The 137,971-nt window shown below is 51.5% G+C and overlaps 9 protein-coding genes across 11 annotated transcripts; 6 read left to right on the top strand and 3 right to left on the bottom strand.

Annotated features, from left to right (window-relative positions):
- Window positions 1–23,534: 23,534 nt before the first annotated feature.
- On the bottom strand, window positions 23,535–25,897 carry Tnfsf9 (TNF superfamily member 9). The gene is made up of 3 exons (XM_051173023.1): window positions 25,559–25,897; window positions 25,215–25,248; window positions 23,535–24,268 (listed from the first exon to the last, which is right to left on the bottom strand). The coding sequence occupies exons 1-3, from the start codon at window positions 25,895–25,897 to the stop codon at window positions 23,784–23,786; spliced, it is 858 nt and encodes a 285-aa protein (XP_051028980.1). The 3' UTR covers window positions 23,535–23,783.
- Window positions 25,898–46,472: 20,575 nt separating this feature from the next.
- Window positions 46,473–54,396, top strand: Tubb4a (tubulin beta 4A class IVa). Its single transcript, XM_051172875.1, is given in 5 exon segments — window positions 46,473–46,692; window positions 48,041–48,149; window positions 48,287–48,397; window positions 53,195–53,919; window positions 53,921–54,396. Coding segments are annotated over 5 exon segments (1,335 nt in total). The 5' UTR covers window positions 46,473–46,635; the 3' UTR covers window positions 54,254–54,396.
- A 1,212-nt stretch (window positions 54,397–55,608) lies between these two features.
- Window positions 55,609–68,804, top strand: Dennd1c (DENN domain containing 1C). The gene is made up of 23 exons (XM_051172876.1): window positions 55,609–55,761; window positions 57,116–57,180; window positions 57,270–57,313; window positions 57,479–57,528; window positions 58,604–58,723; window positions 60,197–60,266; window positions 60,463–60,540; window positions 60,638–60,703; window positions 60,790–60,843; window positions 60,941–61,051; window positions 62,330–62,430; window positions 62,879–62,924; window positions 63,040–63,141; window positions 63,214–63,339; window positions 63,610–63,714; window positions 63,972–64,065; window positions 64,163–64,203; window positions 64,421–64,492; window positions 66,984–67,028; window positions 67,114–67,221; window positions 67,737–67,804; window positions 67,917–68,124; window positions 68,230–68,804. Exons 1-23 carry the CDS (start codon window positions 55,745–55,747, stop codon window positions 68,794–68,796), a joined length of 2,358 nt encoding a protein of 785 aa, XP_051028833.1. The 5' UTR covers window positions 55,609–55,744; the 3' UTR covers window positions 68,797–68,804.
- Window positions 68,805–68,856: 52 nt separating this feature from the next.
- Crb3 (crumbs cell polarity complex component 3) lies at window positions 68,857–72,632 on the bottom strand. Its single transcript, XM_051139768.1, has 4 exons — window positions 72,177–72,632; window positions 71,213–71,289; window positions 69,724–69,867; window positions 68,857–69,348 (listed from the first exon to the last, which is right to left on the bottom strand). The coding sequence occupies exons 1-4, from the start codon at window positions 72,247–72,249 to the stop codon at window positions 69,274–69,276; spliced, it is 369 nt and encodes a 122-aa protein (XP_050995725.1). The 5' UTR covers window positions 72,250–72,632; the 3' UTR covers window positions 68,857–69,273.
- Window positions 72,633–75,229: 2,597 nt separating this feature from the next.
- Slc25a23 (solute carrier family 25 member 23) lies at window positions 75,230–92,247 on the top strand. Its single transcript, XM_051139621.1, has 10 exons — window positions 75,230–75,591; window positions 76,900–77,026; window positions 78,237–78,324; window positions 80,436–80,547; window positions 83,074–83,232; window positions 83,319–83,471; window positions 83,652–83,759; window positions 84,397–84,564; window positions 89,423–89,573; window positions 91,671–92,247. The coding sequence occupies exons 1-10, from the start codon at window positions 75,439–75,441 to the stop codon at window positions 91,853–91,855; spliced, it is 1,404 nt and encodes a 467-aa protein (XP_050995578.1). The 5' UTR covers window positions 75,230–75,438; the 3' UTR covers window positions 91,856–92,247.
- A 3,307-nt stretch (window positions 92,248–95,554) lies between these two features.
- Slc25a41 (solute carrier family 25 member 41) lies at window positions 95,555–103,992 on the top strand. Its single transcript, XM_051172748.1, has 7 exons — window positions 95,555–95,572; window positions 97,165–97,320; window positions 98,520–98,672; window positions 98,798–98,905; window positions 101,859–102,026; window positions 102,602–102,749; window positions 103,613–103,992. The coding sequence occupies exons 1-7, from the start codon at window positions 95,555–95,557 to the stop codon at window positions 103,798–103,800; spliced, it is 939 nt and encodes a 312-aa protein (XP_051028705.1). The 3' UTR covers window positions 103,801–103,992.
- Window positions 103,993–105,388: 1,396 nt separating this feature from the next.
- Window positions 105,389–115,711, top strand: Khsrp (KH-type splicing regulatory protein). Of its 2 annotated transcripts, XM_051172867.1 has the most exons (19): window positions 105,389–105,762; window positions 107,702–107,798; window positions 108,465–108,503; window positions 108,986–109,025; window positions 109,796–109,845; window positions 109,998–110,069; window positions 111,149–111,206; window positions 111,407–111,581; window positions 111,669–111,767; window positions 111,998–112,096; window positions 112,187–112,289; window positions 112,578–112,823; window positions 112,899–113,059; window positions 113,137–113,246; window positions 113,492–113,580; window positions 113,669–113,869; window positions 113,941–114,018; window positions 114,099–114,259; window positions 115,229–115,711. In XM_051172867.1, the coding sequence occupies exons 1-19, from the start codon at window positions 105,511–105,513 to the stop codon at window positions 115,262–115,264; spliced, it is 2,166 nt and encodes a 721-aa protein (XP_051028824.1). In that variant the 5' UTR covers window positions 105,389–105,510; the 3' UTR covers window positions 115,265–115,711. The 2 variants fall into 2 exon arrangements, with proteins under 2 accessions (XP_051028824.1, XP_051028823.1); XM_051172866.1 differs by having other exon boundaries at window positions 105,390–105,762; window positions 114,099–115,711.
- A 1,055-nt stretch (window positions 115,712–116,766) lies between these two features.
- LOC127183749 (adenylate kinase isoenzyme 1-like) lies at window positions 116,767–127,744 on the bottom strand. Its single transcript, XM_051139873.1, has 5 exons — window positions 127,491–127,744; window positions 126,520–126,719; window positions 123,970–124,083; window positions 117,423–117,617; window positions 116,767–116,935 (listed from the first exon to the last, which is right to left on the bottom strand). Exons 1-5 carry the CDS (start codon window positions 127,549–127,551, stop codon window positions 116,867–116,869), a joined length of 639 nt encoding a protein of 212 aa, XP_050995830.1. The 5' UTR covers window positions 127,552–127,744; the 3' UTR covers window positions 116,767–116,866.
- A 325-nt stretch (window positions 127,745–128,069) lies between these two features.
- Window positions 128,070–137,021, top strand: Gtf2f1 (general transcription factor IIF subunit 1). Of its 2 annotated transcripts, none has more exons than XM_051139658.1 (13): window positions 128,070–128,239; window positions 128,328–128,374; window positions 129,805–129,877; window positions 130,864–131,057; window positions 131,629–131,799; window positions 133,114–133,298; window positions 135,561–135,714; window positions 135,800–135,858; window positions 135,935–136,054; window positions 136,180–136,253; window positions 136,330–136,468; window positions 136,583–136,676; window positions 136,766–137,021. In XM_051139658.1, the coding sequence occupies exons 1-13, from the start codon at window positions 128,228–128,230 to the stop codon at window positions 136,968–136,970; spliced, it is 1,527 nt and encodes a 508-aa protein (XP_050995615.1). In that variant the 5' UTR covers window positions 128,070–128,227; the 3' UTR covers window positions 136,971–137,021. The 2 variants fall into 2 exon arrangements, with proteins under 2 accessions (XP_050995615.1, XP_050995614.1); XM_051139657.1 differs by having other exon boundaries at window positions 135,797–135,858.
- The last annotated feature ends 950 nt before the right edge of the window (window positions 137,022–137,971 follow it).

The following is a 137,971-nucleotide window of genomic DNA, read 5'->3' as shown; positions in this document are numbered from 1 at the left end:
GGCAGGCTGTGGCTGTAAAAACCGTGGCTGGGGGCACCTCCTCCTCCAAGGACACCGGAGAGGTGCTGGATACTCAAGTCACTCCCTCCGATTCAGGGAAGTGTTTACTCTGACCAGAAAAGGGGAAATTTACCCTTGGTGGGTGTTGAATGTAGCAACCCAGTGATCAGGTGTCCGGGAAAGTGAGCCTGTTGCAGGCAGACTAGAAATAGGGTCCTGGGGTGCAGCTTCAGCCTCCCAAAGGGAAGCACAGTCACCAGGACAGCCTGCCTGTCAGCATCACTGTTATGATCTAAGCAGCGGACGCCACAAAGTCACACCAAGAGACAGATCTCACGTGGGGGATTTATTGGGAGGGGGTATACAGAGGCGGCCTCTGGGTGAGGGTGGAAGAAAAGAGGGGCAGGGGGAGGAGGAACAGGCCTTTTATAAGGGGATGTAGCATGTGCACAGGAGGAAGGTGGCTGTTGCATGGTGTGACTTTATGGTGTCTGCCTTTTAGATCGTAACAGCCAGCCCCCCCCCCCCACCTCACTTCACCCTAGAGTTGGATTGAACCCTCTCACCAGCTAAGAAACAAAAATTTCAGCCCAGGGCCTTCCAGATAACATAGGCTTTTAAATAAAAATTGCAGTGCTGGGTGGGGGACACTTCACACATCTTGGATAAGACGACAGTGGTCGTACCCAGCTGGGGACCCCCGCACACTACAACACCAACCTGCCAGGCAAGATGCCTGTACTGGATCAATAGCAGCATGGCTGCTGTGGGGGTAATCAGCTGTTTTCTGGTTGGGTTTCAAGCCTGTTTCACAGGGGACGGTACCTATCCATTACTGTGAACCCAGCCAAAACCCTGTGTCTAGGGAGGTCATGTGGCCTAGAGGCTTAGAGGGCAACCACAGCCTCGGTTTATAAAAAGGGCAAGTGTATACTTTAAAGGTGTCCATCTTCCTCCCCATAGACTGCCTCTGTTCTCTGCCTATCACAGAGGTTTCTTTCTACAGCAGAAAACCTCTGACGTAGAGACTCCCAACTGGTCATGATGCTGAGAAGAAGAGATTGTGGGCACTCAGCCTTAGACCGTGCCCCAGCCCAAGGCCCAGGGGACAGAGCAGAAGAAGGAATAGAAAGCATGTGAGAGCTGAAGGGAGTGGAGGCCTGTGAAGTGTGTCTTCTGGGGAGAGACAGGACTTGACTGTCTCTCGTGAGCTCACAAGACCTTCACAAGATCTGCATAAAAACTTAAGACACGAGTGGGAGGACACAGAAAGACAACATGAGTGGGGGGGGGGAGGATAAGAGAAGATAATGGGGGGGTGAACGCGATTACAACAGTTTTAGTACAAGCATGAAAATAAGGGGCTGGAGAGATGGCTCAGAGGTTAAGAGCAGTGGCTGTTCTTCCAAAGGTCCTGAGTTCAATTCCCAGCAACCACATGGTGGCTCACAACCATCTACAGTGAGATCTGGTGCCCTCTTCTGGCCTGCAGACACACTTGTGGGCAGAATACTGTATAAATAATAAATAAATCTTTAAAAAAGGAAAATAAGTGGAGGATGAAGAGAAGGCTTAACAGTTAACCGCAGTGGCTGCTCTCACAGAAGACCCAACTTTGATTCCCAGCCCCCGCGTGGCAGCCCACAACCATTGGTCAGTTCCAGGGGATCTGACACCCTCTCCTGACCTCCACGGACAACTGCACACACATACGCATACTTCTTAAACCCTAATATAATGCAACTAAGATATAATTACATCATTTATCTCCCTTCCCCTTGCTCCCTGCATCCCCTCTTGCGGTGTGCTCTGTCTCCCTCTCAAACTGACAGTCTCTTTTTCTTTGACTGGTGTTCCATATATGTATTGTAGCTACATGGGTCTGTAAATGCAACCTGCTCTGTTTATGCCGTTTGTGTGTACACGACTGTAGAGCTGACCACTTTGTATGGGTAGTTGGTGTCTTGAATAGCTCCCATAGACTCCTGTGTTCACGGGGAATGGCAGGCACTATTGGGAGGTGTGGCCTTGCTGAAGCAGATGTGGCCTGGTTGGAGGAAGTGTGTCACTGTGGGGATGGGCTTCGAGTTCTCCTCCGCTTAAGCTCCACCCACTGTGGAATCAGGCTCCACCCACTGTGGAATTAAGCGCCACCCACTGTGGAATTGGAGATGTAGAACTCTTTGGTTCTCCAGCACCACGTCAGCCTGCGCACCACCATGCTATCCACCATGACGATAAGGGGGACTAAACCTCTAAAGCCGTAAGGCAGCCCCAATTAAATATTGTCCTTTATGAGGGTTGTCTTGGTCATGGTGTCTCCTCACGGCAATGGAGACCCTACCCAAGTCAAGTCATGGTTTTCTGCGGTGATCTCCACTTGCTTTAAGGCGGGGCTCCATTGACAACGGGTGCTGCAGCAGTTCCATCCGAAGGTTTGGAGCTTGAAAGAGAACATCGGCCGTTTGTCTTTCCGGGCCTGGGTTACCTCACTGGATATGATCGTTTCTAGTTTCATCCATTTCCCTGCAGCATTCGTGGCGTTAAATTTTCTTTTCAACAGATGAATAGTGTTCTCTCGTATAAGCAGCACATTTTCATTATCCATTCATCATCCATCGGGTCGCTCCTGCTGCCTAGCTGTGGTGACTGCAGCAGCAGTGGCCATGACCAAGCAAATGTCTGGAGAGTCGGGTCGTGAGTCCTCTGGGCTGATGCCAAGGAGCAGTACAGCTGGATCCTATCGCTGATCTAGTCTCAGCCTCTGAGAATTCCCCCACAGTGCTTTCCAGAGGCTGCACCAGTTTTGCGGTCCCACCAGTAGGGAAGGAGGGCTCCCTTTCCCACATGGGCCCCAGCATCCTCCATCGTCTGACTGTTGGTCTGTCATCTTTGCCATTCTGACTGAGGTGAGAAGAAATCTCAAAGTTGTTTTGATTTGCATCTCCCAAATTGCTAATGAACACTTTTTGAGGTATTATTTGGCTTTTTTTTTTTTAACTTCTTCTATTGAGAGCTGATTAGATCACTAGCACATTTTTCAATTAGGCCTTTTCTCTCTCTCTCTCTCATTCTCTCCCCCCCCCCCCCAGGCCGTTTTTTGAATTCTTCACATAGTAATCCTCTGGCAGACAGCTGGCAAACTCTCCCACGCTGCATGCTTTGCCCTCACCCCATAAGTTGTTTCTGTAGCCGTAAAGAAGCTGTTTAGTTTTTACGATGTTTCTCTTGTCGATTGTAATTGCTTGACCAATGTAGTCCTGTTCGGAAAGGCCTTTCTCACACCTATATCCTGGAGGGCACTACCTCTGTTCGCTTCTAGCAGTTTCAGGCTCAAGTTTTTGATCCATTTCGGGTGAGTTTTCATTCAAGACTGACACATATGGGTCTAATTTCATTCTTCTGCATGTGGGCGTCCCAGTTTTCCCAGCACCATTTGTTGAGGACACTTTCTTTTCTCCAGTGTGTATTTTTTTGACATCTTTGCCAAATACCAAATGCAGCTACACATATCCATACTCTGAGTTTTTGTAAAGTTACGCTGACGGTGCTGTGACCCCCCCCCCAAGTCTTCCTTTTGACCCCTGTTCTCCCAAACTGCTGATAAGAGTCCAACAGCATTTATGAGATTTTCTTCCAACTTGGTCTGATTTGTTAACATTTAAAAAAAAAAAAACATATTGCTCCCTCATCATCCTCCCCTCCCCTCTGCAGTTCTCTCTTTTCATCCAGATTCACTGTAAGTTAGCATAACTAGCCCTCCCGTAATCCCTCCTAAAATTGTTCTAGTGATTTTTCTAGAACAATGTGTTCTAGAAGAAAAAAAAACTTTTTCCCCACGTGACCGGGGCCGGGTCCGCCCCACTGCAAAGGTCTGACCCTGATCTCCCAATGTTCTAACATTTGCCTCAGAACACACAGACTAGTTGCATCTCAATAACACACACACACACACACACACACACACACACACACACACACACAAAGCTTACCAGCTAACCTAAGTTAACTTTCCCCAGAACCCTACACACTAGCATCTCACCTTGGAAGTAGGCTGCCATGACATCAAGATAAAATATGCTGAGCTTGACTAACTAACTACCGCACTGCCTTGCAACCAGCTCCTCTTTGCTTCCCCACTCTCCATAAAAGAAAATTTTTGTCTCTTTTCTTGTAGTGCTTACACACTTTTATTTGTTTTGGTTGATTGGTTGGTTGGTTGGTTGGTTGGTTGGTTGGTTGGTCGGCTGTTTGGGTTTTTTGCTTTTTGGTTTTGTTGTTTTATTTTTGTGTCTGTGGTACTAGAAAAATAATCCAGAGTTTTGTGCATTCTAGGTTTATGTTCCTGATGCAGACATGTCCCCAGCCCTCACTGGGGGGTTCTAGGTGGGATCTCCACCCTTGACCATGCTTCCAGCCCCTCGCTGGGGGGGAGGGGGACTAGGCAGGGGCTGTAGCCTGGTGCAGCCTTCCCCATCTAGCCAGGAAACGCTAACACCTGATGCCACATGCATCCCCGTACTCAGGAGAGATAGATAGTAATGACAGCAGGTCACACAGCACCCAAAGCCTCTATTAAAGCATCTGAGCAGGCAGCTCTGCCGGGACATGAAGCTGATTCACAGTCACCAGGAGAGGATGGGAAAGACGTCAGGAATTTTGTCCTGGTTAGCTTTACATTAACCTGACACCAACTAGAGTCATCTGAGGGGAGGGAGCCTCATTTGAGAAAACCCCTTGATAAAATCAGGCTGCAGGCAGGCCTGTAGGTTATTTTCTTAATTAGTGACTGATGGGCTGGTGGGCCTGGGTTATTTAAGAAAGCAGGCTGAGCAAGCCAGTGAGCAGCACCCTCCATGGCCTCTGCATCAGCTCCTGCCTCCAGGTTCTGCCCTGTCTGAGTTCCTGCCCTGGCTTCCTTCAATGATGGACTAGGATGCAGCCAAACAAACCCTTTGCTCTCCACATTGCTTTGGTCGTGGTGTCACATCACAGCAGTAGTCACCCTGATAAGACAGATTTGAGACTGACACACTGCCTACTGCGCTAATGGGGCACCGTAAGACAGATTTGAAATCATTCCAAAAGTCGTCATGGTAATGGATGCTCAACTCTACAGAAAAAAAAAAAACATACATGAGATTTTGCTTTTGATATGAAGCCTTGATTTGTAGCTCAGACTTGCCCTGAATTAATGATCCTCCTGCCTCAGCTTCTTGAGTGCCGGAGTCACAGGCCTTGTGCCACCACAGCTAGCTTTCTGGAAGATTCTTACAGCTGCTGAATTGCAGTACAAACATTTTGTAAATACAAACTGTACCTTAGTCAAGGGAGGGATGGGGAGAGGGAGAGAGAACAACCCAGAGCAGTGGTCCTCAACCTTCCTAATGCTGCAATTCTTTAACGGAGCTCCTCATGTTGTGGTGACCCCTAACCATATAACTGTTTTCTGTTGCTACTTCATAACTTTAATTTTGCTACTGTTATGAATTGTTTTTTGGTTTTGTTGTTTTTGTTGTTTGAGTCAAGGTTTCTCTGTGTAGCGTTGGTTGTCCTAGACTCCCTTTGTAGATCAGGCTGGCCTCGAACTCACAACAATCCGTCTACCTCTGCCTCCCAAGTGCTGGGATTAAAGATGTGCGCCATCATGCCTGGCACTGTCATGAATTGTAATATAACTATCTAATATGCAGGATATCTGATATGTGGCCCCTGTAGTAGATGTAAACATGTTTTTGTTTTGATCCCAAGTGTGGGATGGGGAATAGACTTGTGAGAGAACAGGTGATGTTTATCCACTAGAAGATGAACCACCTTGTGCGGGGGCTTGGTTTTTGCCAGCTGAAACACATCTTAGACTCTGAGAGATGTATGTATGTATGTATGTATGTATGTATGTATGTATGTATGTATACATATATGCATACATGTGTGTACACATATGTGCATACATATATACATATATACATGTGTGAGTGTGTGTGTGTGTGTGTGTGTGTGTGTGTGTACATGCCCAAAACAAGAGGCGGGGGACTTTTTGAGTCTTGATACTGTTTGGCTGTTCATTGGTCCACTTCGAGACACTCCTAGAGAGAACAGCACCAGCTGCTGCTCCAGGTTCCAGCAGCAGCTTTGGCTGAATTGCTGGTCTGCTGAAATCCTGCCGACCACACCAAGGGAATCGCTCTCAGATACTGAGTCCGAAAAGGTCTACTTCTCTCGTTCCCATTAACCTCTTTTCTCTCCTATCTAGGGTAGGTGGGTTGGAAGGGAGGAATAAGCATTAAAGAACCCCAAACAAAGTGGGTTTGGAAAAGGATGAAACCTACAGAGCCCTGTGACCCAAAGGGGTCATGACCCACAGGTTGAGAACCACTGACCTAGCGGGTGACAGCTCCAGCCGGTATCTTTAGTCCCTGGAAGGCTCTATGTGCTCAAATGTCTAAAATCTCAAAAAACAAAACAACAAAAACAAACAAACAAACAAAAAAACCTAAGCAACATGTTTTAAGTTTAGGGGTATGTAAAATGGACTTTTATTCACCTGTTTCCGTTGTATCAGAGAATTGCTGCCTCCCTCTGCTAACCTAGGCCTAGTTCTGGAAGCTTCCAGCCTCTGTACAATCTAACCTAGGCCTAGAACGTTTTCAGCCTCTGAGGCTTACTGCTTAAAAAGCTTTTTATAAGATTTCATATCAAGGTTAACTTTGTAAGTGACATATGCCAGTATATAGAAGAACACTATTTACACAAAAGGAGGAAGAGAACCCAGAAACAGGACCACAAGGCTACTTACTCTAACTTTCCAAAGATATCTGCCCTCACAGGGGAACGAGCCCACTGACCAGCACCAGACAAGCATGAGGTACAGAGAAACCATTCTTTCTACCTCCAGGAAATATCTACATCTGGTGTGAGAATCTCACACTATGAAGCAGATAGAACTCCATATTTGAACAGTAGGACAGCATTCTCAGAACGTTCAAGACAGATGGGCTAATGCCACGGAGGACGACTTGAGTGGTTGTGGCCTGACGTGTGAGCTAACCATTGCCTTTCTCTTCCTTCTCATCTTAGGAAGGACAGGAAAGGGTGAGCTCAGCCGGGCATAGTGGCGCATGCCTTTAATCCCAGCACTTGGGAGGCAGAGGCTGGCGGGATCGATGTGAGTTCAAGGCCAGCCTGGTCTACATAGAGAGGTCCAGGCCATCCAGGAGTACACAGTGAAACTGCCAAAAAAAAAAAAAAGTACTGAAACCCCATCTGGGACAGTGGTAATGCAGTGTTCAGGCTGGGGACAAGGCAAAAAAAGTCAGGGTGCTGAAAACACCGGGGGTTGTGCGTCACGGCAGTTCCCGTGAAGCTGGAAGGTCATGAATTTAAGGTTAGCCTAAACTACGTGGTGAGACCCTAGTCAGAAGGAAGAGGGTGGGAAATATACTTTTCTGAGACTTATTATGATATTGTGTATGTGTGTGCTTGTGTGTGTTCACATGAGCCCATGTGTATCCAGATGTGTGTGCCTGCCTGCAGACTCCGGAGTGAACATGAGACATCTCCATCAATTTGTCTCCTTTTTTTTTTTTTTTTTTTTTTTTTAATTTCTCATTTCTTTGTGTGTGTGTGGCGCTGGGAATTGGACTGAGACAGCCAAGCACTAGAGTCCCCGCCCCATGTCAGCTTTTAAGACAGAGCCTCTTTGAATCTTAAGGGCCTCTGTCTCCCAATACACGGATTACAGATACAGATCACCACACCCAGCTTTTCTTTTCTTTTCTTTTCTTTTTTCTTTTTAATTTTTCTCTTTTCTCTTAACTGTATGATTGCTCAGGCGTAGAGATGATTTGTATGTGCTAGCCGTGGCATTCCTGTGTTGGGGCTCATTTAAAAGTATGGCCTAACTAATGTTTTGTTAAGCTATGGTGGTTATACATTTGCTTGCTTGCTTGCTTTCTTTCTTTCTTTTCTCTCTTTTTTTTTTTTTCCTGGTTTTTCAAGACAGGGATTCTCTGTGTAGCCTTGGCTGTCCTAGACTCGCTTTATAGACCAGGCTGGCCTTGAACTCACAGCAATCGCCTGCCTCTGCCTCCCAAGTGCTGAGACTAAAGGCGTGTGCCTACCTCCCGGTTTACTGTGATATTTTCTAACCTGCTATCAATCAATAAAAGACACAGACACCTGTTATATTTTAGAATAGCCTTGATTCCCCACACATATTATTTCCCTAAACTACCTTCCAATATCTCCCAGCCTCCATCCCATGTCATCTGCTTCTAATAATTTCTACTGAGCCTCCTTCCATCCATAATCCATAAATACTTGCAAATGTTGTCCATCTCCTCCATCCACACCGATCCGGCCACGTGCTCTCTCTGGCTAACCCATCTCAGAGGTCCACTTCCTCCTCCCGTACCTGCCTTTCTCCCTTCCAAGATCCTCTCTGTCCCGCAAAGTCCACAAACTTTTGCCGCTCCAATCTTCCTCAGTCCTTGCCCAGGTATAGGTTTATTAGTCAAACAGGGAGGCAAAGGCATGAGAGTCTGTGATGAGAACCAAGGGAGGAAGGAAGCAGTGAGCAAACACAAAGCACCAGATCATACTCCCAACACCCGTGAAAATCAGGGGCCAGTCTCTCAGAGTCGGTTCTCTCCTTTCCCCCATGGGGTCCCTGGGATGGAACTGAGGTTGTCCAGCTTGGCAGCAAAGTGCCTTTACCCACTGAACCCTCTCACAGGTCCTCTGCTAGATGATGTTCTAATGGACTATTTCTTCCTCGGGTTGCTCTTGTCAGGTGTGCCGGCAGAGCAAGAGGGCAAGTGTGCTACACTACAGCACAGCCACGGGATGCAGAACAGGGCTCCAGGGCTGTTTTCCTCGTGGGATGGTGGGTGGAGTTCAGTTATGACTCATAGATAGATCCTGAGAGTTGCATGGCTGCAGTCTGAGACTTCCAGCCTGAGCCAGCTTCCCCCAGTCACATCTGTGAGTCATTGGTGACCCTCTAAGCACTCCACTGAGGAGCTTCTGCTTCCCAGGGAAGTCGCTGAAAAACAGCTCCAGAAGAAATGGCGTGAGAGCACACGCACAGTTGCCAGGTTTCACGTCCAAGTCTGAGAGAATTACAGGACGACTTTGCTTCTTTATTCACACATGTGTTCAAACCTAAACTTCACAGTTATTTACTTGAGGCACGGTCTCACTATGCCTTTGTAAAGTTCCATCCATACCTCTGCAAAACACAATATGTAAAAAGGTGCTGAGCTAACAGTGCTGAGCCCTCCTACCACCCTGGTGACTTAGTAACAAGTCTTTTTTTTTTTTTTTCCCCTTCATGTATTAGTTTAGATTTCTACAGAAATGGAACAATGGATAATTTTCAGGGAAAACTTTTCTGCCTGCCTACCTGTGCCTGCCTGCCTGCCTGCCTGCCTGCCTGTTTCAAGACAGTATTTCCTTGTGCCACTCTGGCTGTCCTAGAACTCACTCCGTAGATCAGGGTGGCCTCAACTCAGAGATGCCACTGCCTCTGCCTCCCAGGTGCTAGAATTAAAGGTGTTCGCCACCACTACCAGTTGAGGAATCTTGGCAGATTGTTTCACACAATCAGAGATCAATGCACCCTGTGACAACCATCTTCAGAACTTAGAGCCAGGAAAGCCAACAGCTGCCCCATCCAAGATGCTGGGCATCTGGAAACAAGCAGAGCATCGATGGCAACAGCGAGGAGGAGCCAGTGCACAATCGAAAGCTGAAGACCCTGGAGTCTTATCTCCATAGGCAAGTGCAAAAAACCACTTTATCCCCAGACTTGAAAGACGTCTCAATGGGTAAAGTGCTGCACAGCCTGCCAGATCTGGTTCAGAGCCCCAGCAGGTACACAAGAGGCAGAAGCATTGCCTCAGCCCTCCTGTGGTGACAAGGGGATCCTGGGAAGTTCCAGGTCAACTGGCCTGGTATACACAGCAACAAGCAACTGAGACCCTGACTCAGATAATGTGGGAAGTGACAGCTGATAGCCAAGGCTGGCCTCTAACCACTGCACACCTGCACACGCTCCCACCCATACACTCTCACGCTTGTGGACTCACACATGTACACACTCACAGGCTTGCACACACACACAAACACAAACTCACAGGCACTCACACACCCATGTGCAGCCACACACACTTTCACTCACACGCACTCACACACACACGTTCAACAGGGCTTGGGCATAGCATCTGCAGACTTTCCCTTTCCTTCTTCCTCTTTCTCCTTCCTGCTGAACAGCGCCACCCTTCCCTGTTCAGAATGCTGAGCACACACTCCAGCCTTCTTCAGAACCTCTTGCAGACATAGTCAGTTTCCTAAGCTCCCTCAATGCTCCAAGTCAAGAAAAGAGCCAAAAATCCACCATGGAGCTGGAAAGACAGCTGGGCTGGTGAAGTGCATGGCGCAGCCTCCCATAGTCTCCACCCTATTCCTTTGAAATGAGGTCTCTTCTGAACCTGGGCCTCACGTTTTCTCAGCCAGGCTATCAGCAAGCCCCAGAGCCCCTCAAAGCTGGTGTTACAGATGTTACGCGGGGCTGGATCTGGACTCTGCTGCCATTAACTAGAGTCATCCTCTCAACTCACCACTTTCATTAAATTCTTTTTGCTTGTTTTTCAAGACAGGGTTTCTCTTTGTAACCCTGGCTGTCCTGGAACTCACTCTATGGACCAGACTGGCCTCGAACTCATAGAGATCTGCCTGCTTCTGCCTCCAAGTGCTGTAATTAAAGGCGTGCACCACCACTGTCCAACATCTTAATGGCTCACTCTACTCCTGAACTCCTGTGTGCGTGAGTGTGTGTGTGTGTGTGTATTACCATGTGTGTGAGAATATATATGTGTATATGATTATGGGAGTGTATGTATTATGTGAGTATATGTGTGTAAGTATGTGAGGGTGTATGTGTGTGAGTGTATATATGTGTGTATGTGTGTGAGTGTATATATATTTAAGTGTGTATATATATATATGTATGTGGGTATACGTATGTGTGTGAGTGTGCATATGTGACCGTGAGTATTTCTGAGTCTGTGTATGTGAGTATGTAAATGTGGTACATTTGTATATGGTATGTTAATGTGTGTGTACTTGAGTATGTGTGTGACTGTGTGTGCATCCATGTAAGTGTGCACGTGGGTCTGCCTGTGCACCCTTAGGTGGAGGTTGAGCCAGACTCGGTGTCTTCCTCTGCTGCTCTCCCCTTTATTGCCTCCAGATAGGGGCTCTCCGTGAGCCAAGAGCTGCCAAATCAGCTGCGCTGGCCACCGGCGAGCTCTTAGCATCTGCCTGTCTTCATCTCTCTGATGCTGGCATTGCAGGCACCTGGCACCACGCTCAGATTGTCACATGGGTGCCGAGATTCAAGCCAGGGTCCTCCTGTCAGCTCCTCAGATGTGCCCCTTTAAGTGATGTCAGTCAGGGATAAGAACTTGTCTGGTTCACTTCACAGAATGAGACAATAGCCAACCAGAGCCTCCTTGGCCGTGGTGGGAATTACGAAGACCCCTTTCCTCTATTGCAACCTAAAGTTTGAGTTTTAAGGAGAGAGGAAGACAGAGCAACAAAGACACAAAAGGAGGAAAAGAAAGTTCCATCAGAAGTTAATATAAGCTGGGCGTGGTGGTGCACACTTTTAATCCCAGCACTCAGGGAAACAGAAGCAGGTGGATCGCTGTGAGTTTGAGGCCAGCCTTCTCTACAAAGGGAGTCCAGGAAAGCCAAGGCTACACAGAGAAACCCTGTCTCAAAAATGAAACAAACACACACACAAAAAAAAAAACCCAGAAGTTAATATTAGACCTTCAAGGTCCCTCCCCAGAAAAGACACATCACCAAAAGAGTGCCAACTAGAATGGCACATGATGAAAAAGGGGATTTTGTTTTGTTGTTTTGGCTTTTAAGACAGGGTCCTCTATAGTCCAGGCTGGCCTCAAACTCACTCTGGAGCCAAATCCTGATCCTCCCTCCTCCAGGTCCCCAGTGCTGGAATGACAGGTGTGCTCCATGGAACTCAGCACATCAAAAAGGTTCTAAAAATAGGAAGATGGGTGTCAGACACAGTGAAGGACTGCTGTAGGCTCAATTTTCTTAGCAAATATATTTTACTACGAACTTATTAACTGAGAGTACCTCACTCGTAACCCGACTATCCAAAACAATAAGAAAAGGAGATTAAATAATACAGTAATGAAACTGTAAGGATCTCAGTTCCAAGGAACGATTCTCCTGGCGTAATCAGCAGGATTTCTTCTGCTGGAACCTGGAGTAACCAGACCCGGAACCTCAGCCAAGCCTGGAGCCCCAAAGCCTTCCCTTGAGTGGTTCTCACTAGGAGCATCTCAAAGCGGAGCGATGAACAGCCAAAACTATCCCAAGTCTCCAAAGGCCTCGCCTCCTGTTTTTGGCTCACATATCTCCTCTCAGAATTTGTTCAAGGATGTTTTTCAGCTGCTTAACAACCAATCTCCTCCACACGGTGGTTCAACTTCTAAGGGGATAAACATCACCTGCTCTCTCACAAGTCTTTTTCACTTGTGACCTAAACAAAACAAACAAACAGAAAAAATATGTTTATCTCTCCTTCAGGCCATGGCTCCACTCAACTGAGCTGAACACTTTAAAGGGCTGGCAAGATGGCTCAGCTGGGAAAGGCGCTTGCTGCCAAGGCTGACAACCTGATTTCTATACCTGGGAGGGGTTGGGGAGGTGTGTGAACACACGTGTTGGAAGGACCGTAGAGAGTATCTTTAGACATAGATGCCTCTAACCACACTTGATACATGGCCCTTGACACAACTCCCTGCTAGCTCTCCCCTCCCTGCACCTGTAGGATAATTAGGTGCTGTGTTCCCAGTTCATATGCTAGGAGTGTGCTGCCAAATGCAAAACAAGCATCCTTAAAGCACCTGATTCCAACCAATTATTCACACCTATCCTGGAAGCCCTGCCCCACTTACTCCCCAATGGCTATACAGCCTTTGTTCTCCCTGAGTAAAACTGAACTAGCTCCTGGAGTAGCTGGGGGGCAGGGAGGGGGCTTCCGATCTCTGTCATACATATGGCCTTCCAAACTCTGTGCCTCATCTTCTGCTCCTCCTGCCTTGATGGGCTGGTGGCCAGCAGCCTCCCTCCCCCCACCCCAGGAAGAGTGGAACAACACACACACACACACACACACACACACACACATACACACACACACACACCACAAACACGTAACTTGACATTTGTGAATTATTCAGGTAGCAGTGACTATGCTAAAGCACCAGGGTCCAGGGCTTGGACACTGGCCTGGAATGCATGAGTACCTGTCTCAAACACTCAAGCAAAATAGGACTGTGATGGGAAACGCTGAAGCCAGGCACAGCAGCTGGTGCCTGCCATCCCGGCCCTGGGGAGGCAAAGGCAGGAAGGTCAGGAGTTCAAAACCAGCCCTGAAAACATAAAACAGCCTTTAAAAAATCAAACATGGGAAATGTTTTATAATAAGTAATATGAATTTCATCACAATAAAAACCTTAATAGCGAAATATATGGGCTCACTGTATCTGCATAGTACTGGTGGCATTTGAGGCCACATGTTTCACAAATGTTGCATACATGCCACTAGGGCCAGCTCAGCCAAGCTGATTTAGTTTTTAATTTGTGTGTGTGTGTGTGTGTGTGTGTGTGTGTGTGTGTGTGTGCGCTTGTGTTTCGAAACAGGGTCTTTCTATGTAGCCCTGGCTGGCCTGCAACTTGATCTATAGACCAGACCGGCCTCACAGAGAACTCTTGGTGTACTTTGAAAATCTTTTTATTTTGGGTTCTTTAAATCTCTTTTTCCCTTCTTCACCCCAATCCCTTCCAACACCCCAACACCAGCTAGGAGGGAAAGAAGGTTTGTAGGGTAGGGAGAGGGGCGTAGTTGTCCTTAGCTACTTCCTGCTGGTGAGGTCATTGGGTTCCTTGGGGCAAGTCCAGTCCTCATTTCAGGATCTCTCCAACTTCCTCTAGACTGCATCAACAGTAACCAGGAGCAGCAGGGAGAAGCCCTGCTTCTTTCTCAGAGCCCCAATCTCACTCTTGGTCTCGCTTTTATTCCCCTGGCAAAGACCCCATGCCCTCGTTCAAGGTAGTTCACAGCTGACAAAGATCACGTGGCCCTCTCAAAAGGCAGTTATCAGCTGTGGACAAATGGGCACAGCCCCCCTTAGCCCACACCTGGGATTAAAACAAAAACATGTTTACATATAAACCAAACCTTCCCCAACAGAGATCCACCTGCCTCTGCCTCCTGAGTGCTGGGATTAAGGTGTGTACCACCACCACCACCCGGCGGTTATATTATATTTACGAGTGCGTATATTTTTGTGTGGAGGTTTGTGGGTGTGCACATGTGTACTCATGGAGCCCAGAAGAGGGTGATGGATTCTCTGAAGCTGGAGTTACAGGCCACTGTGAGCCAACACGCGGGTGCTGGGAACCAAACCTGGGTCTTTGGCAAGAGCAGCCAGGAATCTTAGCCACTAAACATCTCTCCAGTCCCAAATGTCTGAAATGTCTTCTTAAAAAAGAAAATTACTTTTTATTAGGAGATGGACTTTTCTCTGCGTATTCCTGACTGTCCTGGACTCACTTTGTAGACCAGGCTAGCCTCAGACTCACAGAGATCCTCGTGCCTCTGCCTCCCAAGTGCTGGTATTAAAGGCATGCACCACTATGCCTGGGTTAGGAGATGGATTTTATCAAAACATTTATATTCCTGTACAAAATTCTCACTCAGTGAGTAAATGTTTTCATTAAGTAAGAAAAACAAACTAGGGCTGGAAAGATGGCTCAGAGGTTAAGAGCACTCATTGTCTGTTCTTCCAAAGGTCCAGAGTTCAATCCCCATCAACCACGTGGTGGCTCACAACCATCTATAATGTGATCCAATGCTCTCTTCTGGCGTGTAGGCACCCATGTGGGCAGAATACTGCATAAATAATAAATAAATCTTTAAAAAGAAAAACACATTTAAGCAAGCTTTAAAAATAAATGACAGTTCATAAAAACAAAAAGAAAGGAAAAGACTCATTAATTTTAATCTATGGAAAATTCTGATCTTAGAAAATTAAAAAAGATTTAAGAACTAAATTAAGGAAAAAAACAGAAGAAAAAGAAAAAAATTTTAAAAGAAAATTAAACTTATGCCAATATTCAGGCAATGACTTCGCTTGCAAATTATTTGAGAGGCTGAATCAGAAAGTTTGCTTCAAGTGTGAGGCCAGCCTGGGCTACAAAAGGACTTCGTGTCAAAATCCACAACTTCCTACCTTAGGAGAAACGGGCATGTTTAGTGAGATGCTTATGAGAAACAATTTCACGGACGAGATGTGAAAACAGTCCAGATGTCGGGAACATGAGCCATCTCCATCTGCCCCAGGGAAACATCATTTGACCACAAAAAAGGGAAGGAGTTACCACAGCGTATGACTGGAGCTCCCTTAACAGAGCTCTCAGCTAGCATTCACAAGAGCCCAGGTGTTAGCCTGGTGGTGCACCCCCCCCCCCAACCCAGATGAAAGTGGGAGGGTCAGGGGTTCAAGACTTGTACTGATTTCCAGGCCAGTCTTGGCTTCAGGAGAGTCTGTATCAAAACACACAAGATCCTAACAAATGAGACTACAGGTCACAGCAAGTCCAAAATTAGTCAAGACAAATCTCATAACGTCTTTTACGTTGATGTTTTGGTTTTGTCGTTTTGTTGTGTTATATTACTATTAGGTTTTTTGCTGAAACAAGGCCTCACTCTGTAACCCAGGCTGTCTCCAAACTGACAGCAATCCTCCTGTCTCAGACTCTTTTTATTAAAAAGTATTTATGTGTGTGCATGCGCGTATTATTGCTCCTGCGCAGGTGTGAATGTCAGAGGATGGTCCGCCGAAGTTAGTTCTCTGTTCTGCCATGGAGGCCCAAGGAATCTAAGTCGGTCATCAGGCTTAGCTCTTAGGGCCTTTACCTGCTGAGCCATCTTACACCCCCTCCCCCAGCCCACTCCCATTTCTCTCACATTCTGCCTCAGCCTCTTGATTTCTAGGATGACAGGTACGTTGCCACTGGAATGTTCCATGAAATCTTGCGTGTGTGTGTGTGTGTGTGTGTGTGTGTGTGTGTGTGTGTGAAGGCATGTGTATGAAGGCTGGTATGTGTGTGTGTGTGAAGGCATATGTGGGAAGGCAAGTGTGTGTGTGTGTGTGTGTGTGGTGTGTGGTGTGTGTGTGTGTGTGTGTGTGTGTGTGTGAAGGTATATGTGGGAAGGCAAGTGTGTGTGTATGTGTGTGTGTGTGAAGGCAGTGTGTGTGTGTGGTGTGTGTGGTGTGTGTGTGGTGTGTGTGTGTGTGTGTGTGTGTGTGTGTGTAGGCCAGAGATCAACCGTAGCTGTCATTGGTGCACTTTGATTTTGGAGCAGGCCCTGAGGCCCGAATTACAAGCCTGGGCCACCATGGCTGGCTTTAATCTGTCTGGGCCTTGAGTAAATGCTCCACCATCCAGCCCCACTCCAGCCACAGAAGGCTGCCTCGTTGCCTCAGGCCCCAGGGCTATCTGTCGTACCCACCCTGGTCTGGGCCCTGAGACTTAGGAAGGGCAAAGCTCTGCCTGTGAGTCTGTGGGGCAGGAGGTGAGTCAGAGGGTGCAATGCCTTTTGGCATTGTTCCCTGCTTTTGAGTGACAGCATGGTCCAGCGTCCCTTTGGCTTCTAAATGAATGCCGGAAAATGAATGCTTCTGTCACATGCTTCGGTCTGGTTCCTCTCTACAAATCCCCCTTCCACACTGACTGAGGAGGCTCACTAGAACCAGCTTCACGTCAGCAGTGTCTATATGAAAGGGTGTTGAAAGGGCTGCTGCTGTATGTGGCCTTACAAGCAGGAGGCCCTGGGCTCCAGCCCTGCCCCTGCCTTTGTCGCTGCCCCTGCCCCTGTCCTAGCCCCTGTCCCTGTCCCTACCCCTGCCCCTGCCCTTGCCTCTGTCCCTGCCCCTGCCCCTGTCCCTTCCTCTGCCCCTGCCCCTGCCTCTGTCCCTGCCCCTGTCCCAGCCCTTGTCCCTGTCCCTGTCCCTGCCCCTACCCCTGCCCTTGCCTCTGCCCCTGCCCCTGCCCCTGCCCTTGCCTCTGTCCCTGTCCCTTCCCCTGCCCCTGTCCCTGTCCCTGCCCTTGTCCCTGTCCCTGCTAAAGGAACTTGGTGGGGTTCTAGAGGTTGGAGGCTGGAGAGTTAAGAATTCAAGGTCACCCTCAACTATGCGACAAGCTAGAGGCCAGCATGGGCTACACAAGACCGTGCTTGGGGGGCAAAAAAATGAAAGAATAATTGTTGACACACACTTTCATAGTCTCTCAGCCAAAGGGGCAGGACTTATTCAACGGAGTTTCACAGCATGAGAACCCAGGCTCCAGGCTCCCAGTGAAAGTGTGTGCATGTGTGTGCGTGTGTGTGCAGGTGTACGTGTATACACATGTGTGTACATATATGCACACATGTATGTGCGCACGCATGCGTGTGTGTATGTGTGTGTGTGTGTGTATGTGTGTGAGTGAGTGGCAGTAGACCTTATAAGTTTAAGCACAAAATATGACCCACAGAGAAGTGAGTAGAAGTCACAAAAACCCTCATGCCCCTTGCTTCCTGTCCCTGTGTGCTTGACTCTGAGGTCATAGGTGGGAAGATGTAAACAACATAAACGCTTCAACGATTCCAAAGAAGCAGAAGTCAAAGCCAATTTAATGTCCTTGGATTTGTAAAGGGTTTGTATCCTCAGCATTACTGTCCACACCACCAGCAACTCCGGACATATCCTCAAGGCAACAATGAGGGACACTGCCTCTCCACATTTAAAAAAAAAAAAAAAAACCAACCATCTTGGGCCAGGCGTAGTGGCTCACGCCTGTAATCCCAACACTTAGGAGACAGAGGCAGGTGGATCACCATGAGTTCAAGGCCAGTCTGGTCTACAAAACAAGTCCAGAGAAACTCTAGCTAAAAAACAAAAAAACAACAACAAAAAAATAACCTCTTAGAACAGCCATTTTCTAGCCAGGTCTGATGGTGCATGTCCGTCAGCCCAGCCTCTCAGGAAAATGACACAAAAGGATAAAAAGTCAAGGCTACCCTGGGAAACTTAGTAAGACACTATCCCAAAATAAAAATCAATTAAGAAGACTGTTGATGGATTAGCATTATGACACCCATCAGAATCCCCCAGTGAGGGGGCTGGGGGCGTGGTCAAGGGTGGAGCCCCTGACTAGAATCCCCCAGTGAGGGGATGTGGCTCAGCAGTGGAGCTTCCCTCCTAGAATCCCCCAGTAAGGGGGCTAAGGGTGTCATCACAGGTGAAGCCTCCCTAAAATCCCCAGCGAAGGGATGAGGGTATGATCGGGATGGAACCCCACCTTAGAATCCCCCAGTGAGGGGGCGTGGTTCAGTGGTAGCAGGAGACCCTGGGTCCAATCCTCAACATCACAAACCATAAATGAAATCCAGCAGCTGTGTACAGGATCTCTCAAGTTCCTCACTTGTTACTAGCTTTTGGGGCTTCTGTGATGCAATCACGTCCATTCATGCCAGAGAGAATGCTCAGGAAACCACCATGGGCCTCGTGATTCAAGATCGGGTCTGCGTTCTCATTTCTCCTTGTAAAGCCTCTCAGCAGTACCGGACACCCCAGCCCATGAGTTCTCACTTCCGTGCCAAAACGCATTCCCTGGTGGCCTTACTTGCTCACCAGCACAGCGGCTGGAACCCAGAACTTGGACCGGCTACACAAGCATCCTACCTTTGGGATTTTTGAGACAAGGTCTCCAGGAGCCCAGGCTGGGCCCACCTCAGCCTCCTGAACGGTGGGACCACAGGTGTCACTACCCCACTGAGGTGGTGGAGGTGCACACCTTTAATCCCAGCACTCAGGAGGCACATTTAAATGATCTCTGAGTTCAATTCCAGCCTGGTCTACAGAGAGAGCTCCGGGATAGCCAGGGCTACACAGAAAAACCCTTCGTCCAAAAAAAAAAAAAAAAAAAAAAAAACTCTCGTTATCTATTCATTGTCTCTTCCATCACACCTAGCAATCTATTTGTCCTCTTCTAGAACATTCTACGGCCTCTTCCATGAGTCTAGGCCTCCACTCCTGTTCATTCTTTCAGACTCATCCTATAAGCTGAGCAGTCCTCTAATAAGCTCACCACAGCATCTCTCGGTGCTAGGGTGGTGTGTGTGTGTGTGTGTGTGTGTGTGTGTGTGTGTGTGTGTGTGTGTGTGTGTGTGCGCGCCCACATGTGTGCCCATGGAGGCCGGAAGCTAACCTCAGGTGCATTTCTCAATCCCAGCCCCCTTTTGTTTCTGAGACAAGGTCTCCTACAAGCCTGGATCTCATTGGTTAGGTTTAACCAGCTGGTCAGGGACCCTGGAGTCTCTGCCTCCCCAGGGCTGAGATTTATACATTTACTACTGGCCTTAGGGGTCACAACCTGTGCCCCAGTAACCCAAGTTCAGCCACCCATTTTAATAAGCCTATTAAAACAGCCAAATTAGCCAGACATGACATGCTTTTAAGCCCATTATTTGGAAGGCAAAGGCAGATGGATCTCTGTGAGTTCAAAGCCAGCCTGGTCCAGGCAGCTAGGGCCGCATAGTGAGACCCTACCTCAAAAAAAATTTTTTAAAGAAATAGACAAATTAATAGTGAAAAGCAGGAAAAAAAATCTGTGTGGCCACATTTGGAAAAGGGACGAAGATGCCCATGACCCCGCACTCCCACCGAGCTTATCTTGGGTGGCCCTAATATGACCCCAAGTTTTAGATAAGAAGCAGGAGACACACATGAGGAGGGCTAGAGATGCCAGCAGTTAGAGCACTAGCTGTCCTTATTTAATTATTTTTGTTGTTTGTTTGTTTGTTTGTTTGTTTGTTTAGATATGGCGTCTCTGTGTAGCCTTGGCTGTCCGAGACTTGCTCTTTAGGCCAGGCTGACCTCAATCTCACAGAGCCTGCCTCTGCCTTGCTAAGTGCTGGGATTAAAGGCGTGCGCCGCCACACCGAGTTGTACTAGCTGTTCTTGCAGAGAACCAAACAAAGTTCAGTGCCCACACAGGGACTCACAGCCACCAGTAACTCCAGCTCTGGAGAACCTAGCATCCCCTTCTGGGCTCCAAAGCACAAACAGTGTGCACAGATACAAACAAATAACACTCATCCACATAAAATAATTTTTTTTAAAAAAAGAGAATGAGAGATGCTAAGAAAGTAGTCTGCTACCGTGTGGTCCTGTCCGTCACCGGCTCAGCTCCAGTCTCTTCTGCAACGTTGTCAAGGTGTCAATCTTCATTCAAGAGGAAAGCTCTGCCTCTCGACCCTCCTGCGGTTGATGATTCCTGGGGAGATTCTAACCTCGTAGGTGCCCTGTTTTCAATAGTCTGATACCCAGCAGGGAGTGCCATTGCGCTTTTAGAATACTCACACAGGTCAGTTACCCCTGTGCACCTCCATGACCAATGTTCATTTTGTATAGCCAGGTGTAGAGGTGCACACCTTTAATCCAAGCCCTCGGGAGGCAGAGGCAGGTGGATCTCTGTGAGTTCAAGGGCGGCCTTGTCTACAATGCCAGTCCAGACAGCCAAGGCTACACAGAGAAACCCTGTCTCAAAAAACCAAAACAAAGAAGGAGGAGGAGGAGAAGGAGGAGGAGGAGGAAGAGGAGGAGGAGGAAGAGGAGGAGGAGAAGGAGGAGGAGGAGGAAGAGGAGGAGGAGGAAGAGGAGGAGGAGGAAGAGGAGGAGGAGGAAGAGGAGGAGGAGGAGATTTGGTATTATATGTATGTGAAGCAGAGAATGTGTACACGTGTGTGTCATGCCAGCAGTGGCCAAAATAGGGCATCAGATCCCCTATAGTTGGAGTTACAGGTGTTATTGAGCCACCTGGAATGGGTTCTGGGAACCAAGTTGGGGTCCTCTGTAACAGCTGCAGGTGCACTGAACCACTGACCATCTCTCCAGGTCCACACTCATCATTTTTGTTTGTTTGTTCATGCATTTGTTTGTTTGTTTGTTTGTTTATAACAGGGTTTCTCTGTGTGGCCTTGGCTGTCCTGGAACTCACTCTGTAGACCAGGCTGGCCTCAAACTCAGAGATCCCCGTGCCTCTGCCTCAAGTGCTATGATCAAAGGCACGCGCTACCACCACCTGGCTACATGGCTACATATTCAACTTTTTTTTTTCCCCCGAGTCGGGGTCTCTGTGTTAGCCTTGGCTATCCTAGGCTTGCTTTGTAGACCAGGCTGGCCTCCAGCTCACAGCTATCTGATCTGCCTGCCTCTGCCTCCTGAGTGCTGGGATTAAAAGTGTGTGCCACCACTCCAGGCCCATAGTCAGCATTTTTCAATGGCTTCTGGGGATTCAAACTCGGGTCCTCATGCTTGCAAGACACACTTTACCGACCGAGCCACCTCCCAGGTCCTCTATTGCTTTTGTGAAAAGGTTTCGGGCCAAGAAACATAAACTGGCAGGGTCTGACTCACGGCCCACTCGTTGGCTACCTGATCTTTCAGCCCTTCCCCCTCCACCTCTAAGACCTTGATACGTGGTAGTAGAGCCTCTGAAACTAATAACAACTTCCTGAAGCCTATTATGTCTCATTTAATATCCCCAAGAGCCCTTGAGATAAACTCAGTTTCCATGTTCATTACTACAAACAGTAGGAACAGAGAAGTAGGAACAGAGAAGCCCAAGAGTGCATAGCTTACCCGGCACTGGCTGAAGCAGAGTTTGCGCTCAGCCATGACCAACTCCAATATGAAAGTTTTGTTTGATTGGTTGGTTGGCTTTGGGGGGGGCGGGGGAAGGGAGGTGGGGCATCAAGGCAGGGTTTCTCTGTGTAGCCTTGGCTGTCCTTGAACTCACAGAGGTCTGCCTGCCTCTGCCTCCTGTGTGCTGGGATTAAAGGCGTGCGCCACCAGGGCCTGGCCCGTGTGAGCAATTTCTTTGCTGAATGGTGGGTTTTCCAGGCTGTTCCACTGTCACCATAAAAGAACAGATTAAAACCCAACATCAGCACTTTTGTTTCCTTTAGCCTAAATTCCCACCCAGTGCACAGTCTGAAGTCCCGTGGTGACATCCCTAAACTCGGAATACAGGTTGAGTGAGAGTGATAAAGGGATTTCCCTCCCCTCCCCTAGGCGAGGTTAAGTCACCTGAAGTCACAGCTAGGAAATATTGAAACGGAATTTTTTTTTTTTTTCTAATCTCTTGAGGTGCAGAATGGCTGTGGGTTTCGAGTTTTGGTGACTCACACAGAGTGAGGAAATGCTTAACATATCAGTTTAGTTTACAAATATACTGCCCCAGCCCTGCTCCACCACCACCACCACCCCGCCCTGCCTGGGTCCCCCCCCCCCCCACTTGCATCATCCCTCTGCTTCCGTTGTTGGCAGCCTTCCTTCTGGCTGCCCTGGGTCCCAGGCTCACAGAGCAGTGACTAGGCTTCTGTTTGCTTTGGGTTGTTTTGTTGTGTAGGTAACCCAGGCTGGCCCTAAACTCATTAAGTAGCTAAGAATGACCTTGACATTCCAATCCTGTGAATTACAGATGTCTAGCTAATTTATGGGACTTCTCCGTTTCTTGTTTTCTTACTCTTTAATTTTCTTTATTTTGTTGTTTGTTTTGAGACAGGGTCTTCTGTGTCCTGGGCTGTCCTACCTTGAACTCCTGCTGATCCTCCTGCCCTCACCTGGATTCTCCAGAGGAAGGCTCCAGCTGAGGGACTTCTCAGCCTACACAATGGCCAGGGGTGATTTCCTTAACAAATTCTCCATCATTCGTCTGTATCCATAGTGTTATATTGCTCTCAGACACAACAGTACGTAGAACCCAACCCCATCACATCATAAATCATAGACTTTCACACTGGCAAACCTGGATGGTTGGGGGCTTTCTGTTTTGTTTTTGCTTCTGTTCATTTGCAGCTGGGTTCCCAGAGACAGACTGCTCTGAGGTACAGCGATCCATTAGAGACTCCGGTTCCATCCCCAGCACTCAGGTGCCGACCTGAGTCTGAGGCCAGGGTAGGCTACATATGGACTTCAAGGCCAGTCTGGGCTACTGTTAAGACTCTTGTCTCAAAAAGAAGGGTCGTGCTGCAGAGCCAATTCAGCCGAGGATTCTAAGCATCTGACTGCAAACACAGCAGTGCCTCCTAATGCCGAGAGAGTGGAGGCCAATGCCTGGAGAGGGAGAGAGAGGGACTCTTGGGGCCCAATAGCCAGACAGTCTTGCAGAAACAGTTAGTTCTAGGTTCAGTGAGAGAACTTGTCTCAAAAAACAAGGTGGACAGTGGCTGAAAAAGACACCGTGCCAATCTCTAACCTCTATACACACGTACACACACACACACACACACAAACAGATATTCATGGATGAACACTACACCTACAGACGTGAAAATTCAAAATTAAACAACAAAAATAATAAAAAGGCATATTTACAAATACATTTATTTCTCATATATTAATATAAATAGAGTTTGATTTGAGGCCTTTGATGACTGGTTTCTCTCTAGTAACTAACTGCCCAGCAGTTTACTAATGCTCTCTAATGAAATGTGTAAAGTATTGTCTGAGCCATGCTCACAATAAATAGAATCCAGTCAAAGACAAGTGGGTAGAACTGGAGAGGGGAACCCCTGCTCAGGCCCCATGAGATATAGCAGCTTGGGGTCTCAGCAACCAGGTGTCACAAGATGGCTAGTAGCAGCCCTGTGGGTAAGAAGACTTGCCATGAGTTGTCTGGTTACACACAAGGAAGAGCTCAAAGCTGGTGGTGTTGAGGTATGACAGCTGCCAGTCTTTGTATGCGTTCTGGTGGCCGTGCAGATAGACCCTCAGATCCACGCTGAGGCGGTGGCCAGCCTCTAGGTGCATCAGGTGATACCAGGAACCTTGAGCTTCCTTGGAGTCAGGGGACAGGTCCACCCTTGGGGCCCACTTGATAAGATCGGCAGCCTGAGGCTCTGTTTTCAGAACCAGAGAGGCCCAGCCCTGCACCGTGTGGTCCGTGTTTTTGGACACTTTCTTGAGCTTCAGTTGCAAGGACACGAGGTACAGCCCAGGTTTTGTCACCACCACCTGGTTTTGGTCCTCTCTGTACCTCAGATCCGGGGACAGGTAGGAGGTCCCAGCTCCGTCTTCACTGTGCCATTTCAGAGTCTTGTTTTCATTTAGCAATGCTTCTAGTAAAAGAGGAGTGAGTTGTTGAGGGTCGGGGGTGTGGAGAGGTGGGACCATGGAATGGGGGGTGGGTGAGAGGAGGAAACAGAACAGAAAGAAACAGAGGGAGGGAGGGAGGGATGGAGGGAGGGAGGGAGGGAGGGAGGGAGGGAGGGAGGGAGGGAGGGAGGGAGGAAAGCCTCCTAGAAGGGATATAATCCAAAAAGTGGGTATGGAATAAGAGGTGAAAGGGAAAAGGAGGTCTAGGCAAAGGAGCTCCAGGGAGGAGGTGAATAAGGAGAGTCACAGGGGAGGGAAAGTGAGGAGACTACAGAAAAGGGGAGCATTGCAAGACGGGGGGGGGGGGAGAGTGGGGGGGGTAGTGAGGAGAAAAGGAGAGAGAAAAATCAAGGGATGAGGAGAGGCACAGGCAAAACTAGGAATGGAGGTTGCCAGAAGGGTGGATTCCGGGAAGCGGGAACCACATCAGGACCTTGAAGACAGGTGGGGAGGGGGGAGGGGGTGGGAGATGGTGCGGGAATGGGGAGAGAGCGGGGAGGCAGGGAGAGACAAAGGGCTGGGGCTCAATAGGTACAGGGCTCTCCTAGGGTGCTTGAAGCTCTAGGGTTCAACCCAGCCTGTGGGAGGTGATGAGGTGCTGGCAGGTGTTAGCGGGAGGGGTGCCAGCCTCAGCTTCTGGCTGAGTTTGAGGGAAGCCTGGCTACAGGGAAGGGAGGGCCGGAGGAAGAGAGGTCTCCCAGAGCTAGGCTGAGAGGGAGGGGGTGTGCCCAATTCTCAGAGGACACAGCTGAAGTCACAAGGGTGGCAGTTGGAGCTGTGACAACGAGGGTGGGGATGGAGAGAGAGAGAGGCTGAAGAGGTGACAGAGAGGGACAGATTAGAGAGCACCACACCCCCTTGGTCAACCTCCCTGCAGACACCCTGGGACTATAATCAGGGGCCACTCACCATTTTTAGCCAGTAGTTTGGCGGACACCGAATTCTGGAAAGGAAGAAGAATAAATGTAGAAGCTCCCCACGTCCTATAGCACCGGATGGGAACTCAGTGCCCACCACACATTAGGGTGCCCAACTTCGGATTGGAGAAAGAGAGCCCTGTAGGACCTAGAGAGACTGTGGGCAAATGCAGTGCACCCTTGGGATTCTTCCCCCCAGGTCTACAGGAAACGTTCAGGGGATTAAGGCGCAAAGGAGTCTCCTCTGAGTGCGAGATGGAGCGAGCTTAGAAGGTGCGGGCGAGAGATGCATCCAGAAGGTTAGTAAGGATCCGCCAGGCATGGGATGAGCCTTACCTGTGCTTTAGTGTTGGCGCAGCCCGGCAAAGTAGGGATTGTAGGTGCAGGTGCCGCCTGGGTCTGGGTGAGGAGGGCGATGGGACCACAGACGACCCCGAACAGCACCAAGGCGCCTAGGCACCAGAACAGCAGACGGCGGAAACAGGAGTGCCGGGCTGACGGCCAAGGGGCCTCAGGGTCCCGAACCTTAACCGCGGGGCGTACAGCATCCGTGGGGAGCGCTGCATCTGCGAGTCGCACGGTATCTGCGAAGAGCACAGCATCCGAGGGGAGCACAGTATCAGCTGGATGCCCGGCACCCGCGGTGTCCTCCACATCCAGCCTGAGCTGGTCCATGGCCACAGTAGGGCAGTGCATGTCCCCCACCGCCCTGCACCCTCGCTTTATAGGCTTCGGAGGTGCCTTTTCCGGGAGGGGGGGCCGCGGGGTTCCCGGGCTCCTAGCTCCGCCCCGCGACTCCGGGAACTTTCTCCCCGCCCTCCCCCGCTCCTCCTCTCCTGTCCCTCCTCCAGCATCCAGGCCCGATGCCCACACCGCTCTTTCTTTATTTATTTATTTAGTGCGTGTGTGTGTGTGTGTAACTGTGTGCTTGTGTGTGCTACTTTTTAAAAAAACATTGACACACTAAAGAGTTGTTTATATGATGGGGTACCAATGTGATATCGGGGTCCACTCCCTCCCTGGCCTCTCCTGAGTCCACAGCTCTGTCTCCCTTCTGTTTCTGTGTCTCTGCCACTATTCCTCACTCTCTGTGCTCTGGGTGTGGGAAGCACATGCTCGGCCTGGGGGCTGCTCTGCCTGAAGGTCCTTGAGTCAGTTTCTCTCTCTCTCTCTCTCTCTCTCTCTCTCTCTCTCTCTCTCTCTCTCTCTCTCTCCCCCCCCCCCCGTGTGTGTGTGTGTGTGTGTGTGTGTGTGTGTTGTGTGTGTGTGTGTGTCTCTTCCTTTCTGTTTTTTCTGTCTCTGACAATCAAACCTCTGTCTCTCTCCCCTGTATCCTTTTTCTTCCAAACCCTAGCTCCCCATGCCTGGAACATCCTCAGGGTTCCCCCCTAAATCCAGGGGGGGATTGCAGAGGACTCTGGGGGTATCCAAGACTCCCTCAAGGGAACTAAAGAGCACAGCTGGGCACCCACCCAGCTTCTTCCTCCCCACGACCCCCCCCACACACACACACCCGGGTCTTTTCTGTCCTGTCCCCACCCATCTTCTTGGGGCTTCCTGACAGAAGCCTTTTCGGACCCCAGAAGCAGAAGGCTGGAGAGTCCAGATAGAGAAATCCCCCCAAGACCCACGAACACATTTTCGATTTCCCATTCTTTTCGCTACTCTTGTCTGAGGTGGAGGTGGAGGGGAGACAGGAACAGCAAAGAAGGCCCCCAAATGAGGAAATGAGAGGTAATTGGAGCTGGGCAAAGCCTGGGGACAGACTCTTCAGTGTCCTGATCATGTTAGATCTGCTGAGACTGCTCAGCAGGTAACAGTGAAGCTGCCAAGCCTGGTGACCCCAGGACCCATAGGGTGGAGAGCAGGGACTGACACCCACAGAATTTTTCTGCAAATGACCTTTAAGTATAATTTTTTTAAAAATTAAATCCTGACATGCCCGAACCAACAGAGACCAGACCATTTATCTCAACAGCAAACAACAGCTATGAAATGGGGAATGGTTTGTTCTGACATAGGGTCTGGTGTCCAACAAACTCACTGGACAGACAGCCTAGGATGACTTTGAACTTCTGACCTTCCCGAGTGTTGGCATACAGGCACAGGCATGCACCTTTACACCGAGTTTCTTTGGTGTTGGGGAGGAGCCTCCTGCATGCTATGACAAGGCTCTACCAACTGAGCCCTAGCCCCAGGCTCTGTCCCCCCCCCCTTTTTTTCCATAGTGGGGATGGGACCCACTGAGCTCCCTTCCCCAGCAGGGGAGAAGTGGACTGAACCCTCTCTGGAAACACCAGCCATTTCTTCCTTCCATTTGACTGTTCATCAGCTTCCCTGGGAAATTACAGACAAACACAGCTGTTGGGGGGGGGGGAGTGTCGGGGGGTGCACGAACAAGACATAGAACACTTGGGTGATCTAGAAACTGGAGGCTCCACCCAGGCAGGGGCTGCAGGACACAGCAGTGAGTCATCTGTGGAAGCTCTTTCACACACGACAATCGTCTCAACCACCTCTCTCTGCTGGACACTCACCCTGCTCAGAACTAGCTGGCACCTACGTCCTCTTACACATAGGGACCACTCTCTGCCTGGAATATTCTCCCCGTTCCTGCCTCTGGTGCGCAGACAAGACATCGTCTCATGCTCATTTGTATTCCAGCTGTCATCGCAGTGAGCAAAAATGACGGCTAAAGACTTTCTCTATCTCTGGCTAGAATTCCTCCTAAACCACAGTTTGAAGGCTTCCACACCACAGGCTCACCAACCACGTCACCCAAGAATTGGAATCTCCACCAGCACTCAGCTAAAACTAACTCCACTTTCTCACTTCACCTTTCTCTCCTGCAGAACCTAGAGGTGCCTTTATTCTCCTGAGAAGATTAGAAAATTGGTGGAGTTTCCAGACAGAACACACACACACACACACACACATGCTTAGTGGTGTGCACCTGTGAGCCCAGCTTTCAGAAAGCTGAGGCTAGAAGGTTGGAGGTTCAAAATCACCCTGGGCTACCTGGAGAGACACTGTCTCAAAAACAAAATAAACCTGGATGTAGGAAGTGTGTGTGACACTCAGGAGGTAGGGGCAGACAGAGCTTGGTGAGTTCAAGGCCAGCCTGGACTACATAATGAGAAAGGACCAGCCAGGGCTACATAGTAAAGCTCCCACCAGCAGAAAAAAAGAAAAGAGAAAGAGAGAAATTTCAATATTAAAATTAATTAATATTAAAATTAATTAATATTAAAATTTTAAATATTAAAATTAATTTAATTAAAAGTAAACTTAGTTTGAACGGGATCTCATGTAGCCACAACAAGCCTGAGACTGCCTGTGTAGTCAAGGATAAATGTTTAATTCTCTTGCCTTCAGCTCTGGAGTGCTAATGACAGGTCTATGCCACCAAGCCTGGTGTGTGGGGTGCTGGGGATGGAACCCAGGGCTTCAAGGACACAGGGTAGCTACACCCTAGCATTGGACTGGAATCACACACACACACACACACACACACACACACACACACACACACACACACACCTGCAGTCCAGCCCCTACCCCTGACTGCTAAGAAGGAAGATTTAATATCTCAACACCTCCCAAGAAGCAGGAGCAGCCAGGCTGCCAGAGCCTGGGCCAATCTGTTTACAATTAAAGCCACATCCCACAGCCAAGTATTGCCCAAGCTGGTGGCGACAAGAATTGAGAGGAGAGCATCCAGATCTCCAATAACGCAGATGACAGAACCCCACCCTCGCAGAACGTTACACCACCCCAATAAGCTCTTCGTTTCTGTTTTCTTTTGACACAGGCTTCCTGTGTTACCTTGACCGTCCTTCCTCAGCCTCCCAAAAGTGTGTGCAGGATGACACGTGTACTTTGTCACTCTTGGCTCCACAGGAATTTTATGCTCATTATCTCTACCACCCACCCTAATTGCCTCTGTTTATTAACTACCTTCCTTGCTTATCACTGCCTCCCACCCCTGCTGATGTGTGGCATCCTCAACAGCATCTCCATCCAATGTCTTCCCGGGTGCCCACAGCGTAAGGAGCGAGGAGGATCGCCTAGATATTTATGGGAAGAAGGGATGAAAGAAGGATGGGAAAGAGGAAAGAAAGGAAGGGATAGGGATGGGTGAGTGAATGTATGGGTGGGTGAACAGGTGGATGGATGGGTAGATGGATGTGTGGATGGGTGGATGGATGGATGGATGTGTGGATGGATAGATGGATATGTGGATGGATGGATGGATAGATGGATGTGTGGATGGATGGATAGATGGATGTGTGGATGGATGGATGGATAGATGGATGGATGGATGTGTGGGTGGATGGATGGATAGATGGATGTGTAGATGGATGAATGGATAGATAGATGGATGGATAGATGGATGTGTAGATGGATAGATGGATAAATGGATGGATGGATGGGTGGGTGAACAGATGGATGGATGGATGGATGGATAGATGGATGTGTAGATGGATAGATGGATAAATGGATGGGTGGGTGGGTGAACAGATGGATGGACCAACATAAGGGTGCATAGATCAGTGTATGGGTGTGTGTAAAAGCGGGTAAAGGGGAAAAAAGAAGGTACGTGGAAGAGAACTCAGATCTGGTGCTGATTCTGCAGGGCTCTGGGTGAAGGAGATGCAACTCTAGAAGCTGCTGTGGTGAGCAGCACGGGTCTCGCAATGCTGGGTGAGCTGCGGTGCTTGTCCGCTTGAACACATTACACTCAGTCACTGCATTCAGTGGCAGGGTCTGAGGGCCTGGCTCAGCGGCAAGCACTCACCCGGGTACCATCCCAGCACCACAAAAACATGGGAGATAACAGGAAATCTCCTACAGTGATGAAGAAGGTGCTGTGTACAGTGCTGAGCACAGAATACATTCTTAGCAAAGGAGAACTGTCATGTTTGGGTTTTCATAATTAATGGATACATATTAGCTATATGTAACAACATGTCCTATTGGGACATTTTTCTCGGTGTATATAATCTATTTTGGTCATACCCATCCTCTTACTTTTTTAATTTGATGGTTTCTGTTTCACTGTTTATTTATTTGTGTATTTTATTTTAGCGTATGAGTGTTTTTCCTGTATGTATGCACATGCACCAAAGTGCAAGCCTAGTGCCCATGGAAAGATGGAGTCAGAACCCCTGGAACTGCAATTCAGGATGGTTATGAAGCCAGGTGCACTGGCACACGCCAGTAATCCCAGCACTCGGGAGGCAGAGGCAGGCAGACCTCTGTGAGTTCGAGGCCAGCCTGGTCTCCAAAGTGAGGCCAGGACAGCCAAGGCTACACAGAGAGACCCTGTCTCAAAAAACCAAAAAAAAGAATGGTTATGAGCCACCATGTGAATACAAGGAACAGAACCCAGGTCCTCTGCAAAGACGACAAGTGCTCTCAACCCCTGAGCCATCGGTCAGGTTCCTGTTTCCTGTGTGTGTATGTCTGTGTGCCATGTGCATGCCTTCTGAGAGGCCAGAAGAGGGCACAGGACCTCATGGAAGTGAGGTTACACGCAGTTGTGAGATGCTGTGTGGGACCTAGGAACCAAACCCGGGTCTTCAGCAATTAGCACTCTCACTGTGGGACTGTCTCTCCACCTCTACATCCGTGATCCTCTCCGCCCCTGATTTCACTCTCATTGCTTCCCCCTACCTCTTCCCAAATATATATATATTTTTTAAGACAGGGTCTCACATAGGCCAGGCTGGGCACCTCATTTCCTAACCAAGGAGGACCTTGAACTTTTTCCTGTTCCTCCTGCCTCTACCTCCCAAGTGCTGGGATGACAGGCTTGGGCCACCGTTGAAATGAAAATGACTCTCCACTTCCTACCTAGGGGGATGTCATCAACCCACGTGCCATGTAGGTCCAGAGATTCACTCTAAAATATATGTGTGCCTTCACAAAGCTCTGGACCTCCCTTCCCAGGAAAGCAGACAGCATGGCCTAGTCTAGGGGGACACCCTGGGCTGCAGCCCAGCTGGCAACCCTGAAGCGCTGTTTTAATGATTAAAAATGAGATGCCAGGCAACAGATATGATATGGAGAATCTTATTATATGAGTGTGGGAGAGCAGGGAAGTGGGGGGAAGCACCCAGCGAGAGAGGGAGACAGAGACAGAGACAGTGAGAGAGAGAGAGAGAGAGAGAGAGAGAGAGAGAGGCAGAGGGGTAAGAGAGAAAGAGGGGCCAGGTGTGGTAGTGCACGCATTTAATCCCAGCAAGAGAGGCAGACAGAGACAGAGACAGTGAGAGAGAGGGGAGGTGCAGAGGGGTAAGAGAGAAAGAGGGGCCAGGTGTGGTAGTGCACGCATTTAATCCCAGCACTCGGGAGGCAGAGGCAGGTGCACCATCGCTGTGAGTTCAAGGCCAGCCTGGTCTGCAAAGCGAGTCCAGGACAGCCAAGGCTACATAGAGAGACCCTGTCTTGAAAAACCGAGGGGGGAGAGAGAGAGAGAGAGAGAGAGAGAGAAAGGAGAGTGAAGAGAGGAAGAGCAAGAGAGGGAAACAAGGTGGGCTTGCCCACTTTATGATCCTGAGCACGGGCATACCTAGTGGCAGGCAGGTCACAGGTTGCTAGACAGACTGAAGGCAGTAGGCTAACAACCATGCTTGGGACTTATGAGGCAGGAAGCTCTGCCTACTGTGTTGATCTGAGCTTCACTCTCCTCCCATGACCCCACTGAGGTGCAGTCACACCTTTGCTCAGTAATCTCCGTTGTCTCGGTTGTTTTCTCGGAAGTGACTGTGGGCCCTGGGTGTCCTTCCTCACTTGTGAGTGAGGGCAGGCCCTTCACCCTCACATCCTGGAAGAGCTCAAGGAAGGAAATCCGTTAGAGGGACCTGCCCTGTGGTATTAGCCTGGATGCTCCTCTCCCACCTCTGAGGGCCACTGGACAGGCAAGTCCCCCAGGATGTAGGATTTGGTATTTCCTAGGAAGGAAAACAAAGGTTTCCTATGGCAAGGTTTCTAAAACAGGCAGGGTTCCATCCTCCCACACTGTCAGCCTACTAGACAAAAGCTCAAATCTGAGCTGTGTCCCCAGTCATCACCAGGGGAATTCTTTAAAAGAATGTTAATTCAGAACATGGCTGTTCTGGCAAGAGATCACATCCAAAGACCTTCTGGGTCTGTGTGATCCTGCTGGAATACAAACATGCCTTCAATCCAGGAGACAGAGGCAAACAGATCTGAGTTCAGTGCTAGCCTGATATAAAGCAAGTATTAGGTAAAGAAAAACTTAGGTCCAGGTGTGGTGATACATGCCTTTAATCCCAAATAAAGGTAAAGTTCATTTGTAGAAGGAAGCACCCATGTTTGAAGGTGATGTTTAACTGGGTGGCAGCAAAGGTGATGAATCAGAGAAGATTTGACAGAATAGAACACGCCCAACTCTCACAAGCAATTCTGGGCCAAGAGAAAAGCCAGATTGAATAAGTCAGCTGGGAGAAGAGTTTGAGCCAGAACAGCTGCGTTCAGCCAGCCAGCCCATAGCTCACAAAGAACAAGTGAGGGTGAGCTTATTAAGCAGTCAATTTCAGAGGCTAAAACATTCTAGGCCTATATTAGATTATATGAAGGCTAGAAGCTTCCAGGACTAAGCAAGCCTAGGTTAGCAGAAGGAGGCAGTTAGCCTCCCAGATAACAATTGAGCCAGGAGAATAAAATTACTTTTACAGAATTCTAGGTGGGGTTCCACCTCTAGCCATGCCCCCATCCCTTTACTGAGGGATTTTTAATGGTGAGGGGCGGGCACCCTAGTCACGCCCTCAGCCCCTCACTGGGGGATTTTAGGCAGGGGCTGTACCCCTGACTATGCCCCGGCCCTTCACTGGATGGGTGAGTGGGGGGATTCTAGGCGGGGACTCCACACCAAACCTTACAATCTTCAAGTCTCAGCCCCTAAGAAACTGGGATGACTGTGCACTGCCATATGCAACTTAGTGCCAAGTTTTTATTTTGTTTTGCTTTATTTTTTTGATACAGGGTCTCCCTAAGTTGCCCAGGCTGGCCTCCAAGTTCTAGATCCATGCCATCCTCTTGCCTTAGCATCCCAAAGGGCTAGGACAACGGGTACTAACCACCAGCATGCCCAGTGAACGTCAACTGCTTGCTTTCTGTTGTGTTTTATTTTGTTGAGTCAGGTATTGCTATCAGCCCAGGGCAGCCTCAGACTCCAGTGTGTCTGGGCTTACAGGCACACACCATCAGCCAGGCTTAAAAGTCAACTTCCCTGGCTCATCCATGGTGGGGACATAGAAGCTACACAGCATAGGTTCCCAATCCCAGCCCCACCTCCTAAGCAAATTCCTTTTAGCTCTTGGTGCCTCAGTTTCCCCATCTGTGAAGTGAAATCAACACCAATGACTATGACTGTCTCAAAAGGCAAGAGGTCCACAGTGAGGGAGCCAGAATGTTGCTGGACATTCAACAGGCACTCAGTAAATGCAGCCATCCATGACACTGACACCCTTGCATGTGTCCATGACTATACATGGACTTTGAACTACTGAAATCCAACACAGTCCCTGGCTCTGGGCAGGAAGACCTGTCAGAGTGTTTGAAGGGAACTACACGGAGCCAAAACTCTGGAGGTGGAGATAGGATCGGGAGTTCAAGATCATCCTCTCTTACAAGTCTTGTTGGAGGGGGCAGCCTGGGATACATGAGACCCCCTCAACCAACCAACGGGGGGCGGGGGGAAGCCCAGAAGCAGCAGAAAGTGCGTAGAGCGGAACTAATCTCTCCAGTCTTCAAAAAGGAATAGGTCAGATTAATGTTGATGAGATCACCACTCACGAGACAGCAAAGACAATTAGCTCATGTCTTTGAAGCACCGTGACAGGATCTTCTGGGCTGAGCAAACAAAAGGCTGCACAGGATGCACTATGCCTAATGCAGCCTCTGTCTTGGAGCAGAGTCTGTATTGCGTACTCCCTGAGGGTTGCCGACGACGCCCTAGACTGTGGTGTGACACCAGCTCAAATTTCCATGTGTGTGTGTGTGTGTGTGTGTGTGTGTGTGTGTGTGTGTGTGTGTGTACAAAGTTTTATTTGGGTTCCTCCTCCTCCTCCTCCCCTCCTCTGACCTCCCTCTTCCTCCTCCTCCTCCTTCCTTTTAACGGTTAACAACCTGTGGTCAATTAGGCACCCACTAAGAAAGAAAAAGTTGGCCACAGCTGTCTGAAAGAAGGGAAATTTTTAGCATCAACAATAGGTGTTTCCCTGAGAAAGATGGGGCTGGCTGGGCAAGAACTAACTCAGTGATGGGAAATGGGCCAAGCTGGGTGGAAAGGGGATCCCAGCCTAGCCACCACCTGGAAGGGGCTCCCCAGTGCTGCCAAGGAACACAGCCGTTGAACAGCCACAGTTAGACACAAAAATACAAATGACACCCACAGTCAGGACACAGACAGAGAGAGACAGAGATAAACAGAGAGACAGAGAGAGAGACAGAGATAAACAGAGAGACAGAGAGAGAGACAGAGACAGAGAGAGAAGGATAATTGTCAAACACAATGAGAATAAAACAAGCAAGGTGTGGTGGCTCATACCTGTCATTTTAGCATTTGGGAAGCTAGGATATTACAATCTGCCACCTTTGATGCCAGCTTGACTATGTATAGTTTCAGGCTAGCCTTGGCTACAGAGATAGACCCTGACTCATGAGGAAAGAAAGAGAGAGGAGAAAAGGGGGGAGGAAAAGAAGAAAAGAAAAGAGGTCTTATACAGGGCGTGGCGGCCCACGCCTTTAATCCCAGCACTCAGTGGGCAGAGGCAGGTGGATTGCTGTGAGTTCAAGGACAGCCTGGTCTACAAAGAGAGTTCTAGGACAGCCTGGGCTATTACACAGAGAAACCCTGTCTTGAAACACACACACACACACACACACACACACACACACAAACACAAAACACACACACACACACACACAAACAAACAAAAGACACACTAGCAAATGTTTGTAATCTTAGCTCTGGGAAGTCAAACATAGGAGGATCCCTGAAACCCAGTGGCAAGCTGTTCTAGAGCCCACATACTAGTGAGAGATCTTATCTTTAAAAAACAGAAACAAAAAAAAGAGGCTGGAGAGATGGCTCAGTGGTTAAGAGCACTGGCTGCTCTTCCAGAGGACCTGAGTTCAATTCCCAGAAACCACACGGCAGTTCACACCTGTCTTGTAACTCCAGTTCAAGGGCTTGTGACACCCTCACACAGACACATATGCAGACCAACACTAGTGAACATAAAATAAATTAAATTAAAAGCAAAAGCCAACAACAACAAAACAATACTCCAATATGACATCCAGGTTCTTGGGGCCTCCTAGCCTTCAAGTCTCTTCGGCAGCAGCCACGCCCTCTGTAGTGCTGAGCCTCCTGTCAAGGGCCACACTAGGTAACCAAAGACAAAGATGGTAACAATTTCCTGTTTGAAATGGGCTGGGTGAGTTGGAAAAGAAAAGGAGGAGGAGGAGGAGGAGGAGGAGGAGGAGGAGGAGGAGGAGGAGGAGGAGGAGGAGAGGAGGAGGAGATGACGACGACGACGACGACGACGACGACGACGACGACGACGACGACGACGACGAAAACATTCAGGCTCCTGAGTCTGTGGATTAAACTCCCTCCTTGCAAAGTCCTGGATCCCAGAGCGGGGTACGTGCGCCCTCTTGTGGGCAGTAGTCCTACCCCCAGGGCTGCAGGAGATGCAGGTGGGCGAGTCCGCCCGGCATCCTTGCAGAGCCTTGGAAGGACGTGAGACAGAACCTGAGCGCCAGGAAGACCGCCAGCCCAAGGACCAGAGCCCAGAAAAGCCTGTACGGCCGCGGGATGCAATCAATGAGGATGCTGTAGGAGGAGAGATAGGTCATCGTTGCTCCCAAAGGGCCGACATCAGCAACGGGAAAGCAGCCAGAGCCCAGGAGTGTCACTTACGAGTGGACTCTGGTTTCCAAGCCATTCTCCTTAGACTCCGCCCATTTCCCAGATGTCAAGCCCTGCACATTCCCTTGACCCCTTTCCAGTTCTTCACCCCACCCCCCACCATCCCAAATACCTTTCAGCATTGCCTCCCAGGATGCGCCTGCAAGTTCTCTCTCTTACGCCCCGCCCAACTTCCCCAGACATCAGCTTCCTTGAGGGTCTGAATTCCGACTTCTGACGTCATTCTCTCAGCCCTCTCTCCTACTTCAGACCCTGTTCAGTTTCCTTGTCCGGCCCACTTCCCTGCCAGCCTCCAAAGGCCCCGATTCAGGCCCTCCCCAGTTTCTTCGGGTCATTAGGGTCTTCGCCCGACTTCTCCATCCGCATCCCGGGCCCAGCCCTCGCCCTTCCCACATACCCACCAATCTCCCTATTCCACGTGCCTTCCTCCCAGGCCCACCCACAGCCATCTGCTGTATGGTACCACCTCTAACAACATAGGTGAGATAGGCCTGTTTCCCCACCAACCATTCCTCAGAGAAGTCTCATTCCCTTTTCCACCCGGGACCTGGCTAACCACAAGAGCAGTCTTCCACACCTTGTCCTCCTACTGTGCCTTACAAACTCTCATTCCAGCCGCTGGACACACCCACCCCTTCTTTTTTGTTTGTTTGGTTGGTTGGTTTTTTGGGGGGAGCGGGTTTCTCTGTGTTAGCTTTGGCTGTCCTGGACTCCCTTTGTAGCCCAGGCTGGCCTCCAATCCACAGAGATCCGCCTGCCTCTGCCTCTATGCTGGGATTAAAGGCCTGTGCCACCATGCCCAGTCCACCCACCTTTTTTTTTTAATATTTCATGTATTATGTATACAGTGTTTTGCCTGCATATACAACTGCACTCCAGAAGAGGGCGCCAGATCTTATTGTAGATGGTCGTGAGCCACCATTTGGTTGCTGGGAATTGAACTCAGGACCTTTGGAAGAGCAGTCGGTGCTCTTAACCTCTGAGCCATCTCTCCAGCCCTCACCCACCCTTTCTTATTCTCTTTAAAATTTAGTTTGATTTTATTGGTGTGTATGTGAGTCTGTGAGTGGACGCTACAAGTGTTGAGGGAGGCCAGAAGAGGGGGTCAGATCCCCCTGGAACTGCAGTTACAGGTGATTGTGAGGTGGGCTTGGGTGCTGGGGACTGAACTCTGCACCTCTGCTAGAGCAAATGCTCTTGGCCACTGAGCCATTTCTTTAGCCCCCGACCCCCACCCTTAGCTCAGAAGATTGCCACACCTGGACATGACCCAGCCTTGAGCCCCACTCCCTGGTCCCAAAACCTAAAGCGGTGATGGGGAAGAGAAAAGCCGCCTGCCCCAGTGTGTTGTGTGCACTGGGACCGTGCACCTGTCCATCCCGGTGTGTGCTGTGTCAACGGGAGAGAACGGGGCTCTGCAGAGGTGTGGCTTCCAGGCCACCACGCTCACCGTGCACTGGTGTGTCTGTTGTGGCTCAGCAAGTATGTACCGCATATGTGGTCTGGCCTGTTTGACCAAAAGCCAACTTGGAGAAGAAAGCATTTATTTCATCCAGGGATGAACTGGAAATTAATGTGGAAGCAGAAACTGGAGCAAAGACCATGAAGAAAATGAGAGCATCTCCACTCTGCCCTATGTGCTCAGCCTGCCTCCTTGCGTAGTCCCAGGGATGTCACAGTTCACAGTAGGCTGGGCCCTCCCACCACCAATCAGAAGTCAAGACAATGCCTCGCTGGCCAAGCTGATAGAGGCAAGTGTCAAGTTGACACACCCTAGAGTCATCAGAGACGAGGGAGCCTCAATTGAGAAAACACCTCCATAAGATATAACGGAAAGCAAGCCTGTAGGGCACTTTCTTAATTAGTGATTGATGTGGGGAGGAAATGGCTGGTTGTGGGTGGTTGCTACCCCTGGGCTGGGTGGTCCTGGATTCTATAAGAAACAAGGCTGAACCAGCCATGGGGAGCAAGCCAGTAAACAGCATCCCTCCACGGCTGTTGCGTCAGCTCCTGGCTCTAGGTGTCTGCCCTGTTTCGGTTTCTGTCTTGACTTCCTTAGATGACAAACAGTGATATGGACGTATAAATAAATGTTCTCCTCCCCAACTTGCTTGGATCACGGTTTTGTTTTGTTTTGTTTTGTTTTAATCACAGAAATAGTAACCCTAACTAGGCCATTTATGAAGAGGGCAGAATAAACTTGTTGGCTCACCAAACAGAGCCCGGATGTAGTTATTTCTGATTTTCTTTCTTTTTCTGAGGTGTCCTTTTTTAATTATTTATTTAGTTGAGTGTTTTGCCTGCCTCTATGTCTGTGCCTCACTCATGTGCAGTGCCCATGTGTGGTTCTCCTCTTCCCTGGGGGGGAGGTGCTGATGGCCACCAGCCCACCAAGGCAGGAGTAGCGGAAGACAAGGCACAGAGCTTGGAAGGCCAAGAGCAGAGCACAATGGGGATCAAGAGCCACTCCAGGAGCTAGCTCAGCTTTACTCAGGGAGAACATAGGCTGTATAGCCCTTGAGGAGGGAGGAGTGGGGGACGGGGCTTCCAGGATAGATGCTCATAACTAGTTGGAACCAGGAGCATTTGGCAGCACGCTCCTAGCCTATGAGCGGGAACACAGCACCTAATTATCCTACAGGGGCAGGGAGAGGAGAGCTAGCAGGGAGCTGTGTCAAGGGCCATATATCAAGTGTGGGTAGGGGCATCTAAGACACTCTCCAGATGGAGTCAGGCAGAGAGCAGGAGGTCCTGCTGGGGACAATGGCTACTGGACTGGGAGGACTGCAACCTCAAACAGCAGGGTCCTTCTAACACCCATGGAGGTCAGAAGAGGGCAACAGAGCTCCTGGAACTTGGTTACAGACAACTGTGAGCCACCATGTAGGCGTGATAAATGAACCCCAGTCCTCTGCTAGAACATGTGCTCTTAATTGGTTGTTTCGAGACAGGTCTCACTATGTAGCCCAGGCTATACTGGAACTGGCTCTGTAGACCAGGCTGGCCTCAAACTCACAGGGATCCACCTGCCTCTGCCTCCCAAAAGATGAGATCAAAGGTGTGAACCACCACACCTAGCTAGGATTGCTTGCTTGCTCGCTTGCTTGCTTGGGCCTGTTGATGCCCTCGCTATCTGCCTGCATTTCTGAAAAGCTCACCCAGGCATATATGGTCCAGGACTGAATAAGAACTAAAACGAGCCAGGTGGTGGTGGCACACACCTTTAATCCCTGTACTCAGGAGGCAGAGGCAGATGGATCTCTGTGAGTTCGAGGCCAGCCTGGTCTATAAAGTGAGTCCAGGACAGAGTGACTAGACAAGTGACTGACACAATGGCCATACGCCACCACCACCCCTCCATACAGCCACACTGCACAGGGGCCACAGATGGTGATCAAAGCACCCTTCTTGAGGAGCAGAGGCGATGGGGTGATCTTTCTGTGCACTCTGTAGAAGTCATCCTTGTGTTATTCAAACGCTGACTTCTATACCAGCAGAGAGCTGAGAACAGGCCAGACTTTGGTACTGTTATTCTTATGGATGCGTCATATTTTGTAAACACACTCTGCTGCACCTTCTGGTTGCTTTAATAAAGAGCTAGGGCCAGGCATGGTGGCGCGGGCCTTTAATCCCAGCACTTGGGAGGGAGAGGTAGGCAGATCTCTGTGAGTTCAAGGCCAGCCTGGTCTACAAAGAGAATCCAGACCAACCAAGGCTACACAAAGAAACCTTGTCTTGAAAAACATAATAATAATAATAATAATAATAATAATAATAATAATAATAATAATAATAATAATGCGCTGAAGGGCCAATAGCTGAGGCAGGAGAGGAAAGGCGAGACTTCCACAAGAGATAGGACCACTGAGAAAGAATCTCAGGCAGGGTTTTAACAAGGAGGCTCGGAGGAAGAAACAAGTGGCAGGACTACGGGACTGAGAAGAGGTAAGGAGCCATGTGGCAGAACATAGACTAATATACAGGTTAAATTAAGTTATAAGTGCTAGTTGGCAACAGCCTCAGCAAAGGCCAAGCTTTCATAATTAATACAATGTCTCTGTGTCATTATTCAGGATCTGACAGTCCAAGAAAGTCCTGTTCTACAGAGGCTAAGGCTGGATGGGACAGTCGCTTCATCTGTTCCCTTCTCCCCAAGGCCAAGGAAGGAAGCCAGGTACTACAGGATGCTGAGTTTAAGCTGCCTGGCTCTACCAGACTTCAATAAATAGTGCATTGAGGATGCTCAAGGGGCTGGGGACCTGGCGCAGCTGGTAGAGTGCTTGCCTAGCTGGCATGAAGCCCAGAGTTCCATCCCCAGCATGGCACAAAACTGAGAGTAGCCCCTCCGTCATCCCCGAACACAAGAGGTGAAGACAGGAAGGTCAGGAGCTCTAGGCCAGCATGGATATTTGAAAAGAAAGGAGGGGAGAGGAGGAGAAGGGAGGGGAGAGGAGGGGAGGGGAGGGGAGAGGAGAAGAGGGGAGGGGAGGGGAGAGGAAGGGAGGGGAGGGGAGAGGAAGTGAGGGGAGGGAGGAGGGAGAGGACAGGAGCGAGCGGAGTGGAGGGGAGGGGAGAGGAAGGGAGGGGAGGGGAGGGGAGGGGGGAGAGGAGGGGAAGAAGGAGGCACGCTGACTCAAGAATGGGAGACCTAGGGGGAGACCTTTGGTGTGGGTCACCCTAACAGAGCTGACACCTGCTTGACATCAAGCCCCTCCTTACATGGCCTGTTTGGTGATGTCAGGAGGTAACATACCCCACCCCCTGCTCACATACAGCCTTCACACTTTACATACTGCTGTACATAGATTGAGGCTCAAACATATACACTGATGCCTCATATGACCCCAGGCGTGTGCCAGAACAATTCAGAAATATACATGCATAACTGGGGTGAGGGTGGGGGGAGCAGTGAGATAGAGGTCTCACTATGTAGCTTTAGATAGCCTGGAAATCTGCAAGTATACCAGGCTGCCTTGAACTCACAGAGACTCACCTGCCTCTGCCTCCTGATTGCTGGGATTAAAGGTGTGTGCCACCGCACCTGGCCCCCCCCCCTTTTTTTTTAAGGATTGGGTTTAGTACAAGATGTCCTCAAACTCACCGTGTAGCGGAGAGTGACCTGATTCCTCTACCTCCACCTTCTGAGCACTGGGATAGCAGGTGTGTGTCACCAGATCACTTTATTCCATGTTGCAGATGGTCTGGCTGAAAACTCTACTCCCTTTCTGCCAGGGTCCAGCCCTGGGTGAGGTCATGGCCTGAAGAAGGGTGGGTGCAAAAGCATCCATATGCAGGGACTGTCTGACACAAAAAGCTGGTGGTCTCCAGCTTTCATGGTCCCTTTGCAAACCCCCGTCCCGGGTGGGGCGGGGGGGGGAGTCTTGTCTTCTCCATCTCACATAGAGCCCATGAAGATCCACATGGAAGACATGACCCACATCCCTTGCCCTCCAGCTATGCTCACTGCCCAATGTGAGGATCTGTGACGTCCTAGTCTGCCCTGATCTGTGATGAAGCAGCACTGTCGTCCTTAGTGACATAGCCAGGCCATGAGCCATGTGTGGTCGTGTGGTCCCACCTTTGGCTACGTGCCCACTACAGCCACCTCCTCCCATTCCAAGAGCAGTGGAATCACTGGGGTTGCATGCATCTGGTTGGTGCTGCAGGAAGGACCAGAGAAGGCAGACACAGCTCAGCGCCAATCCATCCTCATCCCATCCTTCTACCCTGGACATCCCTACGCCAGGCCAGAGAATACACCATATCCTTCCTGGGTCAGGGTCTGTGAAGATTATCACTCATTGTCAATTTGATGACACAATCTAGAATCCCTGAGGAGAAAGTCTCAATAAAAGACTCTCGTCTGGGGGCTAGAGAGATGGCTCAGTGTTTAAGAGCATCACCTGCTCTTCCAGAGGTCCTGAGTTCAATTCCTGACAACCACATGGTTGCTCACAACCATCAATAATGAGATCTGCTGCCCTCTTCTGGCCTGCAGGTGTACATGCAGATAGAGCACTCAGATTCATAAAAATGAGTGAATCTTTTTTCTTTCTTTCTTTCTTTGGGGGGGGGTGGGGGCAGGGTTGGGGCCTGACTATGAGAGATTATCTTAATTATATTAGCTGAGGTGGGAAGACCCAGCCGGCTGGGACCAAGAATGAAGCAAGCAAGCAAGCAGCTGAGCACTTAGGCATTCATTCTTTGCTCATGACTGTGGATGTCACGTAACCAGCTCTTATCTTGTTGGCTGCTCCATAATGGTTGAGCTGTAACCTGGAATTCCTGGAATTGTAAGCCAAAATAAGCCCCTTTCTCCTCCCACCTCCACCCCCACCCCGAGTATTTTCTTGCATCAGAAGACTTAAAATAGCCAGATGTGGTGGCGCACGCCTTTAATCCCAGCACCTTGGGAGGCAGAGCCAGGCAGATCGCTGTGAGTTTGGGGCCAGCCTGGTCTACAAAGTGAGTCCTGGACAGCCAAGGCGACACAGAGAAACTCTGTCACAAAAAATAAACAAACAAAAACCAACAACAACAACAACAAAAATAGAAGACTTCAAACTAGGACAGAGTTCGAGGGTGGGTTGTTCTTTCCGGCTGAGAGAGTTATTAACTCCATTGACAGAGGGACAACAGTACAGTGTGGGCGCTGAGGAGAGACCTGACCCATATGGCAGAATCCGGTCCCTCCTTACAAGCTGGAGAGGGAGGCTCTAAGTCACAGGACCGAGGAGCAGCCCATGGCACGTGCTGGAACTGCTGGCCTTCCCGCTGTCTGAATCAGCCAAGGATGAAAGGGCAGGGACCTAGAATAGGAAGTCACTGGTCCTGGAAACCAGATTACTATGTAACTGTGTCGCTGTCAAAGTTTCACAAAATTGGAGTGACCCTGGCACTTGCTATCTCTGTCCACACCCCCACACAATAGTCATTTCCAGAACTCTCCATCTTCAGTTCCCACAGCCGCAGAGGACTCAAGCCAAGCCAGGGCCACACACCAGGAGGACAAGAGAAAGCAGACCTCCCTAGCTATGTCATGGACTAAGATCAGGGTGAGGAACTGGCAGAAAGCTCAGGGGAGAGGCTGTGAATGGTGCAGCCACACGGTAAAGCACAGATGCCTGTCCCTTACGGTTGTGAGCCTAGCCTTTAACAGCTGAGCCATCTCTCCAGCCCGCCTGCCCCTTACAAAGACAGTACAGAGCCAGGGCTGAGTCAACTGCTCTCACACAGCCAACAGCCAGGACGGGGAGCCAGACACGTGACACGCACAGGCACAGGCCCCAGCTGCAGGTTATGTGATGGTGTTGGACCCTAGCAACACTGTATTCTTGAAAGCCAAGCCATTTGGCCACCAGCTTGCTTTGTTTCTGTCTAATACCAAGCAACAAAGTAGCAGGAGCCCTGCAGTGATGAGAACCTGGGTTTAGGATATTCCGGTTCACCGCCTAGTTCCAGCAGCAACAATGTTTCAGCACTGTAGTGTGGCGCTCTACCCTCTTAGAGCCTGCGTTTCCTACCTTCAAAACTGCCATGAGCCTACACCTCCAATCACTGTTTGCATTAAAACCTAAACAGATACCCATAATGCACTTAGAAAAAGACGTGGCCATTGGGTGTAGTGTAAATATCTCTTTTTTATGCACTACTGGAGATGGAACTAAGTTGCAGACACATTCTAGGCAGGGGTTCGACCCCTGATCACAACTTCAAAGCCCCAGACCGAGGATTCTAGGGGGGGCGGGGGGGGGGTAGCTCCACCCGTGAGCCACGCCCCCAGCCTCTCACTGGGGATTCTAGGCGGGAGTTCTACGGCTTTCATGTTTTCAGAATTTTAATTCCAAGCTGTTTCAAAATTCACAGCCGGGGAGGTTATAGGCTCACGGCGTGGGGGCAGCCGGGCGAGGGGTGGGGCGGGCGGAGGGTTGTTATTGTTTTTCTAAATTGACTGACTTCTAAAAGTTTATGTTCGTACCCACAGACAAGTGCTACTCCTAACCTTGAGCAGAGAAGATTCTGTCTGCAGTAAACAGTGGTGACTGCAGAAGTTCGTGGATGCTCAGGGTGCTAAGAATGAGGAAGGATTGAGTGCTCGGGGCTAAACAGGATTTTAATACCCTGGCCAGCTAAGCTTCTGGGAACACGGAAGAAGAGCGGAGACATTTAACAGGGCCACGATGGAATCTTCTGGGCGGGCACAACAGGACCAATTGCACTCATGAACACACAGCGGTTTCTGCAGCCTGCACAAGAACGAGTCTATCAACAGTTGATCATGGGTTGGAGAGGGGGCATCTGGGGCCATTACCCCTTCCTCTGGAGGAAGGTCATTATTTTCTCCTGTGTTATACCCATCGACGCACACCAGGAAGAATCCAATGGCCACCCATGGCCACACAGACAGCCCTGGTAAATCTTAGTGGGTTGCAAGACAAAAAGCCGTAAATGTATGATAAGTGACTGTAAAAAGGAGGGGGCGTTGACAGGAGTGGGAGGGAGAAAAGGGAGGTTGGGGTGAGGGACAATGGGTCAAAAAAGAAATTTAAATTAATTAAGACACCTTGGGGGTGGCTGGAGAGACGTTCAGTGATTAAGAACACTGGCTGCCAAAGGACCCAGGTTCAATTCCCAGCACCCACATGGCAGCTCACAGCTGTCTGTCTGTAACTCCAGTCCCAGGGGGTCTAATGTCCTCCCTGGCCTCTGCTGCCAGTGCATGCCTTCAGTGCACAGACACACATGTGGGCAAAACACCCCCTGCACGTAAAAAATGAAACAGGAAGACTTGGGAGGGTTGGGGAGGTGGGTCTGGATCTGGGAGAAAACAATCGAAAGGGAGGGATGGAACAAGAGAGGACAGAAGGGAGAAGGAAGCGTCAGTCCTTGGCCAGCTGGCAATACCACGGTTGGGTCTGCAATGAGGGAGAAACAGCATGATGTGGCCGGAAGCTGGAACTCGGTAGGTAGAGCACTTTGCAAGCGTGCATGAGTCCCTGAGTCCTATTCCCAGTGCCCTATAAACCCGGGACTAGGTGGTGCACACTTGACATCAGCACTCAGGAGGTCGAGGCAGAAGGATCAGGAGTTCAAGGTCACCCTTAGTTACTTATTGAGTAGGATGCCAACCTAGGCTATGGGGGGGGGGGGGGTGGCCAGAGAGAGACAGAGAGAGAGAGAAAGACAGAGAGACAGAGAGAGAGAGAGACGACAGGAGAGAGAGAGAGAGAGAGAGAGAGAGATAGAGAGAGAGAGAGAAAGAGGTGCTGTGACAATGGCTGGATGAGTCAAAGCACTTGCTGTGTAAGTGTGAGGATCTGAGTTCAAATCCCTGAAAGCCAGAAACACTGCAAGAAGTATGTGTAACCCCAGAGACCCAAGGGGCAGGGTGAAAACAGAAGAATGCTGACATCTGTCAGTCCATGGCCAACAAGGTAAGAATCAGGATACATGAATGCCCACTGACATCCACATGTGCTCAGGCAAGCACATGGCCATGCAAAAGCGTTTTAGATGTCATTCTGAGGTCAGGTATGTTGTTGATCTCTTGTAATCCCAGCACTCCAGGGGCTGAATGTAGGAAGGTCATGAGTTCAAGACCAGTTTGGGTAATATAATGAGTTCCAGGCTAGCCTGAGCCACATAGGAAACCCTGTAAACAAACAGGTAAAGAGCAGTAACAACACAAAGACGTGCTGATGTGGGGAAAGCACCCTGATGTTCGTTTGTGGGGTTCAGGTATGAGTCTTATTCCTCTAGTGTGGGTCTCCAAGCTCTCCCTGGGTGATGTCTTGCCAGAGACCCAAGTGCCAGGCGGCAAGGGAGTTCTAGCGTTGGCCAGCGCTCCTCAGACTGCACAAACATTTCCTGCAAACATGAAAGGAAAACTGTGGAGGGTTCCAGAAGAGACCTCCAGGAACCAGCGGTATCTCCCACACGTACCTGCCACCCTAAAACCAAACTCCACTCTGGAGATCCTGGAGCTAGGAGCCACCACCTAGCCCCACCCATACAAAGGTTCTGAGGAAGTAGGGAGTCCCGATGATGACGTGAAGAGGGAGAAGCAGACAGAGAAACTGAGGCTGAGGCTGGGGTGAATGGTGTTTACGTGACCCGGCATGCAGCCTCTCTGAAACCCGAGTGGAGAGGAAGGAGTCACTGATGGCGCCTGGAAGCTGGAATAGGTCTCAGAAAAGGTTCTTAACTGAGGAGATTCCTACATCTCCCAGGCCCCTCCCTCCATCCTTCACTGCAAGCATCCCAGGCAGTCCAGGAGGCGGAGCGTGCCAGCGACCGGGGCGGTGACGCGGTACTGGCTGCACGAATATAGAGGCGCCCGGGGGCCGCAGATACAGAGCTCCGCGGCCACCTCATCCAGTCTCCAGAGACAGAGCCACAGCGGTCCGTCGACACCCGCCCATCAGCAGCTACCAGCAGCGCCACCACCATGCGGGAAATCGTGCACCTGCAAGCCGGGCAATGCGGCAACCAGATTGGGGCCAAGGTGCGCTGGGCTGGGTAGCGAGTGGGGATGCGGAGGGGCGCAGAAAGGGGTCCTTGGCTCCCCTAAGACTCACCCGGGAATTCTGCATCTCAGGGTGGTGGGGGAGGGGAGCAAAGGCAGAGCCAGGCTGGGAACAAAGAGGCCGGTGATGGGGGCAGGGCCTGGCCTTGTGTCCCTTGGCCACAGCTGGCCTCACAGCTGGGCCACTGTCACCCTCGGTTGCCCGGCACAAAGAGGCACGACCCCCTTCCTCCCAGGACTGCAGCTGGGATGGACAGGCACCGAGTGGCTCTGGTGGGGCCCAGCCTCTCCCTACCCCCAACTTCTCCCTTCTTGCTGGCTCATTCTTTGCTGTGGCTATGAGGGCTATGAGTTCCCCAGTCACCTCACAGGCAGACAGTCAGCGACTGAAGTGGCTTTATGGGTGTCCTAGACGCAGCATCTCTCAGCCCTTCCCGACTGGCACTGTGACACACTCTTACATCTTAGCACTTTGTGGGCTAGAGGCAGGAGCTCCAAAACAGCCTCCCACATGCAATAAGTTGGAGGCCAACCTGAGCTACATGAAACCCTGTGTCAAAAAAACAACGGGGGGGGGGCGCAGGGGCGGTGCTATAGCCCAGTGGGTAGAGCCTTTGCCCGGGTGTGGTACACACCTGTCACCCCAGCCACAAGGGACGTGGTGGGAGGAGATCCAGAGTTTAATATCATCCTAGGCTATCCAATGAATTTCAGGCTAGCCTGGGCTTTTGGAGACGTTGCCTCAAAAATAACAAATAATGGGGAGGTAGGGGGTAGAGACAGGGTCTCTCTGTGTAGCCCTGGCTGTCCTGGAACTCACTCTATAGACCAGGCTGGCCTCGAACTCACAGTGATCCCACCTGCCTCTGCCTCCAAAGTGCTAGGAGTAAAGGCATGTGCTACCACCGTCCAGCATAAATGATTTTTTGAAAAGACAGCAAGTCTTCAAGGACAGCCTGGTCTACAAAAGCAAGTCCAGGACAGCCAAGGGTAAACAGAAAAACCCTGTCTCAGAACAACAACAACAAAGGACAACAAGTCAAAAAAGCTATTCAACCCTTCCTAGCATCCACCCCATCAAACAAACAACAGGGCAGGCAACATGGGTCCTCCGGGGCTTGTGGCCGAACCTGAGGGCAACATAGTGCCAGGTCCTACATTCTGGAAGGGAATAACCATCTAGCAAACTGTCCTCTCATCTCCGCGCAAGCATGCGCCATGAATGTACACACATAAAATAAGATGTTTGTGTAAAAAAAAAAAAATGTTTGTGGTACAGCACCAAGGAAAATCTGTTCAGCTCTACTGTCCCCCACCCATCCTCTAGTTCTGGGAAGTTATCAGCGACGAACACGGCATTGACCCCACCGGGACCTACCATGGAGACAGTGACCTCCAGCTGGAGAGAATCAACGTCTACTACAATGAGGCCACAGGTAGGGCAGCCAGTGGAATGGAAACCTTCTAGAAGATGGGGCCAGGGGGATGGGCTGGCAAGAAGTGACAGGATGTGCCATGGAGCCTGCTGGGCCTGGCACTCACCCCAGCTACCCTCCATCTGCCATCCCCACAGGTGGAAATTATGTCCCCAGAGCCGTGCTGGTTGACCTGGAACCAGGCACCATGGACTCCGTCCGCTCCGGCCCTTTTGGCCAGATCTTCCGGCCAGACAACTTTGTATTTGGTGAGTCTCCTCTCCCGGTGCCGGCACACAGCATGTTTGTTTCTGTTTCTAAATGCTTACAGAAGATTCTTATCTGGGCACTGTGGCACACGTCTGTAATCCCAGCGCTTGGGAGACAGAGACAGGTGAATCTCTGTGAGTTCAAGGCCAGCCTGGTCTACAAAGGGAGTCCAGGACAGTCAAGGCTACGCAGAGAAACCCTGTCTTGAAAAACAAAACAAAAAAAGAATATTCTCTAACTAGCACCAAAGAGCCTACAGTAACATGGCAGCCAGGGATTTGATTTGGGACACCAAAAAACCCCTGGGGAAATACAGCTGAGGACCTCCATGAGGGGCTTCTTTAAAGACAAGGTTTGTTCTGTGTTTAGATAGGGTCTCCCTAGCCTCTATATAGCTGAGGTTGGCCTTGAACTAACTTATGCAGCTTCAGATGACCCTGCGTTCCTGATCCTCCTGCCCCCACCACTCCAGTACTGGGATGGCCAGTGGTTTTCTGTGGTGCTATGTGGCTGGAGCCCAGCGCTTCATGCATGCCATAGGAACACTCTGCCCGCTGAGCCCCAGAGGAGCACTCTGCCCTCTGAGCCCAGGCCCAGAGGAGCACTCTGCCCACTGAGCCCCAGAGGAGCACTCTGCCCCTGAGCCCCCAGAAGAGCACTCTGCCCACTGAGCCCGGGCCCAGAGGAGCACTCTGCCCCCGAGTCCCAGAGGAGTACTCTGCCCCTGAGCCCTAGAGGAGCACTCTGCCCACTGAGCCCAGGCCTAGAGGAGCACTCTGCCCCTGAGCCCCAGAGGAGGATTCTGCCCCTGAGCCCTAGAGGAGGATTCTGCCCCTGAGCCCTAGAGGAGGATTCTGCCCACTGAGCCCAGGCCTAGAGGAGCACTCTGCCCCTGAGCCCCAGAGGAGCATTCTACCCCTGAGCCCTAGAAGAGCACTCTGCCCACTGAGCCCCAGAGGAGCACTCTGCCCACTGAGCCCCAGAGGAGCACTCTGCCCACTGAGCTCCAGAGGAGGATTCTGCCCCTGAGCCCCAGGGGAGCACTCTGCCCACTGAGCCCCAGAGGAGCACTCTGCCACTGAGCCAGCCCAGAGGAGCAGTCTGGAGACCATGTGCTTAGGAAAGGTGTCAGCAGGTTCTTTGTAGACACCACTCTACTTTCCAGAAGGAATCTAACCCAGAGGAGTCGGTCCACCGCCACAAGGCTGGTGTTTGTCAGTCTGTCTCTGCCTCCTGCCTTTGGATGTCACCTCCACGGGGTTGGCAGAGAGTCAGAGAGGGAGCAAGCAGGTGGCCGCTTTGTTCTCTATTGCAGATTGCAGCCCTAGCAAGTGACCTTGGGCAAGTGAGTTTCCCTTTCTGGTGGCTACAAAATTTGTGGAAGATAACGTGTGCCTGTGTGGGTACGGCACATACAAGTTCCTCAGGAAATGGCTCTGGAGAGAAAGATATAAAAAAGTGAGCCAGGCTTGGTGGCACACGCCTTTAGTCCCAGCACTCAGGAGGAAGAGACAGGTGGATTATTGTGAGTTTGAGGGCAGCCTGGCCTACAAATCAAGGCCAAGACAGCCAAGACTACACAGAGAAACCCTGTCTCCAAAAACAAATAAACAAAGGGGAAAAAAAAAAAAAAAAAGAGTGAGGTGGGCCACCCAGCTCAGTGGCACATGCCTGTAATTCCAGCACTCAGGGAGACAGAGGCAGGTGGATCTCTGTGAGTTCAAGGCCAGTCTGATCTACAAAGAGCCCAGGACAGCCAAGGCTACACAGAGAAACTTGTCTCCAAAAACAAAACAAAGAAACAAACAAACAAAAAAAAAAAGTGGGCCAAAAAGAGCATGTACACAAAAAGTGGGAATAGTGTGTACATGAGAGATGGACAGAGAAACAGACAGAGAAGAGAAGGAGATAAGAAAAGAAGGCAGAGAGAAAAGAAAGAGAAGAAAAGATTAAAAGGAGGTTTGAGGAGATGACAGTTGGTGAAGTATTCAGTGTGCAAGCAAAAGGGATATGAGTTCAAATCCCACACACTCTTTTATGTCAATAACCCTAGCTCTGGGGAGAGTGGTGACAGGTGACTCCCTGGAGATCACTGGCCAGCTAACAGTTGGCTAACTGTTGAGTTCTGGTTGAGTGAGAAGCCCTGTCTCTAAATAAATAAATAGGACAGAGATAGAGGAAGACACCAGGCATTGACCTCTGGCCTCCACACACATGAACACACACACACACACACACACACACACACACACACACGACATGGAGGGGCCTATGAGTACTGGTGGAGACGGAATTCCAGGCTGACGACTGGCCTGTGCAATGTTCCCAGAGCAGGACGAAACCCTGTGTGTTGGAGGAGCACCCAGGACGCCATGTGACCATAGCAAAAGAAATAAGAGACAGACAACAATTCAGGGTAAACAGGCTTTTGTGGGCTGCAGCTGGGAGGAAGGGGGGCGGGCAGGGGAAGGATGAGCAGCCTGGACCTGACTCAGCTCACGGGCACCCTCTGGCTGCTGCAGAGAGAACAGACGTGAGACAGAGCCTAGTGAGGGAACAAGGAGGATGCAAAAGAGAGTTTCAAGCTTAGATGAGGTATGATTTTATTTAGCTTTTTGTAGAAGCCCTCTAGCTTCTGGATGAAGGCGTGGCAAAATTCAAACACTATTATCTGTAAAGTATCACAACACACAATAATCGGGGCCCGGACCCTCCTGGTACTCCAACCATCTTTAACTCCAGAGCACCTGACGCCCCCTTCTGGCCTTATAGGGTACTGCAACTCACACCGTGCACAAGCAAGCAGGAAAAATGCGTGCTCACACACACAAAAAATATGAATAAAATGTGAAAGACAGCTATATAATCAAATTAACACATTTTATAACTGTTTGATAATGTATTAATTACAATTTATGCCTATTATATTAAGTGACTTTGTCAACAATAACAATAATAGTTGTGCTGTATTATTACACTGTAGGGGTGACTGCAGATAGTAACAATATACATCTCTCACGCAGCTGAGGGGATAGACATAACACTGATGTATGCTTGGGGAATTTGGTATCTTTATCCTAATTCAAACATTGTACAGTATGGACCTGTATCAGAATACAATGTGGCCCTCTACAAATGTGCATGATTTTTTAAAGATTTACTTATTTATATATATAACTAATTCATATGAGTGACCAATCTGCATGTACAGCTGCTCAACAGAAGAGGGCGCCAGATCCCATTATAGATGGTTGTGAGCCACCATGTGGTTGCTGGGAATTGAACTCAGGGCCTCTGGAGGAGCAGCCAGCGCTCTTAACCACTGAGTCATCTCTCCAGCCCTAGACGTGTGCTTATCTGGCATGCTTGAAGCCCCGGGTCCCATGCCCAGCACCACAGAAACTGGGATTTCTGATGTCTGTCATCATCTCAGTGCTCAGTGGAGCAGGGGAGTCAGGAGTTCAAGGTTAACCTGTTATCCTTAGCTACACATGGAGTTTGAGACCAGCTTGGGCTACATGAGGCCCTGTGTCTAAATGAACAAATAAATAACTTGGAGCCTGGCATAGCAGCCTACACCTGTCACCCCAGCAGTTAGCAGGCACACAGCCAGAAACTCATGAGCAACCAGGGCTACAAAGGGAGAACCCATATAAAGAATTAAAATAAAATTTAAAAACCACCCAAGACAAACAGTTGGGGGCAGGCGGAGGGGGGCTGGAGAGATAGCTCAGTGGTTAAGAGCACTTGCTGCTCTTCCAAAGGACCTGAGATTGAGTCCCAGCACCCACAGCAGATGGCTCACACCCACCTGTAACTCCAGCTCCTGGGGGGATCTGATACCCTCTTCTGCTCTGCAGGGACACAGGTACTCATGTGTAGGCACATATACATAAAAATTGTTTTGGGTTTTTGCTGTTGCTGTTGTTGTTACTGTTGTTTTGGCTTGGTTTAGTTTGGGGGGGTTGTTGTCTTCTTCTTCTTCTTCTTCTTCTTCTTCTTCTTCTTCTCCTTCTTCTTCTTCTTCTTCATCTTCTTCTTCTCCTTCTCCTTGTTCTTGTTTTTCACAAGATTTTTCTGTGTAGCCCTGGCTGTCCTGGGTTCCATTTGTAAGCCAGGCTGGCCTCGAACTCACAGAGATTTACCTGCCTCTGCCTCTCAAGTGCTGGGATTAAAAGCATACACCACCACACCTGGCCTTGGATTTTTTGTTTGTTTGTTTGTTTGTTTGTTTGTTTGTTTAAGGTCTCACCGTAGGGCTGGAGAGATGGCTCAGAGGTTAAGGGCACCTCTAGAGGTCCTGAGTTCAATTCCCAGCAACCACATGGTGGCTCACAACCATCTATAATGTGATCTGATGTCCTCTTCTGGCCTGCAGGTGTATATGCAGGCAGAGCACTGTATACATAATAATAAATAATAAATCTTAAAAAAAAAAAAAAAAAAAAAGTCTTACCATATAGACCTGGCTGTCCTGGAACTTGAGATGTAGACAGGCTCGCCTTAAATTCACTGCGCTCAGCCTACTTTGCCTCCCCAGTGCTGAGATTAAAGGTGTGTGCCACCTCCTGAGTGCTGGAATGACAGACAGCTGAGGCCACCAAACTTGGCTTCTGCCTATGGCAAGGCTGGAACCTGGGGCCTCATTCTTGCTAGGCAGGCCTCTGTCCATGGACCTAGCCAGGCATTTTTAACATTTTCTGGTCTAATGAATCAGACACTAGGGTGAAGCTCAGACTGGTTGGAGGGCCCACCCCTCCTGCGTGCTTGGGAATCCAACCCTGTCCCTTCTCCAGGTCAATCAGGAGCTGGCAACAACTGGGCCAAGGGTCACTACACCGAGGGCGCGGAGTTAGTGGATGCCGTCCTGGACGTGGTGCGTAAAGAGGCTGAAAGCTGCGACTGTCTTCAGGGCTTCCAGTTGACCCACTCGCTGGGCGGTGGCACCGGCTCTGGCATGGGGACCCTGCTCATCAGCAAGATCCGGGAGGAGTTCCCAGACCGGATCATGAACACGTTCAGCGTGGTGCCATCGCCCAAGGTCTCTGACACGGTGGTGGAGCCCTACAACGCCACCCTCTCCGTGCACCAGCTGGTGGAGAACACAGATGAGACCTACTGCATCGACAACGAGGCCTTGTACGATATCTGCTTCCGCACGCTCAAGCTGACCACGCCCACCTACGGAGACCTCAATCACCTGGTGTCGGCCACCATGAGTGGGGTGACCACTTGTTTGCGCTTCCCGGGCCAGCTCAACGCAGATCTGCGCAAGCTGGCCGTGAACATGGTACCCTTCCCTCGTCTCCACTTCTTCATGCCTGGATTCGCACCCTTGACCAGCCGTGGCAGCCAGCAGTACCGGGCCCTCACCGTCCCTGAGCTGACGCAGCAAATGTTCGATGCTAAGAACATGATGGCTGCATGTGATCCGAGACACGGTCGATACCTGACAGTGGCCGCTGTCTTCCGGGGACGGATGTCCATGAAGGAGGTGGACGAGCAGATGCTAAGTGTGCAAAAGCAAGAACAGCAGTTACTTCGTGGAGTGGATCCCCAACAATGTGAAGACGGCCGTGTGTGACATCCCGCCCCGGGGCCTGAAGATGGCGGCCACCTTCATCGGCAACAGCACTGCCATCCAGGAGCTTTTCAAGCGCATCTCTGAGCAGTTCACTGCCATGTTCAGGCGCAAGGCCTTCCTGCACTGGTACACGGGCGAAGGCATGGACGAGATGGAGTTTACGGAAGCGGAGAGCAACATGAACGACCTGGTGTCAGAGTACCAGCAGTACCAGGATGCCACGGCTGAAGAGGGCGAGTTTGAAGAAGAGGCGGAAGAGGAGGTGGCTTAGGTCTTCCGCCATCACTCTGCCCCTGGGGCACACCAGCAAAGCTTTGACCCTGAGCATCCCATGAGCATCTTCACCTTGAGGGGCCACGCCCAGAGCCCAGGTTGCATCTACCTGCTTTAACCTCTGAACCCCACCTTCTCTCCAACCCTGCCAGGAAGTGCTCTTGGAGTTCCCGTGAGCCTCCACATACTCTTATCCTCCTTGGATCTTGAAATCCTATCTTTTATCCTACGTCCCTTTCCTGGCATTCCTGAACCATTCTCCACCTCTGCCATACCCAGATAATCTCTCTAGATCTTCACTTCCATTTCACCCACTCCCATAAAGCCCTCTTCACCTCTCACCTTGCCATACCTTTGACCTCACAGTTCCCCACTCCTGAACCCAGCACCTTCACTCTCGCTCCCATAAGTCCCTGTGTGTTCCTGCCCTGGTGCCTTAGTTCAGTTCTCGCCAGAGAAGTGCTGAAGGGGGAGGAAAGAGAGGCCTGTCACCTGGGGTGAGGGAGCCCCTCCCCACTACCCACCACCACCCTGCTCTCCCCGCTGAACCCCCGCCACCATCAATAAATGAGTCATGGCTATGATACGGCTTTCTGTTCCATTTCGTTTCTTCTCTGAGTGCAGCTAGGGAGTGAGTGGAGGGCCACACAGAGTGAAGGAGGGCCACTGAAGATCAGATTTTGGAGTGGGTGGGTACAGGGATTGCAGAGCCAAACAGACAAGGCTAGCTAGACCAGACTGACTCTGTGGTATAAGACAAACCATTTGCACACCAGGAACGTGCCTGCTTTCTGCCCTTATTGCCAAAGTTGGGGCCACAGCCTGTACCCTAATAAATCAAATAAGATTTGTCTCCAGTGCTCTAAAGTTTACTTCTTGGGGTACAGATGAGGACTCTATTTTTTGGTAATACCCTCACCTGTCTGCCTGTCTTCAGTCAGTTCTGTGACCTCTCTCAGTGAGGGTGTGTGTGTGTGTGTGTGTGCGCGCGCGCGTGCGCACGCTCACCCTACCTGGGTCCTGCGTCTCTCTGCATCTCTGTTGGGATTCCTTCATGACTCCAGGAGTCCCCTTCTGTCACCCTCTTTTGCCCTTCAGTGTGGCTGCCCCCTCCCCCTTTTAAATGAAACAGAGGAACAACAAAGGGAAAATGATTTGTGTGGTCTTCACAGACTTTCCATACTCAGAAGACTCAGGAAGGACCGAGCTGGGTGTGACCGTGGGGACCATAAGGGTGACACCAGACCTCCCAGCCGCCTGCCCCTGCTTCTTACCCTACCTAGGCCATGAATAGAGGACGCCTGAGTTACTCACAGTGGGTGGGGGCAGGGGCCTCCTTCGTCTGGGAACGTCACCCTGTTAAACTTCCTCTCTCAGCCACACAGGAAGCTGAGCAGATCAAGGGCCCAGCCCCAAGCAAGCACAGGCTCCCCCCAGCCCCAGGAGCCCTGGGGGGAAAGGGCCCAACTGGGCCAGCCCTGCGGAGACCATGGAATCCACAGAGAAGTAAGAGCTGTCTCCCCCGCCCCCATCTTGTGCAGCAAGCTTGCCAGGCAAAGCCCCCCCAAAAAAACAAAAAACAAAAATCATGGTAGCCGGGGCTTCAGCAGGGGAGGGCCCAGGAAGTATAGCCATCCACCCACCGGGGTGGACTCTCAGGGACCTGCTAGGGCCATGCATGGGCCCTCTTCAAGGCTGCTGGCTCTGGAGCTGTGTAAGGAAAACAGAGGCTTGAGGAGTGTGCTGCCCCAATAAGGGAGGTGTTATACAGGAGGGTGGTTTCCAGCAGGAGGGTGGTGAGTAGTGAGATGTGAGAAGACACGGTGGGAGACTGTGCGTCAGCCTTAGCTGGGGACTTAGGGGTGCCTTGTAGCCACACAGCAATGAGATGCTGAAGGTACCCATGTCAGGGTGGTATGTAACAGTATGGGATAAGATGTCTGCAAGTCAGCCACCTCCCTTGGTTTCTAAAAGCTAAGGCCCTAGCATCTTCTCTGAGATGCGGCAGGCAGCAGGGAAGGGTAGGCTGTAGGCTTGCAGTTCAGAGCCAGGGCAGCCTTGTTCTTCTTTCTCTGCTGAGGAGCATGGGCCCCACAAAATCTCCCGTGGAGACATAAGGACAAGCCTTAAAGATGCTCAAAGGCACAGGGAGAAAAGAGACAGGACTCAGATGGTGCATACCTGAAACACTGCAGCTCTACCCCACAGATTTAAGGGATGGGCACCAGACAGAATCACAAGTATGCTATTTTTTACATAAGTGCTTTTTACACACAGACACACCATCACAGGCAGGCAGGGGTGGTCCCTCCCCCATCTGTCTCCTCTTGCCCTACCCCCCCCCCCCCCACCCCGTGTGTGTGTGTGTGTGTGTGTGTGTGTGTGTGTGTCTCTCTCTCTCTCTCTCTCTCTCTCTCTCTCTCTCTCTGGAAACAGGAAACAGGGTTGCAGTATGTAGCCCTGATTGACCTGGAACTCCTATGTAGACCAGGCAGGCCTTGAACTCACAGAGTTCAGCCCACCTTTGCCTGGGGTTAAAGGTGTGGTCCCCATGCTGGTTTCCTCTCTCTTTTTCCTTTTTTTCTCTGGCCCACCCCCCCCCCCATCCTTCAGCAGCATAGTCACACATGGCTCCATCCCTCAGGGTACTCACACCAACACACACCTAGTTCCATACAGGTACAGAATAGGGACCACACAGAAACACAGAGGCAAGACTCAGAATACACACAGTCACACACTCACACACTCACACTCACAAATACATTCACACACACACATTCACATACACACACACACACACACACACACACATACACACACACACACACACCTGCTAAAGCCCCCTCATGGTCCACAGAAGGCATCCCCCTGCTGTGTTTGACTGGTTCTTTGAAGCTGGCCGTCCCCACTCCTTGGAGGAGGGTAAGTTGGGAGAGCTGGGGCTGAAAAGGTGGCGGGGGGGGGGGGGGTGTGGGGGAGGCCATAAGCTCAGCAGTAGGCTCTCCCTGCAGATCCCCCCATCCTGCGGCAGTTCCCTCCAGACTTCCGGGAACAGGTATTCAGAAGGCATCCAGGACCAGTCGGCAGAGGGAGGGGGCTGTGTGGGCCTTGAACCGAGAACTGAGGTTTGGGGGGGGGCGCCTTGAACCGTGAATTGAGGTGGGGGCACGGGGAGGGGGGGCAGCATGAGTGATGTGTTAATGCTTTTTCTCCTCTCCAGGAAGCTATGCAGATGGTGCCCAAGTTCTGTTTCCCTTTTGATGTAGAAAGGTATGGAAGGGACAGATTGATGGGGACTCAGAGCCCTTGGGAACTGCAAGCAGGACCCTGACAGCTAACGAACTGAAGGACATGGGAAGCTAGGTAGTCCCCTCAGAGGAGACTCCATATGAGAGGCAGACCTCAAGCGCCATTTTCCAGAAGTCATCCATTTTTTTTTTTTTTTTAATGTGGGCCATCTTGCCAGCCCTACACTGGTTTAGTATTGTTTTGTATTTTATGTTTCTTTCCCTTGCCTGGGTGTTTTGCCTGCATGTGTGACTGTGCACCACTTGCCTGGTACCTTGGGGTGAGGGGAACCAAAAGAGGGCATCAGATCCCCTAGAACTTCAGTTGCAGATGTTGTGAGCCACCATGTGGATGCTGAGACCTAAACTCCATGGGAAGCAGCTAGCGCTCTAACCACTGAACCATCTCTCCAGTCCCTACACACTCATCTTGTTTTTTGAGACAGGGTCTCTTACTGGCTTGGAAGTCTCCAAGGAGGCTTTACTGGTCATTGAGCTCTAAGGACTTCTTGATTTCACCTCCCTGACTCTGGGACCAGGTTTAATTTAATTATTTTATTTAATTGTATTGATTACGGGGGTGGAGGGAGGTACACCTGTGGCACAGGACCCAGGTCCACGGTCAAAGGGTAATTTCCCTTCCACCATGTGCGTCTCCAGAGACTGAACTCATACAGCCAAGCTTGCAATGACAAGCACCTTTTCCTGATGAGCCACCTCCCCGGGCCTCCAGATTTTCTTTCTTTTCAAAGACGGGTCTGGGGAATAGAACTTGGGTCATCAATCTTACAGGGAATGCACCTTAGTGGTGATATGAAGTCAGCCTCCAGGACTTAAGAGTTTCTGACTCCCAGGAACCGGCAAGCTCCCATACCAAACCACAAAAAAAAAAAAAAAAAAAAAAAAATATATATATATATATATATATATATATATATATATATATATATATATATCGTGCATACACGGGCCATCTTGGGGGTGTGATAGGAGGAGTAGGGTGTACAGAAGTCAGAAAATAGATGCCCAGTGTGCACCAGAGCCTTTCCCCCCTCCAGGGAGCCGCCCAGCCCTGCCGTCCAGCATTTCACCTTCGCCCTCACTGACCTAGCGGGCAACCGTAGATTCGGCTTCTGCCGCCTGAGAGCCGGTGCGTGGAGCTGCCTCTGTATCCTAAGGTGGGTGACATGAGCACCTGAAGCCAAGTACAGACAGGTGGGGCCAAACACTAGGCCTCACAACAATGAATACAGAGACGTACAGCTGGTCCGAGTGCAAGAGTGAGAGACCCGCAAAGTGCTCAGCCTGAAATGGGACATGACAGGACGGATGCTCAGGAACACACAGACACGAGGAGGAGGAGGAGGAGGAGGAGGAGGAGGAGGAGGAGGAGGAGGAGGAGGAGGAGGAGGAGGAGGAGGAGGAGGAGGAGGAGGAGGAGGAGGAGGAGGAGACAATGATGCCGCAGCAGCCAGATGAAATCCTGCTGGGAGGGGCTCATGAAGCCCCGCCCCTAACTTAGCTGTTAGCAACTGATGGCTGCTCTCTGAGGAGAGGCTTGCGGTGCGCCTGTGGATGGCCCTACAACCACACACTTACAGATAGCACTAAGTGGATGCAGTGGGTTGGGTTTTTTTCTTTTGTTTTGTTTTGTTTTTAGTTGGTTGGTTGGTTTTCTTTTTGGAAGTGGGGGGGGGGAGGGCCATGCGCTAAGAGTTTGAAATAGGATATCGCTATGTAACCCTTACTGGCCTGGAACTCATTATGTAGAACAGGCTGGCCTCAAACTCCCCGAGATCCTCCTGCCTCTGCCTTCTGACAGCTGGGGATTAAAGGTATGTGCCACTATACCTGGCTAATTCAGTAAGTTTTTTTAAAAAAAGAAAAGGCCTAAGGGCTGGGCGGTGGTGGTGCGCGCCTTTAATCCCAGCACTTGGGAGGCAGAGGTAGGTGGATCTCTCTGAGTTCAATGTAAGCCTGGTCTACACAGCAAGTTCCAGGACAGCCAGAGCTATTACACAGAGAAACCCTGCTTTAAAAAAAAAAAAAAAAAAAAAATGCCTAAAATTAAGAAGGGAAAGTTGTGGGGAGGGGGTTGAAGTGGTGGGTATGGTACTGGTCAAAACACATGGCATGCATGCATAAAAAACACACAGTATCAGTGGCGCACACCTTTTATCTCACCATTTGGGAGGCAGAGGCAGGTGGATCCCTGTGAGTTCGAGGCCAGCCTGGTCTACGGAGCAAGTTCCAGGACAGCCAAGACTACACAGAGAAATCCTGTCTTGAAAAACCAAACCAAGCCAACAAACAAAACTAGACAGAAAGAAAGAAAGGAGCCGGGCATGGTGGCGCACACCTTTAATCCCAGCACTCGGGAGGCAGAGGCAGGCGGATCGCTGTGAGTTCGAGGCCAGCTGGTCTAACAAAGTGAGTCCAGGATGGCCAAGGCTACACAGAGAAACCCTGTCTCGGAAAAAAAAACAAAAAACAAAACAAAAAATAAAAACAAAAACAAAAAAGAAGAAAGAAAGAAAGAAAGCCAGATAGTATGCACGCATGAAATTCTCAAGCAAGTTTGTAAAAGCATCAGATCCCTCAGAGGCACTTTCTAAACCCTGACCCTCCCGGCTTTCTCTCTCTCTCTCCAGCCACCTTCCCTGGTTTGAAGTGTTCTACAAGATTCTCAATACTGTGGGGGACCTCCTAGCCCAGAACCAAGTGAGACCAGCCCCCCCCCCCCCCCCCCCCCCCCCCCCCCCCCCCCCCCCCCGCCTCTCTCCATTCCCTGTCTGATGCGCGAGGCTTCACCTGAGCTGAGGCTGTTCTCAGGAGTCCCCACCCCACCCCAGTCTGAACGGAAACGCTCAGAATCCCAAATCGATCCTCCGCTACTAACCCCTCCTGCATCCCTCAGGTCTCAGAGGCTGAAGAACTCCTACAGAACTTGCAGCGACACCCCCTTCCTGGTCCCCTTTCAGAAGGACCAAAAATGGTGAGTAGCTCCCAGGTCTTTGGGGTCTGGTTTCTTGTTCGCTAAGGAGGATTGCGAACCAGGCAGGTGCACCATACACTTAACTCCTGTCCTCCAGGATAGCAGCACCGCCATCTGGAGCGAGTGTGGCATCTTACCTCCCGCCCTGCGGAATAACAAGCTGGTGAGTGAAGCTCCCATTCCCCGCCTACCCTCAGCCCCCGCCATAGACTGACTGAATCTTCCTTCTCTCTGGCAATCCCCCACAAGCTCTCTTGTTTTGTGGCCCCGGATTCTGCCGGCCTGCCATCTATTCCTGAAAATGTGAGTAAAGGGGGATGCAGCGTGAACTACAAAAGGTGGGACGGCCAATCTTGGCTATTTGCCCCACGCCCAGCCACTGTGCCTCTCCGCTCCTCAGAGGAATCTTACTGAGCTGGTGGTTGCAGTGACGGATGAGAACATCGTGGGGCTCTTCGCGGCGCTGCTGGCTGAGAGGAGGGTCTTGCTCACAGCGAGCAAGCTCAGCACTGTGAGGCGGGACCCTCTCCCCTGGGGAAGGGACACTAGGGCGGACTCCTAACCCCCTTTCATTCAGCCCCTCCCTAGAGGAGACAAGCTGAGGAGGCTGCACAGTGGCTCCAACTCCCGGCCTAGCTCCGCCCCTCTAGAAGCCGAGGTTAAACTTGCCAGCCCCAGCCTTAGCTCAGTGGGTGGAGCGCTCACCTAGCAAAACATGAAGGTTCCCGTCCTAACCTGGCATCAGCCAGGCCTGACAGGCATGGTGGTTTACACCTGGAATCCCAGCACTGGGAGTCTGAGGCAGAAGGATTAGAAGTTTAGGGAGGCCACTCTGAGAGAGCTAGTTTGAGGCCAGCCTGATACATGAGACCCACCAACAAATAGACAAACAAATTTAAAAATAAAAATAAAAATAAAATTATATATATATATATATATATATATATATATATATATATATATATATATATATATATATATATATATATTCTAGGGCCAGTGAGATGGCTCAGCGAGCAAAGGTGCCTACAGCTAAAGTTTGAGGAGCTGAGTTCAATACCCAGGGCACACCTGGTGGAGAGACAGACCCAACTCCTCCAAAGCTGGCCTCCAGATCTCCACAAATGAGCACACACAGGCAGACTCACTCAAAAATAAATAAGTGTAATTTTGTTTTTGACTTCCAGTGCCACTCTTATGTTTTACAGTATAAAGATAGTTTTTGGGTTTTTTTTAATGTGTATGACTGGATGTGGGTGCCCTAAGAGAAGATCCCCTGGAGATGGGGTTAGAGGCGGTTGTGAGCCACCATGTGGTTGTGGGGAACTGAACCTGGAGTCTGTGCAAGAGCAGCCAGTGCCCTAACTGCTAGGCCACCTCTCCTGCCCCTCAAGTGTGTTTCTGTGCATTTGGCTTTTTTGTTTTTCTTTTCTTTTCTTTCCAAGACAGGCTTTCTCTGTGTAACCTTGACTGTCCTGGATCTCACTTTATAGACCAGGGTGGCCTCGAACTCACAGCGATCTGCCTGCCCTCTGCCTCCCGAGTGCCGGGATTACAGGTGTGCGCCACCACATCTGGCTCAGAGTTATCTTTTTATCTTAGCGCATGGAACTGTAACTGGCGAAAATCCTGTTTTCCACTCCCTTCCTAGGGGGCGCCTGAGTTCCACCCAGTTCCCCAGTCATGGATGGAGGATCAGGGGGATCTAAGCCTCCACCTGAGCGATCCAGGACCCTGAAGTAGGGACTCTTAGGCCTGACTCCACCTCCTCCTTCCTACTCACCCCCAGCTGACAGCCTGTGTTCATGCGTCCTGTGCTCTGCTGTATCCCATGCGCTGGGAGCACGTTTTGATCCCCACACTGCCCCCACACCTACTGGATTACTGCTGGTGAGGAAAAAAAGGCACGGGGGCGGGGAGGAGGGAAGGGGGGCAGGGGGACAAGGGATGAGGAAGAGTAGGCAGAGGGAAAGCCTGGAGTGTTGCTAGCCTTTAATCTTAGCATCTGTGAGGCTCTCTTTGTGTTCCAGGCCAGCCTGGTCTACAGTGAAACCCTATCACAAAAAGTTAAATTATAAAGAGTTCACCCGGGCATGGTGGCACACGCTTTAAATCCCAGCACTCGGGAGGCAGAAGGAGGCAGATTCGCTGTGTTCGAGGCCAGCCTGGTCTACAAACAGTCCAGGACAGCCAGGGCTACACAGAGACACTTTGTCTCGAAAAAATCAAATAAATAAATTAAATTAAACAAAGAGTTCCTGGCTAGCCAGGACAACATAAGGCAAGCATAGGCGAAAGGCTTGGGGTGTGGTTAAGGCATGCATCTGCCTCTCCACAGTGCGCCCATGCCCTACCTCATTGGAGTCCACGCCAGTCTCTCTGAGGTAAATGCTGAAACACCCCGAGGCTGGGACTGAGGAGGAATTCCCCCTTCCTCCAGTTCCTCAGAGCCCCTCCTCTACCTGGCCTCTGAAAGACGACCGCATTTGCCTCCTGCAGAGAGTTCGGGAGAAAGCACTGGAAGATGTTGTGGTGCTGAACGCCGATTCTAACACTCTGGAGACGCCCTTTGACGATGTGCAAGCGCTGCCTCCTGATGTGGTCAGTGCCACCACCTCCCACCCCTGTCCCTCAAGATGGAGCCTCCACTCAAGGCCTCTCCTCTGTCGTCAGGTATCCCTGCTGAGGTTTCGGCTAAGAAAAGTTGCGCTGAGCCCCGGGGAAGGGGTGTCCCGTCTCTTCCTCAAAGCCCAGGCCCTGCTCTTTGGAGGGTACCGCGAAGCGCTTGTCTGCACTCCGGTGAGCAGGTGGGGATGGGACAAGCCTCTCAAGAGATAAGTTACAACAGCAAGAATGCCTAGTGGTTTAGGGTCTCTGGTAGCCTAGGCTAGCCTCAAACTTAATATATAGGCCAGGATGAATTTGAACTCCTGAACCTTGCGGGTTTGTTTGTTTGTTTGGTACACAGTAGGCGCCCAGTCAGTGTTTGCTAGGTGGCTATGAAGTAGGAAGAAAGATGGTGGGCATCAGGAGAGCAGCAGGGAGCTCTGGAAGGAATCCTTCTTCCAGGGTCAGCCGGTGACGTTCAATGAGGAAGCCTTCTTGGCTCAGAAGGTCGGGGCGCCCCTGCAGGCCTTCCACAAAAGAGCAGTGCACCTGCAGCTGTTCAAGCAGGTGAGAGCGCTGGGGGTGGGGCTGGAGGAGGGGCTTAAAATGAAGAATTAGGGGTGAGGTGCTAGTCCCTGTGGGCCGGGCCTAAGGTGAGAAATAAGGATGGGCTGCGGGCCCGTGTGGGCGGGGCCAAATTGGATGCCAAGTTTCTAGAATGGTTTTCCGATGCCCCGGGCCTTGAGAGGGCCCTGGCAGGGCTGCCTTCTAAGTCTTCAGAGAACAGCAAGTAGTTGTGTCCGACCCTCTGTCCCTACCTCAAGTTCATCGAAACCCGACTGGAGAAACTCAACGCTGGAGAAGGCTTCTCAGACCAATTTGAGCAGGAGATTATTGCCTGCTGTGGGGCTTCTTCAGGTGAGCCCCGGAGGGCTCTCACCCCATCAGCTCCCCAAGTTTAGGTCTGCCTTAGCAATCACAGCTCTCTCCCTCTCTCCCTCTCCCTTCCTCCCAGGCGCCCTTCGATCCTACCAGCTCTGGGTAGATAGTCTTAAGGTAATAGAGAGCAATCTTTGTTCTTCATCTCTCATCACAGACCCCAGGAAGGGGCTTGGTTAAAACTGGTGGAGGCACAGAGAGGGAGGGGGCTGCCTAACAGAAGACAACCTGAGCTGGGAAATGGAGTGTTGGATCTTGCCCTGGTGGCCTCGGGGAGGGGGGATGGGGAAGGCCGAGTTTCTCCTTTGGTCTTTTCTCACCCAACCCCCTACAGAAAGGCAGTGATGCCCTCCTGCATTCAGTGAAGGCTAAAACCCGACCAGCTGTCAGGAACATGTACCTATCGGTGAGACATGGTGGCTGCGGTGACCAAGGGGAGGGGACAGAGGGAATCTCTGTGTTCTATGCGTGTGTGTGCCTGTGCATGTAGAAGCCAGAGCCACCTTGGGGTTTGCTTTTGAGAGAGGGTCTCACTATGTGGCTGGCTTTGAACTCATAAATACAGCTGAATTGCCTCCTGAATCCTGGAATTGGTGTGCCCTACTATACCCAGCAACTTTGGAGGGGGGGTTTTTCCCCCAGGAGGGGCATTACATTTATTTTAGGTATGTGTTTGTGCCATGGTGCATGTGTGGAGGTCAGAGGACATCTTGTAGGAGTTGATTGTGTTAGCCGGGCTGGGCTGCACACCTTTAGTCCCAGGCAAATCTTTGTGAGTTTGAGTTTGAGGCCAACCTGGTCTAAAGAGCAAGTTCCAGGACAGCCAGGACTATACAGAGAAAAAAAAACCCATCTCGAAAAACAACAACAAAGAAGTTGGTCGTGGGCTTCCACTCCTGTAGGTCCCAAATGTGGGGACTGGGCTCCAGTTGTCAGGCTTATGGAAATCACAGTCACCTTCACCAGCTGAGGCTCGGACAGCCCCCATACCTTGTTTCCTGAGGCAGGGTCGCCCATTGAAGCTGGGGCTCGCCAACTAGGCCAGTCTGGGTGGCCAGTGCTCTGGGGGGCTTCCTTCTGCCCCCAGCTGTAGCATCCCAGGCGCACACCACCACACCCAGCCTTCCTTTTTTGTTTTTTGTTTTTTCTTTTTTTGGTTTTGTTGTTGTTGTTTGGTTTTTCAAGACAGGGTTTCTCTGTGTAGCCCTGGCTGTCCTGGACTCACTTTGTAGACCAGGCTGGCCTCGAACTCACAGTGATCCTCTTGCCTCTGCCTCCCCAGTGCTGGGATTAAAGGCATGTGCCGCCACCACCACGCCCGGCTTCACCCAGCTTTCTCTGTGGGAGGAAAGGCTTTAACTGACTGGCCCTTCCCTCCAGCCCAAAAGATAGTCTTGAGTATTCACAGAGGATTTTTTTTTTCCAAGACAGGGTTTCTCTGTGTAGCCCAGGCTGGCCTCAAACTCACAGCAATCCACCTGCCTCTGCCTCTGCCCCCCAAATGCTGGGATCAAAGGTGTGCACCACCACACCCAGCCTATGCTTCCTTGTTCTTTGCCTTCTCTTTTTCTTTCTAGTGTGCGTGTTGTGTAGGTGTGGGGGGGTGTGTGTGTGCCTATGGGCCTGCTTGTATATGCACTATGTGTGTGGAGGGCAGAAGAGGGTACTGGACATCCTGTGACTGGAGGTTCCGGCAGCCATGATCCACCTGATGTGACTGCTGGCACTTGAACCAGAGTTCTCAGCAAAAGCAGCAAACACTCTTGGCTAATGAGTTCTCTCCGGTCCTACCATATATAGGCCAAGGGTGGGGGTGGGGTTGAAGCAGGGTCTCATTAGGTAGCTCAGGCTGGCCTCTAGCTCTGCCTCCCAAGTGCTGAGCCTAAAGGTGTGGCCACCATTCATGGCCTGCCTCATACATTATCGGTAGAACTACTTTTTGCCCGTTTTCACTGGGCAACCAGCCGTGGCTACGTGAGAAGAGAGCTTGAGGCTAGCCCAAGGCACGTGAGACTACTTTCTCAAAAACCAACCTGAGTCTGGAGACACAGCTCTCCCATAGAGTGGTGCACACACACAGCCCTAGGTTTCATCACTAGCATCATATAAACTAGGCATAGTGGTACACACCTGTCATCCCAGCATTAGGGAGGGAGAGAAACAGAAAGATCAAAAAGTCAAAGGGAGGGGAGCTGAGCAGAGGTGGCGCGCGCCTTTAATCCCAGTACTTGGGAGGCAGAGGCAGGTGGGTCTCCAAGTTCAAGGCCAGCCTGGTCTACAATGTGAGTTCCAAGATAGCCAGGAACTCAGAAAAACCCTGTCATAGATAGATAGATAGATACATACATACATACATACATACATGCATACATACATACATACACACACACACACATACACATACATTTTTAATTAGGGCTGGCAAGATGTTTCTTGCTGTCAAACTTGGCAACCTGAGGTTGATTCCCTAGAACCCAGATAGAGAACCAGCTCCTTCCGTTGTACTCTGCCCTCCACACTGACATTCCCTCTCCCCCAAATAAAACATATAAACACTATTAGACACGCTCACCAACTCCGCCAGCCAAGCTCCACTGCCTGCTCTTCGTTACTTAGCTTCTCCATTCTCGATTATTTTGGTCTGGAGCTCGAAATTTCCTTCAGAGCAGCCTTTACATTTCAGGTCTGTCCATTTGACTTTAACCCTGCACACGATGGGCAGACCTTTGGTTTATGGCAGGGCGACTCCCTCCAGGAATATTGTGCACCAGTCAAAGACATAAAACATAGCTTGAAAGATACAAAGATGGGGTGGTTGGTAGAAAACAGCTCTCCTAGGAACCCAGGTCTGTGTCCTGTCACCTCAGATCTAATGCTGTGTTGGGTCACTGTCCTAGGCGAAGAGTGGCTTGAAAGGTGTGCAGAACCTGCTCATGATTAAGGTAAGATGATCCGGGGTGACTTCCCCCACTCACAGGAAGTAGGAGTGGGGATGGTACCCCAGCCCACATATACTTCCCTTCACAGGATGGAGACTCTGGCCTGCAGAGGGGGGGCTCCCTGAGAACCCCAAGCCACATCAGCCGCTCAGAACGCCTGCAACAGCGCCTTCCTATCAGCCAGCACTTTGGACAGGTGAGGATGCCCGCCCCTCCCACCACACAGACACCACTGAGGGTGCCTACCCTCCATCATCCTCCACTCATCCCCCGTGTTCACCAAACGACCTCCCTTTGTTGAGGCTGAAATGTAGCTCGGTCACTATACAGCCAAGGATGGCTTTGAAACTCCTGATGCACCACACCCAGTTTAAATGGGGCCAGGGACTGAACTCAGGGCCCTGTGCTTGCTAGGTAAGACCTATACCAACTGAGTTATATTCTCTTGGTTTGGGTTTTTAAGAGCACACTGGTCTCAAACTCAGAGATCCACCCCAGCCCGTGTTACGCTTTTAGAGGAATCTCATATGTAGGACTCAATCAGGATTCAAACTTGGATCGATGCTCCTGCCTCAGGCTCCAGAATACTGAGATGACAGACATGCACCAACAAGCCCAGCTCTGTCCTTCCAACTTAAGCTGGAAAGCCCTAGCCTTGGATTCTGCAGCTTCCGGGGCCCCTCCCCATCCTTTCTCCCTTATCTTTTCCAGAACAGGCCCCTGCGCCCTAGCAGGAGAGTCAAGCGGGAAGGGGCACCTTCCGAACCCCTGGGAGAGAGGTAAGAATTGAAGTTGTTCAGAGTTGGAGGTACAAGGGTCACAAGTGACGAGGAGGGACGTCTAGACCCTGGAGCATCCTGATGAAGCCCAGGATGGCCATCTTCAATGCAGGAGCCCCGTCTTGAGCCCGAAGGATGCTCAGAGTCCCTGGGCAGAGGAAACTTTAGACGGCAGCTTTCTGGGGTCGGGAGAAGAACTGGATCTCCTGGGCGAGATACTAGACAGTCTGAGTGTGGAAACCAAGAGTGGCGGGCGGCTGAGGGCCAGCCAGAGTCTGAACTGCTGTCAGCAAGGAGCCTCGGAGAGCTGTTTCAGCCTGGTGACAACCCCCTCTTCTCCCTCCCTCCCCCCATCGCCCCCTCCCCACGCGTCAGTTTCTTCCCCATCTGACATCAACCACAACCCCCAATCTTGCTCTGCCCAGCCTGACATCCCAGCAAGGTTGCCATGGCAACTAGATGAGGAAGAGCAATCCCCTGAACCGCAGCCCTGGTCCCTGCCATCTCTGCAGGACAGCCCGTCTTTAGAGGAAGTAAGCTACTCAAAGAACTCCTGCTCTCAGGCGTCCTCAGACATCTCGCTGCCACCGCCACCTGCATCTTCAGCCACTTCAGCAGATCCCAGCAGCCAAGAGGACCCCAAATCCTCTCCTCTCACAGAGCTGGATCCTGGAACCCCACAAAGCCCTCGCTCCAGGCTCCTCACAGTCCCCACTCAGCCTGGTCCTCCAGAAAGCCCCCAACTTCTTGTCCCCACAGAGCCCAACTCTGATGGTGTCTGGACATTACAATCCAGTCAGTCTCCCTCACACTCCAATTCTCCAGAGGACCCCAGAAAACATCCTCCCCAGGCCCTGCTGGGTCAGGCTCACATCCAACCCCTCAAGGAGCTAGGAGCCCTCACTTCTAACATCTCTCAGATAAGCAACCAGCAAGCACCCCAGGCCAGGCAACCTCGAGTTGCTGATCTAAAGAAGCATTTTGAAAACTGAGATCAGAGGTGTGGAGGGGGCCCCCCGGGCTCTCAATAAAGCTGATTTTTTTTTTCTTTGATACGTTTACCTGGGGCCCTCTGTTAGCTCAAAAATGTACCTTCATCCATCACCCCAAGTGATCTCTTGGGATAAGCATCTTTAAGGTTCATCTGAAGGTCCTTCCCCCTACTTCCAGCCTGTTAAGACCCCCGAAAAGCTTACAGTTCAAATCTAATCCATCTAAGCTAATATTCCCACAAGCTTTAAAAAAAAAAAAAAACACCTTTATTGTACCTTACTCTCAATTTCATATAAATATATAAAAAGTGAGCAGCCCCCATCCGCCCTTGGCCTCAAAGTCAAAGTCTTTGAAGAACTTTCTTCCCTTCTATTCTTACGCATTGGGTGAGTCTGACTGCCCAGAGAGGGTGCTGCCTTCCCCCAAGCTCACACAGCACATAAGGGAATATGGGTGACAAGAAGGAAGGGGAGGAACTAAATGGGCAGGCAGCCCCGCACTGGCTCCTTGGAGTCCTGGGGGGCCCGGGCCTCAGCTGCTGCGTGGGAAAACTGAAAGAAAGGACAGGAGGTTTGTTGGGCCTGCAGTCATGGAAGAAGACACAGCAAAGACAAGATCGTATGAGGTAAACATGAGGAGGTGAGGGCCCCCGGCCCCAGCACCCCCAGCGTCATGCAGAGCCAAGCAGAGGCAGCATGCTGCATAGCCCACCAGCCGGGTGCCCCAGGCTTCCCCACCCCAAGTCTTCCTGAGCCGTCAGAGGCTGGCGCGTCTCCCAGGTGGCTGCTGTGTGCCAGGGTGTGCCGAGGCAGTCCTGGATGGATGGTGGTGGTGGTGATGGCCCGTGGCCGACACCCCAGCGTTCAGATGAGCCGCTCCTCCGGGGGCAGCTTGAGGTTGGGGGGTGGTGGAGCACGGGCACCCACCTGCTCCTCACTGCTGGGCCGGTAGGTGCCCTCTGTCTGGCGCTTTTCTCGAAGTTTCCGCATTAGCAGGAACAGCAGCACTGCTATGAGGAGGACTCCCAAGATGGAAAAGACCACAATAATGGCTACTACGGCCTCTGAAGACTGTAGAGAGTAGGAAGGCGGACAGGTGTGACCAACTATATGTGGGCCCTACTCAGCCCACCTAAGCCACCCACCAGGGGTCCTGTCACCCTGTCTGCTTTCTGGAGTTCTGAGAAATAAGTCCCCTGTTCCTCCCACACCTGCCGGCTCTGGGCTACATATGAACATTGGAGAGAGAACCATATACAAGCCTCTTGTTCTCCCTTCTGTTTTCCTTTCTGTCTTTCTTTTTCTTTAGTTGGTTTTTCGAGAGAGGGTTTCTCTGTGTAGCCCTGGCTATCCAGGCCTCTCTTTGTAGGCCAGGCTGGCCTTGACCTCACAGAGATCCCTCTGCCTCTGCCTCCTGAGTGCTGGGATTAAAGGTGTGCACCACCACGCCCCGGCTCCTTTCTGGATGCCTTTTGCGTTCTTTGTTTGTTTGTTCAGAGTCTCATGCAACCCAGGCTGGCCTTACTATATAGCTAAGAATAACTACGAGCTTCCTGCTACCTCCTCCTCCTCCTTCTCCTCCTCCTCCTCAAAGCTGGTACTGAGTGAGAAGGTAGGTGTGTGCCACCACACCCAGCCTTTTTATTGTCGTATGGTCTCATCTATACCCCAGGCTGGCCTTGAATTGTGGCAATCCTCCTACCTCAGCCTCCTGAGTGCTAGGGTGGCAAGTGTGTATCACCATGCCCACCAGGCAAGACATAGTATGTTTATTTATTTTACTTTTTGGAGGTAGGATCTCATGGTAGCCCTGGATAGTGGATAGCCTGAGACTCACTATGTAGACCAGGCTGGCATTGAATTCAGAACTCCATCTCTGTCTGTCTGTCTGTCTGTCTGTCTGTCTGTCTGTCTCTCTCTCTCTCTCTCTCTCTCTCTGTGTTTGTGTGTGTCTGTCTGTCTGTCTCTCTTAGTGTATGGACTACCACCCCCAGCAAGACACAACATTCTTGTCCAACTTTATAGACAGAGGGGTCTTGCTACCCTCTGCCTGAAACTCTAAGTGGTCCCATTGCTGTAGCTTTGTGGGTAGAGGGTTTGCCTGGCATAAGACCCTGGATTTGACTCCCAGCACCCCATATACCCAGCATGACAACACACAAATGTCCCCTCAGCAATGAGGCTATGAAGGTAGAAGGTCACCTGGCTACAAAGGAAGTTTAAGGCCAGCTGAAGCTATACCAGACCCATTTTAAAAAATAAAAAATTCAGGGCTGTGGCTGGGGTGTAACCTGGTTGCCAAGCATGTGCCTAGCATCATCTGCCTGGCCTCAGAAATAAGGCCTGTCTACCTGTCCCAGTAGACTGGTTCCTCACACACCTGCTCGAACTGTCTGTGGCCCCCCTCCCAACTCACCAGGCCCTCATTGGAACCGGAGTCTGGGGTTTGAGTCGAGTTATTTGTGAAAAGGTCCATTGTGAAAGGGTCCGGTGCTGTGAAACAGAAGAGAGAGAGAGAGAGAGAGAGAGGAAAAAAAAAAAAAAAGAGTCCATGCCAGGGTCTGCACTAGGCATCACTTCCACACTGCTCGGCTAGACCTTGTAAAACTCCAAGACAGGCTGCGGTACAGTCAGGCCACCCATGCCACCTCCAGTGAGGTGTTGGTTCCTCTGACCACCCCTCAGCCCAGCAGGGGATAATCTGGCCACCCAGGGTCGCCATTGTTAGCCTGTCTATTAGACCAGATGGCTTCCAGAACAGTGTCCCCACCACCATCACTCTGGCCCAGGGCCCTTAAGGACCTGGGCGGGGCTCATCCTTTCCTTGGAGTGTGTGACTCACTCGCCCCCCACCCCCACCCCCAGGCTCCCGAAACTGGAACCAGAGAGACACAGAGGGAAAGTCTGGCTGGGTCCACACCTACGGAAGGGCCAGCCCTGTCAGCTGGGCCTTCAGGCCTCCTCCAGGTCCCCTGGCGGCTTAAGACTCTCAACTATGCAGACTCAGGTGCCCAGGCCCTCCCCTCCTCCACCTCCCGGCTCTGCCCAACAACTCCTAGCTCCCAAATTCCACAAGACTTAAGGACTCAGGAATTCTGGGCTGCGGGTGCGGGGTTTACTTGACGGTAGAGCGCTTTCCTAACGTGCAGGAAACCGTGGGTTCGAGGCCCAGCAAGGCAAAAGAAGAAAAAAAGAAAAGTTCGGAAGTGGGCTAGTCTAACTTCGTAGTTCAGCCCCGACCCTTACGGACTCCTTCCCCAAACACATTCCAAACCCATCCCTCAGACCTTTCACTCTTTCTGGGTTGCAAATGACTGGCACTTCCGAGTTCCACCCGGGAACCCTCCTCCCACCCCAGCTCCGCCCGGGACGGTACCTACTTGCTTGGCCCAAACCGGCGGGGAGCATCGGCAGGCCGAACGCCAAGAGCAGCCCCAGGCCTGGGGTCTCCATGAGCTTGGGCGACGAGTTGGTGGCGCCAAAGACAGGACTTCCCCAGGGCGCCAATTCCTACCGCATCTTGGGGTCGAGGAGGACACCTGCACCCCGAGACCTGGGGATCAGAACAGGAGAGAGGCCGCAGCGTGGGGTGGGGGGGCTGGACTCAAGCCCTGGCCCCAGCGACAGGCAACCCAAGCTTGAAGTGAGCTCCCCGCCCTCCGCGCCAAGGGTCAGAGATTTAAAGATTAACTCCCCGGCTGCGTTCTTGGGCCAGGCAAAGGAAAGGAGGAGGTGGGGACAGGACAGGCTGCGCGCCCTTCCTCGCTACCTGGCTCAGGAGTTTGAGAGGGACTTCGCGCAGGTTCCCAATCCTAGGTCCGAGGCTGGAACCCCGAGTCGCTGTCCTTCACCCCGTCGCTCTGGATCCCACCCGCCCCGCCTGCTCACGTGACCCGGAAAGTTTAGTCACTCACCTAGGCAAGGAGCGCACTTCCCGGCTTGTGCACCTGAGCATGGCTAAGAGGGGCGGGGCCAAGGGGGCGGGGCCGCGCAGTTGAAGCACCTGTAACGGGAACCCCCATTGAGACAGGGAGCAGCAGCGTGTAAGGCGGAAGGAAGCCAGCAGGTGTAGGGACTGCACAGGTGCGTCCCCTCTGTAGCAGGCGTGTGCAGTCGCAGGGGGCGTGGCGACACGACAGAAAAATACACACCTGTGATGGGCGGGCTTTGATGGGTAACACTGAAGAATTCACACCTGCTCAGACCTAATGCTAACCTGTATCCTAAGAATTCTGGGAACCGAGGCAGGAGGATCCCAAGTTCAAGGCCAGCTGCGCAACTCTATGAAACCCTATTTTAAAATAGGACTGGAAGGATGGCCAGGACACCTGCCTTGGATCACCTAGTGAAGGTCAGGGGACGTAGAGCCCCTGCCTAGGACGCCTTACTGACGGGATCTGCCCTGTGTCAGCCATGGATTCCTCCCCAGCATGCCTGAGACCCTGAGTTCTGTCTTCATCCCACAACCAACCAACCAACCAACCAACGTATATGGGATTAGTTCTTTAGAAAGATGTACATGTGGACTTTTATGTATAGGGTAGTCAGGACACCTGCTTTGAATCAAACCCATGCTGTAAAAAAAAAAAAAAAAAAAAAAAAAAAAAAAAAAAAAAAAACACCTGGACAAAAGGGCCTCACAGCCACACTGAAGAACATCCGTATGAGGTGCACCTGTCAGGGAAGTGTCTATGAAAAGGCCTGGATTTGGGGCATCTGTATGAAGAAGTAGCTATGTCCCCATGGCATCCACACAAAAAAACAAAACACCTGTGCATGGAAACATCTGGTCGCTGGTAGAGGGTAGGGTGGGACTCTCATCTGTTCGCCATACAGGTATGGGCACAGCCTGGCAGGAACCACATGACCTCTGAAGGTATCTTTGGGTAAAAGGGTTAGGAACCACATATGATGACGCACAATCACCGTCCCAGTCATTGGGAAACTGAAGCAGAACTGTTGCAGGTTCGAGACCAGCTAGGCTACAGCGTGGGATCTAGACCCAAAAGAGCCGTGCCGACAACAAATGACCACAGACCTGAACCTGGGGTTCAATGACTAAAGCCCTATACCACCCACGCCTTAGATCCCAGCAGAAGCAAGCAGGTGGATCTCTGTGAGCTCCAGACCAGCCCGGTCTACATAGTAACTAACTTCCAGGGCTACATAGAGAGACCGTGTCTAAAACAAAACTAACTTAAGAGTCAATAAATGAGCCGGGCGGTGGTGAGGCACGCCTTTAATCCCAGCACTTGGGAGGCCGAGGCAGGAGGATCGCTGTGAATGCGAGGCCAGCCTGGTCTACAAAGCGAGTCCAGGACAGTCAAGGCTGCACAGAGAAACCTTATCTCGAAAGAAAAAAAAAAAAAAAAAAGGAGTCAATAAACGAGGTTTCATCCCTTCTAGTGGTTTAAAATCCGTTTAAATTTCTACCCTGGGCCTAAGTAGGAATTCAGGCGAGGATTTTCACCTCTTGCTTCCGCCACTGTAGCGTGGGAAGTTAGTGCCACCTAACTACCTTACAGGATTTGGGCAGGGACGGTGCCGAGCAGCGAGTAAAGGGCTGGCATGCGCAACGCACTCAATGTTAGCTATTATTTATTATTCGCGGTCAAGAGGGCGCCCTTCCCCCTGACGGTGAGAAGAGAAACTGCATCCGAAACTGGTAGGAGGGACTTCAGCAGGTGCAACCAGAGTCCTCGGCTGAGGCCCCGCCTCCAGAGCCCTGCGGCCTCCTGATCTTTATCCTTAGTGGCGCCGGAGACCCTGGTCCAGGACTCCCTTCCCAGACAGGTCTGCAAAGAGCAGCCTCCTGAGTCTGAATGGGGCCGTGGCCCCTTTAAGAACGCCTAGTGGGCTGTGGGCTGCAGGACAGGAGGCCGCGGCGGGTCAACCGGGAAGCCCCGCCCACATGGAGCGGGCGGGCGCAGCTCAGGCGGCTCTGACCAATAAGGATTTTACTTTGCAGCAGCGCCGCGCGTTGACCTTGCGTTTCTCTCTCTGAGTGTCACCAAGTAAAAGAGGCGCGCGGGTGAAATGTGTTGGGGAGGGAGAGCGCTCCCCCTTGTTGATCTTCTGTTTCTGTCACCGGCTGGGGAATCTGGCCAGAACGGGCGGGCAAAAGAAGCTCTTAAGCTGGTTCAGAGTTCTTGCGTAGGCCTGGGAGAAGCAAAATCTTGAATTCCTGATGAGGGTCCATAGGAGAGGGAAGTCTAAATAAACGAGATCACAAAATCCAATCCCTGACAATTTCTTGCCAAAACTATTTGAGCAAAACGGGTAAACTGAGGCAAACAGAGTACTGAGCTGGTTGCCTTTGCAGCGGTCCCAGGAATGCTCTGTCAGATGTGCACTCTCAGAGCCTCCTACAATCCTTCCCCACGCCCCCTGCTCCGCCCCCGCCCCCCTCCCCCCAAACCCAGTAATGCGGGTCGGAGGAGGAGACGCAAGTTCTGGCGCGGGCGGGGACGACTAAAATTTATCACTTCCAGCAAGTGCCGGAGCTCCGTCCGTCAGCGCAGAGGCTGCTGTGCGGGTGGTCCCGGGAGCTGGCCCTTTGGGGGTCCCGGGGGGGAGGGGGAGCCGGAAAGCCCCCGCCGAGGCCGTCGCTGCGGGGCCTCCCCTCCCCCCCGGGCGGGCGCCATGCGGGGGGGCTCCGGCGACGCGGAGCGGCAGCAGCGCTGGGGTCGCCTGTTCGAAGAGCTGGACAGCAACAAGGACGGCCGCGTGGACGTGCATGAGTTGCGCCAGGGGCTGGCCAGGCTGGGAGGGGGCGATCCCGACCATGCACAGCAGGTACCACGGGCAGCGACCACCGTAGCAGGGCCCACCTGCGCCGTAACGGGTGTCCTGAATGCCCAGGCTGCAGGAGCCACATGCTACCTGTTGTTGCTTGGACCCCACCACCTTTGTCTAGGCTTCCTTCCCCCTGTCTACCAGCGCCTGGCCTAACGGCGGCGTCGCGATACAAGGCTGTTAAGGCTCCCCGGCCTGCCGCGGCTGCGGCTGCCAGGACCTAGTGCCCGTCCCCCTCCACACACACACACACACACACACCGGGATGTGGGGTGCCTGCTGGAGGATGGACCGCAGAGCGAGATGCTTTCCCCTCCACTGCCCAGAGACACCCCCTCAGCTGCTTTCTCCACGATCCGATCCGAGGGCTGACCCGCTCCCACCTGCAGCGAACAAAACTTACCCACCCCTGCTAGGGCACCCACTGAGCCCCAAGCCGACTCCCCTAGGCTCTTATTTACATTCCCTGCCTGCGCTTTCCCCGGACCTGGCTGGTTGCCTAGTCTGCTCCAGCCAAGGATTCAGTCCGTTCTTCGCCACCCTGCCTCCACTAGGGTCTGACCTGTCTTAAGAAGTAATTTGAGCTGGGGGGGGGGGGGCGTGTAGCACAGCGGTAAAGCGCTTTCTTAGAATGTGCAAAGGCCCTGGGTTCCAGCCCCCACCCCCACCCCCGCATGGGAGGTGGCAGTGGAGAGAGGCAAGAACTGGCCCTTCCGCTGTGTCACAGGTGTCCTTCACACCTGAGCCCCTAGCTGCCTCTGAGACAGACCCATTGCATTTTTGTTGACCTACTTTGCAGATGGGAGCATAGAGGTCCGATGGCTATTGGCTTTGATCTATTGGGCCCAATATGAACCAGGACTGTTTATAAAACGACAACCACCACTCCCCAGACAGCCAAGGAGACAGAGTTTTATAAGAAAAAGCTGGGTGGGCAAGTTTGGGAGGCCAGATAAGACAGGAGGATCAGAGTTCAGGATCATCCTTCAGTAAAGAGAATTTGAGGCTAGCCTGGGCTAAGTGAGACCCTGTCTCAAAACGACCAAAAGTGCTCAAGGTTTCCACTTCCCAGGTCTATGACCTTGAACTGCTTCTGTGAAGAGTCCTCAGTCTGCCTACCAGGAAAAGTGGGCAACAAACAGACTCTGATTCTTAGTGCGGCATGGGGCATCTTCCTGAAAAGTGGGCTGAGGTGATGTCTCCTGCCCCCCTTCCTTGAAGAAGTGGGGCTCTGAGTTCCTGAGCCATGAGGCTCTCTCTCACACACACAGTCTGCCAGTCTCCTGTGTCCCCCTTTTTCTCTGCTAGGGCATCTCATCTGAGAGGGACATTGATACAGATGGTGGCCTCAGCCTGGAGGAATTCAGCCGCTACCTGCAGGAACGGGAGCAGCGCCTTCTGCTCATGTTTCACAGCCTTGACCGGAACCAGGATGGTGAGATATACTCCAGGCTGGGGGATGGGCAGATGGGTTAGAACCCGCAGCGCTGGGGAGAAGGGGAGGGCTGCTTCTGACTCACGGTCTATTTCGGGAGTTCTCAGCCCCAACTAGGTGATTTGAGCCCGAACTGACTACCCCACCTCCCCTTCCCTTTCAGCATAGACCCCTCTCTCTACTCTTAGCCGTTTCTTGTCTGACAGTCCGGTAGCTTCAGAGACCCTCAGATACAAGGATAGCCCCTCAAGCAAGCTTCTACGTTCCTTAAGTATTACCTTAAGGTTGGAGCGATGGCTCAGGGGGTAAAGTACTTGCCACAAAACCACAAGTTCCTGAGTTCAATCCCTGGTTCCCATGAAAAAGCTGAGTGTAGCTTTACATGCCTGTAAGCTTGTCACTGGGGAGCAGGAGACGTGGGGGGAATGAAGAATGAAATAAGCAAATATTTCTTTAGTCCTTTGTAGCAATAGAGACCTCTGTGATCACCCCGGAACTCATTCATTCCTGGAATAGAGGACTCCCCAATACCACCCAGTTCCAACTCTGAGCAGCCCCCACAGCCTGTATAAAAAATCCCTCCCCCAGCCAGGCGGGGTGGCGCACACCTTTAATCCCAGCACTGGAGAGGCAGAGGCAGGAGGATGTACGTGAGTTTGAGGCCAGCCTGGTCTACAAAGTGAGTCCAGGACAGCCAGGGCTACATAGAAAAACCCTGTCTCGAAAAACAAACAAACAAACAAACAAACAAACAAATCCCTCCCTTTGCTGTGGTGGTGCACACCTTTGATCCCAGCACTCGGGAGGCTGAGACAGGTGGAACTCCGAGTTCCAGGCCAGCCCGGTCTACAGATCGAGTTCTAGGACAGCCAAAGCTACACCGAGAAACCCTGTCTCAGGGTCAAGGAGCTGGGGGAAATCTCCCCTGAGGCTGACTCAGTCAGATGAGGACCCAAGTTCAATCCCCAGCACCTGTGCTAAAGGATGCGGCGGTGCCCACCTGTGACCCAGCAACTGGTGAGGTGGAGACTGGAGGATCTTGGGGTTCGGTGTCTAGCTGGCCTAGCTGAGTCAGTGAACTCCAGGTTCAGTGAGAGACTGAACCTCCTTATCCACATGCGCACAGAAGCCTGAACTCACAAACCAGGCTTCCGCATCTCCCAGTCCAGCTTGTGATTTGGGTGTCCCCCCGGGGCTCCCCCTTTCCCAGGTCACATCGATGTCTCTGAGATTCAGCAGAGCTTCCGAGCCCTGGGTATCTCCATCTCGCTGGAGCAGGCAGAGAAAATCCTACACAGGTGAGTGACTAGAGTCAGGCCCCTGGAGCCCCCCACCCCCACTCACATCCCCCCCACCCCACACACACACACCCTACCCCAACCCCCACCCTGCCTGACAGCTCTGTCCTCTGAGCCTCAGACCAGTTTCCAGGGAGGGCGGAGATGAAAGGTTGGACTTTGGAGTCAAACAGATGTAGGCTAGTGAACTCATGTCCCTGTCTGGCCCTGAAAAGGACCAGCAATAACAGCTACCCACAGAGGGTTGGTCTGAAGGACTTACACAGACGAGCCAACCAGACAAGGTGACTAGATCACACACCTGAGGTCTGAACCTGTCACCCAAGCACTTGAGAGGCCACGGCAGGAAGATTGCCATTGAGTTCTAAGGCCGACTTGGAATACAGAATGAGGCTTGACTTAGAAAGATAAATGAAAACAAAAACTCCCTCCAAATCAGGCAAGTGAGGCTGGCAAGATGGCTCAGTAGGTCAGGGTGGGTGCTTGCCGTGCAAGCCATGGCACATGTGAGCGCTCGCACACACCTAAAATAAACTTGTCTTTAAAAGTCAGATGTGAAGTGGGGCGTGGTGGTGCACGCCTTTAATCCCAGCACTTGGGAGGCAGAGGCAGGTGGATTGCTCTAAGTTCGAGGCCAGCCTGGTCTACAAAGTGAGTCCAGGATAGCCAAGGCTACACAGAGAAACCCTGTCTCAAAAAGCCAAAATAAAAAAAATAAAAATAAATAAATAAATAAAAGTCAAACATGGAGCCGTGCATGGTGGCGCATGCCTTTAATCTCAACACTCAGGAGGCAGAGGCAGGTGGATCATTGTGAGTTTGAGGCCAGCCTGGTTTACAAAGCAAGTCTAGGACAGCCAGGGCTACACAGAGACACCTTGTCTTGAAAAACGAACAAACAAAAAAGTTAGACATGGGGCCAGAGAGATAGCTCAGGAGTTAAAGAGCACTGGCTGTTCTTCCAGAGGACCTAAATTCAGTTCCCAGCAACCACATGGCAGCTCACAGCTGTCTGTAACTCCAGTTCCAGTGGACAGACACACATGTAAGCAAAACACCAATGCAAATAGAAGAATGTATTTAAAAAGGAGAGAATATGTATATAGCTCTGTCATCTAGCATTAAGGAGGCTGAGGCAGGAGGATTGCCATGAGATCCAAGACAGCCTACACTATAAAGTAAATGCCTGACTCAGTAAAACAAGGCTGGAGAGACCAATGGTTCAGCAGTTAAGAGTACGTGTTATTTTTCTAGCAGAGTTTGATTTCCCAGCACCCAAATCAGGTGGCTCATGGCTACCTGTAACTACAGGTGATGAAATGCCTGTGACCTCACAGGTCTCACACACACACACACACACACACACACACACACACACACACATTTTTAAATAAATTTTTAAAAAATTTAACCATCCACGGGGGAGTGAGGGTGGGAGGAGGGGTCACATCTTTAATCCCAGCACTCAGGAGGCAGAGGCAGGTGAAGCGGATCTCTGTGAGTTCGAAGCCAGCCTAGTCTACAGAGTGAGTCCAGGACAGCCAAGGCTACACAGAGAAACCCTGCCTCAAAAAAAACAAAAACAGACGGGTATAGTGGCTCATGCCTTTAATCCCAGCACTTGGGAGGCAGAGGCAGGTGGATCACTATGATCTCGAGGCCAGCCTGATCTACAAAGTGAGTCCAGGACAGCCAAGACTACACAGAGAGACCCTGTCTCGAAAAACCAAAACAAACAAACAAACAAACAAAAACAAAAAGTTCTTTAACCAGGTGGCACATGGCTGTCATATCAGCACTCAGAAAGCTAAGACAGAAGGTTTGCCATGACTTTGAGGCCACTCTGGTCCCCAGGGTAAGACTCTGCCCCCACCTCCCCCAAAAAAGAGAGAAAAGCAGTCTTAGGGATGCCATCCCAGCACTCAGGTACTGAGGCAGGAGGATTTCTGTGAGTTCCAAGCCAATCTAGACTATAGGGTGAGACCCTATCTCAAACAAACAAACCAGTGCTATAGAGAGGCAACGAATTCCGTGCTCCCCAAATCCATGAAGGCTAGCAGCACCCACCCCCTCCAGCCCCGACACTGAGCCTGTGCCCACCCCATCTTCAGCATGGACCGCGATGGCACCATGACCATAGATTGGCAGGAATGGCGAGACCACTTCCTGCTGCACTCTCTGGAGAATGTGGAGGACGTCCTATATTTTTGGAAGCATTCTACAGTAAGTTGGGGGCCACCTACAAGGGTGGGGGGCTTACCCCACTTTCCCCGGGGCTCAGAAGGTCTGGGCCAGGATTCTAGAGGTGTGGTCACTATCTGGGAGCTCAGTGCATATGTATCATTGTATCCAGGGTTCAGGAGCCGGGTAGCCCCCTACGGGACACTTCTGCTATCTGTTCAGAGCCCTTTGGTTTTACTTAGACTCCAGGCCCAGCTGGTAGGAACTGGGGTTACGAGGGAGAAAATACACCAAATGGTGTTCCCAGATGCTCGACCCACACAATTGTCAGCCGCCGAGTACTCAAGGCCTACTCCAAGGCTCCTGGGCCTGAGATGGAAGACACTGTATTTGAGGATCCAGAGGACATCTATCTGGGAGACCTGACAGGTCTCCTGTTGTATTTTCTTTTCCTGAGGAGATATGAATAAACATCTATTCACCCCAGGTGAGGTGACCACAGACCAAAGTAAGGATCCCACCAAGGTCCAAATTGGTGAGCCCATGAGTTTCTTGAGCTTAATTAGAGAGCACAGTGAAGGGTCAACTTACATGACCTGGGTGACCCCAAACAGCTGAGTCCCACCCCATCATGCATGGCAACCTTGTGGAAGCTGCACCGCGGAGACTTTCAACTACCCTTCTGCTTCCTATATAGTTAGTGTTTCCCAGAATTCCTTGCAGCTAGGGTAGGACAGTAGGCCTTCCCAGTTCCATCCCATGAACCACCCCCCCTCCACATACACACTAGGGGTTGTCAATAGCTCCATTTCCATAGACCCAGTTATTGCCAGATTGTGCTGCTCAGTTTGTTGCCATGGCTACCAGGCCAAGGTAATCGCTGTCTCAACATGGCAATGGGGTGATGATGTCATGCTCAGAGGAAAAGCTGTGTACTGCAGTCCTCTTGGGAGATCCGGAGATGTCCACCCCCAGAGACCCACAGTTGGAAGGAAGATCTACTGCTGGATTCTAGGAGGGAGATCATTCCTTGGGGGGACTTCTGGGAAAGAGCTAATAAGAGTCCTTTTGGAAAAGACTCTTGGCAGAGTACTCCTGAGGGAGGACTCCCCATAGAGGGCAGGACTCTGAAAGCAGATCTTTCAGAAGCCTTCAGTGGCTCTTGGGTGGGACCAGTGGATCCTTTGCCGGAATCCGGTAGATTCTTCGGGAGGAATCGGTAGATTCTTTGGGGAGACTTAGTGGATATTTTGGTAAAATTTGGTGGCTCAAGCGGGGCATGGTGGCGCACGTCTTTAATCCCAGCACTTGGGAGGCAGAGGCAGGCGGATCGCTGTGAGTTCGATGCCAGCCTGATCTACAAAGCGAGGACAGCCAAGGCTAACACAGAGAGACCCTGTCTAAAAAAAAAAAAAAAAAAAAAAGTGGTGGCTCCTTTGCTGGAATCAGGGGATTCTCTGATGAAATCCAGTGGCCCCTTTCTTAAGTTTCAGTTGGCTCTTTTCAGAGTGTGTGAAGACAGGGTCTCTCTGCATAGCCCTGGCTGTCCTGGAACTCGCTCTGTAGACCAGGCTGGCCTCAAACTCACAGAGATCCACCTGCCTCTGCTGCTTGCCCAAGTGCTGAGATTAAAAGCCACCACTGCCCAGATCAGTCGATTCTTTTTTTAAGTTACTTATTCCATGCAGTGGGGCACACGTGTGGAGGTCAGAGGGCAACTTGGGGAAGGGTTTTCTCCCTCCATCATATGTGTCACAGATCTTGAACTCAGGTCTTCAGGCTCGGCGACACATACCCTTACCTAATGAGCCCTCTCACAGACCACCCCCTCAAGTGGGCTCTTTTGTGGAAGTCAGTAGCTCCTTTGGTGGAATTCAGTGTACTGAGTTACTATTCTGGAGACTCAATGGAGGCTCTAACAGTGGTTCTCAACGTGTGGGTCGTGACCCCCTCAGTAGCCGAACAACCATTTCATAAGGGTCACATGTCCGATATTTACACCACAATACATCATAGTAGCAAAATCACAGTTTTAAAGTAGCAATAAAAATCCACTCATGGGGGCTGGAGAGAGATGGCTCAGTAGTTAAGTGTGCCGCCTGCTCTTCCAAAGGTCCTGAGTTCAAGTCCCAGCAACCACATGGTGGCTCACAACCATCTGTAACGTGATCTGATGCCCTCTTCTGGCCTGCAGGTGTACATGCAGGCAGAACACTGTATACATAATAATAAATAGCTAAAAAAAAAAAAAATCCACTCATGGCCTGGGTGGGGGGTGGGGTCCACCATAACATGAGGAGCTATATTGAAGGGTCGCGCGGCATTAGGAAAGTTGAGAACCACCTCGGTGATCTCCCAGAGGACTCCTAGGGTCTCATAGGAACACTGCTGGTCAGATGTTTTAGTGACACACGGCGGGATCCAGAAGGGATCTGCTGGGCTCTCCAAGCAAGGTTTTTTGGTCGGCTCTGGGATGTCCTGGAGTTTATAAAGGAGACTTCTCCACTTAGGACCCAGGCACATGCCCCTCCTCTGCTAGGACATGACGCCTGCAGCTCCCACCCTCAGGTCCTCGACATTGGCGAATGCCTGACGGTGCCCGATGAGTTCTCCAAGCAAGAGAAACTTACAGGCACGTGGTGGAAGCAGCTGGTGGCTGGCGCAGTGGCAGGCGCCGTGTCGCGGACAGGCACAGCTCCTCTGGACCGTCTCAAGGTCTTCATGCAGGTGAGAGGAACCTAAAGGGACCTACCGCCTCATGCATGTCGCGGACCTAGGAGGGCGTCGCAAGGCCACCTTCTCTCCCCGCTCAGGTGCACGCCTCAAGGTCCAACCGACTCAACATCCTAGGGGGCCTGCGGAACATGATTCAAGAAGGAGGCATCTTGTCCCTCTGGCGGGGCAACGGCATCAACGTGCTCAAGATTGCCCCTGAGTCGGCCATCAAGTTCATGGCTTACGAACAGGTAGGACAGGTCCAAGAGAGTAATATTCAGTAATATATGGGGATGCTCAGGGGCTTTGACCTGCTGGTCCCTGGCACCGCGCCCCCTGCTGGCCAGCTCTGTGGCAGCCGGAGCACAGTGGGATGAAAGGGCCGCTCAATGATTCTCCCAAGGTTCCTTTACACTCAGTCCCTCCCTCAGATCAAGCGGGCCATCCGGGGCCAGCAAGAGACACTGCAGGTTCAAGAGCGCTTCGTGGCTGGCTCCCTGGCGGGGGCCACAGCTCAAACCATCATTTACCCCATGGAGGTGAGAAGGGGGTAGGGGAGACCCACCGTGGGAGGGTGGGCCTGCTGTTTTGTTTCATTCCCCAGTCCTCACTGCGTGTGGAACTAACTCTAACTGCCTGACTCGGGACTAGAAGCCATTTCCTGTCTAGCTTGTCTGGGCATCTCGATTGGAGCTGTAACTCCTAGGGACTTGCTTGGAACTGTTTGCACAGTAGTCATAGCAACTGACCATTTTATGCATATGCCTGCCAAGAGCGAGGGTGGCAGGCCTGAGCCACCACACCTGGTTTATGTGGTGCTGGAGATGGAGCCCAGGGCTTTGTGCACCCTAAATGGGCACTGTACCTGATAAGACCCAACCTGGCCCTCAGGAATAGCCACTTCTAAGTGACATCACACCTGAGATAATGATTCTGGTTTTATTTTTTTGTTTGTTTGTTTTTGTTTTTTTTGGGGGGGGGTTCAAGTCAGAGTTTCTCTGTGTAGCCTTGGCTGTCCTGGAACTCCCTCTGTAGACCAGGCTGGCCTCGAACTCACAGAGATCCACCTGCCTTTGCCTCTCGAGTGCTGGGATTAAAGGTGTGCGCTACCACCTCCCGGCTGGCATAATGATTCTGGAAGCAATTTTTCAAGGGATTAACAGAGTTCTCACCCAGGTACTGAAGACTCGGCTAACCCTACGCAGAACCGGCCAATACAAGGGGCTCCTGGACTGCGCAAGGAGGATCCTGGAGCGTGAAGGGCCCCGCGCCTTCTACCGTGGCTACCTGCCTAATGTGTTGGGCATCATCCCCTATGCAGGAATTGACCTAGCTGTCTATGAGGTCTGTAGATAGCCTCCCTCCCTCCCTCCTCCTCTTCCTTCTTCCTCTTCCTTCTTCTTCTTCCTCTTCTTCCTCTTCTTCTTCTTCCTCTTCTTCTTCTTCTTCCTCCTTCTTCTTCCTCTTCTTCTTCCTTCTTCTTCCTCCTCCTCCTCCTCTTCCTCTTCTTCTTCTTCTTCTTCTTGGATCTGGCCTAGGACATTCCTTGCTAATTCAGTGGACTTCTTGGAAGGGCAATCGTAGGCTTGAAAACTGTAGTGGGGGCTGGGTGTGGTGGCACACACCTTTAATCTCAGCACTTAGGAGGCAGAGGCAGGAGGATGTACGTGAGTTCGAGGCCAGCCTGGTCTACAAAGTGAGTCCAGGACAGGCAAGGCTACACATAGAAACCCTGTATTAAAAAAGAAAAAGAGAGAGAGAGAGAGAGAGAACTCCAGACATCAAACCTCCATCCTCCATTGCTCAATGTCGCAAAAAACTTGTTTCCAGTTCTACATGGTGGTACACACTTGTCATCCGGGCACTTGGGAGGCTGACATAGGATTGGGAATCAAGGCAGTCCTGCACCAGGTAGTCAGTTTCATGACAGCCTGGATATTTGTAAACAACTCTGTCTTGCCTCGTGATAGTGGCACACACCTTTAATCCCAGCACTCTGGAGGTGGAGGCAAGTGGATCTCTGTGAGTTCAAGGCCAGCCTGGTCTACAGAGGGAGTTCCAGCCAAAGCTACACAGAGAAACTGTGTCTTGAAAAACACAAACAAAAAACAGAAAAGAAATTAACAATAACCAAATAGAAAAACAGTGGTTAAAGAAATAGTTCAGCCATTAGGAGTGTTTGCTGCTTGGGCAGAGGGCCTGAGTTCAGTTCCTAGCACCAACATCAAGGCCTAATAATGCCTTGTGAGTCCAGCTCCAGGGAATCCAATGCCCTCTTCTGGTCTCCAAAGGCACTGCACTCACATGATGCATATACACTGAAATGGGTACATGTATACACACACACATATCTTTTCAAAAAAATTAAAAGCTACTTTTAGCCAGGTATGGAGGCCAGTGCCTGTCATCCAACACTCAAAAGGCTAATGCAGGAAGATTATCTCAACAATTAGGAATGGTGGCACATGACTTTAATCCCATGCCTTGGGAGGCAGAGGCAGGAAAATTTCTGTGAGCCCAAGGCAAGCGAAGCCCTTTCTCAAGACAACAACAATAATAGAATCATTCTTCCCCTTGAGGTGCTAGGGATGAGCCCAAGGGCACACATTTGCCTTCTTGGAGTTATGGAAGCTTTAGCTCTGTAGGAATTGGGGGCCCCTCCAGCTCCTAGAATTGTAAACATAGTACACAAGGGCCCTGAGAGATGCTCATATTCCCCAAAGTATGTGTGGGTCCTGGCCTCATCTTACACAAACAAAATTCTTTTTTCTTTTCCTTTTTTTCATTTTTAAAAAAATTATTATTTTCAGGTTTTACTATGTATGGGTATTTGTCTGCATGTGCTGTCTGCATGTAGTGCCCATGGAGTCCAGAAGAGGGCGCAGATCCCCTAGAACAAGCATTACATATGATTGTCAGCCACCATGTGGGTGCTGGGTATTAAGCCTGAGTCCTCTGCAAAAACAGCCTGTGCTTTTAACCGCCCCAGCCATCTCTCTCTAGTGCCACCCCCACCGCCTTTTCCATTTTTTCTTTTTCCCTTAAGACAGACTTATGTAGCCTTGGTTGGCCTCAAATTTGCTATGTAGCCGAGGATGAGTTTGAACTTCTGATCCTCCAGAGTGCTGGGATGGCAGGTCTGCACTACCTTGCCAAGCTAACGCGATGCTGAGACCAAGGCCTTCGTGCTTGTTAGGCAAATGCTCTGCCAACTGAAACTCAGCTCTTTTTTTTTGTTGTTTTTTTTTTGTTGTTGTTGTTGTTTGTTTTGTTTGTTTTGTTTTGTTTTTCGAGACACGGTTTCTCTGTGTAGCCTTGGCTGTCCTGGACTCACTCTGTAGACCAGGCTGGCCTCGAACTCACAGCGATCCGCCTGCCTCTGCCTCCCAAGTGCTGGGATTAAAGGCGTGCACCACCACGCCACTAGCCCTGGCAACAGAACGTGTGTGTGTGTGTGTGTGTGTGTGTAAAGGCCAGAAGACAGACTCAGATGTCATTCTTCGGGTACTGCCCACCTTTTTTTTTTTTTTTTTTTTTTTTTTTTTTGACACAGGATCCCTCACTGGAACCTGGGGCTCACCAAGGAGGCTAGAGGGGTTCATCAGGGAGCGCAAGGGATCCTCCTCTCTCAGTCTCTCCAGCAGTTTGGCTACAGGCATACACAGCCATGCCTGGCCTGCGACGTGGGTACTGGGGATCACACTCAGGCCCTTCTGCTTGCATGGCAAGGAGCTCAGCTGAGCCGCCGTACCCTGAGCAGCTCTTCTGTTTTACACTTACGACTCTGTGTGCCCATGTGCCACAGCATGTGTGTGGAGGTCAGAGGTCAGAGGACACCTTAGAGGAGCCAGTTCTCTCCTTTCACCATGTGGGTTCCAGTTATCAAGGCTAGGTCATCAGGTTTGGCCGCAAACACCTTTAGCCACCGAGACATCCTTTTTTTTTTTTTTTTTTTGGGACAAGGTTTCTCTGTGTAGCCTTGGCTGTCCTGGACTCCCTTTGTAGACCAGGCTGGCTTCAAACTCACAGCGATCTTCTCGCCCCAGCCTCCTGAGTGCTGGGATTAAAGACGTGTGCCACCACGCCCAGCCCACCATCTTGCCAGCTCATAACAGCCCTTAATAACTCATTAAACATCTATGGTCTTAGCATCTACATCGTAGCTCTCAGTCACCTGTAACTCCAGTTCCAGGGGATCGGATTGCCCTATTTTGTCCTCTCTAGGCATTATGTTCATGTGGTACACAGACACACATGGAGGCAAAAATACCCATACACATTAAATAAAAATAAATCTTTAAAAAGGGATGGGGGGTGTGGAGGTGGCACATGCCTTTAATCCCAGAACTTGGGAAGCAGAGGCAAGCATATCTCCAAGAATTTTGAGTCCAGCCTGGTTTTACAGAGTGAGTTCTAGGCCAACCAGAACTACAGAGAGATCCTGCCTCAAAAAAAAAAAAAAAATAAATAAGTGCTGAGGAGATGGCTGAGTTGTTAAGGTGCCAGCTGCATACGTATGACAATATGAGTTCTGATCCAGAATCTAAGTAAAATGTCAAGAAGAGCATCTGCTAGCCCAGGGCTGGAAGGTGGGAAGCAGGAGGCTTCCTGGGGCTCTCTGACTGGCCAGTCAATGAGATCCATGTTCAGTGAGAGACCCTGTCTCCAAAGATAAGGTGAGAGAGATCGAAGGAGGCACTGATGTCAACCTCTGGCCTCTACATGTCAAGTGGTTATGCACCGCAGCACACACAAATACACACACACAAACATACACACACATGTACCTCTAGAAAACAAAAGGAAAGAAGGAAGGAGAAGGGGAAAGGAGAAGAAAGGAATATCTTGGAAGAATGTTCCAGAAAATGCTAGAGCTTTTGGCACATGGCTCCCTCTCCCCCCAGTTTCTTGTCTTTCCATTGGTTGAAATATTCTGAGGTTGTAGCTACTGAGTAGCTGGGGATGGGGGTGGGGGGAGGCAGTAAGAGAGGCAGAGACCAGAGAAAGGCAGGGTCACTGACTCGGCTCTCCTGGGATGACTAGCCTGCCAGCCTCAGAGATCCTCCTTGTCCCTGCCTCCCCAGAGCTGCCTTTTCAGATGTGCACAGGTGTGCACGCTGGGATCTGAACTTAGGCCATCTGGCTCATGAGACAGTCTCTGCCTGTGAAGCCATCTGCTTGGCCTCTCCTTTTTTAACTTTTAAATTGTATTCTATTTACTTTTATTGTAGACAGTGTTTCCCTTTGTTGCCCTAGCTAATCACAAGTTCCTGGGCACACTGGATCCTCCTGCCTCAGCCTCCTCCCCAGCTAGATGGACAGATGGCCCCTGCCATTTCCACCAGCATTCCTTCACTGAAAATCTGTCACTCCCATGTCCATGTCTGATGTCCCTTGACTTCCTTCTCTTTGCCCCCTCCCTTCATATAAGGACACCTGTGACCCTCAGAGCCCCCTCCAGTCATCTCTACTGATCCCATCAACAAAGTACGCTAAAGTATCATCCTCAAATAATGACGGCATTAACTTGTCTTGCAAGGGATGGACGATGGAGCTCCAGGGGTCGAGAACTCTCCCTTATTATACACAAAGCCTGGGAGTCCCCCCAGAACCTCAGAGGCACTCACCCTTTTTTACCCATCACAGAGGCAGTGTAGGAGGACCAGGAGTTCAGGGTCATCCTCAGCTACCCAGGTTTGAGACCCTTCTGGGCTAAATGAGACTGCACTTTTTTGTTGTTTTTAGGTTTGGTTTGTGTTTTTGGTTTTTTTTGGGGGGGGGATTTTGTTTCTTTGTGTTTTTCGAGACAGAGTTTCTCTATGTAACAGCTCTGGCTGTCCTGGCCTTACTTTGTAGACCAGGCTGTCCTCCAACGCACAGAGATCCACCTGCCTCCACCTCCCCAGTGCTGGGATAAAAGGCGTCACCACCACTACCACTACCCAGCTTGAAAATGAAAGTCTTAGAAGGGATGACTCAGTCAGTAGGTAGAGCTTGGGCTTGGGCATGGTCTGGGGGTGGAGGAGCCCCTGCCTAGAATGCCCCAATGAGGGGCTGGGGCGTGGTCATAGGTGGAGCCTCTGCCTAGAATCCCCCAGTGAGGGGGCCGGGATGTGGTGGTATACAGAGCTGGAAGCAAGGTCTTTGACACCAGGGTCTTCCCATCTGCAGCTCTGAACCTACCTGCTCCACTCTCTTCTAGACTCTGAAGAATCGCTGGCTTCAGCAGTACAGCCACGAATCAGCAAACCCGGGCATTCTCGTGCTCCTGGCCTGTGGCACCATCTCCAGCACCTGTGGCCAGATTGCCAGCTACCCCCTGGCACTGGTCCGGACCCGAATGCAGGCCCAAGGTGAGCAGCCTGGGCAGGAGGCTGGGCTAGGAAAGTCTAGTACTTGGGTCCCACTGGCTCTCACCTAACTCCCTGTAGGTAGGTAGAGCTCTGGGCTGGGATCCTTGTGGGTTTGGGTGGCCTTCATAAACCCTTCCTCCTGTCTGGGCTTCCATTTACCTGTTAGTGACACTGAAGAAGGTGGCTTTTACCTTAACAGGCTGAGAGGTCGGTGGCATCAAGTACAGGAAGTACCACGGACAACATTGTAGCATTTCTAGGCTTGCCAGTAAGGAATGAAAACAAGGGAGTGGGGATGCTGGGAACAGCATTAGCCAAGGTCAAGGAAGGACACTTCCTTGTTTTTCATTTTTTTTCTTCATTTTTTTAAATGAGACAGGCTCTCACTATATAGCCCAGGCTGGCCTCGAACTCAGATCAGCTTGCCTCTGACCCCCAAGTGCTGGGGCTAAAGGCGTGGCCACCAAGCTTACCTGTATTATTATTGTTGTCATTTTTTGACAAAGTCACACTGTGTGGCCCTGACTGGCCTGGAATTTACAGAGATCCGTCACTGGCCTCTGCCTCCTGAAGGTGTGCATCCTGTGGCCAGCCTTAAGGGACAGCCTAGTTGCTGTGTTCTGTTTTGATCTCAAAGTGTTTTTAATTTAAGATTTTTTTTTTTAATTTCTGCACATGTGCATGCGTGCGTGCGTGCGTGCGTGCGTGCGTGTGTGTGTGTGTGTGTGTGTGTGTGTGACAGACAGACAGACAGACCAAAACCCACAGAGGCCTGTCAGACGCCCTGGTGCTAGAATTTCTGAGTTGTGTGGGGGCCAGAAACTAAGCTCCCGTCCTCTGGAAGAACAGGAAGCACTCTGTCCCACTGAGCCATCTTTCTAGCTCTTGATTTTAGGTTTTGTTTTGTTTGTTGTTGTTGTTGTTTTGTTTTGTTTTGTTTTGTTGTTTTAATGTGCATCGATGTGGGGGTGTCAGATCACCCGGAACTGGAGTTACAGACAGTTGTGAGCTGCCATGTGGGTGCTGGGAATTGAACCTGGATCCTTTGGTAGAGCAGCCAGTGCTCTTAACCACTGAGCCATCTCTCCACCCCTTGTTTTGTTTTGTTTTAAGACAGAGGATTGCTATGTACCAGCCTGGGTTGGAACTCAGGATAATCCTCCTGCCTCAGTTTTCCCGCTGTTGTTTTTCCTCACTGTTTTCTTCCACGAGTTATTTTCCTGTTCCGTTATCCCTGATTCTGTTTTTATGAACTTTAGTTCCTGGGTTTTTTGCTGGAGAAACTGTCAGTGCCCTCGCCCTCTACCCTTATGAACTTCCTCCCCTGGGAAGGAGGAAAGAGGCCACATAGTCATTGCATGATTAAATGTTGATTTAGGGTTGAAGACAAGAGAGGTAGGAGCCCAGCGTAGACTAGGGTACCACACAGCCAGCTCTGGGATGGAGATGAGGGCGATGAGCAGAAGTGAGCGAACCCTGAAGAGAGAGAATGAATTTTAAGGAAGGAGGAATCTCTCTCTTCTCTCGTTACATGCAGACACACATATGCACTAATACACACATACATATACACAGACACACATATGCACTCATACACGGAAGCACATATGCACATACAGGCATGTATGTGCTCTCACCCAATACATACAAACTTTCACACATGCATATGCACACACACATGCACACATGCACCACCCTGATGTTTCCATTCATCCTCAAAGGTACCTCCTAAGATTGACAGTTCCTAGGCCCACAGTTCCTGGGTCTTGTGGTATAGGTCCCACTGTTTCTCTGTCTCATCCTCCTTACTCTTGTTTTGTTGTTGTTGCTGGTTTGGGGGTTTTTTGAGACAGGGTTGCTCTGTGTAGCCTTGACTGTCCTGGGCTTGCTTTGTAGACCAAGCTGGCCTCAAACTCACAGCGATCCGCCTGCCTCTGCCTCCCTGAGTGCTGGGATTAAAGGCGTGCGCCACCACCGCCCCGGCTTTCCTTCCTTCTGTTGAAATGGCAACCTAGACTAGCCCTGGGGTGGAGCGAGAGGGAGAGATGAGAGGGCAAGCTTTGGTCTTACCTGGCCCTCAACCCTCCTCCCCAACAGCCTCCGTTGAGGGTGGCCCGCAAGTCTCCATGGTGGGTCTGCTTCGACACATCCTATCTCAGGAGGGTGTGTGGGGCCTCTACCGGGGCATCGCCCCCAACTTCATGAAGGTCATTCCAGCCGTGAGCATCTCCTATGTGGTCTACGAGAACATGAAGCAGGCTCTGGGGGTCACATCCAGGTGAGGGACTGGGAGCTTGCCCCCCCCAAGATTCCCTCATCTTCACCGTGGCATCCCCCATACTGACGTCCTCAACCACCAGAGACTGTTGGCCTGACCAGTGGATCCTGACACCCACACCCCCACACCCCAAGCTGCGGGATCCCAGTGCCCAAATCTCCGATCCTTGCCCTGTGCCCTGACCATTGTACCACTAGACCCCACACTTTAGCCAGTGGACCCCCAGGACTGGATCCTTGACTTCACAACCAGACCCCAACTGCTGGCCCCCACACATCAGCAGTCTGACACTTGAAATGCAAAACTATCCACACCCTGGCCCTGAACCCTTATCCCCGAACCCCTTGATCCTGCTCATCTGCACCCCAAAACTGGATCCTACTTTTTCCCTGTCACACCCACTAGGTAGGTGCTGGGCCTCCCTATGCAGCAGCAGATGGTCCCAGTGCCCCAAGCATGGAGGCACACATTCATGTACCCCATAGCCCAGACCTTAGATCCCCTCAGGCACCAGACCCAGGGCCCTAATGCCACACTGGACCTGAGATCCCCAAACCTGCTGGTGAGTCCAGCCACTGGATTCTAGAAGCCAAGAACTCTCAGCCAGCCACAGGGCCCTGACAAGGAAATGCCAAGCCCACTAGATCACTGGATCCTGGGATCCCAGATTCCTCACCCCAGCCATTTCATCTTCCTCAATTTGGGGTTCCATATCCTTCCACTGCTGGGTCTACATTTCAAGTACCACCCTCAATTCTCTCATCACTGGATCCCAGGGCCCCAAGTCCCAACACACTGGATTTGGGCTCCTGGAGCCACAGGTGTGAGAGCTCCAGGGTGCCTCAGGTGGATCCCACAGGCCACAGCTGCTAAATTCCACATCCCAGAAAGCCAAGCTCTCCCAGACCCCACCAGATTCCCAAGACCTTCACTCCTGCACCGCAAATACCACTCCCCAACTCTAGATCCCAACAGTCTAATGGCAGCATCTCAGACCCCACAGGCCCCTCAAATCCCAGACACATCTCAGAGCTGATCCCCACTGCATGGAAGCATTACCATCCAAGGAGCCTTCTGGAAGCCCAGGTCCCAGACCGGTGGCTCCCACCAGGTGGTAAGGAATGGAATGTACGTCCCACACCATACCCCATATGAATGGATCTCACCTCAGCTAGGACACACCTCCCTTTCCACACGCTGGGGAAACCGCTCCCCCAAATCACCTCCCTCTCTGTACCCCACTTCTCTGCAATGTCTTCCACATTTCCCCCTGCCCACCTTCCAGGCTAGTAACTACTCCCAGGGCCCAGGGCCCTCTGGGAGGGTCCAGTCGGCTTGTTCATGGCTTGGAAGCTGCCAGGTGAAGCTAGGGACACAACCAAGGGGACCTTCTGCATCCTAGCACTGCCAGCCCTGTTCGGGCCTCAGCAAGTCACAATCAAGGACCAACACATGCATCCTTCCTGAAACCCAGCATCCAATATGCAAAATTAAACATCCCCAAGCTGATTCGGGGGTCTATTTTTCTACCAGAGAACAAAGTCCCCTGGCTCCCTCCACATTTCTATACCCTCCACACGTCAACGTTGGATTCTGAGCTTAGGAGAACTGGGGGTACCCTGTTTGACTCCCCAGTCTTTGGGGGACCTCATCAAAGGACTGTGAAGGGGGAACTGGGATGTTGAGGGGCAGGAGGACCCCACCATGCCTTCCACCTCTCCTTTCAACCTAAACCAAGTCCCACACCTCCCTGCCCATGTGTGTCATTTCGAGGAAAAAAAAGAATAAATTTTCTAAGCTCTTTCATTGTTGCTTTTCAGTTTTATGAAATTACACTTGTTTGCTTGGGGAAGGGGCATATGGAAGTCAAAAGAAAACTTTTGGGAGTCTGCCCTCCCTTCCTGTGTGGTCAAACTCATGGGGTCAGGCTTGGTGTGAGCACTTTCACCTGCTGAGCCATTGCAGTGGCCTCATTTTAATTTTGTGACTTTTAATTATGAAAAGTGTGTGTGTGTGTGTGTGTGTGTGTGTAAAATCACACTGAGGTGCTCCCAGGGTAAGATGTGTCTGTCTCTCTCTCTCTCTCTCTCTCTCTCTCTCTCTCTCTCTCTCTCTCACACACACACACACACACACACACACACACACACACGCTGCTTCCCTTATCTCTTTCCTGTACCCCCATCCTCCCTCTCACATTTTATTTCCCCCTCTTCTTCCTACCTGCCACTTCCCCCTCTCTCCTTCTCTCCTTCCTTCCTCCCTGCTTCGGACCTTCCTTCACCCCCTCTACTGTCTCTCCTCCTCTTTCTTCTTTAAGACTTTGGAGCCTTGGTGTCCACTCTATTTGTGAAGAGCAAGACAGCTGGAGAGCTGGCTCAGTGGCTAAGAGCCCATCCTGCTCCTGCAGAGCACTTGTCGCAGTCTCAGCACCCACATGACAGCTCACAATCATCTGTAGCTCCTGCTCCATGGATCCAGTGCCCGCTTCCGGCCTTAGAGGACACTGTACTCATATGGCACGTGTGCACATGCGCACGTGCACACGCATGCACACACACACGGAAAGGGGCTTGCCACACAAACCTGACCACCTGAGTCAGATCCCTGGGACCCATGTGCAAGTGGAAGGAGGGAGCTGACTTCATCAGACCTCCACACATGCACCATAGTACATACACACACACACACACACACACACACACACCAAAATAATACATTTTTAAAAGATTTGATTTATATTGCGTGTCTCTCTGTGATGGCCTTGGGTCCCCTGGAGCTGGAGTTACAGTGCTTGTGAGCCACCCAGCATGGGTGTTGGGAACTGAACCCAGGCTCTCTACAAGCAGTATGCACTCCTAACCATTGACATCTCTCCAGCCTCAAGTAAAACACACACAAACACACCACACCACACACACACACACACACACACACACACACACACACACACACACACACCCCACACACCCTTGATGAGGGGCGAGATGGAGCTTTAAATCTGGATGAGGTGGCACACACTTATCATGCAAGCATTTGGACTGGTGAAGGCAGAAGGCTAAGGAGTTCAAAGTCATCACTAGCTACATAGGAAGTTTAAGGTCATTCTGGGCTACATGAGGCCTGGTCTCACTGATCCCCACTAGAAGAAGAGAAGAAGGAGGAGGAGGAGGGCATAAAGAGGAGGAGGAGGAGGAGGAGGAGAAAGGAAACAAAAATTTAAAAACATTTTTCTTGTACACAGATAGGGTAGCATGGAGCTCATTCACTGGGCTGTGCAGCTGTCCCCGCCCTTCACCTCTGGACCCCTCCATCTGTCCACCTAAAGCTCTGTCTCCATTAAACACTAGCTCCATTCTGTACCTTGCCTTGGGAGGTGGAGGCAGGAAGACCAGGAATTCAAAGTCGTTCTTAGCTACTTGATGAGTTGGAGACCAGCCTGGGCTACATGCCACTCTGTCTCAAAAACAGAGGACCACACTTGCTCTCCCTGGCCTGTGGGAGTTAGGGTGCGGACGCTGTATAAAAGACCAGGATGAGCCACACTGCCTACCATCATGCTTGTGAGCTCACAGGCACTTTTGTGACCTCATCCTCCCCTTGCCCCTAAAATCACAAGGCCAGGTAACCAGCCACTCTCAGCTGGGAGCCAGATAGACACCCCAGGAGACGCAGAGACTGGGACACTAATCCTTCAACAGCTATGGGAGTCTACCCCGAGGTAACACAGGAGCCTTGCTCGAGGCCCCAGAGCTTGCTTAAGAGGGTCAAGGCATTATTTACAAAAGCTCTACCCCAGCCCCCCTTCACCCTGCCCCTCCCCCACCTACATCCTGGAACCCAGGGTCCACACATGTCTATGAGTATGTGTTTGGACACATGGGTGAAAACAACCCTGAGCATCCTCCACCGTAGCAGGTAAGTCTGGGGAGTGAGGTGGCACAGGGCCTCAGGCCCTCAGGCTGGACCAAAGGGAGGCAGGTTGAGACTACGTGTAAGACCATGTGGTGGAGCACGCCTGTCATCCCAGCACTCGGGAGGCTGCAGGCAGGCCATCAGAAGTTCAAGGTCATCCTTGGCTGTTTAGTGAGTTAGAGGCCAGTCCGGGCTACATGAGACCCCGTCTCAGAAAAAAAAAAATGAAAAAAGAGGCGAGGAAAGCTGAGGAGAAAGTACCTGACACTCAAGCAAGCATAAGTCCAGAATCAGGTCCCTACAACCTATGTAAATGCTGGGCAGGCTTGACAGCCCAGAGCTGCAGACAGAGATGGGCAGCAAGCTGGATGGCTAGAGCAGGTGAACCGTGAGCTCTGGGCTCAAGTGAGAGACTGTGACTCAACATATAAGGTAGAGAGTGGTCCAGGACAACACTGGACATCAACTCCTGCCCTAGACACACTCATGCACATACAACTCACACAGGCAATCACACATGCTACTGTAAACCTGTGTGCACTCTCACACACAGCCACATATACTGTTACACACACACTCATATGCATGCGCTCTTTCACACACATAGCCACACACACCATTACGCAACCATGCATGTTCTCTCTCACACATACACACATACTGACACCACCACACGCTCACATGCATGTACTCTTACATACACACATACTGCTACAAACACACACGTATGCACTCACACACACATAAACTCACACATTGCTACACGCACTTTTTTTTTTTTTTTTTTTTTTTGGTTTTTCGAGACAGGGTTTCTCTGTGTAGCCTTGGCTGTCCTGGACTCGCTTTGTAGACCAGGCTGGCCTTGAACTCACATCGATCCGTCTGCCTCTGCTTCCAGAGTGCTGGGATTAAAGGTGTTCATCACCAATTCTTTTTTTAATGATTTACTTTGCGCGCGCGTGCATGCGTGCGTGTGTGCGTGTGTGTGTGTGTGTGTGTGTGTACCTGAGTGAAGGTACCTAAGGTGTGTGCCACCATGCCCGGCTTCTGCATGAACTCTCAACTGCTCCAGTCTGTATTTTCATCATGTGGGGGGGGGTGAGGGGGAGAATATCAGGGCAGTGGTGGTGCACACCTTTGATCTCAGCACTCAGGAGGCAGAGGCAGGTGGATTTCTGTGAATTGGAAGACAGCCAGGTCTACACAGTGTGCTCCAGGACACCAAGAGCTACACGGAGAAACTCTGTCACAAAACAAACAAACAAAAAAAAAACTACCAGGTCACCCCCTCCAAAGAACTGTCCATGCCGAGGGAGCAAAGAAAAACAGAGGGGGTGCCCCATGGAGAGCAAGCTCCTTTAGGGCTGAGTGTGGCCAAGTGGGCGACTGTTCTTGCAGGTTCTGGACACAGGAGAGCAGCTGATTGTCCCTGTGGACGCCTTGGAAGAGGGGAACAAGGGAGCCCTGTGGAAGTTTCTGCTCTCGGGAGCCACAGCTGGGGCAGTGTCTCGCACAGGGACGGCCCCTCTGGACAGAGCCAGGGTATACATGCAGGTTTGTCCTTGGGGCCGGGGCCCTTTGCGGGGACAGTATGGTCGGAAAGGGGATAGAGAAGGAGCTGACAGAACTCAGGAGGGACTGGAACTAGACTTAGAGGTCTCAGAAAGTTGTTGCTCAGACTGGAGTTGTGGAAGATGAAGGCAGAATCGTGTTGGGGCTAGGTTTAGAGAACTCCAGGCACAGAGACCAACACGAGATTAGGTCAAACAGTTCGGAGATCTGTGGGTTGTGGCTGATGCCTTTGAGATGGTTGCCGGGGGACCTGAGGGGATGGAAGAAACTCAGGATGGACCCCAAGGCTTCACAAATACAAGAGAAGCACTCACAGCTGAGCAACGTTCCCAGCCCTCCTTTCTTTCTTTTTGAAGAACTTTTTTTTAATGTGTTTTGAGTTTGACTGTGTGCTGTGCACCTGGTGTACATGCAGTGCCGCTGGGAGCCAGAAGAGGGCGATGGATCCTCTAGAACTGGAGCTACAGGTGGTTGCGAGCTGCCATGTGGGTGCTGGGAACCGAACCAGGTTCCTTTGCAGGAGCGACTAGTGCTCTTGACCCCCTGGGTTGTCTTCCCTGGCCCCAGCCCAGTGTTCTACCCACTAGCTGTCCCACCAGCCAGCTGCCCTCTTGCCACATTTTATTTACAGTCATCCCATTAAGTAGCCCAGGATGGCCCTGAATTCACCCTGTAGCTGAGAAAGGACGTGAACTATAATGTTCCTGACACGTCCCAAATAGTTGAGATCACAGACCAGCCTTGCCAGACCTGGCCACAATGGAGATCTTTAGATAAATGTGAAGACTAGATAAATGGATTTGCCCTGTGGCCCCAGCTTGTGAACCCAGTTATACCCCCGATGCTGAAGCTCGTTGACAATTTCAGTGAGAAGACCTTGTGTCAAAACATTTTAAAAAGCCAGATGTGGTGGCACTCGGGAGGCAGAGGCAGGTGGATCGTTATGAGCTCGAGGCCAGCCTGGTCTACAAAGGGAGTCCAGGACAGCCAAGGCTACACAGAGAAACCCTGTCTTGAAATATATATGTGTGTGTGTGTGTGTGTGTGTGTGTGTGTGTGTGTGTGTGTGTATACACACACACTAGGGACATGGCTCAGGGGTGGCCCTCGCCCCCCAATTGTGAGGGACTAGGGGACACCTGGCAGGGTCTCAGGATGGTTCACCTCTCTCACCTCCGCAGGTGTACTCCTCCAAGAGTAACTTCAGGCACCTGGCAAGTGGGCTGCGGAGCCTGATTCAGGAGGGAGGCATCCGCTCTCTCTGGCGGGGCAATGGCATCAACGTGCTCAAGGTCGCCCCTGAGTATGCCATCAAGTTCTCTGTCTTTGAGCAGGTGAGACTGGGGGCTCGCTACAGATCAAGCCCCCGGAGTGCAAGGCACCCCTCCACCCTCCCGACGCACTGTGTCAGGAGATTCTCTCACACCCACTCCCCGCCCGCCCCCCATGGCCCCCGCAGTTTAAGAATTTCCTCTGCGACGTGGACAGCTACTTGCCCTTCCAGGAGCGGCTGCTCGCGGGTCCCCTGGCTGTGGCCATCTCCCAGACGCTCATCAACCCCATGGAGGTAAGGCGGGAGGACCCGGGTGGTCAGGACTGGCTCTGGGGCACCCCCTCGCCTCCTTCCCTTGGCTCCCCCCTTCCTCTCCGACCGCCTTACATCCCACCTTGCTCTTCCTTCTTCATCCTGGCCTCAGCCTCCTCCCATCCCCTCTTCTCCTTTCCCTCTGCTCTCTCCCATCTTGGCTCCTTCCTCTCCCTCCTCACTCTCCTCCACCCTCCTGCCCTGCCTTTTTCTGTTTTGGGGGTTGGGGGGTTGTTTTCAAGATAAGATTTCGCTTTGTAGCTCTGGCTGTCCTGGAACTTGCTCTGTTGACCAGGCTGGCCTCGAACTCAGAGGTCTACCTGCCTCTTCCATCTGAGCACCTGGGAGTAAAGTCATGGTCACCACATCTGCTACCTTTCTTTTTTCTTCCCTCCTTAATTCCCCCCGCTTTGGTTTTTCCAGACAGGGCTTCTCTGTGTAGCCTTGGCTGTCCTGTACTCCCTTTGTAAACCAGGCTGGCCTCAAACTCACAGCGACCAGCCTGCCTCTGCCTCCCAAGTGCTGGGATTAAAGGCGTGCGCCACCACACCCTGCTCCTGTCTTCGCCTTTTCTTTCTTTCTTTCCTTTTTTGTTTGTGTTGTCTTGTTTTTGAGACAGGATTTTTTTTTTTTATATAGAACAGGCTGGCTTCAAACTCAGAGATCTTCCTGCCTCTGCCTCCTGAGTGCTAGCATGCACCATCACTTCTCGGCCTTGCTTTTTCTTTTTTTAAGATTTATTTATTTATTACATATACAGTCTTTTGCCTGCATGTGTGCCTGCACACCAGAAGAGGGCAGATCTCATTATAGATGGTTGTGAGCCACCATGTGATTGCTGGGAATTGAACTCAGGACCTTTGGAAGAACAGACAGTACGCTTAACCTCTGAGCCATCTCTCCAGCCAGTGTTTGTTTTTAGCTTTTTGGTCTTTTGTGTTTTTTTTTTTTGTTTTTTGTTTTTTTTTTTTTTTTTTTAGACAGGGTTTCTCTGTGTAGCCCTGGCCGTCCTGGACTCACTTTGTAGACCAGGCTGGCCTGAAACTCACAGTGATTCACCTGCCTCTGCCTCCCAAGTGCTGGGATTAAAGGCGTGCGCCACCACGCCCAGCAGAAGTTAAGCTTTGGTTTTGCACACGGTAGGCCACCCTTGTCTGGTTGGCTGGTTGGTTGGTTTTTTTTTTAACCTTTGTGTGCACTGATGTTTTGCCTGCATGTATGTCTATGTGAGAGAGTCAGATATTGGAGTTACAGTTGTGAGCTGTCATCTGGGTGCTGGGATTTGAATGCAGGTCGTCTGGAAGAGCAGTTGGTGCCTTTAACCACTGGGCCATCTCTCCAGCACCACCGTCTGGGTTTTTTGGTTTATCTATTCTGTTGTGTGTCTGTTTGTGTATGTGCATGCAGTGCCTGCGGAGGTCAGAAGAGGGCATCAGATCCCCAGGAGCTGGAATTAACATGTTTCCCAGGATCAAATTTAGGTCATCTTGTTTAGGAGCAAATGCCTTAATACATTGAGGCATCTCATCTGCCTCTTCTTCTGGTTTTGAAATGAAGCCTCATGTAGCCCAGGCTGGCCTTGAACTAACTATGTAGCCTAGGATGATCTTGAACTCTCAATCCTCCTCGGCTGCATAGAGAAAGAGGCTAGCCTGGGCTACTTCAGACCCAGTCTCAAATACACAGCATAGATTTGGTTGGCCTTGGGGAATGAGTTTGGTTAAATGAATCTTGGGGTGGCATGATTGGATCCTGCTCCCCCCTCCCCAAAACTGATTTCTCTGTGTAGCCCTGGCTGTCCTGGAACTCAATCTGTAGATCAGCCTGCCTCTGCCTCCCACGTGCTGGGATAAAAGGCGTGATACACCACCACCCAGTGGTGTCTTTAACTCCAGCACTCTGGAAGCAGGACAGACAATCTGTGAGTCTGAGGTCAGTCTGGTCTGGGTTTCAGGTAAGCCAGGCCTACATAGGGAGACTCTAGTAGGGGCAGGGTCTCATTGGAGCCCAGGCTGGACTGGAACTCTCGCTATATAACAGGGTGACTTTAAACTTCCTGTCCCATCTCTACTTTCGCATGCTGAGATCACAGGTGTGTGCCACCGCACTCAGTTTATGGGGGCGCTAGGATGGAACTTAAGGCTTTGCACTAAGCATGCCCTCGACCACAGCCTCAGCCTCATGTTTGTGAGTCTTGGCATGTAGCCCAGGCTGGCCTCAAGTTTGTAATCCTCTTGCTTCAGCCTCCCCAGTGCTGATGGGTGTGTTAAAACCTGGTTTAAACTTTTCTTTAAAAAGCTCAACAGCAACACTGAAGGTGATAGTGCACGCCGTTAATCCCAGCACTTGGGAGACAGAGGCAGGGGGATCTTTGTGAGTTCGAGGCCAGCCTGGTCTACAAAGAGAGTCCAGGACAGCCAAGGCTACACAGAGAGACCCTGTCTCAAAAAACAAAAACAAAAGCAAAACAAAACAAAACAAAAGAGAAACCCTGTCTTGAAGAAAAAAAAAAAAGAAAAAAGAAAAAGAAAAGTCCAACTTCTATTTTGGCTGGAGAGAGATGGCTCAGCCATTAAAGGCTAGGCTCACAACCAAAAAAATAAATAAAAATAAAATATATATATATATATATATATATATATATATATATATATATATATATATATGAATGAGTTCGGTTCCCAGCACCCACAGCTGTCTCTCTAGCCATAAAAACAAAACAAAAGAAAACAAAACAAAACCTCAACAGCCTCAGGAATTAATGTTATAGTGAGAACAACCAGGCTTGTGCACTCCCATTGGGCTCCCTCTTTCCATGTAGATGGCCTATCTAATGCTGCATGTGCACAGCTGAACCCTGGAACCCTTAACAATACTTCACCTATCAATGCCAGGCTGGGTTGCTTAACCAAATGGCCCTCCTCCCTGCCTCCAGGTTCTCAAGACTCGGCTGACCCTTCGCTTCACTGGCCAGTATAATGGGCTTCTGGACTGTGCCAGGCAGACCTTAGAACGGGATGGCACCCGAGCCCTGTACCGAGGCTACCTGCCCAACATGCTGGGCATCATACCCTATGCTTGCACCGACCTGGCCGTCTATGAGGTGTGTGTCCCCGTAGGAGAGCATCACCTTCAGGTCTGCCTGGAGCTTTCTCTCTGCCCCTTAGGGTGCTGGGAACTGAACTTGGGTTTTCTGCAAGGGCAACAAATGCTTTTTACTGGGGAGCCATCTCTCCAGTCCATTGGTTTTGTTTGGTTGTTACCACCACCACTACCACCCCACCCTACCCCACCCCTGCCACTCCACCCATCATAACAGGGTTTCTCTGTATAGCCCTGGCTGTCCTGAAACTCATTCTGTAGACCAGGCTGGCCTTGAACTCAAGAGATCCAAAGCCTGGTTTTCATGACAGGGTCAGCTCAATATGTAGATGAGGCTAGCCTCAAATTTAAAGAGATCCTCCAGCCTCTACCCACGAGTGCTGGGATTAAAGGCATGTGCCCTTGTGCTCAACTGGTTTTTATTTTAAGACAGGCTCCTAGTATGTAGCTTTGGCTGTCCCTGAATTTACAGAGACCCACCAGCCTGATTCAACAGTGGAGGAGTTAAAGGCGCGCACCACCGTGCCTGTCTTGACTCCGAGTCCTTATCAAGAGCACTCTTGTCTCCTTTTGCAGCTACTCCGGTACTTGTGGCAGAAGTCGGGCAGGGACATGAAGGACCCCAGTGGCCTCGTCAGCCTGTCATCTGTAACACTGTCCACAACCTGTGGCCAGATGGCCAGTTACCCACTGACTTTGGTGCGCACAAGGATGCAGGCGCAAGGTCAGCCCCAGGAGCCACTGCACACGCCCTCCCCTGCTTCATGCCAGCTCTCTGGGATTTCTCACCCTTCCCCCACCAACTTCCAGCCTCTCTATACCCCACCTTGAACACCCCTAATCTAATCCTGGCCCTCAAATGAACATGCCTATCACTCCATTGCTTGGGAGGCCAGCCTCAGCTAGGCTGGGATTCTAGCTCAGCCTGGTACAAAGTACACCTGATATGCATGAAGTCATCGGCTCACTCCCTAGATCAGGTGTGCTCTAATTCCAGTAGGAAGTGGAGACAAAACGATCAAGAGTTCAAAGCCACGCCGGGCGTGGTGGTGCACGCCTTTAATCCCAGCACTCGGGAGGCAGAGGCGGGCGGATCGCTGTGAGTTCAAGGCCAGCCTGGTCTAATAAGTGAGTCCAGGACAGCCAAGGCTACACAGAGAAATTCTGTCTCAAAAAAAAAAAAAAAAAAAGAGTTCAAAGCCAGCCAGGTGTGGTGGCGCACGCCTTTAATCCCAGCAATCGGGATGCAGAGGCAGGTGGATCTCTGTGAGTTTGAGGCCAGCCTGGTCTACAAAAGAGAGTCCAGGATAGCCAAGACTATTTACACAGAGAAACCCTGTCTCAAAAAAAAAAAAAAAAAAAAAAAAAAAAAACCTTTAAAAAAATTTGAAGTTCAAAGCTAGCCTTAGCTACATATGGAATTCTAGGCCCTCTTGCACTACATGAGACCATCTCAAAATACATACATACATAGCAAGAACCCAATGATCTCTACAAACCGCCCCCAAATGTAACTTATCCTCCACACTGACCACGGTGACATCTCATGTCAGACCCACTGCTGATCTTGTCTTTGTCTGTCCCCAGACACAGTGGAAGGCTCCAACCCCACCATGCTGGGAGTCTTCAGGCGGATACTGAGCCAGCAGGGCTGGCCCGGGCTGTACAGAGGCATGACGCCCACATTACTAAAGGTGTTGCCAGCAGGCGGCATCAGCTACCTGGTGTACGAAGCCATGAAGAAAACCCTGGGTGTACAAGTCCTGAGCAGATGACATGCCCTGAACAGGAAGAGAATGGAAGACCCAGTGTCCCTGGATCTCAAAGGGCCCTCTAAGGCTCAAGCGTTAGGCCATTTTGGTTTGTAAAAACCATCCAGGACTAGGGTTAGAACGCTGGGAGTCCCTCCTGTGGGATACAGTCTGAGTTGCGACTCCAGCCTGGTTTTTGCAGGCTTGTCCAACAGAAGGCGCAGACAGGGAATAAAATTAGTTTTGGCTGTCTGTGTCTGGAATTAGCTGGTTCTGGGTGGAAAGCTGGGAGTATGAGGGTGTAGTTCAGGGAGCTTGCCTGGCATGAATAAACTCCTGGGTCTAGCTGGGCGTGGGTGGCGCACACCTTTAATCCCAGCACTCCGGAGACAGAGGCAGGCATATCTTTGTGAGTCAGAGGCCAGCCTGGTCTACACAGCAAGTCCGCGTCAGCCAAGGCTACACAGAAAAACCTTGTCTCGGAAAACCGGAGGAGGGGGGGAATCCTAGGTCTAACCCCCAACCTGAGGACCTGGGGAGCAAGGGGTTTGGGTTCCTGTAGGAACCTGAGATTTTTTGATCCAGGCTAGGAACTAGGGGACCTGGACCCCTGTTAAGAACTTGGGATCCCTTCTGAGTCCAGGGTTGGGAGCAGGGGGCTTGGACCTCTTTGGGGACCTGGGTTCAGATCCGGGACAGGCTTGAAGTAAGTTTGATGAGTTGGTGCCATGAGTCCTGGAAGAAGTGCCGGCTGAGATGGAAAACTCAGGAAATCCCTGGGTGCTTCACCCAATCTCGGGCCACCCACGCCTCGAGAAACAACGACAGCCAAGGCTTCGAGCAGGCCACGTGCAAAGCCGCTTGGGGCGCTGCTGACCTAGAGGTCAGGCCGGAGTCCCGTAGCTAACCACCGCCCACCTCCGCTGCCATTCACTCGGGCTCCCGCTAATCCGCTCTTGCCGTCTGGAAGCCGGTTCCACCCCAACGTAGGTGGCTTTCACTGGCTCCTATCAAAACAGGGCTCTATTACTTCCGTTGCCATTTGCCCATGAAGGCGTCGCTCATTGAACGCTTGCCCTTGTCGCTCAGCCATTGGCTCCGAAGTCAGAGGGACTCAGAGTCTGAGAAAAGCCGTCAAGTCCAAATCCAAGCGCATCACCCCCAAAACGCCTCAGGGTCTGGATTAGTTGACTGCCAATCTTGACAAGCACCGCCTCCCGCGTGTATTCATTGGCTAGAGCACCCGCCCGGTAGAGCTCCTTTTGCTAAGCTCCGCCTCGGAGCCCACGTGACTGGTCAGAGCCCTCATTCTCATCCTGGAAGCCGCCCCGAGAATCTGGAACTCTCGCTTCATTGGGCTTCCTGACTTCTCGCGTGACTTCCAATTGTCCACCCAGCGCCGGCAGCCCGCAGCCTATTGAGTCCTATAGCCGTCAATCACTCCGTGCCTCCCGCCCCCTGCGTCTTGCCGGACTCTGACTGGTCACCCGGATCTACGGCCCGCGATAGGCAGGCGTGGAGCGACAGCCGTATCCTACTGGCTGCTCCGCGCCGTCTGTCACGCCGGCGGCGGGAGGAGGTGCCCCTCTTTCCCCCCCTCGTCGTCTTCCCAGCCGCTGGCTTCCCATCGTGCTCCGCGGCCGTGTGGAGCGAGGCCTTGTTCCCGCGTTGAGCCGCCGCCGCCGCCGCCTCCTCAGCTTGAAGCCTCCGCGCCAGGCCCGTCCGCCCCTCGCCATGTCGGACTATAGCACCGGAGGCCCCCCGCCCGGCCCGCCGCCTCCCGCCGGCGGAGGAGGAGGAGCCGCGGGTGCGGGAGGAGGCCCTCCGCCGGGCCCACCGGGCGCGGGAGACCGGGGCGGCGGAGGCCCCGGCGGCGGCGGCCCGGGTGGAGGAGGCGCGTCCGGGGGCCCTTCACAGCCTCCCGGGGGCGGCGGCCCGGGGATCCGCAAGGACGCCTTCGCCGACGCCGTGCAGCGGGCCCGCCAGGTGAGAAGGCCGCGAGGGCGCGTGCGCGCGCGGGGGAGGGGGCGGTGGCGCGCGCGCGGGGTCGCGGGAGGGTCACGTGGGCGGCGGGCTCGGTGCGGGGAGTCTGGGGCCGCCTTGGCATAAGGGTGACCCTCATCGTGCTTGGAGTTAGGGGTGCGCTAAAGGGGGGGTGGTCTCCGAGAACTAGCCCTTGCAACTGGAAGATCCCTATTAGGATACCAGGGCTTGCAGCCTTGGGGTTCCCTGAGAGACCCACCCCCAAAACTGGCATCAAGTGTTCCCTTTTAGGATAGGAAGGTTGCAGCCTTGGAGTTCACAGTTATTCCTGAGTGCACAGGAGGATTCCTCCAGGACCCACAAAGATTACAGTCTGGAACAGTGTCCCCAAGAGCTATCCCCCGAGCTTGCACTCATGTTTACACTCAGGACACAAGGGCTTGTATTCCGGGGGACCACTCTAGAATCCAGGAGGGTTTGCAAAGGCCTGAGCTTGAGTGTCATGAGGGTGTCCCCAGGAATCACTTCTGGATTTATAGTGGGACACCCCTCTTAGAGCTTGGAATCTGAAGCAGGAGCCATTCCTAAGCTCAGGAAGGATGAGGTCAGAGATGGTGGGGGATCCTTCTTAGAGCCCCACAAGACCTTGGGATCTTAAGAGGCCCCGAGAGCCACTCAGGGTTTGTAAAAGTTGCATTCAAGGATGCTAGGGAACCACTATTCAGACATATAAAGGCTCAGAATACCAGGGAGTTCCTAGACTGAGCCCTAGGTTTGCAAAGAGCCTTAGCTTGGTCATATACTTAGAAGGTGGGAACCCATCTTAGTACATACTTGTGCCCTTCCAGAAATCCAGCACCTGCCTTGCTTTGCACACCCCTGCTCCCATTTCTGAGCAGGTCCCACAACCCATCCCATTTCTGTCCTTCCTCTTGGATCTTGATGGCTAAGAGAGAACTCTTTGTGAGAGAGCTTGGGCTTTGCAGTGAGGTGGGAAAGATGGACATGGTTACCGCTTTTTACTGTTAAAAAGAATTGTCTGTCTCCCTTTGGGAACAAGACTTGTTTTGATGATAGCATATAGAAAGAAGTGCATGTGCTGGTGTGGCCCAGCTCAGCTTTGCCCACAACTCTACTCTGGTCAGTTCTGAATGTTGGACAGGACAGGCTCACAGTGGGTGGTGGTGTCCTGGGGTTGTCCTAAGGCCTCTGGGCTTGAGGACTGGCTCCTCCCAAGGTGCGAACCCATTGGATTATTGCTCTCTTCATTGTCATCTCTGCCTCCTTCACTCCAACGTGGGGTGGGCTCTTGCATTCCTTTTTTTCTGGTCATCCCTCAAAATGTCTCATTAAGAGGCAGCTTACCCCGGGTGTGTGAGTGCTGTCAGTGGGGATGACACTCCTTGTCAAGGGTAAGCATGCTTTTTTGGCTTTGTAATAGAGTAGGCCAGATCCAGAGTTCAAGATTTGGGGTGTGTTGCTGGCATTGGGGTGATGTGAAGATGCTGTCTGTACACTTGAAACTCAGTACTTGTCCCAAAGAGGCTTTTGTTTTGGTCATACTGGACCGTCAGGTGCCTTGAAGGCAGAAGCCTGGCTGAGATGTCTAAGGATATTTTTATAAAGATGTCAAGGGTAAGAGGAAAGTTGGAAGGACCACATTGCTGCCCATGCCACTTGTTGGAGGAGACCCAGGAATCCCTGTCCTCCTGAGCTGCTGTTCCCTTTGCACTTAGAACAACTTGTGGGCACAGGTCTGCCAATAAGGAGGAACAGGGAGCCTGCGGTTCTTAGAGAACTTGGGAGACCTTCCTAAAAGTTTCCAGGGTCTATGCCCACAATCCTCCCCTAAATGGGGGGCGGGGGCACTCCAGGCCAAATCTTGAGGCAAACAAGGGTTGCTTGGGATGGCAATTCATCTACATTTCCTACCTCGTCCTAGATTGCGGCCAAAATCGGAGGTGATGCTGCTACCACCGTGAATAACAACACTCCTGATTTCGGTTTTGGGGGCCAAAAGAGACAGCTGGAAGATGGAGGTAACTCCTGCGGCGGTGCCTGCCTCTCACCTGCGAGGGAGGCCTAGGGCTGCAAAGTAGCACTTTGTCCCAGTGAGGCTACAAGACCGGGGAGCCAGACCAGCTTTTTGTTCCATCTGCCACCCTTAAGTATCAGGTAGCTGAGAGAAGGGCAGGTCAATTGAGACTAGGGAAAGTTGTAGGTTCTCAAGATTGTTCCTTCCCTATGAGACTGGCACACAGCACAAGCATCACCAGGGTGGCTCTTGAGCAGCACACTTGTTCCTGGGCAGGTCCAACTGTAACCTGGAAGAACCCTGTGATGTTACTAATGTCCACATGTTAAAAGTTTTTTTTTTTTTGGCCAGGGGTGGTGGCTCATGCCTTTAATCCCAGGCGGGGGCGGGCGGATCTCTATGAGTTCGAGGCCAGCCTGGTCTACAAAGTGAGTCCAGGACAGCCAAGGCTACACAGAGAAACACTGTCTTGGGAAAAGTGAACTTTTTCACTCTGGGATAGTGAATGACTTGGGCATGTTGCCCCTTTCTGGGCCAACACCTACTAACCCTTCATCTAGGCTGTTCTGCGGGGCTAGTGGTGACAATGCCTGGAACATGCTGCACCAGCTTTGGGGTTGATGCGGTGTAGGTGGGTGGTGTCGCATCTGACAGTCTCTCTCATCCACAGACCAGCCAGACAGCAAGAAAATGGCTTCCCAGGGAGACTGTAAGTCCACTGGGTGTGTGGGCACGGGGGCATTGGGGGTATTGGGTCCAGGAAACCTGTATGTAGTGGCTCAGAAAGTTTAGGGTTCTTCAAGCCTGTGGAAATTGAAACAAAGGCTCTAGAGGCAGGCTTTTTTTTTTTTTTTAAGGCATTATTTATTATTATGTATACAGTGTTGTGCCTGCATGTACACCTGCAGCCCAGAAGAGGGCGTCATATCATATTATAGATGGTTGTGAGCCACCATGTGGTTGCTGGGACTTGAACTCTGTAAGAGCAGCCAGTTTTCTTAATCTCTGAGCCATCTCTCCAGCCCTAGAAGCAGGCTTTTATGGGGAGAGGCTACAGCACCCTCAGGATGTAGATCCATGCACAAAGTCATGTTGTGGGTTCCATTTGTTCCGTGCAAGGACATCATGGGTTGGTGTTATGGGGCCCAGATAGATGCTAAGCTAGACTCCACTTTAAATTTCTCTCTACAGCTCTTGGTTCTCAACTGGGACCCATCCATCCTCCCCCCAGGTAAGCTATCGCTGGCCTCCTGTTATCTCTGGTTTTGGGGCTGGCATAAAGGCATCTCTGGAGTAAAGGAGATGCTAGCGGGCCTGGGGATTGTGTCCACTAGTATGCTCTGTGAAGTGGGATTGGTTGTAGCTGCTGGAGCAGCTCAGTTCCACACTAACTATGACTGGTCAGATGCTCCCAGGGTGATCAGATCCTGTGGGTATGTGCTGCTGTCTGGCTGCCTCAGACTGCCTGGCGTGAATGTGACCAGGTTGTTGAGAGAGGCCACTGGTTTCTTTAATGAAATATTGTAGACACTGACTGGAGAAAGAAAACTGTGACAAGCCCCCTTTTACTGATGTCTGTACTGTCAGTGTGGTATGAAATGTACAAGGTGGGAAAGCTGTAACCCAGCCAGGAGAGCACTCATCCTGGATTACCTCCCCACTACTCTACCTTTAAAAAAAAAAAAAAAAAAAAGAGCACAGGCAACATGACACATCTGCCATCCTAGCGCTTGGGAGATGAAAGCAGGGGGATTAGGAGTTCAAAGCCAGCCTGAGCTACATAGAATTTTGTCCAAAACCAAGTGTTTGTTCTTACCTGAGGAAATGGATTGCCATGGGCCACTTGTTGATCCTTGGATGTCTTCAAGCCATTGTCCTTGGATTGTTGGTGGCAGGCTTGCAGCAAAGGCCCTGGGACTTCAAAGGGCTGGGTCTTTCTCTCCTGGAGAGCTGGGGTCTCTTCCCTGGCTAGAGACTGACGTTGAGTGTCTTTTCCCACAGGACCTCAATGACAGAAGAGTATAGGGTTCCAGACGGCATGGTGGGCTTAAGTGAGTATGGGTCCCCATGATGAGGGTGGGGCCTGCAAGCCTCTGGCTGCCTCAGGCCAGGGGGTTTCTGGTAGTGTCCAAGGGACCACTGTTGGGGAGACTTGTCTTGGGTGCCCTTACTCGGCCTTCACTTTTCTTTTCTTTCTACCTAGTCATTGGCAGAGGTGGTGAGCAGATTAACAAAATCCAGCAGGACTCGGGCTGCAAAGTTCAGATCTCACCAGGTAAGGCCCTCTGTCTGTAGTTTCCTGGGACCCCAGAACGGAGCAGGCTCTGCTGGGTGGTTGGTTCCTGCAGACGCAGCACAGCACTGTCCCTTTTCAGGTGCTGTTGCCCTCTTCTACTTTGTATCTTATTGCCTATGTCTTTATGTGTGTGTGTGGGAGGGGTGCACCTGTCACAGCACACAGAGTGGGGTCAGTTAGTGGTCTTGTTATATGGGGCCCAGAGATTGAACTCAGGTTGTCTGGATTGGTGATGAGCGCCTTTGCTCTCTGAGCTGTGTCCTTGCCCCTTGCTTTCTCTTTGCATGTGGGGTGGCCTAGGGGAATGTGGGCTTGGTCATGGAGGTGCTTCTTTCCAGGTGCAAGCTCTATGCTGTCACCTTAAAGCATCATGAGATAGAAATTAGTGCTCCAGAAAGCAGCATGGCAGGGTGACCCTAGCTCTGAGGCTGTCTGGCCCTGCTCCTGTGGAGTATATACATGGGGCCTTGCTCAGAAGTCTTTCAGATTTGATCCCGGGCCCCCATGCTGCTAAGAGACATCCTAAGCTGATTTCTGGTTTGGTTTTTTTGTTTGTTTGTTTTGGTTTTTTTTTTTGTTTGTTTGTTTTTGTTTTGGTTTGTTTTTGGTTTTGGTTTGTTTGTTTTTGGTTTGTTTTGTTTTGTTTTTTTTGTTTTTGTTTTTCGAGACAGGGTTTCTCTGTGTAGCCTTGGCCATCCTGGGCTCACTTTGTAGACCAGGCTGGCCTTGAACTCACAGCAATCCACCTGCCTCTGCCTCCTGAGTGCTAGGATTAAAGGCGTGCGCGGCCTAAGCTGATTTCTGGAGTCTCCTCTTTCCCCCTATCTGACCTCTTGCCTTGGCCTCTTGAGTGCTAGGGTGATGGAGTTGTGGTGCTCTGCATGTCTGCCTCCTGAGTTCTGCCTTCCCCACTGAGTTTTAAAGAAGCAGCCTTCTGGTGTCTCATGACAGGGGATAAAGTGATTTATAGGAGAGGGCCACAGGCTGTCCTGGAAGTTTTATGTCCCCACAGCAGCAGCCCTCCGCTCTGGCCACTGAGCCTCTCTTCTTTTCTGCAGATAGTGGTGGCCTCCCTGAGCGCAGTGTGTCCCTGACTGGAGCCCCCGAGTCTGTCCAGTAAGTCCCTAGCTGGGTCTCCTGCAGGAGAGGGTGGCACCTATGTGTGTCCTTCCCACCTGACCTATCCCTAGAGCTGTGTGGACAAGCTGACACCCCTTCTTAAAGCTGAATAGCCCCAGGTCCTTGGCAACCGCCAGATACCTGAGCTGGGTGTGCTCCAGATGCACACTCTGAATGCCACCCTGTTACCTCCCTAGAAAGGCAAAGATGATGCTGGATGACATCGTGTCACGGGGCCGTGGGGGCCCCCCAGGACAGTTTCATGACAATGCCAATGGAGGTCAGAATGGCACAGTGCAGGAGATCATGATCCCCGCTGGCAAGGCTGGCCTGGTCATCGGCAAAGGTGGGGAGACCATCAAGCAGCTACAGGTACGTAGCGGGACAGGCTGAAGCATTTGTCCCTGGTCCCCAGCAGCCCCCACCAGAGCCTGCCTCTGACAGACACTTACATTACAGGAGCGTGCTGGGGTTAAGATGATTTTAATTCAGGATGGCTCCCAGAACACAAACGTAGACAAGCCACTGCGGATCATCGGGGACCCGTACAAAGTTCAGGTGAGTGTCCAGACAGCATGGACTCTGCAAGGCTCCACTGTCCAGCCTGCCCTGAGGTCTTCCCAGCTGCTGCCAGGAGTAGCTTCTCTTAAGCCCTTTAGCCTCTTGCCTTTCTAAAGCATTGTGTAGTTAGTTCCACAGGGATGTGGGGGACCCTCGCAGGTGCCAGGAAGTGGGTGTTGAGGCGGCACACTTGCCTGTGCGCACTGCTCAGTGTGGTGTGTTCACAGCAAGCCTGTGAGATGGTGATGGACATCCTGCGAGAACGTGACCAGGGTGGCTTTGGTGACCGCAATGAGTATGGATCTCGGGTCGGTGGAGGTATTGATGTGAGTACAGGCACTCCAGGGAGGTGGGCAGCTGGGAGCAAGGTAGAGCTAGGGGCACACTGTGTGACCTGATGCCTCCTGGCCTCCCAGGTGCCTGTACCCCGGCATTCGGTTGGTGTGGTTATTGGCCGGAGCGGAGAGATGATCAAGAAGATCCAGAATGATGCTGGTGTACGCATCCAGTTCAAGCAAGGTGAGGGGTGGGCGCCACCTTCGCCCAGACTGTCTCTATACCCCCAGCTCTTGGAGGTCCTCAGTGCCTTTACAGATCTGTCAGTTTCTTTTCTGGAACCATTGTTCAAGATTGCTTAGCTAATTTCTGTGGACCCCTAAAGGTGGGAGGACACTCAGGCTGCTACTTTTGAGTGGGTGGGCATCTTCTGAGAAACAGGGCTTTCTGCTTGCTTGCATGAAAGCATCAAATCAGGGGAACTGATCTCTGAGGAAGCTTGCCTTTGCTTTTTCTTGGTGTGGATGTCAGATGATGGGACCGGCCCCGAGAAGATTGCTCACATCATGGGTCCCCCAGATCGGTGTGAGCACGCAGCCCGCATCATCAATGACCTCCTCCAGAGTCTTCGCAGTGGGCCCCCAGGTCCTCCAGGGGCCCCTGGCATGCCCCCTGGGGGCCGGGGCCGAGGCCGAGGCCAAGGCAACTGGGGCCCTCCTGGAGGGGAGATGACCTTCTCCATTCCTACTCACAAGTGTGGGCTGGTGATCGGCCGAGGTGAGTCCCCAAGGCCCTGCCCTTGCCCTGCCTAGCTCTGCACTTGCCAGCCCTTCACTAACTGTGGCCCCATAGGTGGTGAGAATGTGAAGGCCATTAACCAGCAGACGGGCGCCTTTGTGGAAATATCTCGGCAGCTTCCGCCCAATGGGGACCCCAATTTCAAGTTGTTTGTCATCCGGGGCTCGCCCCAGCAGATTGACCATGCAAAGCAGCTCATTGAGGAGAAGATAGAGGTGGGTTCTGTCCAGTGCTGGTGAAAGGTGCCCCTCCCCCCTGGATTGCTCACTGCAGCTGCCACTTTTTCCCTCAGGGTCCCCTCTGCCCAGTTGGACCAGGCCCTGGGGGACCAGGCCCCGCTGGACCCATGGGACCTTTCAACCCTGGACCCTTCAACCAAGGACCTCCAGGGGCACCCCCACAGTAAGTACTTTTTGGCTTCCTGAGTGGTGGGGCCTGGCATAAGAGGGACAGGACCTTTCTCAGCCCTGCCTCAAGCACAGGAGGAGCTAGCTGCGTGCAGCCTGGTGTCATGGGTGCCATGAGAGAGTGTACTGCCTTTGACCTTGGTCTCGGTCCTATATCAGCCCCAGCTTTCGGGTGTTGGTAGGGGCTTGTTTTCACACCCTCGAGCCAGCTCTGATGGACACTTCTCCCTTCCCTTGCAGTGCTGGCGGTCCCCCTCCTCACCAGTACCCGCCTCAGGGCTGGGGCAATACCTACCCCCAGTGGCAACCGCCTGCCCCTCACGACCCAAGTAAGTGTCAGCACCACATAGGAAATTTAGGAGGTGACACTAGGCCAACTATTGTGTCTTCCTTCAACCAATATCTTTTCTTTTATAGACAAAGCTGCTGCAGCTGCTACAGACCCAAATGCTGCCTGGGCTGCCTACTACTCCCACTATTACCAGCAACCCCCAGGCCCTGTGCCAGGCCCTGCCCCAGCCCCAGCTGCCCCACCTGCGCAGGGGGAGCCCCCCCAGCCTCCACCCACTGGCCAATCAGACTACACGAAGGCCTGGGAAGAGTATTACAAAAAAATTGGTAAGTTCAGTGTTGGGGAGCAGTGAGGTATGCTGTACATTGTCCAGCTTCCCTGACACCCTGTTCCTCAGGCCAGCAGCCCCAGCAGCCTGGAGCACCCCCACAGCAGGACTACACCAAGGCCTGGGAGGAATACTACAAGAAGCAAGGTGAGCTGCTGGGTGGGGCCAGGGGTGAGACTGCCTGGGTGGGTTCTTCTGCCAGCCACTCACTATCTTTGTGCCCACAGCACAAGTGGCCACTGGTGGGGGTCCTGGAGCGCCCCCTGGCTCCCAGCCTGACTACAGTGCTGCCTGGGCTGAGTATTACAGACAGCAGGCCGCTTACTACGGACAGACCCCAGGCCCTGGTGGCCCACAGCCGCCTCCTACCCAGCAGGGACAGCAGCAGGCAAGTGGGAACTGCCACCCTCCTCCTCCTCCTTTCTCCTTCCAACCCCCGGCCACCGTCCATCCTGCCTTAGTGGGTAGCGCCGGAAACCCTTTCCCCTGCGGGGTGTGTCCTTGATGCCAGCCTCGGGCGTGTGGCCAGAGTCTCCCGGAGCCCCACAACCCCGCCGCTGAGAAGCGCCCACTGGGTGCAGAGGCTCACGGAAGAGGCTCCTCCGGCAGCCGCTGTTGGTGCGACGTTGTCGGGTGCTGGGGGCACCGGCCGCAAAGGTGGAACTCTGAACTGCTGGGGTGTCCCGGGTGGGGGCAGGAAGTGGGGACTGCGCTGGGTGCCATGCCGGTTGCTGAACCCACTTGCTCAGAATCTGGCCACTTGGGAAGAAAATGTCTATTTTTCCCCCTTCTCAGCATCACTATTTGGGTTTTGTTCTTTTTTATTCTTTTATTTTTTTAAAGCCACCATCTTTATCTCCCATGTCCAAGTAACTGTGTTGCAGGCGGCCCTGGCTCTGCTGGGATGGAGGGGAATCCACTGAGGGGACTGGGCCCTCCCTGCCTGGCGAGGCCACCTCTTGTGTGCTTGCCTCTGTGTCCCGGTCTTGTCTGTGAAGTGGGCATGACGATCGTTGCCACCTTCCAACCTACCTCACAGGGGTGTTGTGGGGACACCGTGGTCTGAATGTTGTGATGCCGAGCCGCCGCCTCCCTCCTCTGCCCTTTCCCCACCCTGGCACTTCTCCCCTGTGCGCCTCCTTCCCACACCTCTGGCTTCTTCTGCTGCAGACCCTCCTCCTCCTCCTCCCTCCTGCTTCTTCTCCACCAAGGAGCAGTCCGACTTCAGCGAGTCCCCAAGGCAGAAAGTCAGCGCCCTGCTTGGCCTGTGTGGGCTTGGGCCCGGCCTCCTGGCTGCTGCCTCCTGTAGCCCGGCCACCCTCCTGCCATGACCATTCCTGTCTCTCCCTCTCCACAGGCAAATGAAGCAAATGGATGTGAACTTCATCTGTGAAAATATTTTTTTCCTCCATTTTTGTTCCATTTGGGGGCTTCTTTTATTGGTTTCTATATTTGATTGGTTTAATGAGAGAGCAACAGCTGCCCGGGGTATAGGGGTCCCCTCATGCTGAGGCGCTCCCTCTCTCATTCTGTGTGTCTCACATTTTTTTCCTTCCAAAATCAGATCCTTCATGTTGAGCCAGCCTTAGAAAATAGCGAGAATTTAACCTCTGCCAAAAAAAAAAAAAAAAAAAAAAGAGTTTAAAAATTAAATCACAAAGAGCAGAACAAAACCTATAAAATGATATATATATAGAAATATATAAATCTCTATCCCCCAGCCTCTGAGCCCATCCCTCTGAGGGAAGTGGTTCACTTTCTCCCTATTGCCCAGGGCCCTATTCTTGTTTTTAAATAAACTTTTTAAAAGGAAAGAAACAGTCACTCTTGCTATCTCTTTTTTTTTTTTTTTCCCCTGTGTTGTTGTGTTTTTTTTTTTTTTTTAGTTAGAGTTGGAACATTCCTTGGACCAGGTGTGGGTGTCGCAGGCCCCTCCTGCCCTGCCCATCTTTTTCTCTATCTCTGTCTCTCCCCTCTTCTCTCCCCCCTGCTCTTCCCTGGCTCCGCCTTGTACCCACCCCAACCCCAGGACTGGCCTGGTACGTTGTCATCTGTTGAAGATGAGATAAACTGAGAAAAAAAAATGAGAACAAAACAAAAAAAATTGTATGGCAGTTTTTACTTTTTATCGCTCGTTTTTAACTTCACAAATAAATGGTAACAAAACCTCGCTTTCTTGTTGGCTGCCGTCTGTCTCTCCTGCCCTTCAAGTAGGCTTCTGAAGTGGAAGTGCACTGCTGCTGTCTAGGCGGTGTAAACATAACCCTGCTGATGAGACATTGTAGGGATTTTAGAGGATGGTTTGCAGGCCTGTGCTTTCCTAACCTCCCTTTTGTTCCGGTGCACAGGGTAGAGAAGATGGGGGTAGAGTGCAGTCCCAGAGACTACCTTTCCTTTCAGGGAGCCCTGCCCAGATGTCTCTCTCCCTTTGGGATTTGAGGAACCAGGCACTGAAGAGTGTCCCCAGGGCTCGTGTTCCCATGGATGTGGCCACAGTTGTCACTAAGGCTACCTCATGGAAGCATCCCATTGGGGCACAGGCCTGACTTTGAGTGTGTGTCGCTAATTTGGAAAGTAAGAGGCCAGGCCTGGGTAAATGATGTCTAGGCTATCAAAGGCTCTGAGGCACTGTGCCATCCTGTGAAGTTCCCATCTGTGATCAAAATCAGTCAGCAGCAGGGAGATGGCATAGCAGGTCAAAGTGCTGTCCCCAAAACCAGGTGCAGTGGCTGACTGCAATCCCAGTCAGATGAGGGGCTTGGGCAGCAAGGACAAACCCATTCTCCCAAGCTGCCCTCACACCAAACCGTGCCTTGCTAGGGTCCACATGATGCAGTGACAGTTGCCACCTCTAGGTGAAGTTGGTTTCCCTTCAGCTGTGCTAACTACTTACCTCTGCCTATCAGGGACCCTTGTTAGCACCAGGGTCTCACCTCAGGTCTGGCTTCTGTATGCTGAGAGGAAGGGGTAAGCCAGGCGTCAGCCCCACCCTGGCTTACTGCAGACTCTCAATGACTGAACAGCACTTGGCAAAAATGTTTTCAGGAGCCTCTTCAGCCAGTATCTAGGGAGAGGAAGCCAGAGGATCAAGGATGCAGCCCATGGCCCTGTGCTCCGTCAGCCTGAGTACCGTCCTGGGACTGGGTATTGGGAGGGAGGGGGCATGGAGGAAGGCAGAGACCCCATGGGTCCAGGGAGTAGAAAAAGGCAATCTCCCATATTTGCTTCCCATGGAGATGAGGACACCACCAAAGTCTTCCACTGTTCCTTGTGCTAACCACCCTGAGCCAGATGTGTGGGTAGGGGAGTGCCAGGGCTTCATACCACGACGCTGACTGTGGTGGGGAACCTGCTGTAGCTTTCAGGAGCTATAAGCACATTCACTGGCTCAAATGAGACTGAGTTAATGGAATTGAGTTCAAGGCCAGCCTGGGCTACATGAGGCCTCAGCCTGTGCTGACTTAAGGAAATGGGACTTCCCCCATCATTACATACTGGGGAAAAAGGCAAGCCCCAAGCTAGCTACACAGGGTTCACTTCTGGGTACCCACATTTCGCAGAAGGTTCTTTTGCTGGTAGAAGGTCAGGACGGGCTCACACAGGGTATAGTGTGTCTCCAGGCGCTTGCGGATGGCTGGCTCTGAATCATCCGCCCGGTGCTCCACCTGTCCTCGGTGTAGCACTCTCCGCACCATGGTCTCCATGGAGCAGTCGAATACGATGACTATGTTGGGGGCCCTGCCCACCTAGGCAGCAACCAACAGGATAGGGTGACGAGAGGGCCCTGCACCCGTTCCCGAGGCTGTGAAGCTGGGGGGACACCAGGTCTCCCTGGTCTGTGAGGGCATCAGGTCCGTTGGAGCTTGAGGACGGATAGTAATGAACCACCTATGTGGATGATAAGAACTGAACTCAAGTCTTCTGCCAACAGCAATATATACTCCTAAACATTTTTGAGTCATGTATTGTGGCTCAGGCCTTTAATACCTGCACCTGGGAAACAGGCAGGAGGATATTCTGAGTTTGAGGCCCAGCCTGGTTTACAGAGCTACTTTTGTTGTTTTGAGACAGAGACCTGCCTGCCACTGCCTCCCCAGTGCTGGCACAGTCCATGCTCTTGACTGCTGCGCCATCTCCAACCCACAACCTTGTGAGGCAGGGTCTCTCACTGGCCTAAAACTTTACAGGTAGCCCAGACTAGCAGCTGACTAGTGAGCTCTAGGGATTCTCCTGTCTTCCCCTATTCAAGAGCTGAAAGGAAACACACTATACCCAGGTTTTTATGGGGCTCAGGCTCACATACTTGCAAGGCTAGCTCTTTGCTAATTGAGTCATATCCTGTACCCCTAGGTTTGCTTTTTAAGGGTCTCATGTCCCAGCTATCAGGAAACTCCTAATCCTGCTTCTAAATTTGGAATCACAGGTGAGCACAGCCATACTGGCTATGTTCTTTTCTGCTTTGCTTATTTGCTCTTGGTCTTTTATTTATTTATTTAGAGACAAGGTCATTTTTTATAGCCAAATCTGGCCTTGAATTTACAATTCTACTGTCTCAGCATTCTGAGTGCTAATACCATAAAGCCTTTTATTCCATTTTCTTGTTTATTTTTTTATTTTTAGATAGGGTCTCGCTATATAGCCTAGAACTGTTCCTGTAGACCAGGCTAGCCTGGAACTCAGAGAGGTCCGTGTGCCTCTGCTTCCCAGGTGCTGGGATTAAAGATGTGTGTGCTAACTCACCTCCCTACCCCTTTCTTTTGGACAAGGTCTCATGAAGCCCAGGCTGCCCTTGAACTTCCTGTGTAGCCCAGGATGACCCTGAATCCCTGATCCATGCTGAACCTTGATCCTTCACCTCCCCAGTTGAGTGCTGGGATGACAGGTGTCACCCCAAGTGCACCAACATGCTTGGTTTCTTGCTTCCCATGGGGTCAGAGACACCACAAAGTACCTTCTCATCCATACACTCTGAGCTGACAACTAACGGGGTTTCACTTCTTCACAGGCCCTGGGGATGGAGCCCACACAGGGCTTCAAATATGGGAGGTGAATGCTGTGCCTTCTAAACTTTGCAGTGGTGGGCAGTGAGTACATGTGTAGAGCATCAAAGACAAATGGAAAGAATAAAGGTTCCTCTGCCTCTTGCCCCTCGGCCGATCCTTCCTCATAGGCAGCAACATCACCTGCTGCCTGGCCTTCTGACAGTATGGTGCCTGCATGCATGGTTCTGGTATTTCATCCTTTTTCTTTTCCTTCCTTCCTTCTATTATTACTGGATGGAGGAGAGGTGTGCATGTGGAAGTTAACGGGCAGCTTTGTGAAGTCTGCTCTCTTCCACCTGTATGTGGATCCTGGGGTGAACTCAGGTTGTTAGGCTTGGCAGCAAGCACTTTTACCTACTGGCCCCTCTTCATCCTTTTTTTTTTTTTTTTTTTTTTTTAAAGATTTATTTATTGTATACGAGTGCTTTATCTGCAGAAAAGGGCATCAGATAACATAGATGGTTGTGAGCCACCATGTGGTTGCTGGGAATTGAACTCAGGACCTCAGGAAGAGCCATTTCTCCAGCCCCTCTTCATCCTTTTAAAAAATATATTTTTTTAAATATTTATTTATTTATTATGTATACATTGCTCTGCCTGCTTGTACCCCTGCAGGCCAGAAGAGGGCATCAGATCACATTATAGATGGTTGTGAGCCACCATGTGGTTGCTGGGAATTGAACTCAGGACCTCTGGAAGAGCAGACAGTGCTCTTAACCTCTGAGCCATCTCTCCAGCCCCCTAAAAACTATTTTTAAGGCTATATGTATATGTGTGTGCTACATGCATGAGTGCTGATGCCCACAGGGGCCAGAGGCTTGGGGTGCCCACGGAGTTACCTGAAGTGGGTGCTAGTAACTCTGGAAGATCACTGAGAGCTCTTAACTACTGAGCCATCTTTCCAGCCAAAATCCAGCCTGCCTGCCTTTCCTTCCTTACCTTCCTTCCTTCGTCCCTCCCTCCCTCTTTTTTTTTTTTTTTTTTTTCTACCTTTCTTATTGTGAGACAGGAAGTCGTCTGTGTAGTGCTAGTTGCCCTAGAACTTTGTGGACCAGGCTGACCTCAAATTCAGAGATCGGCCTGCCTCTACCTCCTGAGTGCTGGGATTAAAGGTGGGTGCCACCATGCCCAGCCCTTTTTATATAAAGATACTTGGCCTGCGCAGTTCCTCACAGGATGGAGACCATGTGCTCCATAGTGGCAAACAGGCATTTCCTGCTTCCTGTGAACCACTAGTCAGTCATCCATGAGTTCAGACACCCTAGATAAGAGAACCTAGTAGACGCTGGTGCAGTGATTGCCCAAAGCTGCCCACCTCTTTCACACTTTGCCCGTAGATGACTCAGAGCACCTGATTAAATTGCCACAGTGCTTATGCTCAAAACTAGTCTGTAGGTGTTCAGTACATGGGCAAGCTTCTTCCCTAAATACATTTTTCTTACATGTCTTTACTTTGTCTATGTCGTGCTTGTGTCATGGTACATGTGTGGAGGGAGAAGATGCCTTGCAGGAATCGGTTCTCTCCTTCCAACATGTGGGTTCAGGAGTCAAACTCACATCCTCAGGCTCAGACACAAGCCCTGTGATCTGTTGCACACTCTAGCAGTGCCCCCCCCCCTCGATGTTTTTAGTCTGAGCTTCATTGCATGCTTGGATATGGGACCTGCAGGAGCCAGGGTCAGCTTATGTATATACACCCCACAACCCAGGAAAGCAAAGAGTGTGCACAGAATGAATGCATCCATGAGCCACAGGGTGGTGGCGCGCGCCTTTAATCCCAGCACTCCAGAGGCAGAGGCAGGTGGATCACAATGAGTTCAAAGCCAGCCTGGTCTACAAAGTGAGTGCAGGACAGCCAGGGTTACACAGAGAAACCCTGTCTCAAAAAAACAAACAAAAAACCCAAACCAAAAAACCATCTGCAGTAGTGGCGCACGCCTTTAATTGCCAGCACTCAGGAGGCAGAGGCAGGTGGATCTCCTGAGTTTGAAGGCAGCCTGGTCTACAGAGCAAGTTCCAGAACAGTCAGGGCTACACAGGGAAATCCTGTCTGAACAAAGATTTATTCGGTGTGGGTATCATAGAGTACACTCATGTACATTCTTAGGTCTACACCGTGGCTGGGTGATAGAGTTTGATTCCAGCGTCCACATGATGGCTCCCAACCATTTAAGTCCAGTTCCAGGAGATCCAATGCCATGTTCAGACCTAGACCTCAGAGGGCACACCAGACAGACATATCTGTGCTGGGCATACATGCATGCAAGCAAAATACTCATGTGCATAAATTTAAATATCAAAAAAGCAAGGAAACAACAGTTACCTGTCCAGCCTGCAGTGGTGATGCATGCCTGGGTTCTTTGTATTCAGGAGGGTTGCAGGGACTTCCAGGCTAGCCTGGCTACATAGAGAGACACTGTCTCTAGAAACAGCAAAAAACAACTACGAGCCAGTTGGACAGTGCTGTCTTACTTCTGTCACCCAGCACTGGGGAAGTGGAGGCAGGAGTAAAATCTCAAGGTCATCCTTGGGTATTTAAAGAGCTGGAGGCTAAACTGGACGAGGTGGTACATGTCTGTAATCCCAGAACTCTGGGAGGCAGAGGCAGGCAGATAGATGGGAGTTCGAGACTTAGCATGGTCTACAAAGTGAGTCCAGGACAGCCAAGGCTACACAGAGAAACCCTGTCTTGAAAAACCAAAACCAAACCAAACCAAAAAGAATTGGAGGCTAGCCTGGGCTATATCAGACACTCTGAGGACTGAGCAAGAGTCTGCAACCTGAGGGCTGAGGCTGTTCCACACTGACTCCTGGTCTGCAGTTCCCTTTGGGTTACAGTTTCCCATTTTAAGAAACTGTAGGGCTGGAGAGATGGCTCAGTGGTTAAGAGCACTGACTGCTCTTCCAAAGGTCCTGAGTTCAATTCCCAGCAACCACATGGTGGCTCATAACCATCTGTAATGTGATATGGCGCCCTCTTCTGGCCTGCAGGAGTACATGCAAGCAGAGCACTGTATATATAATAATAAATAAATAAATCTTGAAAAAAAAAAAAAAAGAAATTGTAACCGATATTTAAACAAGGGTGGGGGGTGCTTCTGCAGCAGAGCTCCCAGCTTCTCATAAACCCTACTGGCTTGGTAACGTGGGTCCTGCATGTCCCCATGGCAACAGCAGTGTGAATGTTTCCTGAGCCCATTGGCAACACTCTGCATGGATAAATTCACTCTCTGAAATCGTCCATGGACTCACCATCAGCATCACAATTTTTTTCATGCATGTGTTTGTGACTGTGGAGGTCAGAAGTCAGCCAGCATCAAAATTTTACATATACATATGTACTATACTATATATATTACTTAATTTATATACTATATATAATACTTAATTTTGCTCTACGTGCATTAGTTGAGGCCATTAAATCCATTGGAACTGGAGTTACAGACAATTTGTGAGCTGCCATGTGGGTGCTGGGAATTGAACCCAGGTCCTTGGAAGAGCAGACAGTGCTCTCAACCACTGAGCCACCTCTCCAGCCTCCTAATTTAAGATTTTTTTTTAAATTTTTTTTATTTGCATAAGCATTTATCTGGGTGAGTTTACGTACAGTATGTACACACAGAAGCTTGTGGGGTCCAGAAGAGGGCATGAGACCCTCTAAAGCTGGAGTCACGGGTCCTACGAGCCAGCGTGGACATGCTGGGGACTGAGATCAAGACCTCTGCATGGGTCCGGGCGTGGGTGGCGCACGCCTTTAATCCCAGCACTCGGGAGGCAGAGGCAGGCGGATCGCTGTGAGTTCGAGGACAGCCTGGTCTACAGAGTGAGTCCAGGACAGCCCAGGCTACACAGAGAAACCCTGTCTCAAAAAACAAACAAACAGACAAACAAAAAACCAAAACAACAACAACAACAACAAAAAACCTCTGCACAAGCGGGAAGTGCCCTTAACTGCTGAGCCTTCTCTCCAGCCACTGTTTTGTCCAATTTTTATTATTTGAGGCAGGGTCTTTCTATTGAATTCCCAGCTTGCAAAATAACTTTTACTCCCCTGTCTCAATTGTGTCAGAGGCTTACTGTCTCCTGCTAACCTAGGCTTAGTCCTGGAAGCTTCTAGCCTCTGTACAATCTAACCTAGGCCTAGAATGTTTTTTTTTTTTTTTTTAAGACACGGTTTCTCTGTGTAGCCTTGGCTGTCCTGGACTCACTTTGTAGACTAGGCTGGCCTCAAAAACTCAGGGATCTACCTCTGTCTCCTGAGTACTGGAATTATAGACATGTGCTTCCTTCTACAAACTAACTTTACCTTCTTTTGGGATTAAAGGTGTGTACCACCAAGCCTGGACCGAAGCTTTTCTTTACCTGATACTTGCTCTATACCAGGTGGGCCTTGAACTCAGATCTGTTTGCCTCCGTCTCCTGGATGAAAGGCGTGTTTGTATTCCATCCAGATCACACAGACCTTGAAGGATGTGATCTCTGCCAGAACAGCCATGTTCTGAATTAACATTCCTCTACACAGGCTCAACTCCATATGTAGCCTAGGCTGGCCCTCAGGATCCCAGTGCTCGGGTGACAGGCATGTGCCTCCATATTCAGCTTCCTACTGTGACCATTACTGAGCCACAAATAAAACTGACTGTGCAGACTGGGCGGGGCGCGTTGGGTAGAGGGTTCACCTAGCACACTCAAAGCCCTGGCTTCAACCCTCTGCACACAACCCAGGTGTGCTGGCAGAGACATACCAGCCCAGCACCCCAGAGGTGGAAGCAGAAACATTAGGTGTTCAAGGGTAGCCTCTCAGGCATTGCAGAGTTTGAGACCAGCCTAGGCATATGAGATCTGAAGGGAGGAGATGGGGGGGGGGGGGAGCTGAGGAGAGGAGGGAGGACAGGAAGGACGGTCCTATCTCCCAGCCTCAGGTCCTCCCATATTCATGCACTTTTTTTTGCCAAGTGCTACAAGGGTGGCCTGGACTCTCCACACAGGCAGCAAACCCCGCCCCCCCTTCCCGCCCCTGCCCAGGACACTCTGGCTCTGGGGTCAGGTGACTCACAATCCGTTCAAACTCTTTGGCCTGTTCCAGCTCTCTGGGGAAGCCATCGATGAGGAAGCCACGGCTTTCTGGACGAGACAACAAGTTGTCACTGACCATGTCCAGAATGAGACCCTGGGGAGGAAAGGGCGTGGACTCAGGACTCAGTGCTGGGGAGGACCTGCTCCCCCCACCCCAGTGGCCAGGTGCTGTGTAGGTCCTTCAGCGCTGGGGGAGGACCTGGCCCTCCCCTCCCCCTCCCCCTGCCCTCCGAGGCCAGGTGCTGTGTAGGTCCTTCAGCGCTGGGGTAGGACCTGGCCGTCCACTCCCCCTGCCCCCCGCCCCCCGAGGCCAGGTGCCACATAGGTCCTTCAGAGCTGAGGTGGGACCTGTCCCTCCCCAGAGGTGCCATGTAGGTCCTTCAGTTTGAACCTCTCGGAGGTCATAGGAACAGCACCCAGCACGCAATCACTGGCTTCCTCTCTGCTTAAATGCTTTTAAAAACACTTTGTATTTTGACTGTACAGATGCCTGTGTGTGGATATGCTCAGGTGAATTCAGGTGCTCCAGAGGCCAATGACGTAGGATCCCCTGGGGCTGGATTTTACAGGCGCTTGGTTGGAAGCCACCTGAGGGGGTGCTGGGAACCAAACCCCTGTCTATGGAAAGCCGTTAAGGGCTCTGTAACAACTGATCCACCTCACCAGCAACGAGGCATGTAGCCCAAGCTGGCCCTGAATTCAGAGATTCCCTTTCGTCTGCCTTCTGAGTGGTTGGCTCTTATCTTTCTTTCCTTTACTCCAACCCCCCAGACACACCCATATACTGAGCCCAAGGCCTCACAGGTGCTAGGCAAGCCCTTGTTCACAGGACTAGACTCTCAGACCTCATATTTCTTTTTAGAGACCGTCTCACATAGCCCACGTTGGCCCGGAACTCACTCTGTAGACCAGGCTGGCCTCAAACTCTTAAGAGCTCCTACTGCCTCTGCCTGCCAAGTGCTGGGATTAAAGGCGTGTGCCACCAAGTCCAGTGACCTTGAACTGTAGATCCTCTTGCCACCACCACCCCCCCCCAGTGACAGGGATGTCCCACCATGCCCATCAGACATTGTAAGACTCCACCAGACAGCTTACCTGACACACCATCAATTCTAGGCAAATTGCTATACTTTGCTGTGTAGGGGACGAAGTGTACCTGCTCAGGCAATTTGCTTCCTGGATACTTTCAGTAGGGTCCATTGAATATGTGGGTACACAGATGATTTGTTTAAGCAATTTATTTACTTGGGTTTTATGTAACCCAAAGTTGACTTCAAATTCCCCATTCTCCTGCCTCAGCCTCCTAGGTGCTGGGATGACAGGCATTTGCCACTTCATCTGGCTTTCTTTCTTTTCCCTCTGTCCCCTCCCCCAATGCCTGAGATAGCCCCTCATGTATCCCAGGATAGACCCCCTCCCCCCCTTTTTTTTTTTGGTTTTTCAAGACAAGTTTTCCCTGTGTAACAGCCCTGGCTCTCCTGGACTCACTCTGTAGACCAGGCTGGCTTCAAACTCACAGAGATCCACCTTCCTCTGCCTCCTGAGGGCTGGGATTAAAGGTGTGTGTCACCATAGGCTAGATTCCTGTAAATTTATTAGATCTTTAAAAAGAGGATATTAGAGCCAGGCGTGGTGGTGCACGCCTGTAATCCCAGTACTCGGGAGGCAGAGGCAGGTGGATCACTGTGAGTTCGAGGCCAGCCTGGTCTACAAAGTGAGTTCAGGACAGCCAAGGCTACACAGAGAGACCTTGTCTTGAAAAACCAAAAAAAAAAAAAAAAAAAAAAAAAAAAAGGCTATTAGATCTCTTTATTATTTATCTAGTTGGGGAGGGGTGGTGCATGTGTCACCTGCAGGAGCTCTTTCCTTCCATCATGAAGGCCCCAAGGATTGAAGTCAGGTTGAGAGGCTTGGCTGCAAGTGTCTCCACTCACTGTGCCATCTCTCTGCCCCCAGAATGGACTGTCTATGTGGGCAAAGATACCCTAGAACTCCTTATCTTCCTGGCTACACCTCCCAAGGGCTGGGTAGCCCAGTATGCACCCAGTTTCTGTGGTGCTACGGATGGGACCCAGGACTTTGTGCATAATAGGTGTTAATTTTTTTTTCCAAGACAAGGTTTCTCTGTGTAGCTCTGGCTGTCCTGGGCTCACTTTCTAGACCAGGCTGGCCTCGAACTCACAGAGATCCGCCTGCCTCTGCCTCCTGAGTGCTGGGATTAAAGGCGTGTGCCACCACACCCAACGTGTTTTTTGTTTTTTTTTTTTTTTTAAAGTTTTTTTGTATGAGTGTTTGCCTACGTGTAGGTCAGCACACACACGAGCGTAGAGCTCTCAGAGGCCAGAAGAGAGCGCCAGAAACCCTGGAACTAGAGTTACAGACAGCTGTGAGCCACCATTCGGATGCTGAGCAGGAGCACGCAGTACCCTTAAACAGACACATTGTCACAGCAAGGCAGTGGCTGGGCCAGAAGACCCTGGCTTCCTAGAGACTCTGTCCTGCCGTGCCCCCTTCTCCCCTGAACTCTCACCGTGGGCACCAGGAGTCCCTGCTGCATGATGTCCCGGATCTGCCGGCCCCGCTGGGTGCTCCTCTGAGCCTCTTCCCGCAGCAGCTGGCCCAGCCCAACGTGGCAGAAGCCGTATTTGGTAGCCATATTTCTGCACTGGGTCCCTTTCCCGCAGCCAGGGCCCCCCACCACGAAGATGATCAGTGGGGACTTCAGGACGCCTGTCAGTGTTCGGGGAAGAAAGAGTGGGTACTAGTGCGTGTCTTTAGGATACACTGGCCACGCACTGAAGGATGCCACTGTTGGGACCTCCTTGAAGGGTTCCAGTGACTTCATTACCCCATTTTTACAGATCACGGAAGGGGAAGGCTCTTAAACTCAGCCAGGGGCACCCTGCTCCGCCCACCTTTCTATCCAGCCTGCTTGCCCGGTGTTGGGGTAAGGCTTCCCTGCCCCTTTTCCCCTTCCTCTTCCTGTCTCAGATTCCCACGTCCTCCAGTTAGCCAGGGTTCTTCCTCCCTTTCAACTCCCTTTGGTCTTTCTAGCCAGCCTCTGTAACTCAAGGCGGAGCGCCCCCCCACCCGTCCATGGTGAAGAAATGAATGTCTCCGCTACCAGCCACATCTGTGGAGTCAGTAGTTTATGGCTCAATGTCTGTGTCTCCCTGCCCCTTTGCTTAACCAACAGGCTCCCTGTCTTTAGTCCCTCCCTCCGGAGTTGAAATGTCCATTTTCGGAGACTGGCTTTTCTATTCGTTATATCCTTTGTTGCTGTTGATGTTTTTGTTTTCCGAGACAGGATTTCTCTGTGTAGCCCTGGCTGCCCTCGACTCCCTTTGTAGACCAGGCTAGCCTCGAACTCTCAGAGATCCGCCTGCCTCTGCCTCCCAAGTGCTGGGATTAAAGGCGTTCACCTACTCGTTATATCTTAAAGGCATCAACCCATCTCCCTCTTCCGTTGCCCACTGTTAACCAACGGCCCCACGACGTTACCCTTCTCCTGGGGCCTCAAAGCTCTGCCCATCTGAGGCAGCGTGGACCCGCGCAGACCCATCCCGCCCGCATGCTCGGGTACGCGGAGGCCAGTCTCCACCCTGCCCTGACCCCTTGGCTTCGCTCTACGTCACAAGGGGCTCATTTTGCAAGATGTCGGGGATTCCTCAGGTACCAGGACACAGAGAAAGCGGAATCCCAGACGCGCCCCAGACTGCAGAAAGCCATCCCACAGAGCGGGCCTCTGTCGCTATGGCAACCCAGCCTCTGCACCCGCACCTTGGCCACAATTGCGCATGCGCAAGACTGCTGCGGTCCTGCTCACCAGTAGACTCCGTTCCCACTCTACCCAGAATGCTTCACGGTGCCGGCGTCATGACGTCACGACGGGGCGTGCCCCGCGCCGGGATTAAATTTATCTGTTCTGAATAAGAGAACGCTGGCAAAAAGTGGCTTTATTTCTCGCAAACGCTGAAAACGAGACAACAGAAGCTGGATACAGAGATAGCTGCCAGCCTGGTGGCAGATCTACTTCCGGGTCAGGCTGTGACGCATGCGCAGAGAATCGGTTCTCCTCCCCGACCCCTTTCCTGCATTTTTGGAGGCTTAAGTGTTTGGAGATCCAAATCACGGGATCACAGGAACGGGACACCTGGGAAAGGTGCCTTCCCCGGGACCGACGAACACAACGCAGAGCATCCGGGTCAGGTCGACCCGGAACCGTTTGAGCGACGGCCATGGCGGCTCTAGTGAGTATGAATGAGGTGGGGATGGGGTGGGTCTCAGGACAAGCCCCGGGGCCTTTCCTCGCCTCACAGACCGGCTCTCTTTCTGCAGGGACCCGGCAGCCAGAATGTCACCGAGTATGTCGTCCGAGTCCCCAAGTAAGTCCCTGTCTACCCCACGCCCCAGTACCTCCGCCCCGTGGTATACCCCTCCAGGACACAGGGCAGCGGACCCAAGGCTGGCCCTGCTCCCCGGTCCAAGACACAGTAACAGTCACACCTTGTTAGTTACGTCAGGGTGAGTGGCTTTGTCCTGTTTCAGACTGGTCAGAGCAGACAGTGCTGCCTTTAATCTCAGCACTTGGGAAGCAGAGGCAAGAGAATCTCTGTGAGTTCGAGGCCAGCCAGGTCTATATAGCCAACCAGGGATACATAGTGAGGCCCTGCCTCCAAAATAAAACAAAAACCCAAAGTGTTCAGAAATGTTATGCATCCTGTTTTTCTGATGAATGCCACATCCCTCGACTTAGTATTTTAGGTGGGTGCTGGGCAAGCACTCCACCACTGAGCCGCACCCAACCCCCTTTTATTCTTTGTTTATTTTGAAGACCAGAGTCTTACAGGTTCTGGTGGCACACGCCTTTAATTGCAGCGCTTGGGAGACAGAGGCAATTGGATCACTGTGAGTTCGAGGCCAGCCTGGTCTACAAAGAGAGTCCAGCACAGCCAAGGCTACACAGAGAAACCCTGTCTTGAAAAAAACAAAAAACAAAAAACAACCAACCAAACAAAAAAAGTCTTACTGTGTAGTCCTAGCTGTTTTGACCAGGCTGGCTTTGAACCCACCAAGACCCACCTGCCTCCACCCCTTGCCCGCTTGCTCTCCTTTCTACCGAAGAGTTCCTCTACACCATTGGTCCACTCTTCTTAAAGATTTACTTATTATTATCTTTATGTACGTGGATGTTTTGTCTGCATGTACAAAAAGACACTGAGCTTGTCTGGTGCCCGTGGATCTTTTTTGTGATGGCGTTGAATGAGATGGATTGAGCGTCCTGAAAAAACTGGGACACTGGAGGAGTAGCTCTCAACCTCTTGGGGGTGGGTGTTGAAGGACCCTTTCACAAGGGTCGCTTAAGACCATCAGGAAACAGGTGTTTATACTATGATTCTTTTTTTTTTTTTTTTTTTTTTTTTTTTTTTGGAGACAGGGTTTCTCTGTGTAGCCTTGGCCATCATGGACTCGCTTTGTAGACCAGGCTGGCCTCGAACTCACAGCGATCTGCCTGCCTCTGCCTCCCAAGTGCTGGGATTAAAGGCGTGCGCCACCACGCCCGGCTTTATACTATGATTCTTTATGGTAGTAAAATTACAGTTATGAAGCAGCACGAAAAATAATCTTATAGTAGAGCCATCACAGCCTGAGGAACTGTATTGAAGTGTTGCAGTGTTCAGAAGAGTGAGAACCACTGCTCGGGAGCTGTTTTTTTTTTTTTTAATGAGTTCTCAGGATTACCTATGACCAAGGGGGTTATCATGGTTGTGTTGAATGAATAATCAATAGATTAATAGTTTCTTGCTCCTTCCAGGAACACAACCAAAAAGTACAACATAATGGCTTTCAATGCCGCTGATAAAGTCAACTTTGCTACGTGGAACCAGGTAAGCCTGTGATTCCGGGTGGGTGGGGTAGGAGGGCTAAGCCCGGCTTGCTGGTTGTAGCAGTGCTTGCCTGGATGATGGCGTCGACACCTGGAATTCCAGCAGACCTCTGAGTCGGAGGCTGAAACAGAAAGGCTGAGCATTTTAGACCAACCCGGGCAACATAAATCCTGTCTCAAAAGAAAAGAAAAAACATGTCTGCGGGTGTGGCTCAGTTGATAGGAGGCCACTCACCTAGCATATAGGAGGCCACGCTGGACCACCAGCACCAGTATATACTGGGTGTGGTGGCACGCCACTGTTATCCTAGCACTGCACGGGGCGGTAGGATCTCAAATCGAAGACCTTCCTTGGCTATGTAGTGAGCTCAGATGAAGCGCAGGATACATGTACGATGCCTTAAAAAAATAAATAAAATAAAAGTAGTGGGTAGCAGCATGACCCACTGCGTAAAGAACTGACCCTCCAAGCCTGCCCTCAGACCTCACCAGTCTGCCATGGCACGTATAACCCCTGCAAAACCAAATAGAGTTGAAGAAGTTTTGTTTTGTTTTCAAATAAAGCCAGCTGGGCATGGTGTCCTTTGTACACCAGGCTGGCCTTGAACTCACAGCATCTGCCTGCCGCTGCCGCCCTGAGTGCTGGGATCAAAGGCATGCGCCACCACAGCAGGCTCTACATTATCTTTTGAATTGGGGTATCTCACTGAACATGGAGCTTTGCTGACCTGTGAGTTCCAGGGACCCTTCTGTCTACTCCTTTTTACTGAGGTCTCAGATGTACACTGCCATGCCCAGCTTTGTCCGTGGCCACTGCAGATCCAAACCCCTGATCGTCGTGCTTGTAAGGCCAGGCACCTCGCACACTGAGCCATCTCCGTGGCCCTGTCCCTGGGCAGAGTGAATAGCTGGCTGCTCACTTGCCTGCCCTTCTGCCACACAAAGCACACGGAGCCCAGCACAGACAGGGTGTTCCTACTCCTCCAGGCCCGTCTGGAGCGAGATCTGAGCAACAAGAAGATCTACCAGGAGGAGGAGATGCCAGAGTCCGGTGCAGGCAGCGAATTCAACCGTAAGCTCAGGGAGGAGGCTCGCCGGAAAAAGTACGGCATTGTGCTGAAGGAGTTCCGGCCTGAGGACCAACCCTGGCTGCTCCGTGTCAATGGCAAATCGGGCAGGAAGTGAGTGGTGCTGATGGTGGGGAGGGGCCAGCCAGTCCCTTTCATTTGCACATTTTGGGGCCATCTTACCCTAGTCTGTTCCCACCAGGATGGGGGTCCCAGTTCCACTTCCCTTAGCAAAATTTAGTCTTGGAGGTAAATGGACTGGACGAGTGTGGCCTGGAGGTGAGGCCATGAGATTTGGGGCGCTCTCGCGGGAGATGGCACTTCATGGCAAACAAGATGGAGTCTGATAGAGCTGGTGACAGGTGTTCTCTGCAGTTTATTCAATGATGTGATAGCTGGAGGCTGCATGGTGAGGGCCTCGGTGGCCATGGCGGGTTATAGACTGGGAGCAGGATGCCCAGTGCAGCATGGCACCCAGGCCCTGGCAGCAGCTATGAGAATGGTGGCTACAGGTTTCTGGGTGATTGTTTGGGCTAAGGCGATGGTGGTCCATGCCCATCTGACCCAGGCATTTCTAGGAGAGACCAAATGGATGCTGTAGAAGGGGGCAGGTGGGGGAGGGGGTGCAGGCAGCCCCTGTCGGTGAGCCTGGGGGAGAGTGACCTGGCTTCGGCTTTCTCCCCAGGTTCAAGGGCATAAAGAAAGGCGGGGTAACCGAGAACACGGCCTACTATATCTTTACCCAGTGTGCCGACGGTGCCTTTGAGGCATTTCCTGTGCAGAACTGGTACAATTTCACACCTCTCGCCCGACACCGCACACTCACTGCTGAGGAGGCAGAGGAGGAGTGGGAGAGGTGAGCCGAAAGGGGTTCTGGTATGGACACCCTTGGGGTAAGCCTATTCGGTGCCGGCAGCTGTCTGCTCAGTGCTCACTTGGGCAGACCTGTCTCATCTGCCTGAGTTCCTGGCCTGGGAGCTGAGTAAGGGCTGTGGGAGTGGCTGTGGGAGTGGCTGTGGTGTGGTGTGTGGGGGTGCGCGGTGCCTGCCTGCAGGCCTGCACACAGCAGTGTAGGTGCTCAGGGGCTGGGAGGGAGATGTCAAAAGAGCCTCTCCCCCAGGCTTACTCTTATCCTGGGCACACGTAGGTGTGCTCGACGGCTCCTTATCCAGTGTGACTCAGGGCTGCCCCTTCTCTAAGTGATCTCGAGGGAAACTGATTGTGGGGAGTGCAGAGTGGGGTAGTGCACGCGCACACCTGCCACCCTAGCACTCAGAAGGTGAACGATCAGGATTTCCTGTCCATCCTCTGTTGTATTAAGTTTGAGGCCAATTGAGGTTTATAAAATCTGGTCTCATAATACCCCAAAACTTGCCAAACATGGTGGTGCATCCCTTTAATCCCAGCACTCTGGGAGGCAGTGGCACATGGATCTTTGTGAGTTCTAGGACAGCCAGGATAATATAGAGAAATCCTAATCTCAACCCCCCCCCCAAAAAAAAACCCAAACAAAAACAAAGGAAAAGAAGGCTCACAAAAAAAAAATCCATAAAGGAAAGTGATTAGCTATCCAATGTGCCATCTGGATTTGCCTGAAACAGACACTGCGTCTGGAGGAGCTAAAATGGCAGGGCTCCTGGTGCTCAGGTGCACATGGACCTGAGGCTCAGGGCTCACCCTATAATCAAGATTTGAGGGTCTGGAATGGCCCAGGTGGTCGGCCTCTTTGCTTTTTTGTTTTTGGTTGGTTGGCTGGGGAGGCTAGGTTGCCTATAGCATTCTGGGCAGCTCCCCATCCTTCACCCCCCACCCCACCCCCAACAGGGTTTCGCTGTATAGTCCTGTCTGTCCTGGAATCACTTTTACATCAGGCTGGCCTCAGACTTAACAGATCCACCTGCCTCTGCCTCCCTGAGTGCTGGGTTTACAGGCGTGTGCCACCGCGCCCAGTGTATTCGGTGTGCTTTGCAGGGTCCTTCTGCCTTTGCCTCCCCACAGTGCACACACTAATGGGGTCATCCTGTCCTGCTCATTTGTTTCTCTGGAGGAGGGATGCCCTTTTGAGGGCTCTGGTCCTTATCTTCCACCATCCTCTTTGCCCAAGCAGCTCCTTGCTGTCCCCTACTCACCCTCCCCTCCCTGCGTGCTCAGGCTCTGTCCCCGTGTATAGGAGGAACAAGGTCCTAAACCACTTCAGCATCATGCAGCAGCGGCGGCTCAAGGACCAGGACCAGGATGAAGATGAGGAGGAGAAGGAGAAGCGCAGCCGCAAAAAGCCCAGTGAGCTGCGCATCCATGACCTGGAGGATGACCTGGAAATGTCCTCTGATGCCAGTGATGCCAGTGACGAGGAGGGTGAGTGGGGACCCAGATGTCTTAGTTTAAGGACAGGGCCACCAGAGAAGCTCATGACACCTGGTCACTCTAGAAATGAATGACACCTTTAGGGAATTTCCATGAGATCAGTTTGCTTGACTGTTCCAGGGGTTTTGTGCTGCAGGTCACATGGGCCTGGGTAGTTATAGGTTAGGGGTGTGTGTGTGTGTGTGTGTGTGTGTGTGTGTGTGTGTGTGTCTGTCTGTCTGTCTGTCTGTCTGAGAGGGACATGTGCCTCTACTAGCTAGCCTTCTGCTTTTCTCTAAGAATTTGCTCAACCTATCAAGATTAACACATTAAAAACATACCGTGCGGGGGCAGGAGAGATGGCTCAGAGGTTAAGAGCACTGGCTGCTCTTCCAGAGGTCCTGAGTTCAATTCCCAGCAACCACACAAGGTGCTCAACAACAACCCCATCTATAATGAGGTCTGAGATCTGGTGCCCTCTGCTGGTCTGAAGGCATACAATTAGGCAGAACACTGTATAAATACTTAATAAATAAATCTTAAAGCAAGACAAAACATACCATGCATGGTGTGCTTGCTGTGGTACCAGAACTCAGAAGTCTAAAGCAAGAGGAGCCAGAGTTCACAGCCAGCCATGACTGGCTACACAGACCCTATCCTCAAAAAGCAAAGAGCTAAGCCATGTGTGGTGCTACACAGGAAGCAGAGGCAACTGGGTTTCTGTGAGTTCCAGGTGGTCTATAGAGCAAGTTCCAGAACAATCAGGGATATAAAGAGAAACTCCGGCTACAAAAAGCAACAGAACCCCAAGGGCTAGTTGGGGAACTTAGAGGTGGAGAGCCCTTTCCCCAAACCCCACACAGTAGGGATTGGAATGCAGTCAGGGGTGGCCCTGCATGGAATCCCCAGTGAGGGCTGGGAGTGCAGTTGGGGGTGGAATGCCCACCTAGGATCCTGTTTGGGTCACGGGTGGCTTATCAGACATCCTGCATATTAGATATTTGCATTACAGTTCAGCAAACTGCTGCATAACAGCAGCAAAATTACAGTTATAAAGTAGCAACAGAAAACAGTTATATGGTTAGGGGTCACCACAACATGAGGAGCTCCAGTAAAGAATTGCAGCATTAGGAAGGTTGAGGACCACTGCTCTGGGTTGTTCTCTCTCCCTCTCCCCATCCCTCCCTTAACTGAGGTACAGTTTGTATTTATGCACTGTTTATACTGCAATTCAGCAGCTGTAAGAGTCTTCCACAAAGCTGGCTGTGGTGGCACAGGCCTGTGACCCCAGCACTCAAGAAACTGAGGCAGGAGGATCATTAATTCAGGGCAAGCCTGAGCTACAAATGATTCTTCTTTCATTTTGGCAGGGAGGGGGTTTCAAGACAGGGTTTCTCTGTGTAGCCTTGGCTGTCCTGGACTCACTTTGTAGACCAGGCTGGCATCGAACTCACAGTGATCCACCTGCCTCTGCCTCCCGAGTGCTGGGATCAAAGGGGTGCACCACCGTGCCCAGCTGGAATGATTTCAAATCTGTCTTACGGTGCCCCGTTAGCGCAGTAGGCAGCTGTCAGTCGCAAATCTGTCTTATCAGGGTGACTACTGCTGTGATGTGACACCACGACCAAAGCAATGTGGAGAGCAAAGGGTTTGTTTGGCTGCATCCTAGTCCATCATTGAAGGAAGCCAGGGCAGGAACTCAGACAGGGCAGAACCTGGAGGCAGGAGCTGATGCAGAGGCCATGGAGGGTACTGCTCACTGGCTTGCTCAGCCTGCTTTCTTAAAGAACCCAGGCCCACCAGCCCAGGGGTGGCCCTGCCCCATCAGTCACCAATTAAGAAAATAACTTACAGGCCTGCCTGCAGCCTGATTTTATCAAGGAGTTTTCTCAAATGAGGCTCCCTCCCCTCAGATGACTAGTTGGTGTCAGGTAAATGTAAAGCTAACCAGGCCAGACTTCCTGACGTCTTTCCCATCCTCTCCTGGTGACTGTGAGTCAGCTTCATGTCCCGGCAGAGCTGCCTGCTCAGATGCTTTAATAGAGGCTTTGGGTGCTGTGTGACCTGCTGTCGTTACTATCTATCTCTCCTGAGTACGGGAATGCACGTGGCATCAGGTGTTAGCATTTCCTGGCTAGATGGGGAAGGCTGCACCAGGCTACAGCCCCTGCCTAGCCCCCGCCCCCCTCCCCCACAGCGAGGGGCTTGCGTGGAGCGCCCCACTAGCTGTGAGCACTGCTCTGGGCTCATCTTACATCTCCACTCCCTTCACAGGCAATAGAGCCTCCAAGGCTAAGAAAAAGGCCCCACTAACCAAGGCAGGCAGGAAGAAGAAGAAGAAGAAGGGCTCAGATGATGAGGCCTTTGAGGACAGCGATGATGGGGACTTTGAGGGCCAAGAGGTAGACTACATGTCTGATGGTTCCAGGTGAGCTCCAGGTGGGAGGCAGGCAGGTGCAGAGCAGGCCTATGCTCACCTATCTTCACGGTTTACTCTTCTCTTTCCACAGCAGCTCTCCAGATGAGACAGAGGGCAAGCCCAAAGTACCTCAGCAGGAGGATGGTCCCAAAGGTACGTGTCAGTTGGGGACCAGCTAGGAGGTGGGAGTCTGCTCGGCGGTTGCTTCTGCTCATATCTGTGTCCCCAGGTGTGGATGAGCAGAGTGAGAGCAGTGAGGAGAGCGAGGAAGAAAAGGCTCCTGAAGAGGATAAGGAGGAGGAGGAGGAGAAGAAGGTCCCCACCCCACAAGAGAAGAAACGCAGGAAAGGTGGGTGGGGCACTCAAGGCAGGAGGGCGATGATGGACAGCGTGCTCTGCCTCTTCTGCACCTGCTCCCACGATGGTGGGTGGGCTCTAGGGTCTCTGCTTATGACCTTTCTCTGGCCTACGCAGACAGCAGCGATGAGTCAGACAGCTCAGAGGACAGCGACATTGACAGTGAGACCTCCTCTGCTCTCTTCATGGCGGTAAGGGTAAGGCAGAGTCGGGGCTTAGATGGGAAGGACCTTCTGAGCCTTCAGACTCACATCTCAACCTCTGCAGAAGAAGAAGACACCCCCCAAAAGGGAGCGGAAGCCATCAGGGGGCAGTTCAAAGGGCACCAGCCGGCCAGGAACTCCCAGTACAGAAACAGCAAGCACCTCTTCCACTCTACGGGCCGCAGCCAGCAAACTGGAGCAGGGTGAGTGCCTGGAAAAGCCTGTCCCTGGGGAAGCTGCTGGCAGCCACATCCTTCTGTACACCTGGTGTCCCTGATCTGGGCCCCACCCGGACCTGACATTACTCTTTCCACCAGGGAAGCGGACAAGTGAGACTCCAGCAGCTAAGCGCCTGCGGATGGACGCGGCCGGTGCCCAGAGCCTGTCTGGGAAGTCCACACCCAGCAGCGGGTATGTTCAGACAGGAGTAGGAACACAGGTAGGACGTGGCAAAAGGGACTCCCATGTGACCAGAGCCTTCCTCCCTCCACTCCCCACAGTGACGTCCAGGTGACAGAAGACGCTGTGCGCCGCTACCTGACCCGCAAGCCTATGACTACGAAGGACCTGCTGAAAAAGTTCCAGACCAAGAAGACCGGGCTGAGCAGCGAGCAGACTGTGAACGTGCTGGCGCAGATCCTCAAGCGCCTTAACCCTGAGCGCAAGATGATCGGCGATAAAATGCACTTCTCCCTCAAAGAGTGATGCCAATAAAGAGAACAGGCCTCGAGGCACCCGAGAGTCCATTCTCTATAGAACACAGCTTCCTGCGGCCCGGCCACGCCCCCAGCCTCCCATAGGGGGATTCTGGCCTGGGGCTCTACTCCTGAACCCGCATACTGGTATCATTGTGTTGTGTGTGGTTTGTGGTGGGCAGGTGTTGGGAGATGCTCAGCTTCCCAGCAGCCCTCCCGGAGTGCAGGCTTGGGGTTTGCTGTTGCCGCAGCACAACTGATGAAATGTTGGACTCTGAGCTGCTACTCTTTCCAGTGAGCTACATCCTCGTTGTTTTTCTGCTGTTGTAGCCGAGGCTGGCCTTGTACTACTGATCCTCTCACCCCCACCTCTGGAGTGCTGGGATGATCGGCATGCACCACTGATAGGCATGCTCTTTGACTTTGTCTTTTGAGGGAGAGTTGCTGTGTAGCCCAGGCTAGCCTGGAACTGTTTCCCAAATGCTAGGATGATAGTCATGTCCCCCTGCATATAGCCCAAGGCACTTAGTGTGCAGTCTCCGCTTGCACACTTCCCTTCTTGGTCACTGGAATTCAAACCTATTCCTGGTATTGGCACCTGGGTGCTGTTTTCCATTTCTAAGTGACATTCCTGGGGTCCCCCTTATCTCCTGACAGGCCCAGTGATTTATCTTATCCAGGCCAGCAGGCGTTGTCAGGGAGAGAATGCTTTACATTCTTGGGTGGTGACATGGCTGATTGGTACTTGGCTTCAGCTGCTACCTTGAAAGAGGCGTCCTGAGCAGCCTGGGTGAAGCAAGGGCTGCTGGTCACCAATGGAAACTCACTCCCACTGCTGCCACCCGTGACTGGTGACTGGAGTTGTCAGAAAAGGGGTCAGTCCTTAGGAATGTCCCTGCTCACTGAGTGGCCCTACCCAGCCGTCTGCTGGTCCTCTGGATCTGGGTCTCAGGCACCATCCATCCCAGGGCAGGCAGGGTGTGCACCTGTGGTTAAGGGCAAAATCTTGAG

The sequence above is a fragment of the Acomys russatus genome, chromosome 31 (assembly GCF_903995435.1).
Source record: "Acomys russatus chromosome 31, mAcoRus1.1, whole genome shotgun sequence".
Classification (NCBI taxonomy): domain Eukaryota; kingdom Metazoa; phylum Chordata; class Mammalia; order Rodentia; family Muridae; genus Acomys; species Acomys russatus.
This window is presented reverse-complemented; position numbering and strand designations above follow the sequence as displayed.

Bases quoted from the DNA above. Each gene is read 5' to 3' on its own strand.
- Khsrp (XM_051172866.1), top strand. From the start codon at position 105,511: ATGTCGGACTATAGCACCGGAGGCCCCCCGCCCGGCCCGCCGCCTCCC. The intron at 111,207-111,406 runs GTAAGTCCCTAG...TTACCTCCCTAG, and splicing joins GGAGCCCCCGAGTCTGTCCA to AAAGGCAAAGATGATGCTGG. The intron at 112,824-112,898 runs GTGAGTCCCCAA...GTGGCCCCATAG, and splicing joins TGGGCTGGTGATCGGCCGAG to GTGGTGAGAATGTGAAGGCC.
- LOC127183749 (XM_051139873.1), bottom strand. From the start codon at position 127,551: ATGGGTCTGCGCGGGTCCACGCTGCCTCAGATGGGCAGAGCTTTGAGG. The intron at 117,618-123,969 runs GTGAGTCACCTG...GTTGCTGCCTAG, and splicing joins CCAAAGAGTTTGAACGGATT to GTGGGCAGGGCCCCCAACAT. The intron at 116,936-117,422 runs GTGGGTACCCAG...TCCTCTCCCTAG, and splicing joins AAAAGAACCTTCTGCGAAAT to ATACTGGCTGAAGAGGCTCC.
- Gtf2f1 (XM_051139657.1), top strand. The intron at 136,254-136,329 runs GTAAGGGTAAGG...CAACCTCTGCAG, and splicing joins CCTCTGCTCTCTTCATGGCG to AAGAAGAAGACACCCCCCAA. The intron at 136,469-136,582 runs GTGAGTGCCTGG...TCTTTCCACCAG, and splicing joins AGCCAGCAAACTGGAGCAGG to GGAAGCGGACAAGTGAGACT.
- Slc25a23 (XM_051139621.1), top strand. From the start codon at position 75,439: ATGCGGGGGGGCTCCGGCGACGCGGAGCGGCAGCAGCGCTGGGGTCGC. The intron at 80,548-83,073 runs GTAAGTTGGGGG...TCCCACCCTCAG, and splicing joins ATTTTTGGAAGCATTCTACA to GTCCTCGACATTGGCGAATG. The intron at 83,472-83,651 runs GTAGGACAGGTC...TCCCTCCCTCAG, and splicing joins AGTTCATGGCTTACGAACAG to ATCAAGCGGGCCATCCGGGG.
- Dennd1c (XM_051172876.1), top strand. The intron at 60,844-60,940 runs GTGAGTAAAGGG...TCCGCTCCTCAG, and splicing joins TGCCATCTATTCCTGAAAAT to AGGAATCTTACTGAGCTGGT. The intron at 64,066-64,162 runs GTGAGCCCCGGA...CCTTCCTCCCAG, and splicing joins CTGCTGTGGGGCTTCTTCAG to GCGCCCTTCGATCCTACCAG.
- Tnfsf9 (XM_051173023.1), bottom strand. From the start codon at position 25,897: ATGGACCAGCTCAGGCTGGATGTGGAGGACACCGCGGGTGCCGGGCAT. The intron at 25,249-25,558 runs GTAAGGCTCATC...CTTCCTTTCCAG, and splicing joins GCGCCAACACTAAAGCACAG to AATTCGGTGTCCGCCAAACT. The intron at 24,269-25,214 runs GTGAGTGGCCCC...CTCTTTTACTAG, and splicing joins CAAACTACTGGCTAAAAATG to AAGCATTGCTAAATGAAAAC.
- Slc25a41 (XM_051172748.1), top strand. The intron at 97,321-98,519 runs GTTTGTCCTTGG...TCACCTCCGCAG, and splicing joins GAGCCAGGGTATACATGCAG to GTGTACTCCTCCAAGAGTAA. The intron at 98,673-98,797 runs GTGAGACTGGGG...TGGCCCCCGCAG, and splicing joins AGTTCTCTGTCTTTGAGCAG to TTTAAGAATTTCCTCTGCGA.
- Crb3 (XM_051139768.1), bottom strand. From the start codon at position 72,249: ATGGAGACCCCAGGCCTGGGGCTGCTCTTGGCGTTCGGCCTGCCGATG. The intron at 71,290-72,176 runs GTAGGTACCGTC...TCTGTTTCACAG, and splicing joins CGCCGGTTTGGGCCAAGCAA to CACCGGACCCTTTCACAATG. The intron at 69,868-71,212 runs GTGAGTTGGGAG...TACTCTCTACAG, and splicing joins CCGGTTCCAATGAGGGCCTG to TCTTCAGAGGCCGTAGTAGC.